This window comes from Mirounga angustirostris, unplaced genomic scaffold (assembly GCF_029215605.1).
Source record: "Mirounga angustirostris isolate CCGP_5_RB_7025 unplaced genomic scaffold, mMirAng1.0.hap1 SCAF_8, whole genome shotgun sequence".
NCBI classification, from domain to species: domain Eukaryota; kingdom Metazoa; phylum Chordata; class Mammalia; order Carnivora; family Phocidae; genus Mirounga; species Mirounga angustirostris.
The window spans coordinates 138,391,701-138,509,292 of record NW_026991716.1 but is presented as its reverse complement, the minus strand read 5'-3'; the positions used below and the strand labels follow the sequence as shown (position 1 = coordinate 138,509,292).

Here is a 117,592-nt window from a genome sequence, read left to right as displayed (position 1 = left end):
CCCAGGAGCCCGGGATCATGACCTGAGCCGAGGGCAGACGCTTAACGACTGAGCCACCCAGGCGCCCCCGGAGTTATCTCTTGACTGCTGTATTCTCTAAATAAATGCATGCAAAACCTTATACAAGTAGCTACTGGTGTTTAAAAATTACACACATTAATCTTTTCCTAATATGCCTGTAAGTGGATCTGAACGACAGTGATTTAGATGTAAAATCCAACGACAATCAGCCAGGAAGGGTGATGTAGGAAGGGATGACGTGACAGTCACCAAAAGGGGCCCTGGCAGCTTCTGGGTTCTCTCCTGATGGAGCCGAACAGTGGTCCGGCTCGCCCCCATGCAAGACAGATTCGGCTTTGCTGAGGCTTTAGGACTTACTCATAAATATGGACAAAAGGGAAAATTCTGCAGGGTACCTGTTCCCTGCTCAACACGAGGTTTCACCCAGCTTGCCAGACCATCCACGTATTTGCTGGGCTCAAGTGAGAAGAACAAATACCCGGGGCCCGCCAGTTTCCGGAGCGACCACAGGAGGAATGTCAGTGCCGTGTGAGCTGCTGCCTGTGTTGAAAAGACCACAGGGACCGGGCGGCCCGGGACACTGGCAGGGTGAGTCCCGGGTTCCGGGGCCTCGGGTCCCGCAGGCCGTCCCGTTGGGTGGCCAGTGTTCCCCTCCTTTCACAAGTGTGTCTTACAGCCTTAACCGAAACGGTGCTCACGCTCTGCTTGCGGAGAATGAGGGGCGGCAAGGATGAGGCTCTGGCCGGCGGGCTGCTCATACAGCTGCCTCTTGTTCTCATAAATGCTCTTCCTCCAAACAAAAACGGTTCTAAAGTCTCCTGTTGGAATGAGACACGGGGACTGCCTCGGCTGGGAAAGGACTTCCAGGTTTGGGGGCAAAAGCTGGCTCTCCCTGTGGGCTCAGCGCCGTGCCACAAGGGTGTCCTTCCTCTCGGCCCCCTAGGAGACAGGCTGTAGCTGCTGCATTTGTGAAATGGGAAGGCTCTTTTTTTTTTTTTTTTTAAGATTTTATTTATTTATTTGACAGAGACACAGCGAGAGAGGGAACACAAGCAGGGGGAATGGGAGAGGGAGAAGCAGGCTTCCCGTGGAGCAGGGAGCCCGATGTGGGGCTCGATCCCAGGACCCTGGGATCACGACCCGAGCCGAAGGCAGTCGCTTAACGACTGAGCCACCCAGGCGCCCCAAATGGGAAGGCTCTTAAGACAAATGACTTCGGGTCAACACACTGGCCTGTGCAGCAGCCCCCGCCCCCCCCAGGGTCAAGACTCAAGGTCGTCTGCTGCCTTTGCCAAGCAATCACTCAGGGCTGCCAGGCCGGCCGCCGAAGCCCCTCGTGTTGGGTTCTTCCCCACCCACAGAAAGACACGGCAGCTGTGCACGTACACGACTGGCTGCATTTCCTAAAAGCATCTTCAGAGATTTAATCAAAAAAACATTTTAAAACAATTTTTTTTTTTAACTTTTTTTTGCCAGGATGAATGAGGCTCAACTTACTTCCTTGATCAACATGCTAGACAAGAGGGCAAGTCCCTTTTCAGGGCCAGCCCCTCCGCCCTCCGAAAGGAGCCCAGGGGAAGGCTCGGGCAGCACCGAGCGCCCCAAGCAGCACAGCGCCTGACCCATCAACCAGGAATGAACGAGTATCCCAATCTCTAACGCACTCCTGCCACCCTGCCTTGGGGTTTGAGTATTTCCAGAGTTTCCACAAATGTGAACGAAAACCAACCACTTCAGATGTTTCAAGGCTGTCTGTCCTAACACAACGGTCCTGCAGACTCGAGGGGACAGTAGAGGACCGAGCACATATTCCTGCTTCTCTTGACCCATGACATTCTGTCCCCCTTCGCAGCCTTTGTCACGGACAGGTAATGTGTCCGAAACAGAGTATGAGAAGCTTCTAAATAGTTAGCGTAGGTCTCCTTCTCAGAGCGGCACCTCGGCGGGGCAGGGCTGGGCTCCGGGCCCCTCCGGGTACTGAGTCCCCAGGCGCTCAGGGGAGGCCGACGAAGTGAACGGAGCACCGACTTAAGCGCTTCAGTAACTGAAATGGCCCTGTCTTCTCTTGATGCCCTTTCCTAAAGTAAAAATAAGAACCTTTCTTAAGTGCAATTAGGCCAAAATAAAATCCAGAATGTTATACACAGTCAGTACGTTGAAGTTTCAGAGTTAGCAGTAAAAAAAGCAAAGCTTTTCTCCAGGAAAGGATAAGCAGTTCCAACCGAGTCAGTCTTCAGCCCCTGCAGCCTTGTCCTGTTTTAATATTAAGGTTCCGAATTGTTTGAAAAGCACTTATTAAGCACCTTTAGATCTTTTCAGTATCTAGAAAAGTTTCCTAGGGCTGTGTGAGTAAAGCGTTCCACTGGGTAAGACTCATGATTTTTACCTTTATCACTTTTTTTTTCAAACAAAAGCACAGTCTTGATTTACATGTTGAAGGAACTAGATATTTTTGAAATTTCTGGCATTTCTGTTCTGCTGAATTTTAAGGGAAGAATCAGTACAAAGTTAGGATTGCTAAATAATAATCCCCTTGAATTTGAAAAATGAATTAAATGACACAAATTGCACTCTTTCTTAAAGTTTGTAGTCTTTAGCCAGATGGTTCCCAGAGGTTTCAGGGAATTCGCAGAAGTCACCAATGGAGTTTCAGGATGCCATTCCATCTGTATGTTTGCAAATGAGGAAGGAAAGCAGTGGAGAATATTGACAAAGTTGATGAACTAGTACAGGGTGGCTCGGACTTTTAAAGTTTATACAAAATAACATCACAAAACTACAGAACCCCACACCCTGCCAGGATAGGCCAGGTCTACAATGAGCTAGCTAAGCGCATCTGAGGCAAAAAGGCCAAGGCTCCCTGAGCTGCCTGCGGACAACAGGGACAGTGGGGGGTGGAGCAGAGACTCACACTTTTTTGTCCTGCCCACAGTTGTAGTTAGGGAATGAATTCCTTCAAGTGCACAGTGAACCCTATCGATCTCATACACAAAAATTAACTAAAAATAGATGAACAGATGAATCTAAATGTAAGAGCTGAAACTATAAAACTCTTCGAAGAAAACGTAAATGTGAATCCTCGTGACCTTGGGTCAGGTAATGTTTTCTTAGATACGATCTAAAGAGCATATGCAATAAAGAACAAGTTAATAAGCAAGACTTCAAAATTAAAAACTTTTGTGCCTCAAAAGACACCCTTAAGAAAGTGACAAAAGACAAGACACAGACCGAGAGAAAAAAACTAGATCATATCCCTGGTAAAGGACTTGTATCCAAAACATATAAAAATCTCTTATAATTCAATAAGAAGACAAACAACCCAATTAAAAGATGGGCAACAGACTTGAACAGACATCTCACCAAAGAGAAATAAATGGCCAACACACACAAGAAACAATGTTCACCATCATGAGCGAAATGCAGATCAAAACCACAGTGAGCTACCATCTCACGTAGAGTGGCCATCATCAGAAAGACAGGGACAAGCCCCAGGGGAGACTGTGGACAGGCGAGAACCCTCACATGGCGCTGCTGGGAATGCAGGACAGTGCAGCCACTGGAAACCATTTGGCAGGTTCTTAAAATATTGAACATGGATTTGCCACATGACCCAGAAGTCCCACTCCCAAGAGAGACGAAAACACCTGGCCACACAAAGACTTGCTTATGAATGTTCAGAGCAGCATGATGCATCATAAACAAAAAATGGAACCAGGAGATGAAGAAATAAAATGTGTGGCATCTCTGCACACTGGAGCGTTCAGCAGTACAAAGGAATAAAGTACGTAGCAAGGAACACATATGTACAAAGGAATAAAGTCCCAATGTGTGCTACAACGTGGACAGACCTCAGAAATACCGTGCCAAGTGAAAGATGCCAGATAGCAAAGACCACAGACGGTGAAGTTCTACTTAAGTGAAATGTGCAGAGTAGGCGAATCTAGAGAGACAGAGGTGGTCAGGGGTCGCCCAAGGCCAGGGGCAGGGGTGGGGACCGACTGCAGATGGACACGGGGCTTCCTTCCAGCAGGATGTCCTCAGGCGGACCGGGAAGGACAGCCGCACAAGTACACGGACGATCACTGAACGGACACGTCCGAGACTGTGTGAATCGCACCCCGAAAAGCTGTTTGAAAGGACTGAGAGCTTAACAAAATTCTCAGTGTCTACACATCCCTTAACTTCTTGGAGAGGATCCAGTGCCCTGGAGGGAAGGTGAGTGCGTCGTGCCTGAGAGATGCCTCACCCGGAGGCAGCTGCTAGGGGTCAGGAGGGAGTCTGTAAGCTTCTCAAAAGAGTTCAGGAAGCTCTAAGGTCAATCTTTTAAAAATTTAATAGCGAAAAGAAGCTAAAGAACACCATCAATGACATATACCTTGGGCTATTTTAGAAAACTGCTGAAACGCTGACATGCTGAAAAAGATGCTTCCTTGTCAAGACGTCATTCAGCTGCACTTAACACTGACCTCGCACTGGCGCGTCCTGGTTTAAAGGTCAACGGCTTCCAGCACGTAGTAACAAGGCTTCTCTACTGTCCCCCGGCCTCCTCTGCCAGCGGACCGTAAGAGACTCTAAAGGGGCCTCCGGCATCTGCGGTGGCCCTTCCGTTAGCCCCTCGGGCTTCTCAGCAAGGAGATCCTCCATCCTGCAGGGCCCCCAACCCAGGGCTCACCTCTAGCGCATCTGGTTGCGCCCCCTTCTGTACAGGAACCCGTGAACGGAGTGGCGGACCTCGGTCTCAGATAATGTGTTGGCTCTGAAGCTGACAGCCAGTAGAAGACAATATAACTGGGCTTTCCTAAAATAAACCATTTATTGAAAAAAGAACCTTTTTCTTAAATTTCATTAATCAGCCTTTGCATAACAAACCTGTGGCTTGCCGCCAACAACAACAAAAAGGTAAGGTTTCACAGTCAGTGCACTCGACAAACAAGAGTTTCACAACAAGGCCCAGGACACCTGATAACACTACAACTGCTTTTGAACCCAGGAAGGTCAAAATACTACGCTGATGTCACGGTTCTCAGTCCCACGAGAAGCAGGTGACAGAGCGACGGTCCGTGGACAGTAGTAATGGCACTTAACATGCAGCGTCTTTACCTCGTGGACCCGTCACTCGGAAGGGCCCCGGGCCACGTCAAACAAACAGGAGCAGCAGGAGAAGTGACGCCTGTCACCTGTGCAGCCTTCAGTCTTGGAAGCTTAAAAAGGCTTATACTGCTTCTCAGCACAGTCTTTATGTAAATATTACATACAGTAGTGATTACGAGAACTCTCCGAGCACACACACTACCAGGCCGCGGACCGACGAGCTTCATTCTTCATCCGTGCAGACCTGCGAGAGAGGCAGGAGAGAGCTGAAGCCCATGGGCGGCAGGCACACGACTTACAGGTTAAGTCACCGCCGCCTCGAGGACCCCGGCTCGGAGCCGGCCCGACGGCAGGCTCAGCTCGTGCAGCCGGTGACGTTGGCCAACTGGCCACTGAGGGCACCTTGCAGAACGCATCTGTACAGTATCGAGTTGACACAAACTGTCTCAACAAAGAAACGACTGTGTTTTTAATTACAAATCCCTGGTATCTACATAGCAAATCCAGCTACTGGTTCCTTAATTCCACTCACCCCGCTCTCCTCACCTTCCCTCCCCCCGTCAGGGGCTCCCCTGCAGGGCCCTTTCAGCGAAGCTTTCCCAGGGTTCCCTTCTCACCACATTTCTCCTCGGAGTACTCTCCCAACAATGTGCTGTCTTCTGGATCTGCATCCGTGCCCTGTTCAATCCCAGGTGTGAGCCCTCGTTACCTACATGCCCATCTGAAATCCCGAAGCAGACGTTCCAAGCACGCCTCAACCATAACATACCGAAGAGGAAACCACGGCCTTCCTGCCCCGACCGTCAGCCAGCTGCCTCTGCACCCCTCCTGGCCGACGGGGTCTCTAACCTGGGGACCCAAGCCAGGGCCTGGAAGCAGTGCTAGACCCCTCCCCTTACTCGCCTTTCTCATCCCATCAGCTATTCAGTCATGGCCATTTTAACCCCCTAAATATCACTTATAACTCGCCCCTAACCTCCCATGCCCAGCCCACTAGCTGTAGCAGCAACTTCCTAACAACTATGCCTCCAGAAGGATCATTCTAAAACATCATTTAATCGTGTCATGCTTATCATAAAACTGAAACTCCTTCATGGGGCTCCTGTTCACTTTTGCAGCCTTACCTTTGACCATTTTCCACATCCTGTGATCCATCTACACACAGTTCCTCAACCGTCTCACCCTCGTTAGCCTGCCGTACCCACACCTCCCTGCCCGGCCTACCCACACCCTCCCAAACAGCTCAGGCAGGCATCTCATTCCAGAGAAAGCAACAACGGCTGAGATCGCCTGGCTGGATGAAATCGCTCTTCGCAGTGACCCGACAGCATGGCGTACATGCCCTCATCCCAGCTCGGAACACAATGCTTCGTCACTACTGAGCCCTACACTCTCAGGAGTAGAAACTATGTCTTCCACCCAGTCCCAATTAAAATTCCATGTAACAGTCCCAAGTGTACCATAAGCACACCAAGATGGATCAAGCAGAGAACCTCAATGAACATTTACTGGGAAAAAAAAAAAAAAAAAAGATACAAAATTCCCTGGCATAATACATTTAGCTCCTTTCCATTTCAGATATAGATACAGATATTTTATATCTAAGTTTCCAAATTTCCTTCAGTGCCAGATACAAACAGAACTCAAACACTCAAACATGAAAAAGACTACACAGCTATCTGCCCAACCTTGACGAAGGAATGGTCGAGGAGCTGGCTGGCCGTCCACCTCATCCTGGGCTCACTTTCAAGGCAGTGAGAAAGGAAGTCCTTTCCTTCCGGGCTTAATCTTTCGGGGATCGGTGGCTTGTGCCCCATTCCCACTTTATACATAATCTGAAAGTTGTGTTCATATTCATGCCAAGGTCTCTAAAAAAAAAAAGGGGGGGGGAAGCATGTTTAATGGCCATAAAAAAATGAAACTGCCCAATCTTTTCAGGCATCTCAATGTTAATAAATACCCAGAGACCAGCAAGATTTTATTCACAGGGCCAATTAGTATTTTAGGCTTGCGGGCCACATAATCTCTGCCACAGCACCTCAATTCCCCTCCTGTGGGCCTGACTGCAGCCACAGAAGATACATAAATGGATGGGTGTGACTGAATGCCAGTAAAACCTTATTTACAAAACCAGCTGGTCAGCACAGTCTGCCTACCCCATCTGGATGTTCTATTAGTCCAGCGTTATCTAGAAGCCACCATCATGCAAATAAAAAATGTAATATATAAAATGATACTAAAATGTCAACAAAACATAAAAAACTCAACAGTTCTCTCAGAGGGACATCACTACGCCACCTTGTTGAATAATGAACATCAACTCCTAAAAGCGCAAAGCTCTGGTTATATTACACATCATAAAACATAAGAATAAAATGCTATTTCGTTCAGCAGTCACAAGGTATAATACATATATTACTAATAACACTTGAGAGGTTTCTTACATTTTCTGCTTTATAAGTGATACCACCATACACACATACAACAGTCCCTTTATACATCTGTATAGCTGTTCATTAGCAGTATTTTCATCAAAAGATACACTTTTGGAATTCTCAGATAGGCAATCATACAGAACATTCTTGTGCTCTATCTAGCCATCCTTCCCTCCCTCTCCTGGAGCCGCTGCCAACGGCTGACCCTCCTCCTGCCTCCTTCTGCCTCGCCCGGAACGCCATGTGGTTGGAATCACACTGCATGCACGTGGCGCTTCCAGATTAGCTTCTTTCTCGTCGGCAGTATGCTATTACAGTTCCTCCGCGTCGTCCTCTGGGCTGGACGGCTCATTTCTTGTCACTGCTGCAGAATACCCCGTTGTCTGGATTAGCAGTTTGCTCATCCGTTCACCTACGGAAGGACACCTTGTTGCCTCCAAGGCTGGCAATCATGAGTCACACTGCAGTCGCGTGCTAGTGTTTGAGTGGACAGAAGTTTCTAGTTTCCCGTCTCTTTCTGTAGCGCCTTGCTTCTCTCCATGTTTTCACTTGAGCTTCCTACATTTTTTATTCACTCACCTAAGAGTTCTCTAAGTCATAAATCTTACAAGTATTTGGTTCCTAGTTTGTCACTTGTCTTCACATTACTGTATCTTTTGATAGGTCACATCTTTTATATTTAGTCACGTTCTCTAGTTAGCAGAAAATGTGTCCATGGTATTTATAAAAGCTAATAAAACCATAATTACAGCTCTGTTCCTGTGAAGTGCCCTCCGGGAGTTTCTCCTCCAGGTGTGGGCTCTGCTTACCTTGCCTGTCACCATCTCTATGACGACACACCCCAGACTCCAGATGTCCGCGGCACGCCCATGGCCTTCTCCTTTTGCGCGAGTGATGACCTCAGGAGCCATGTATGCTTTAAAAGTCACAGATACGGTGATAGAAATGGGTTATAAACACAGCACCCCACAGTAATAGAGCCAAGCAAGAAATTAATATTGTGTAGTACTCCACATAAATGAAACAACTAATTTGTTGGGGCGGGGGGGGCAGAGAGGACGTTCTCCAAGTTACATAATAGGAAACACTGAAACTAACAGACATTTCAAATAAATTTTCTGAATGGACATTTTAGGGGCTGAATTATTACCTAAAGGACAATTTTTGAATGGCAAATCTTCAGATAAACTGTATTCACAGTAAAATATGAAATTTAATGTGCAAAAAAAGATGTAAAATTCCATGACACTGAACAATCAAAACAAATAATCACCACGTAGACAAGTCCCTTTTTAAAGGCACAATAAAGCAGACTGGTGGGGAGCCTGCCAGGCGTGGGCTTGGCTGCGCGGGTAGCACATTCCCGTGTGCTAAGATATTCATTGACTTCTGGGTGTGCCTACCCACTCCTTTTCCTTTAAAAGGGCCAATAATGCTCCAAACTTCCTGCCTCCTTTAGAGAGGCATGAATTGTCACAGGTGTTGGGACAATAAAAGCGTTATGTTCTTAAAAAAAAAAACAACCCATACTGCTGTATTTAACATACTGCTGTGTTTTGACTAGAATAGTTTTAATAAGCCCCACGTGAACAACAAAGATAGGTTTTCTGGGAAGAAAGAGAGGCCTTTCCTCCCTCGTCCACTTCAGGGGCAGAGGCGAATTTGTGTGTCTGAGACGTGCTGGCAGGTGGAAGCATGTACTCGAAAGCCCTCCTCCCTCCTCCCTCCTCCCTGGTCCGTGCTGACAACAGAGGAGCCGGGAAGCCCAGTCAGCAAGCGCGCTGCAGTGAGTCACCTCGGCAAAGACAAATCAAGCCAGTCCCCACCTGCTGTCCCCAGCGTGCTATTCACTTCACCCGGCATGGTCTGCGCGTTGTTCTTAAGCTTTACTGAGCATCCGAAATCGCCCAGCTTGATGAGTCCGGAGGAGGTGAGGAAGATGTTGGCACCTAACAACAAACAAGCGCTCGTCGGGCTCAGGAACACGCGGACAGCATTTTCAGCTACACGGCAGCCCCAATTCCCAGGAGTGTGAGTCACAAACCAAATAATGTCAAGGTTGATAAAACCTGACTTACGAAGCACAATCACAGAAAGATTTTCAGCCTTGTTCACAAATGTGAATACAAGGCAAAGACATTTTCGTATCAGTACAGACAGCTTTGAACAGAAACACCAGCACAGATTCTAACGCAGAAGACATAGGGAGAGCCTTCCACAGGAGTTACTCGTAAGCTACAACGGCTTGTGGTGGCCTCGTCTGAAGACCAGAGTCGTGAACGTGCAGTGAGAACGTGCGCACACACTGCTGTTCTCTGCAGGCCTGGCTGAGGCTGCCCTGGGCTGACTTCGCGCTGAGACGGCAGAGATGCTTCCGGAGCCTCCTTACGTCTCTCAAAGCAACACACACGCTTCCCTCGGACTCTAGCTGGAATCTGGGGTCACTGCTCACGGCTCCAGGCAGCTCTAGGCTACAAGATATTGTTGCCCCAATGGGGCCACACATCGCCGGCACTGTGCGTCCAACGGCACCTTTCTCAGAAAGCATTACAGAGCCACTCAAGTTAGACAGCCAGCCACACAGTGAGCTGACGTCTAGCAGATAGTCCTCAGCGCCTGAGTGCTCCCAGCACAGACGGTCCCCACAGTGGACTCTACGGTGCGAACTTCACGACCCTGGAGCTAGTCCACATCTGCACACTTGCCATACTGAATCGTAAAAAATATCACAAGCACACAAGTGAACAGACTTGATTCAAGGACCCTGAGGAATTCTCTTCATGGCCATGGCTGATGACACAGGAAGGTCCCATTTCGTGACAGGGGTCAGAGACTGAGTTCAGGTGTCTGCGGCAGAACACCTGGAAACAGGCCATGCCGGGGCCTGACAAAGAGCCAATTAAACAAATGCTCAGAACGATCCCAGGCAGCAGAGCAATGTGGAAGATGGGCAGGTGGGGAGGCAACAAGGCTGGTGGGTGCTGGGGACTCAGGGGGAGCCACTGGAGGGAGCACAGACGATCCTTACACTCAGACCAAGGCAGGTTCTGGAGTGATCCAGCCCCGCCCTGGGTCAAGCGCCTGGTCGGGAGCCAGCCAATTCTAGAGTGAACGTGTCTAGGCCGGCCTCAGACTATGTGACAGAGTGGAATCCTTCAGTCTGGGGCCCATCAGAGACAAATAATTTGTCACTTTCATTATCCCCAGTTTCCCCAAATACAAAGGTCAGGTGCAAATGCCAGAGGGATAGTTATGAGACGAGCATGACTATTTCCCTCAAGCCAGAAGAGAAAAGCACTTCGAATCAATCAACATGACCAAGTCGGTTGTTAGCAGAATCCTACATGGGAGGACGTTGGTGTCAATAAACCTTGTCTCCCAAAACAGAGCTTACACTAGCATTTCAGATTCACTGTCGCTTTACATATTCACGACATTCATATGGAAACACCTCAGAGTCTCGACATGGAGGAAAGGATGCTCTGATCGTGAATGTCTAGTAAATCTACAAGGCTGGCTAAAGCAGCCTACAAAAAAACAAATTTCATTCTTGGGGAAACAGATCTCAATGAAAACAGCGTTATGCAGAGAGACAGAGCAGACGTCTCTGCTCATGGATGGGGACGTGTGTTCCACACAGTCTCTCGATCCTGGGTTCTTTCTGGAAGTGTATCGACAGCAAAGGCACTTCCTTCTACAGAAACGATGTGTGGGAGTGGGACCGAGTGTCTTGGTGGCACCTACTATGCGGAGGGCACGTAGTCTGGTCTCCACGGCAGCCAGGTGGGGGTGAGGATTACCTTTGATGTCACGGTGAACTATGCCGTGCTCATGGAGGACATTGATTGCGATCGTGATCTGCTTTGAATACAGCCTGATGACGTGCTCCTGAAGCCCCAGCCTCGACACCTCTTCTAACGTCCCCTCGTCACAGTACTCCATGAAGATGTACATTTCTTCCTGTGGGAGGAAGAAGATGCAGGTGTGTTTACATGTACACCAAGGGAAGAATCTGGACAACGTCACAGGTTGCCCCCCAAAGGAATCTTCTTTCTAATGGTAAGCTACACTCATCATCCTCAACACTGAACTTGTCTGAGAACAGTCATTCCTCACTCCTACACAGAGGTGTCTGCCTGCCTCCTGTCTGGAATTATACAGCTAGTCGGGGTAAGAGTGTCTTCTCCAAATCACAGGTGATAAATTATCTATAATCCTCCGAATTTAAAGTCTGCTATATAATCTCAGACAGGGACCAACAGGGCTGTCCCTATCAATGTATTATTAAGTACTGAAACACATCCTTTTCAGATATGAATTTATTTGTGAAAACATTAAAAATCACCACTATTCAACTTCCCCTGGAAGTTCAGACTCCACCAAGATGCTCCAAGTTATCCTCTTTCCCTCCAAGGGTTTACTTCTCAACACAAGGGGGGAAACGAATTTGAAGTTTTAACTTTCTCATTTCGCTACGGTTCCTTAAATACACATAAAAGAAAAATCAGCATTACTGGACAGTGCACTCAACAGTGGTTCAGTCAAAAATGGGGTGAAAAAAGTAACACGCTGTGTAAGGGGCATTTTAGAAGAATCTTCTGATCGGCAGGATGGGTTTCAGTGCTTTATAATGTCGGGTTAACGACTACAGTCTACAACTTACATTTTAGGAAGAACTCCTCTAGTTTCAGAGAGAAGGCAGAAATGATGTAACTCATGGAGATTTCCTGATAATTAGGCAAAGTTACTGTGCTCTGAAATGAGAAGACCTGCGATGTAGAACAGGACTCCGACTGTGCCCTTACTGATTCCTCACACAAAACCGCGTGATCAAAGTTGGCTTACTCTATGAAGCTCCACACCAAAATACCGAACCAGATTGGGGTGTTTGATGCCCTCAAAGATTTTCAATTCGTCTGCAGTTTCCTTGATAGTTTTGTGGTCATTAGGCTGAAATCGAATCTGTAAAGAGAAAACCGTTGATCAGCGCCGGTCCCGTCACGAACCAGAAACAAGACACCTTTACCCACGAGGGCCTCCTGACATCTGCATCATCCAGACGCACGGGACTGTGGTCAGTGTGTCTATGACTTGACTTGGAGTCTTTCTTTGCTTTGTCATTCCAAGTGAATTAGACATGCCTGCTTTGGAATATTTGGTGAGAGACCAGCTAATAGGATCATTTTCATAACTGCAAACTGAATTCACAAAAACATTAAACATTCTGAGATCACAAGTGTATAGGTTCTGGGAAGATAAAAAGATGTGAGATGACTGTGCCCTTAAGGTTACACAGGGCCACATGCACCCCAGTGTTGACGGCAGCAATGTCCACAAGAGCCAAACTGTGGAAAGAGCCCAGGTGTCCACCGACAGATGAATGGATAAAGAAGACGTGGTCCATACATGCAATGGAGTATTACTCAGCCATCAGCAAAATGAAAGCTTGCCATTTGCAACGATGTGGATGGAAACAGAAGGTATTATGCTAAGCGAAATAAGTCAGAGAACAATGATCATATGATCTCACTCATATGTGGAATTTAAGAAACAAAACAGAGAATCACAGGGGAAAAGAGGAAAAAATAAAACAAGATGAAATCAGAGAGTGACACAAACGATAAGAGACTCTTAATCATAGGAAACAAACTGAAGGCTGCTAGAGGGGAGGGGGTAGGGAGATGGGGTAACTGGGTGATGGGCATTAAGGAGGGCACATGATGGAATGAGCACCGGGTGTTCTCTGCAACTGATGAATCACTGACCTCTGAAACTAATAATACATTATATGTTAACAAACTGAATTTAAGTTTCAAAAAGAAGTTTACGACTGGGGCGCCTGGGTGGCTCAGTCAGTTAAGCGGCTGCATTCGGCTCAGGTCATGATCCCAGGGTCATGGGACAGAGGCCTGCATCCGGCTCCCTACTCAGTGGGGAGTCTGCTTCTCCCTTTCTCTCTCCTCACTCGTGTTCTCCCTCTCAAATAAATAAATAAAACACAGGAGCAGGGGCAGAGGTGGGGAGGAGAGGCAGAGGGAAAGGGAGAAGCAGGCTCCCCGCTGAGCAGGGAGCCTTCGATCTCCGCACCCCGAGATCATGACCTGAGCTGAAAGCAGACGCTTAACTGACTGAGCCACCCAGCCGTCCTAAATAAAATCTTTTTTTAAAAAAAAAGAAGTTCGTGACCCAGCGGGAACAAGGTGGTAGAGGCGGTGCAAGTGAGTGTCTTCCCACGCAGGAGCTGCGAGAGGGAGGGCCACGGCAGCTCCAGCCTCTTCCCCCATAGGCTCCTCTGCCCCTCAGTCCCAAAGGGTCTCCTCCTGAGCGATTACAGTGTTTGCTTCCCTGACGGGCCTCCTCAGGTTTTCCCTGCTCTCCCCCATCGTACCTCCAGCTATTGAAATGCTGCTCATTTCTGAAACTGACCACAAATGGTAACTTTTCCGCCAGCTCCCTGCTAAGACTGTTACCACCGCCCTCTCAGCCTTCAGCTAACTTTCTGGCCTCCCTCTGTATGGCACTTAGCACACCTGGGTGGAGGCAGAATTATCTGTGCACCGGGTTTGGGCGTCCTCACTGGAATCGGACACTCCGTCATCCCAGGGCATCTGCCTAGATGACTCAACATGGAGGCAGCCAAGCTAGCTCTAGGTGCTAAGAACAGCCTCGAAAACGAGCTTCTTCACCAAACCTCTATCACACAGAGGCTTCAAACCAAAAGGCCCCCCACAAGGCCAGACCACTCACCTCCTTCATAGCCATCAACTCGCCTGTGTCAACACTGATACAGGTGTAGACCTTCCCATACTGCCCCTCCCCTGTGAACAGAACAAACACACTGCTCTCAGTCACCAAAGCGAGGCCATTTTAAGTCACTCAGATGTATAATAATCTTCCCCAAGTCTGGTTCTATATTTATATAATCTACAATTATCTACCATTGCAAGACCCAAAATGTTTCTGAACATTCCCCAATGACTGAAGGCAATCTCTTGGCTGTGCCTTCCCTGTAAAAATCTAGAGTAGAAGTGACTTTGGCAAACCCGAGGAGGGGCATGAAGGTGCACACTTCTGAGCCCTTACGGCCCTCAGGGAGGTCAGGGCCGGGGGTCAGGAGTAAGCCCGGCCACCGGCTAACTACGCCTCATTGCTGCATGGCCCAGGCTGTGTGGGAGTGGATATTCGACCAACACATCTTTGGGGACATTAAGCGAAGGGGATATATGACTAAGCCTGATAACAAGAATTGATAAAATTTATAAAGCACTTTATTTTTTCAGTGTTTTCTGCCCTGATAGCTCTACGGAATGCTGAGGGTTTCCTGGGGGCTCACAGAGTCCTATTACTACAACTGTGTTGGCCTCTTCAGACCTAAACACTCCCTGGAGAGATGCATTTAAAAGACGGAAGGGTCTGAAACATGGTCAGGCTCCTTCTGTCACACGAGCCACCAGCAGTTATTTTACAAGAGGCGCTTCACCTGGAAATTAATTAATAGGCAATGTTTTAGGGAAGACTGTCTCTATCTGTACCCAGTCTCTCTTCAATAATGTGCTGGAAGGAACAAAGTCATAAGAACATCAACTGGAACTAATGGGTAAAGTTTATGTAGTTCGTCCACTGGCAACTTCTGAAGTTATCAAGCAAAACGATTCAATTTAATGAACCATTTAAAAAAATCTTTCTAAAATCTTCTCTTGTGCTGCTCTTAGAACACATTTTATAGACACATTATTTATACAAACTAAAAAACAGAACCCTCTGCAAAAGATATGCCATGTTATAAGAGAAAAGGACCAATTACATGATTTGGCCTAAAGACATGTAACTCTTGCCATTTCCAACAGAGGTTCCTCAATTTCCTTACCAATTTTGTTTCCTCTTTGCCACTTGAAGGTCACCTTCCTCAAGCCTACGTGCATAACATTATCGTAAGATTTAGGAGTATCACACACTTGACCAATGATATTCTTTCTCCTCATTTCTCGATACCTCTTTTCTTCAAACAAGCGGACTGACTTCTGGATAGCTTCTATGGGTCCTTGTTTGGAAGCACTGTCTGCAGGGAGAATCACAAAGTCAGTAGTCCCAGTCACCACAGCCAGTCAATGTCCAGCAAACAGTAATAGAAACAGAGCAATACACATGAGCACTCCAGCACAGCATGGCTTATCGTCCTCTAGTCAGATACCCAGCAGGTGCGTTCAAGTCCATTGCAATCCAACAGCTCCAGAGGACACCACCCACTGCACAGACACATACAAAATACGGGCCAGTAAGGCAGAGCCGATGACTTCCTCCCTGCAGACTGCTGCTCAGACAGACATTGCAGTGACTTCCCATTTGCCTCCAGTCTCTCTGGTCTCCGAGCCACTCTTGTTGGCCAGAACTGTCTTACTAACAGGTAAAACCTGATCATGTCCCTTTCCTACTTAAATTTATTTCATGGTTCTCAACCTGTTTACCAAAAATCCAAGCCCTTTCTATGGCATTCACGACCCTGCAGAATTTGGACCTGGTTTATCTTTCCCAGATCACTTTTGTCAGTATTCTCCTTTTCTTCCCCTACCACAGGCCCCAGACGAACCAAACTGAACAGACTCATATAGAACACTCTAAGCCGTTTCTCACTTCAAGCTTATGTCACACTCTCCTCCCTGTCTAAAATGCTGTCTTCCCACCACCGTGCCTGGGGAGTAGATCTCACGCATCACAGCTCCGCTGAAAGACCACACCTTTTCTCGGGAGCCATCTCTGGAGAGAAGCGAATTAAGTTGTCCCTTCTCTGGAAAGAGTCCAGAGCAAAGGCTCTGGAACCAGAATGCCCGAGTAAAATCCTGGCTTCGCCATTTTCCAGGTGTTTGAAAATGGGCAAGTTACCTGATTTCTTCACATATCAAATTCCTAATCTGTGCAATGAGGGTAATAATACCTCACGGACAAGCACTACTGTGAGTATTTAGTGAAATCATATGCGTAAAGCGCTAAGCCCTGGTGCCCGGGACACGGCAACACTCAGTAAGATTTAGCTACTGTTACTACTGTTCCTTACCTTCTCCTCAGGCTCCACATCTCTAGTTTTTCCACTTATTTTACCATGACCTACAGTGAAAAATAACTTCTACACATACAGAGATCTAAACAACAGTTTCATAAAACGATATTACTCTTACCACATATGATTCAGACTCCATCCTATTTTTTTTTTTTTAATGCGGACTGTACAACCCATCGATGGGTCACACCTGTCATGTGAAAAGCACTGCCTTAGATGTGTCCCCTTACATACTCCTCATTCTGTATCCTCACTATCTAAGAGCCTGAATTTTCTGGCCAACGAAGAGATCAAGGAGGACGAGGATGGCTGTGAGGTTAATTTGAGAAGAGAAATTCCCCAAGGTTTATAATGTTCTAATTATAGGTTCTTACTACAACCATTTCTTAAAAACATGAATCGCTGTTTTACCTCAATATATGACACATCAGGTCTCCTGGGCACAACAAGATTTCACAGCTATGAGCCCATGGACTCCACTGTCAAATATTTCTGGGAAAGGCTTTTTTTTTAAACAGCAAAAATTTCTCAAGATTTCTCCATCTTTGTTAATGCAAACTGTAACTGTCCTGAGAGTTCCCAAGTCCTCTTGACCACAAAGCATTTGTTTTGAAAATTATCACAGAGACCTGGCATGCGTGCGAAACTACTCGTGACGTGGGAGCCACTGGAGAGACTCTCTTCCCCATCACCCAGGCTCCAGCCCATGGATCTCCCTGCCCTAAACCCGCCGCACACATCTCGCCTGCCCCAGGCCTGGCAGTCATTTCTCGACTTCATTCCTTTTTTGAAAATCCCACCTTAGTCTGGTATCTGACACTGCATGACTGTAATGATATGCTAACCCATCTCCCCATTTCTTCCCCACTCCGGGCTAGCAGCTTCCTCCACCCCAGGGTTTTCCTAGCTCCTCCTCCCCACTCCCCGAACACACCAGGTGCCCAAGAGGCTGCAGGGCTGCCTGCCATCTCTGGGAAAGGCCTTAATCACTTAGCTGTCACTGAAAGACTGGCCATGGTCTGACTTCCCCCAGTCCCTTCAAGTTCACCTCCATTTACTGCTACACAATCACTGCGCCTCCCTCCAAATGTGTTTTTATCCTGTACTTTTCCTCCAGGCTTGATGCAGACCAGTTTTTCCTTCAAGAGTCAGCTCAAGCCTCACCCTTCCATGACATCCCCCGACTATTCCCGGCTTTGGTGGACAACATACTTCCAAGGGGCGATTGTCAGGTAAGAGCACCAGACTTGGAGACAGAAGCAGTGTGCGCTGATCCCAGCTCTGTCAGTTATCACCTTGGCCCAACTATTTGGCTTCTCAAAAACATTATCATACAGCGTAAGACATGAATAGTTCTTCATTTCACAAAGATTATTATATTCCTACGCCCACCCAAGGTGACTTACATAATCAACCACCATGACTGCTTGAAGAATACAAAGATGAATAAAACATGTTCCAGATCCAAAGGAGCTTATAATTTATTATAAGAAATAGGAAACGCATACAAACACAGTATACATAGGAAGTAATGTCACAGGTATAAAAGAGATCACAAAATATTAATGTAAATGGACTAATAATTCAAAAGCTAAAGCATATTTTAGCTGAAACTTCTCACTTTATGCTTAAACATCTTAAGTTCAACGTTCTCTCTCTTACCCTTCGTCTGGCTGATAAGTGTCCGAAGTTCCCAGCTTCTTCGAGCTGACCCACCTGAATCACCTTTTGGATATGCTGGTTCTGGAAGAAGTATGTTTTTCACACAAATTAAGATTTATGGAACAGATATGCTTACGTAATCGAAAGCAAGACTGAAATGGTGCGTGGCAATGATTAGTTACCATCAACCTGTCCTTTCTGGTCATTAATTTCTATTTGACGTGAGTGTGAGAAGCTATCTTGACAATCAATTCTAGAAAACTATACCAAACTAAGAAGTTGTCATGATTACATGTTACATGATTACATTATGTTACATGATTTTAACTATATAAACCTTCCATAAATAACAAGACATCAGACTACTGAGCGGAAATTAGATTCTCTGGGGACCCCCCTCAAGAGGCCTGGCATTATAATAAAGCCTCAGTGTATCATTAACAAACCTACTACAGGTTTGTATTTTTAAAGAAAATAAGAGTGCTTGGCAATTAAAGTATCAGGAATAATTTTCTTTGAAAAGCAACAAAAGTAGACCTAGAAAATGCAAGTACAGCTAAAAAGGCATCTATAGTAAAAAGCCAACATGTTGAATATCAAATGTTCTCCGGGAGCTCTGTCACCTCTTTCTCACTCTTCATTTCTTTCTGAGGCATAACCCATGGAAACTGGTAAACTGAGGCAGAGGATTCAGCCGGTTGAGACCAGAGTCTGCGCCTCACACACTCACCATCGCGCTCCTCTGTGGGGCTTGAGTGGCGGCTCAGGGACCGAAACTGTAACTCGGCGGCTATGGAAGCCAACCGGTCGTTCTCAGGGACGCTGGAACCCCTGTTTCAAGATTTTTTTAAAAAATTGAGCTGTCAATTCAATGGAACTCAAAATGAAAGATCTGGGAGATTCTTCTAGAGCGGTAATTCTCAACTAGGGGTAATTTTGCCCGCTGGGGAAACCTGGTATCAAGTGAGTACAGGATAATGCGACGGACAGCCCCCAAGATACAGAATTAGGCACCCAAAGTGAACAGCGCTGCTACTGGGAAACCCTTCTCTGGAGCTGGGAAGGACAGTCGGATTTTTATCCTCCGCTGCTGGCACATGAGAACCTGACTGCGTAACGCTCTGTTTTAAGTTAAAAACAACAAAAGTACAAACAAAACAGGATTTATTCAAGGGTTACTGACATGTGTGGAAAGCTCCACCATTTAAGCCCAGGAGGGATAAAAATTATTAGCCAAACAGAGCTAATATTTAAAATTCTGATCATACTATGTATTTATGTACTTAATTCTATTTAAAGTGTTAAAATTATTACATGATTCAAAAGATTTCAAATCTCTTACTAAGAAAATGCAAGGGCACACTTAATGATTTTTCAAGCAGTCGCCAAGCAAAGGGGCAGAAGAGCAGGAAGCTTAGCATGTAAAGAACAAAGTTAATTTGCTGCTTTTCCAGAATAAAGTTAAGTGTGTTTAGAAATCCAGAATGAATCCATACAGAGTAAAACCCAGAATTAAATAAGGGAAGTCTTAAAATTATAATTCAAATAATCCAAGATAAGTATGGCCTAAGTTTATTAACAAGTTTCGTGTGTATGAGCGATACCATGCTCCTTTCCATCAGATGCTGAATAGATTTAAGGCGACAGGGTTCTACTGAACAGATGTTCACAAATTATGAAGTATGTACTGCTTTTTTATTTCCCTAAACTCTCAAATCTAGCATAATTGTTAAGTCTGAAGAGAGGGGGACATCCTCTATCGCCATGGGGTTCATCAAAAAGTCTTGACGCCATTTCATGGAAAAATCACAGATACTGAAGTGAAGAGACCCGCGACTCCTAAAGCCACACCCAAGACTGTGTTGCCAAGCAGAGGTCACACGACCCCTCTATTTTCCTGATCTCCCAGAGATAAAATTAGCCAATTCCACATCCTCAGAGATTTTTGCTGGGCAAAAAATATACTTAAAAGAAATAGTGTGCTGGTGAATGTTTAACTACTAGCTGTGGAGTTCTACAATTTCAGTGGTGTAACAACCGGCTTGCAAAATCCCTGAAAAATTAACCATCAGGCTCACAAAGCAGTAAGAGCCCAGCCCCAACAAACAGAACACTGTAAAAAAGTTTTATAAACATGGTAAGATCACTAAAGCCCAGACTATTTCCTAAGTCAAACCAAATCAAATCAAAACATTCAAAGGCTGCTGTGGGGCACAGTAAGACTTCACTCACAGGGCTGACGGGTCTCTAGGACGGGAAGGGCCACACACCGTGAGGTGGGGGTCTTCCTGCTGACGCTGGAAGTCCTGGCCATCATTCGGCTTCCCCCCCGCAGCCCGTTCACAAGCGCCGGGCTATACCAGGACGTCGGCGGGGCACGTGCCTCCACCTCGGGGTCTGTTGCACAGGCCCACCACAAAGGGGCTGTTCAGGCCCAAAGTTAAACTGAACAGGAGCCGGGCTCAAACGTAGGAGTGTGGCAAACCACCATCGGCTAAGCGCATCTCCACCTGGCCTTGCTGTCCTCTGCCCACCGACACCTACACACCACCAGAGAGTCAAGAGATCGTGATTCCTTTGTAAAAAATGGCCTTCGAGATGGCACACTGTGATGGTGGTAAAATTTCTATGTGTCAAGAATCATCCAAAAGATGAAGAATACTTATGAAATGCTACTCACAATGGACTGAAAACAACCTCCACAAAGCCGAAGACTAAATGCACATGAAGGCCGACCACACGTACTTCACTTTTACACTAAAATACACTTAACGTACCACACCTCCAGCTCACAAATGCCTTAAGCCACAGTTCAGGAACCTCTACAAAAGTGGGGGGCGTTCCTCCGTTTTCTAGTTTTGCAGGAATGGTGTGCAAACGTGGATGCAGTGGGTCATGGTGAAGTGCTCTCCGCCCCCGTGTCTGCACGTGAGGGCAAGTGGCTTCCCTTCACCCTGAGTTACACTTACAAAAAAGTAGTTTCAGTGCCTCCTTCAGGGACAGGAGGGCATATGTGGAAACATTTGCCATGAAATGCTCTCAACATAAAAATGAAGAAGGTAAATGGGAATCTGTTTAATGGTAAACTGTTAATTGTCTTGGTTGACAGCTTAAGCTGTAAAATACGTTGACTTTTCTTAGATTATAGATGTTTATCACTACAAATTACGAGCAGTTATTATTTTAATGAATGAGAAGGATGGAAATGTTTGTAGAAATTTTAGACTGTTACAAAGTAAGTCTAAAGACATTTTAGTGTTTCTTCAATTCTAAAGCTATACGTCATCTTTCTGCCAACAACATACTAGTATTTTTTCTTTGGAGCAAGATACAGGGCACTGAGTTCCTTCACAGTTTCATCTTTTTTGCTCAGATGACCCTCAACCCACAGAGTTTTATTTGACTCTATCCCCATCTTTATTGGAAGATGAGAAGAGTACCAGTGTACCCCCTCTGCCAGACGTAAGGGGAGAGTTAAGAGTGACCGAATGTCCTTTCTCCATTAAGTCTATGAGACCTTGACGAAATCCTCTGTCAAAACTAACAACTAGAATGGGAAGAAGCGCAAACACTCCTTACCTATACGGAAGACTCAAGCAAGAGGCTTTCTGGAGCTTGCCAAGTGTCTGAAAGCTCTCTCTAGTAATGATACGCTCTCCATATAAGATACAAGCCCCGTGAACACATTTTTCCAACTTTCATAAACTACTTCTAATCAATAATTCTATAAATTAGAAAACTTGTTAGAAAAGTGATCCTCCGAAAAAACAAATCCCCACCTAATGGTGTTAACTAGAGCCATCTCTGAGCTACGTTGGGACCGACCCCTCAAGAAAGGCACTACTTGCCAAAATTCTCACGTCCCCTTCGGTGGGGACCAGGCTCTTCGGTCTGATACTCTCTCCGAAGAGCTGTTATTGGCAGGGAGTCTGGTCATTGTGGTTAACATTAGCTCCGAGGAAATATTAATCAGGCAAATTATGTACTCGTGCTTCTGGGTGCTAGAGCCTTAGGGGGGGTGACACGTCCCCGGGCCACGTCCCAAAGCCGAGGCCGCTGCAGAAGTGCCCAGGAGGGGGCCAAGGAGGCATGCCACTGGTGGAGGGTGACTACCTGGTATCATGGGCACTGCTGACAGGTTTGGCTGGCACAGAGTCGCTGCCCGAGGGGCCGGGGCGACCGGCGGCGGCCGCAGCAGTGACAGAAGCAGCAGCGGGGCTGCCGTGGCTCCGCGCGTCCGAAGGCACGCTCCGAGTGCTGAGACGAGAAGAAAAGCTTCAGGAACACAGCTGAGAAAAGGGACTGGACTCTCCAGTGGTTTTCAATTAAGAATACAATAGGGTGAGGAAGTGAAAAATATTTAAAAATATAAAATGCAAATTTTTCTTTGAGATTCAGGTCTAGGCATAAAAAAGAAAAAAAAACTAATTATTCTGAAAAATAATTGTGGTCTTCTCCTAGCAAATACTGTCAAATAAAATTAACTTTTAAAAAGTGATTCTACAGGGGAGAGAAAATGCTCACTCCCTCAAGATGCAGAAATGCCACCACATTCAAGGGAAATACTTTGTGCTAGAGTTTCAGAACTCACTCTAGTTTTTAAGTTGCCTCAAGATTATAGACACACATGAAAGTCAAGACTGGAAAGATCATTCCAATTTTTCTTCACCTCTACACTGACGTGTAGGATTGTTTTTCAAATGTTTACTATGCTATGCACACTCAAATTTGTTTTTGTAAGGTCATTTTCAAAGAAAGAGAAAGAAAGAATTATTCCAAAGCCAGCAAGCATTTAGTAGCTTGAGGTTATAAATAAGCTGAGAAACTAAGTTATCTGGAAAGGTACAAGTCTGTTTTAAAGTTGCACGTTTTCTTCTCTTGCAACTAAGGCACACTGTGGTGTATCTTCGAGATAATGCAACTAAGTAAGAGCTTTTAAAACAGTGTGCACGAGACCACAGAAAAAACACTCAGTGATCAGAGCAAGCTCCAGCAGCCGTCGGAGCAGAAGCATGAAGCTCAGAGAAGAACCCAGACAGCAAACGGCTACATAAGCTCCAAATACCTGAATCCCTCTGGAGTCGGGATGATTAGATGTGGGTTAGGAGGGTCACTGTGGCATCGCGGCACCTTCACAGGACGGGGGCTGTTCCGATGAATAGCTGCCAGTGACAATGGTGATAAATGCAACTTGTTAAAGGAGTCAACAGAAAAAGCCAAAGCAGGTCCCCACACAGAAACGGGATGGGACCTGACTTTGCTGGTGGCCAAAATAAACCCATTATGTAAGTAAGAAAATTGTATCACATAGACCAACGTTGTTGAAAATGCACTTTTTAAAAATTATAAAAGGTATATTATACATTCAAACTTTGAGCCATCAAAAACATTTCTGAAATCCTGGAGAGAAAGTACACAATGGACAGGAAACAAACAATGTGACCCAGCTAGAGACGGAGATAACAAAGAGTTCTTGATGCTGGCTACATTTTTAGAAAGATTCTGGCCTGTGCTGACACTTCAACAGGTTCTGAGTCAGGGATGGTCACTGTCATTTTCCTGAGTATACGGAGTTTTATTTAATTCCTTTAAACCAAACGAGGAGGATCAGACACAGTTTAAGTGGGCTATTCGTCTTTTCAGAACATGTTTTCTTCTCTTCTTTGTTTAAATATTCTGGTAAAAACTAGATAAAATTTAAAATAAAAATTTAGGGGCGCCTGGTTGGCTCAGTTGGTTGAGCGACTGCCTTCGGCTCAGGTCATGATCCTGGAGTCCCGGGATCGAGTCCCGCATCGGGCTCCCTGTTTGGCAGGGAGTCTGCTTCTCCCTCTGACCCTCCTCCCTCTCATGCTCTCTGTCTCTCATTCTCTGTCTCTCAAATAAATAAATAAAATCTTTAAAAAATAAATAAATAAATAAATAAATAAAATAAAAATTTAAAGGGCCCTTGCCTAGTGATTACAGAAACGCTGATAATTCTCCTTTCCCCAAACCAGACACCACTGGGGTACCACACGTGTAACATTTTGTCTATTTCGCCCTGACTGACACATGTCCTCTTACTTTTCACTTGGTTTTAACCCTCCTTAGTTTTTTAAATGTTGTCTTTTCTCTTCAGGTGAATAATTTCATGCCATATGTTTTATTTCATCTACATACGCTTTATCCTAAATGGAATAAAGAACCTTCTTCACGGTTCTGATTTGTCTGTTGTCAATAACATTACACAAGAAACACCAAAATCCCCAAAATGGAGAGATCTGAAGGGAAAACTTGCAAAGCAAAAATCAAGCAATTACTAAGAAAAAATTCAGGCAATTTGTGTCTCTGGCTCATTATCTCAACCATTACGATAGTAAATGAAAGAACTCCAACAGTAACAAAGGTAAAAAGAGGAAAAAAAAAAGGCAATAAAAATGCTTCGGGAAGGAAGGTGATGTCTTTAATTCAGCAAACATACTGGGAACTTTGGAGGCAAGTATCACTACAAAATTTCATCTTCAAAGTATAAAAGAAAGATGCTGCTAAAACACACGCATAGGAGTTCCACATTCTTCATATATGAGAGAGAACATTTAAGAGTATATATAAGTAAGGGGCGCCTGGGTGGCTCAGTTGGTTGGGCGACTGCTTTCGGCTCAGGTCATGATCCTGGGGTCCCTGGATCGAGTCCCACATCGGGCTCCCTGCTCAGCAGAGTCTGCTTCTCCCTCTGACCCTAACCCCTCTCATGTGCTCTCTCATTCTCTCTCTCTCAAATAAATAAATAAAATCATAAAAAAAAAAAGTTACAACTTTCTAAGGCATAAAAATTTTAAAAAAGAGTATATATAAGTAACTGCTGCAAAACTGTGATTATTTCATTGCAAAGAAAATCCAAACGGTCAATAAACATAAAATAGACGCTCTAATTTCACTAGTGATATTTACTATAGAGATGCTTCTCAGGGCAAAAACTAACAAAACATGGGGCGCCTGGGTGGCTCAGTCGGTGAAGCGTCTGCCTTCGGCTCAGGTCATGATCCCAGGGTCCTGGGATCGAGCCCCGCGTCGTGCTCCCTGCTCAGCAGAGAGCCTGCTTTTCCCTCTGCCTACTTGTGACTCTCTCTGTCAAATAAATAAAATTAAAAAACCAATGTCCACAAGGAAAGGGTGCAAAGAACTGTAATACACCCACTAACGGACACAATGCAGCCACTAAGGAGAACGACTTGGATCTCTACCGTTGACAGGGAGGAATTTCTACAGCTGTCGGGCCAGAAGAGCAAGAGATGAGTATCCAACGTGGCCCAACCTTTACGCCGTAGAACAAGTGGCCTGTCTGTGCTTGTGTGGTACCAGGAGCATAAAGGAGGCAGAATGCATCTGTACAATTACGTGAGCGTGCAGAACCGAGGGAAGGCTATCCACCAGGCTGCTGTCGGTGGTTCCGAGTGCGGAGCAGCGGGGAGGAAGACAGGCAGCAGGAACGACAGCTGGTGTGCTCTCCCTTTCCCTAACTGCCCTTGTAAGGACAGAGCACAAAGCCAGATGCAGACTGCTGCCGTGCACAGAGCACTACAGCTTACAAAATGTAAATGCAGAGCCCTCATGAGCATCGATGTTGTGCACGTGCAGAGGAGGCTCAGTGATGTTACCCGGGCAGCCCCGGGTCACCGGGCTGTCTGGCAATCTGACTCTCAGCCAGTGCTACTTCCACCAAGCCACGTGGCCCCGAAGACAAAGAGCACCTCCCGCCTACAGACAGCACTGCTAACCAACCACCCACTGGCAGCTGGGGGAGAGGCACACAGATAATTAGGGACACCACGGCAGCAGTGATTACCCATCAACCGTGGGAGTACAACTGTTTTCTTTCTTTCCTCTGTAGCGTTTTTCTACCTTGACATTTTTTCTACATGTATATTTGCTACATTTCTTTACATACTCTATGTTATAATTTTGCTACCATGAAAATGATTCCATATGTAGTTATTTTAAAGAAGTGATTTTTACTGAATTATTGATCATGTATTCTTAGTGAAATATTTTAGGAGATCAGAAAATCCAAGTTTTTAGGATAATATGATTAATCAAAAGTTCCATAAGAATATAGAATGCTATAAAATTGTAACATTATATACAATGTTCAAAGAGTTTTGCAAATGATAACTTCCATTTCATAACAGCCTTGGGAGAAAAAAAGGTATAAAATGAGTAACTGAGTGAATTTTAAAGACAGAGAAACCAAGCATTAAGACCTGGTCTACTAAATTTTCTGTGGCTAGCAAGCACCCTTTAAGATACAGTTCCTGCTAAATAAGTTTACCATTTATGAATTATTTTATTTTGTGTAATTTAAACTGCTTCAAAATTTCTAAGTTTTCATTTTTGGATGTTTATTAAATATAAATACAGTTTTGCTTTTATTTACTATCTCAAGAATGGGGGAAGGCACAGTCTTTTTCTGATATATTTTGTTTTAAAGTTTCAAGTTTAAACTGTCATTGAAAACTATAATGAAAGTATATCATAGCATAACTTGCGTTTTTGGGGGTTTTTTTTGTTTCTTTAAGTAAAATCAATTAAGAATTTACTCCGTTAGTGGTGAGATTCTTAGCTGTGGAGAAGAAAACAAACTCATTCTCCTTGGAAAGGTGAAGAAGGGGGCAGAACAATTATACTCACTCACCTCTAGCAGGAAAGGCCCTTGCTCCCTAACACTAACAGACAGCTATCTCTACAAGTCTTTCCTTCCCAGAAGAAGAGATTTTAAGAGAAGAACAGATTTATTGTTGGTATGCAAAATATACATTAATTAATTAAAATGTGTAGTTAACACTGTTGGCAGGCAGTGCATATCCTGTGCTGGCATTTTAATCTTCCTGTTGGATTTAGGACTGTGGAGTTCCCCATACACACACCTCATTCCTATCACTGCCGTCTTCTTCAATATTGTTAAAGAACTTCTCTACCCAGCATGAAGGGCTGCAACCGTAAGATGACGCACTTGCCCAAACCAGGAGGTGCTAGGGGAAATGTTCTAACTGCCGTCTTACCAAGGTACAAACCTGTAACAGGACTGTGTGGCTTTCCTATCACATGGCCAATGCACTCATTCATCAAGGCTTGAAGACTCTAGGCAAATGGGAAAGGACAAGAAAAGAATGTACATTCTCTCAATGATATAAGTAGCACAAATCAAGCTTTCAGTGTATTTAAAAGAAATATGCTATGCTATCCTTAGTAAATACTTTCAAAGTTCATTTAAAAGACAATAGATACAAACAAATTAAACACAAACTGCACATATTTTAAAATAATAAGAATATATGCCATTCAATTTTTATAAATAAAAGCAAATTAGCATTCAACTCCCCATAAGGCAATGATGTGCACAAGCAAGGAACTTCTCCTATAATCATCTCTACTATTTGGAGGCTAACATGATTGAATTCACATGTTGAACATCATCTTTTTGAGCTGATGGAATGTACTGGAATAACAGTGGTAATATTTAACATTTGGCATGCTCTCAAATGACGCATGCTGAAGTGAAACAGCTAATCCTTGTTCTTCATTAAACTGCTAAAAAGCAGTAACTATTAAGTCAGCACTTTATAAAATTTGAAACTGACAAATATTTTAGAAGTACCAGGCTTCAGGGGCGCCTGGGTGGCTCAGATGGTTAAGCGTCTGCCTTCGGCTCAGGTCATGATCCCAGGGTCCTGGGATCGAGTCCCGCATCGGGCTCCCTGCTCCTTGGGAGCCTGTTTCTCCCTCTGCTTTTCTCTCTCTCTCTCTCTCTCTCTCTGTCTCTCGTGAATAAATAAATAAAATCTTTAAAAAAAAAAAAGAAGTACCAGGCTTCATAGATATCCACTGACTTAGTCGGTTGAACAATATTGTTATAAAAACAAAAGAACATGGAATATCTTACTACGTTGTTATGAGTGCTTTAACTTACAGCGTTATCATTACAATTATGAAAAAAATATTTAAGAACAACTATAAAAAAACACACAATCAGGAACAGTGATCAACTTATTTCTTTAATTAAAAAACAAAACAAAACTCTAGAATATTCCATACCAAGAAGTCATCTTCTGGCAAAGCTGAAATGAAGGCAGGTTCAATGGCTTGTAGAAAGTCAAAACCTTGGGTTGCCCACCTGTTACATGAGGAAGTTCAATAATCACAAAACCAAGAAAACGCTGTAGCAGTTTTAGCCTATACAATACTGAAAAGTAATCTGACTGGAAAATTATCATCTAAGAAAAAAACACAATTTTCATCTTTATGTAAATGCCTGGGGTTGAGTAAATTTATAGCATGTTTTGAGAAAAAAGGACAAACAGCTTCTTAATAAAGGAACTGGTTACCAAATTGTTTCCATTTACATTCATAAAAGGCTTAAATTGCATGAGGGAGGGAAAAAAATTAGCAATCAGGAAGACGTGTCCAGGGAGAATATGAGCTCCCCTAAAGTTAACTCATTATGGAACTTCTTAAGTTTTCCAAAAATTATGGGGTTTTCTGTGTTAACAGTTTCATTTAAAAACACAACAAAGCAAAATCCTATCATCAAAGACTTCAAGATGCCCCTTTTTGTGTCATCTGCTCAGCAATCTCACATAAAATATACACATGAAATACTACCATTCCCACATCCCTCTCTTATTCCTGCATTTTCCAGCTTCACAGGCTTCTCCAACATTCTCTCTCTCTCTCTCTCTCTCTGTAGCAGGAGTACTGAGTTACTTGCAGTTCTAGGATACATCTACTTGGTCCTTACCTGGGTCTTGTACCTCGACCACTCTCACATTTAGTTAGGACATAGTTCATCCATTTCCGGGCAAAGCTTATATATTTGTCTCCTATCTTCTGTCTAAACTCTCCAGACATCAAACGAACAACTTCTTTATGATACTGTAAGAAGATTTTGTGTATATCAAAATTAAGAGGAAAGTAATGATTATATAAATATCTAAACACTACCAATGCCACATCTGTTTCATAAAATACCATTTTTCTATAAACAAAAAGCAAAATCCAATTAAAACAGATATTTTCAAGAGTAGGAAGAGTTCAACGATTCATTAGTTGCATATAACACCCAGTGCTCATCGTTGAACATTACAACAAAAACTAATGATGTACTCTACGTTGGCTAATTGAACATAATAAAAAAGAAAAAAGTGTGAAGAGTTAAAGATAATGCAATGTCTTAAAATGCACTTTCACCAATGTTCTACTCGTAAGTTTAAATTACGAATGTACTCTTATGATACTAAACATCTCTTAAAGAAGGTTTTAAAACGGAAGTAGAAAGCTGTTAGCACAAAATAAAAACTGGACAACTATCTGACAATTTAAAAGGAAACCAACATTTCTGATACCCAGCAGCGGGTAAGATGACATTCTTGATTTGCTGTACAAGATTCCTCATACTTTGGTAGGTAAGTTAGAGAGCAACTGTGAGGTTACACTGTGCTTTTCCTCTTCTTTTGTACCTACCTCGAACCCAAAGTTGTAGCCCTGAATCATTGCTTCTCGGTAGTACTGCTGTAACGTGACAGACTCAGATTCATCAACTTCAGCATCAAATTCTGAAGTGAACATGTGGTCCACTCGGTCAATGGCATCACTTATTCTGTTGCAAAGCTCTAGTGCATCATTCTAAAGAGTCCCAAACCATAATTAATCCAAACAAAGCAAATCACCTAATACTTAACTGTATTTTAGAGGAAGATTTCATTTCTTTCATCATCACAGATACTAATCATTGCAATACATTTTGGCCATATTTATTTTGGTCATTCAAAAATAAAGGAAATGTGTTATTTATTTATTTAGTTAGTTTGTTTTTAGCTGTATTAGGTATTCTTTAACATCTTATGAAATACAGGAGGGAAAAAATCCATTTAAAATGATAATGTCTAATTCCTATAAGATGCTTTCATCTTTAATATTTTGCATATCAACCACCAGCTGCTTTTTCCCCCTTGGCAGTTGCTAAAGTATGACTTCAATCGAACAGGATTTCAATCCAACAGGAAGTCTGTATCATCCTTCGTTATCTCCCTGACACTCCCTAGTTCAGGGGTTCTCAGTTGGGGTGTCAGTCAGGGTCAATTTTACCCAAGGGGGCATTTTACCCAAGGGGACATTACCCAAGGGCAATGCCTCTTTTGGTTGTCAAAACTTGTGGAGATAGGGTGTGAAATCTATTGGCATCTAGTGTGTAGAGATCAGAGATGCTGCTAAACATCCTACAAAACAGGACAACTCCCCAAAACAAAGAATTATTGACCCAACACGTCAATATTGCAGAGGTTGGAAAACCTTGTCCTAGTTCATGCTCTGTTGTTTCCCTAAGCAGGACTACAATCACTCCAAATCGGACCCCTTCCTCTCACCCTTCAACACACACGTATGTACATATGGTCTCCATTGGGCTATCCCCCTACAGACTTTTCCAAAATATTCTTCCTAAATATTCAACTACTACTCTCTGAGACTTAGAAAAGATAAAATCCAAAACCTCTCAATAGCCTGATTTTTGCCCACCTGATTTTACCAGCCTTATCTCCCACAACTTTCCACTGTACACACCAAGATCTAGCCAAATCAGACTATTTGATATTCAGCGAGCATTCCCAGTACCCTGACCCAGGGACACTGATGCCCAAATGTTCCTTCCCAGTTTGTATCTTCTGAAATCCTCCAAGCTGAAATGCCTCCATTGTGGCAACTCCAGATGCGACCAGGAGGATCCAATGTCTTCCTGCTCAGGAGGAGAGACGCTCAAGAATTCCTTACGCTCAAGAATAATCAATATCTTATATAATTTTGCACTCTCCAGAGTTCATTGGCTCAAACTAAAAGAAAAGAAAAAGTGCCCTGCACTGGCATTCGAGTGGGATGGCAATCGATGAGAGAACGTGTTTCTAGGTGAATGAGACAAGTCAGACTCACAGAAGAAACAAATGCTTATCAAACTACTTATAGTTTCAAGAAGTGCTTCTTCTTCAAGAAGTCAAGCCTTAATGTGACGAAGAGGGCATAACTGATGGCCCGTGGAAAAGCATGGATCAGACCAAGACTGATGAACGGAAGACAAGGTAGAGGTGGTAAAAACAGGAAATAATGAGAAAAGAAGGTGAGGCTCTGGCTTGACCTGAACTCCGAAGGCCTAATGCCTGTCTACAACCGGCTTTCTCTACTGCATTTAATTTGGCTGAATTATCAGTTAAATAAAAGAAGAAACAAGTCTTCTTTTAGGTTACACATTACTGATTTGGAGTAGCTCTAGCAAATACTCGTAATTGCTAAAGAAGAAAGAAACCTGGATTAGGAGTGAAGAGACCTAAATTCCAGTATCAACTTGGCTACTAACCAACCATGTGGCCATTCAGAAGTCACATAACTGGTCAAATTTCTATCCCTTCCAATTCCAACATTCTATGGTTCCAAGAAAGATCTGGGAGGTTTTAGTGAAGACATGGGACAATGGGAACCGGGAAGAGGGAGAACAGTAAGGACCACGTAAGACTTCAGGTCCCTCGGGTGGGATGACACTGTCGCACACAGATGCCTCCAGAGTGTCACCTCCACACACAAATCAAGGGGCTCAGGCGGAGGTGGCGGTGACATACCTTTAGCTGCTGCAAAGCTCTGGCGATGACCGGCTGACTGGACGTCTGCTCCTGGCGGAGAGTCATGAGTCCCTCGATGGACTGCTGGAAAGCTTTTCTCTGGCTGGTGAGATGCGCAGACTGCATGACCACTAGTAAAAGATGATCCACCTGGGAGGAGAATCAAGCACAGGGCTTAAAAACAGACCCACTCACCGTTTCCCATTCTAGGTCAACCCCTAGTCCAAAAACAATGGCAAACTCGTCAGGGCCACCAGGCCAGTAAGCCCCAGATCAGAAAGCAGTTTTCAAGCAGAGCTACTCCCTGCCACGGGAGCCACAGACCGCAGTGGGCGCTACTGTCTGAGGTCTTCCAAACAACGCTGAAGAATCCCATGGAACTGTGCAGACATGGGGTCTCTGAGACATCCTAGAACTGCAAGTAACTCAGACTCCTACAGCAGTGTGCGTGTGAGTGTGTGTGTGTGTGAGCAGTCTGTGAGGCTGGAAAATGCAGGAATAAAACAAGGTGAGAGGAGTGGCCTTCCATGAAACAGACAAAATCAAGAATTTAGTATCTTTTTAAGTGACAGAGTCACTGCAGTATTTTGCATAGAAGTGTGTGTGATATGACCAGAGTTACATATTATAATGATCATTCTCAAAGCACCCAAACAAACACACACACAGACCTGGAGGAGGGAAGGTGAGGCTGGAAGCAGGGAAACTAAAATTGAGACAGTGCACTAGGCCAGGAGCCAGATGACAAAGTGTGACCACGGCAGGGGCTCTGGGCTGCAGACAAAGTGTCATTGACTGGAAATGCTCCGGGTGTGTTAGGGCTGCGGACGAACTGGAAGGGTAAAAGGATGAGTTTATATTAACTGTCACATTCTGGTTTCAACAACTGAGTGGCCAGAGCACCACTCGCTGAGACAGGGAACATGAGCGGAAGAGCAGGTGGCGTGGACTCAAGAGCACAGTCAGCCAGTGCGTTCAATGCTGGCCAGGCTGAGTCTGAGGTGCATGCGAGCATTCACCACCACTGTCCCGATGTCAACAGAGAGAACGTGAAGAGGCTTCTTACGGGTTTTAATTGAGTTATACAAATCATCACGGGATCCCTGCCGGGTGAGTAGGTAATAGCCTCTACTACAAAAATGTTAACTAACAGCAAGTAAACCAGAGTACCTGAAGAAGCAGAATTTCTGAATTACAAATTAAATGAGGGAGATAATTCCTTTTCGATCATGAGCATACAGATCACGACTGAACTAAGATACAAATATTTCAAATATTCCAGGATAATTTAACATACTTACAGAATTTGAAGGAATATCTTAGTACAACTTGTGATACAGAATGTTTAAAACAGGGAGGCATACTTTGGGGGAGTCTACAGTTGAGACGACTATGGCGGTTAAAGCAGTCATTCAGAAGCTGCTAATAACTTCCTTTTCCTAAAACTATTTTAAGTAAATACTACTGCTCCAAGGCAGGGGTGGGAGTAGTGGACATGGGACCTGGGGGTGACACACACCTGCATGCTTCTCAGGGTGTCAACAGTCTCGGCCTGAGGCACAATTCTGACGGGCGGTGCCTCCCACGTGGCCCAGCTATCTTCCGAGTCCCGAGCGCCATCGCGGCGCTTGGTTAGCAGGAGATAGGCGTCGATCAGGACATCATCTGACTCTTTAGAGCAGTCCTTTCCCGCGGCTGCGTGGAGTAGCTGCAAAATAATGCTCTTCTCCGCAGCAAGAGTGTCTGGAACAAACACCTGCAAGTTTTCTAAGCCAGGAATCTGTACCTGCAGAAGAAACGACCCAAAGTCTGAGATGAGGGAATGTCACATGTTACAAAAATTTAATTAAAATACATAAAACTAGAAAAAGACAAGCAGGTGTGGGAAGGCCAGCACTGAGGGCATTGCAAGGGGCCCAGCCCCATGTGACTGGGGGAGGATGCGGAGGGGCACGGGAGCGCTGTGCTGGAGGCCTGGGAAGGCTTCTCCACTCACTGGGCATCCTCCAGCTGCTTTATTTTCAAGAAGCAAGAAAACACCCTTTAGGGGAGGAACTGCAGCCTGAAACAACCTCAACTGATGCTACTTTGTGATGCTTACAGAAAGTCACCTGACTCGGTAAAAAGGCAAAAAATGTTAACACAGATTCACTAATCATTCTTGGTGGGGGCATCACAAGAAGCCTTTTAAAGATCATTTTAATAAGGAACACATATGTGATACTGTTGTGCAAATCACAAACAACTGCAGGTGGGATAAAACTGTGGGCCTGGGATAAAATTTCCAGTAACAATATCATACACAGAATCTATAAGTACTAAGTCTCAAACAACTTAAATGGTAGTAAAGATGAGGACTCCAAAAGGGGCTCCAGTGACGAGTCGGGCACTGATGGCCAAAGTTCCTGTAAAAAAATCTGAACTGTTTCAGAAAATGTGAGGGTAAAAACAAAACGACGACTTAAAAATCAATTATTAGGGGCGCCTGGAGGGCTCAGTGGTTAAGCGTCTGCCTTCAGCCCAGGTCATGATCCCGGGCTCCTGGGATGGAGCCCCGCAGCGGCTCCCTGCTTCTCCTTCTCCCTCTACCCCTCCCCCACCCAGGTGCACATGTGCACGCTCTCCCTCCCTCTCAAATGAATAAAATCTTCAAAAAAATCAATTATTATTTTATTATTTTACATTACTATTTTAGATACATTATTTTAAATACATGTGTAACTAATTTTAATAAATAGTATGAATAAATATTTGGTTATTTTATCTGTATTCTAAAAGCAAGTTAGTATGAAAAACTTTGTTTTTCTGCTTATTTCATTGAGAAATTATGAGAAAGTCTTATTACTGGGATCAATATATAGCCAGCAAAGCCTAAAATATTTACTATCTGGACCACGAAGAGAAGAGAAAAACAGGAAAGGCAAAATATTCCAATTACACCATCTTTAATATTTACCTTAACATACTGTTTTGATTTCAGAACATCCAGAAGGTCTCTAACTGGGGCTGAAAGTATGAACTCTGCTGCTATTTCCAGGTCCTAGGATCACAGTTACAAAGAAACTTCTTTAGGGTTAGCTTTAAAAAAAAATAAGGTAAAATAAAAACTTTAAAAAATCAATTGGGATTGTTAACTCACCTTTCTCAACATTTTAGCAAATCCAAGTGCCTTGGAGGCTCTTTCTCTAGCTTCGTGAAAGAGTTCCTTCAGTGCTCGACTAATCTCTATAACAGATCTCCTGCCAAGTTGATTGAAATCCAGTTAGAGTACATTAGAGTACATCAAGAAATAAACAGCAATAAAGATGAAGCAAATTGGATAAATGGGAACAAGCAATTATGGAGAATGTACTTGAAATACTCAGAAGCTTGCTCTCTTGTGGTTTTCCAGAAAGTGCTTGTATTCTTCAAATAAATAAGGCACATACAATAACCTTCAAATAACAGTAAGCTTGATTTTCTAAAGATTTCCCCATAATAACTTCTTGGAGTTTGAGATAAAGTTCTTACATTGACTCCCAGCTCAGGATCTTACTAAAAAGGAATATATCCGTGCAGTGGTGGGCTGCTGACTGTTTACCAACTGGCTCCCCTCAAAGAACTGCCTTATGTGGTGTTTGGAGATTTCTGTGGTGTAAATACTCGCATCATCGCTGCCCGCAGGCCCCCAGTGTGACAGCACTGAGCGCTGACTAGAGAAGAGATGTGTGCGGTTGCCCCTCGGCTCACTGGGGCCAGGAGGAGCCAGCCCCATCACACTGCCCACGAGCCCACCGCTAGCAAACAACCAGAGCATCATCAGGGCCATTCTCCAGTTCCCCATCTTAGATCTCCAATTCTCCCTGCTTATCCGGAATTCACCACGTTGGCTCTCAGAACTGCAGGACCTTCTACAAACTGACTCATTCTGACTCTCGGCTATTCAGCACTGTCCCAGGTAAGAATCTGTGTGGATACATCTTGCTTTAACCCTGGCATGATGATATCTCAGGTGTTCTGAAACCCAAAATGTGTTTCTCATCAAATTTTGGATGGTGAGAGAAAACATTTCAGCTCTAGAGAAGTCAGCTCCCCCTGAGCATTTCCTAAGGTTGAATCATATGATATTGCTCGTAATTGGCCACAAAATAGCTGTATGGCTGATATTGGCACAAAAACAGCAATTTAACCTGGTCCAACCTGAACACTATCTCATGGAAGTAGAGGAAATGCAATAGATGCGTAAGCCATTGTTTCACGTACTCAAGCTTAAAGTTGAACAGAAGGAATAAGCCATACATAAAAACGATAACAATGTGCCAAGTGTCAATTAAATGTATTAATGGACTGCTACGGAGGTGGGGGCGAGACAGAAACATAATTATTTAATTAGACACATTCTAGGACACAGGGATGAATTCTCTCTACTCATTTTTAGTCAACTTACACTCTCTCTCCCTTTCTCTAAAGACACTATTTTCATTAGGCTAATTAAATTCTAAGTTCACCTTCCAAGAAAATTTCACAGAAAATCCTAAGCAAGCACACGAAAAGATAAGACAGTAATAAATAGAAGTCTTTAGGTCTACTATGGTAGACCTCTACTAAGGTCCAACGTGGGTCGGTTTGAACAGGGCCCATTCTAGACTCATCGCCACAAGCAGAACTCTGCGAAGTAAGGAATGGGAAGTAAAGGAGTGGGGCCGCACCTGATTTCATCTGAGGCATTGCTGTCGTCAGCGCTGGTCCAGAACTCTGCACAGCTCTCCTGCAAGCCGAACTCTAAAAAACTTCCAGTCGACTTCAGTAGCATCCCCGCGATGTCACTAGGGAACAAGAACATGAAAGTAAACCAGGGAAGAAAAACTATCCTCACTCATTCTAATTCTTGAATAAGACACTGAAAGGGTCATCTACTGTTTTAATAGTTTGAAAATCAACAATAGTGAGAATTTTTCTTTACTATAAAATCATGAATGTGAAAAAGAGGAACTCTCCCATATACGGGCAAGTATCTATCTTTGTTCTATTTCCATGGTTTTATCATAGACCTTAAAACCTTAAATTATATTCAGAGCAGCTATGTAATTATCATATAAGTGTATTTTCATCTTAAATGTCCAAAATGGTATAAAATGGCCCCAAATATATATCTAAGACAAGCTGTTTTTAAAAGCTTAATAAACTAAATGATGGAAGAAGAAAACAAAATGAATTTCTTAAATGCAACTGTTTTTACAAATTTCCCTCACAATTAGCTTTTCATCATCCACCCACATGAAACGTTCCCTACGGCCGATGCTTCTCGTTGAGTACACAATCTAAATGCTAGGGTTAAAATGTAAACCCGAGTGTACAAAACAAATCTAAATGAGTGTAGTAAAGATTCAGCAGCAGCTTACTGACCTCTTCACTGAAGGAAAGGAGCTTCTAGCTAGTCAAAGAGAGCAGGTAAGCACAACAACGGTGTTGGAGGACTCGTCAGAGGAGAGAGACCAAACCCAGCCAAAGGGCTGGCTGTACTGGGCCTGCAGGCAATGCAGAAAGGAACCCAGAGATCAGCAATGGGAAGAGAGGCTCTGGCAGGAAGGGAATGGAGGAGGGGAAGGAAAGTCCAGGAAGAACAATGAATATGATCAAAAGGCATGAAGATGTGTTAAGCAAGAGGCCTGGTTGTGAAAAGAAATTGCACAATGTGAAAGGAGCAGAGAGGTAGTGGAATAAGACCGAGAAAGTACGCTGGGGCCACGCGGTGGAAGGCCTTGCGTGTCATGCTAACTGCCTGACCTCCGTCCGGTGGGCGAAGAGGCCGGGCTTTAAAAGTAACTGAGTGGGAAAGTGACCTGATTACAAACCCATTTTCAAGAACAATAGTGTACAAGGATATCCATGAAGGGTTTACTCCACAAATACTGAGTATTGGTTATGTACTAAGCAGCAGGGAGCAGAACATAAAAATCCCTCCAGTGAACAGAAAAAACAAGAAATAAAAAAGGAAAAGATATAGTTCAGATATTGTTAAGTGCTATGGAGAGAAATAAAACAGGAAAGGGAACTCAGAAGTGCTCGTGAGTAGGAATTTCCATGTTAAATATGGGGAAGATGACGTTAAGACAAAGACCTCAAGGGAGTGCAAAATGGGTCATGAAAGTAATTGGGGAAGAGCAGTCTAACAGAGGGACCACCAAGTGCGAAGGCCCCAAGGCAGGAGCGTGCCCCGCCTGGGAACACAATCAAGGGTCACTACAGCTGTGCAGAATGTCCAGGAGAGCCAGGGAGGGGAAGAGCACAGAGAGTTAGTGACAAGTCAGACTGTGCCTGGCCTGAGGGGCCATGTTCAGGAGCTCTGGTTTTCACTGAGGAAGCAGGGAAGCTGTGGAGTATTTGGAACAGAGGAAAAAATGGTCTGAGGTGCATGTGAACGAGGTCACTGGCTGTGGTGTTGAGAACAGACCAAAGGGACGAAGAGCTGAGCAGAGACTCCTGGAGAGCGCCTGCAGTCATGTGAGAAGTAACAGCCTGGGAAGAGCGGCAACGGGAAGTGGTGCATAGGGGTCAAATTCTGGATCTTTCCTGAAGGATCAGAGGTAGTGTGTGAGACAAAGAAAGCAATTAGGGATCACTGGGAGGCTGATGGAGCCTGGGTGGAACAGCATGTGAAGGAGACAGGTGCTGTGCTCGGCTCGGCCGAGCGAGAGCCACACCAGGGGCCAGTCCCTCAGCGGGGCGTGGAAAGCTCGGGAGCTGCTCAGAGCAAGGCTGGTGCAGGCCAAGGCCAGAGCCCCCACCGCTCGACCTGAAGGACGAGCAACAGACAGAAACAGGGAGACTGACAGGAGGAAAAGGGGATGCGGTGAAATCCCATCACTTGAATTTGTAGCGGAAATGAACAGTGACCTTTAAAACAATCTCTTCTGCAGGCGGGCCAGCCTGGAGACAGAAAGTGCTAACAGAATAAACGGCAGGCCAAGCCGAACAACAGGAGATTGAGAGAAGGCAAGATGCTGAAATGGGCAGGGAAGGCACTTCTTCAGAAGGCTGACTCCGGGAAGCAACCTGAACAGGAAAGGCAGATGCATGGGGAGTCAGGGCCTGAAGGGCTGGAGAGGTCTGGGAAAGAGCAAGCTCACAGCTCACTGGAAACACAGGCGGAGAGGACGCGACAAGGACATGAAGAAGATGGGTGGTTAGGGCAGAAGGGGGAGCCTAGGTCCTGAGCAGGGGACAGAGATGGCGGAGTCGACGACAATGCGCCTCTGCAGCTGGAAAAGAGCCAGGCAAGCAGAGGCCCTGGAAAATACACACGAGGGAGGGAAAGCTGCTCCAGGCCAGGTGCGAGGGATGCACAGAAAGGAGACAGAACTACACTGGCGGATGAGGCAGCAACCACCGACGACAGCCGAGGGGTCAGGCGGCGGGGAGGGGCACCCCACCATCAGCGTTCAGCTCCCCAGTAAGAGACGGCCATTTCCAAACACACACCAGTGACCACACTCCCCTCCCTCAGGGTTTTCCTCTGTTTACGTTTCTAACCTGTGCCTCATAAGGAGATTCCGTGATTAGCAGAACACACTAAAACAATCTCGGGAAATGCACACCTTGGGTTCCCCATGTCCCCACACCAAGACTACAGGCCTGTTCTACTCTTCGGAGGCCTAAGAGAGTTGACACTAAGGCAGGGTTTCTCAACTTCCAAACTGACATTTTGGGTGGATAATGTTTGGTTTGGGGGGCTGTCCTGTGCATTGCATGATGTTTAGCTGTGTCCTTGTCCTCTAATCAGTCGGACCTCCCAGTCATCACAATCAAAACTGTTTCCAGACATTGCCAAATGTCCCCACAGGGCAACCCGCCCCCCCTACTGAGCACCCTCGCTCAAAGGACCCCAAAACCTGGGGGAGAGGCACACACACACACACACAGGACTGGCTGTCATGTGCACATAACTGAACAGGCAAACGGGCCAGCAGGCGCACTCAGGAGCATAAGGGTTCCTACCAGAAAAGTTTCCCAGCCTGTGCTTCTCCTCCCCGGATGTAATGGGTTATTTCTTTGGTGAAATTCCATTCTTCTTCTAACAGGTTTTTTAGACTATGGGATGCTTGAGGTAACTGCTGCAGCATTTGGATCCAGCTTCTCATGTAATCAAAATACACCTTAAAATACAAAAACATAAAGGGAGATATTTGAGAATGGAACTCAGCAGCTCTCAGCTTTCACCTCTGTTAACCTGGAAGCTACAAATTAGAAGGGCCAGGTGGAGGGGGACCCTGAGTACACAGCACAGAGAGAAGCAAGATCTTCATCACAGGACTGCTGTCCAAATGGAGATGTCTCTTAAACTGCACAACTCAACTCCCCGGCAACCTAACACATTATTTACAATCTCTTTAAATTACCAACAAAATAAAATGTTCACCATGTACACAGAAGTAAAAAAAGAATCAAAATAATAGCACCCAGAAATGTTCATTATTAATATATTGTGAACATTATTCCTTTAAGAAGTTGGGATTCTTACTTGTCTAACTGCTTATTTTAACTTCAGACAGTATCTTCCGTGTTGAGAGGGAATGAACACACTTTTCCCCACCATCCATTCCTGACACCCAGATTTCTATGACACAGTTTTTTTCAAGATTTATGACATATAAATTATGATTTCTAATCAAAATACCCAGTTTTTCTGAAGTGGGGTTTATGTCCACCACAAGTCCTACAACAACAGCCTTCCCATTCCTAACTCCTTATTTTGATATATCTGCTGCTTACTAGAGGGTTTCACTATCCATCAGCTTTTCTCAAGATAGGGTCCCAACTGCTAGATTACAAACCCTCACTGCCTATGGATTCTTTTACCAAAAGGACAACTCGAATGAGTATGAAATACCTGAGTTATACATTCTCTGCCCCGGGACGTTGAAGGCATTACTCCTCCACCACTTTTGAACGCTGCATGTTGTTCAAACGAAGAGCCCTGACGCTGGCCCCATCTCCCGCTGTCCCCACTCCCCTCACACCTGGAGCTGCCTTGCTTTTTTCTCTGCTCGGAGGTTCACAGGATTCTGTATTTAGTCTCAGATCTCAGTTACCTCCCCAGGCTACGTCTCAGGGTTTGCTGGAATGAATACTTTCTGAAATCCAGTACTAATTTTCAGTAGGCAAACTGCAAGTCTGTATTTCAAGAAAACTATCTTCTGTTGTGTCTTTGGATGCTTCTGGGCCTCCAGCAGCCAGGCTGTGTGGTGGGAATCTGCAGTCCGGGTCCCTTATGAACACCAGTGTCCGAGTATGTGGAACCTACAGTTTTGCCATCTTTACCAAATGAAATAAATCTCTTAAATATGAGACCAGGACCGTCCTCTGGCTTCTCGGAGTGCTGCTTCCTCTCCCTTAAATCTGGCTGTCTCCTGAGGGTGGCCCTTCTCTCATACAGCCCTGCCACGGGGCGCCTGTATGACCCCGGACTTCACGGGCTACAAACAGTTTGCATCGTCCTGTGCATCACTGAGCCTTTCAAACCACTGCTCTTACGGTCTTATTTAAAACCAAAACAAAAAAGAAACACCTGCCCCTTTAAGATTTGAGTCATCAGATACACCATCGAACCCTTTCTTCATAGTGTCCCCTACTGATTTCCAACTGCCCGTCATCCTTCGTCACACACTCTGACATCTGACATCGTCTTCCCTCCGCCCCAGGCTCAGCCACCACACTGTGCTTCACCCCAGATCTTATCATTACGGAATCATCTCTAGGCCTCAAATCATCAATCCAAATAGGCTGATTCTAAAACCTCCTCCCCTCCATCCAGTTTTCTGTTCAACTAGCACCCCTGTGACTGTTCTCTTATTTAATCCTTACCTGAACTCCAGTGCACCGTTTTCTCTTCTCTCTCCAGCTCACTCCCCCTTGTTCCGCCCCCTTTCCTCCTTATTCGGCTTAGAGCCAACACGGTCACGCTCCCCATGCCACTGCGGCCACCACCCCACACCCTGCCACCTCTCCCTTCCTTTTCAGCTCACCTGCCTGCGAAACCCCAAAGCACGATGAGCCTGACGAGCCCGTGCCCCATGCCCGCACTCAGGAAGCTGAGGGTCACGAGTGTCAGGGGACCGGGAGGAGCCACTGCTCTGTATGTCGTCCCAACCACATGGTGTACGGTCTGGTAATATTCGTATCTCCACCCAAGCCATTCTCCTTCTCCCTACAAGCACAGTCTGAAACTCCGCCATTTTTGTCAAATGGCCAATGCCCACCCTCACACATCTCATCCCTCCTAGCGAAGAAAAAAAGGCATTAGATATAAAACCCCTCATCTTCTCAATACCAAAAATGCACACCCACATGTGACATGCCGTCCTCCCCTTCCTAGCGGTGGCCAAGTGAAGCTTACACTTGTATTTGGAGACCCACCTCCTCATGGCATCTGAGGAAGCTCGCACTATCGATTTCCCTCTTCTCTGATATGCATAGAATTCTGTCCATCTCTTTCCCTTAACAAAATCAGTCCCAAAGGCTTTCAAATGGTCTCTAGTAACTTCAATTTAAAAACTCTCCCTGGACCCACAGTCTTCACTATGAACCCCACTGCAAGAACCAGGCCTCAGCGGGAACCCCAGCTGTGCATGTCTCGGCCCTCCCTTTTGCTTCCCTCCCTCCTGCTTCTCGGCCCCTCCCTCTTGCTTCCCTCCCTCCTGCTTCTCGGCCCCTCCCTCTTGCTTCCCTCCCTCCTGCTTCTCGGCCCCTCCCTCTTGCTTCCCTCCCTCCTGCTTCTCGGCCCCTCCCTCTTCCACAACTGCCACATCTTGTTCATCAGTTTCATATTTTCATCCCTCTTAAATTCTTTTTATGTGGTTTCCTTAAATCGATCACATGTTCCTACATCTCTATCTAGTTTACTGTTTTGGTTATTTCTAAGGCCAGGGCCAGAGAAATGAGCTAAAACAGCTGATAGCTTCAAAGTGATTTGTTGCCTCAAGCAAATGCTCACCAAGTCACGTCCCTGCACCTGCACACGTATGTGCTTAGGTTTCCCTAGTCAGGATGATGATGTAACACAGAGTAAAGCCCCCAAGTCACAGAGATTCTGCATCAGGACCTGCTGACTGCGGCTCCCCCTCACCCCGCAAAGCTCACATTCGGCGGCCCTCCTCAGCCGGCAGGACACACTCGGACAGCAGAGTTGTCTCCACTTCTGTTCCCCTGTCTTGCAGATCTGCCGCTGACAAGTCCTCTACAGGGACTCCTCCTGCTTCTCTCCTGACCGTTCACACCCCAGATATCCCAGCTCTAATGAAGCACTGGCTGGGAGATACTTAGAGCTTGTGCCCACCCTCATTTTAGCCCAAATTTCAAAGTAAGTGATTGTAACAGTTTTCTGGAAGCAAGGAGAGGAGAGCAGTGTAGTCAATTTCCTCCTTTACTGAACATGGAATTTCGTTCTTTACTCTTCCTTCTTTTCGCTGATTTTTGGTGAGGTTCCTGAGAAGGGTGTTGTGGTACACATAATGTGACAGACCATTCAAAGGCCAATCTCTCCCTCCTTCCTAACAAAAACACCGATTTTGTTTGGGTTCCCCCAGTTTTCAAAACATGCCTCTGCCATTAGCCATTGAGCATACTTTGAGGCACAATTTTAAAAATCACTGGTAATTTCTAGCTCTTCATCTGCGAAATTACAGAGATGAAACTAAGGGAGATCTGGCCCCACATGGATCACTCGTAGCAAAACCAAGACTAAATCCTAAGTACTTGTAGCTCTAAGGAGTAACTTACTTGCCCTCCACTTCAGATGGCCCACAGGAACACCACGGACACCGAAGCTGACTGACCTGGAGAACACGGTTCACCTGCCTCATTCTCTTCCTTCCTGCCCCAGTGCCTGTACGCTAAAGGGTGCTGTGCGTGCCTTTGTAAAACCACCAAAGACAGTTTGGAAAGCAAAGCACTTTTTGGCTTTTTAAGCTCCTGCTTTAACCATCCAGAGAGAGAGAGAGAGAAAATAATTTGCTTTTGCTTTTTAACCATGACTTTTCAATGGTAACAACTTTTCTGACCTAAGAAATATATACTATTTCAGAATGTAGCCACATTTTACACACTCTGGTCTTTTATGCGTGCTCCCGAAATAATTAGGAAATAATTTCAAACTCAAAACTATTTCTTGCGATATGCCAGATATTATAAGTCCCCTTCGTACCGTTCTTCTTTCTATCCTTCTACGATAGAGGCTGGAAAGCTAAATACTTGCAGCCCCAGCCTCCACGACAGTCAAGAGGCAGGCAACAGGTTTGGCCATATGACACAGTGAAAATCTGTCGGCTGTGGCTTCCAGGAGAGCTTCGCTGCTCTGGACTGAGCTGGCAAGGATACTTTTTCCCTTTTTTCCCTTTTCCTTTCTTCTAGCCTAGAAAGTGGGGGTGGTATCTGGAGGTGCTGCAGCCATCCCGAGGCAAGATACAGTGAGATGTCCCACAAAACATGTCTTGAAAACATTACAGAACAATATACCCAAAGCATGGTCATTTTTATATTGTTTCACTGACTTGCCACATGACAGAATCATCTGTGCATATACTCTAATGAATCCAACCTGTATCCGTTATACACTAATACCCCACCAGAAAGTATGGAAGACCAGACCACTTCAAGCCATAGCCCCTGGCTTACGAAGCTTTCGGGCTAGTCGGGGAACGCCGAGAGCAGAGCAGCAGATCACTGAGTCCGCAAGGGCACGGCGCCGATCGTAACTGCTGAGACGGTGCAGAGGAGGTAGAGGTAAATGCACGTTAAAGGTTGAAGTTGTCACATAGGGCTTTCTAGAGAAAAGTAAAACTTGCGAGTAAGTCTTAAATGAGTGGATAAGGAAAAGGGACATGTCTACCAGGAGGGAATAACAGGAGCAAAAGGACAGAGGTTAGAAAGCACCAGTAAGCACACCACCTATGGTGTGAGAAGCCTGGGGAGCTCCTCTTGGGAAGAAATCAAAGTAAGTCTGCTCCTGCCAAATCACAGTATTTACAATTCCTTGGATGTGCGTGGTTCCTCAGCTAACTCTTGACTCAGGGTAAGAGCTCCCACATGTCCTCAGGCTAGTTGAGAGGACCTGTCCCCAAGTCGTCCCTGCACCTCAGCAGAATTCCGCCCTGGCACCCAGCACTCAGGGGGCAAGTACCGCCTATGCCCAGGTCCCAGCAGAAGAGGAGCCTCTTACTGTCCACTCCTGCCTTCCCAGCCCGAGCGCGGGCACGCGATACAGAAATGGCTGATGCCAGACGGCTGGATAAAATAGGACTGGACTATAGTTCCATTTCTGGGCCATTCTGCTATAAGATGAAGAGTCTTAGAGTTAAACAATGAACTAGGGTAAGCTTTGTCAAAAATTCTAACGCAAAACCATTGCGGATTTGTTAAAATGTGGATTTGGGAGAAACAAATTTAATCCAATACTAGATGAAAAAGTCAGGCTTGGGCGCCTGGGTGGCTCAGTTGGTTAAGCGACTGCCTTCGGCTCAGGTCATGATCCTGGAGTCCCGGGATCGAGTCCCGCATCGGGCTCCCTGCTCGGCGGGGAGTCTGCTTCTCCCTCTGACCCTCCTCCCTCTCACGCTCTCTGTCTCTCATTCTCTCTCTCAAATAAATAAATAAAATCTTTAAAAAAGAAAAAAAAAAAAAAAAGAAGAAAAAGTCAGGCTGAAGACTGCCGTCCCCCTTCCCACGCTTGCTTGCTCGCTCGCTCTCTCACACACACAGACGGGCACGCACGCTCCAGCACCCTCCCCTGCCCCCGGGCCTCACCATCAGCATTTTGTGCAGGTCCTCCTCGAAGGCGTCGATGTTGCAGTCGGTCTTGTCCAGGCGGTCCAGCACCTCGTGCAGCATGAATTGGTAGTACTGCTTCATCAGCAGGCCGCCCTTGAGCACCTCTTTGCACTCCCTCACCAGCTGCAGGGGCACAAGCTCTGTCACTCCACACACCCTCACTGCACGCCCTCCTCCTCCTCAAAACCTCTCAAAGTCCTAAAATATTTTCCAATTCCTTACCAGTTCACTTTATATAACCATTTTAGTAGTCTTGATCAAAAATTAAAGAGTGAAAATAAAAGTGATTAGGATTATCGTATGAATACACACAGAAATTATCATACAGGCAAACATTGATTTGTGAAACTATATTCCCCTACAAAAACATTTATGTAGAAAATAAACCCCACAGAAAAAGATCTATTTTTCTACCAGGGATAGGAGAGAAAAATCCCCTAATGGAACTGATGATTTTTATCCAAAAACGTAATAGAGATTCAAATATACTCACATGCCACAGAGCATGACAATCTTTGTAATAATTTAGCATAGCAACTACTGTGATTTGTGGCCTTTACTACCAAAAGCCTCTAATCATCACAAAAATCAAACCTAAGCTCAATTTGATGAAATGAGACGGAAGTCAAGGGAAAACAAATCTAAACAAAAAGCTGAGTGCCACGGCCATGGGCAGGCCCAGCAGGTAATGCTGGAAAGGTGGGGGAGGCTGACATGGGATGACTGACCTTAAAGTCTTTTCATCATAATAATTATCATGTATTACCATAATATTATTTAAAATGATGGGGATTAAATAAATTATGATGTACCTACACAGCAGAGCACTCCTGCAGCCATTTAAAATCTAGTTTTTGAAAAATATTTAAGGGTAAAAACTCGTATTTTTTTCTTTTACTTGTATGTGTAGGAAAAACAGATGGATAAAAACATACCAAAGTAGTTACAGTGGTTATCTCTGACTGGCAGCATGATAGGATAATTTTCATTTTTTCTGTATCATTTTCTGTACCTTTCAAATATTCTACAATAAATATGGATTGCTTTTATAAACATAATTTCCCCCTTTAAAATGGTCTAAAAATAATTACCCACGGTAAGAGAGCCATGGCTAGAGTTAAATCTATCAAAAGCTATTCTGTTCAGATGTAAATTTCTCTGTTAAAGATGTCACTTAGGTGCTTATAATCAAATCTTTGAATAATTTTAGCCAAAATTTGTTTTATTTTGATTCTAGTAATGCTACATTCATCTAAGTATTGTTTTTATTTTTTTAAATATTTTAACATAAATTCCTGTTTCATCCTCACAATAGCTCCCTTGGCAAAAAGTAAACTCTGCCTTGTCTTACCAGGTTATATTCCTGAAGTATTCATTTTGTGAGAAAGGGAAATCAGTATTTTACCCAAACTTCCTAAATTACCACTGCAATCAGGTGGACAAGTGAGAAGCAAGGCCACAGTGGATGACAGGACAATAACCAGAAGCAAGGTGGTGAGCAGCAGGGCGCATGAGGAAGCAGCGCTCTCTGGTCAGTGCTGGACAGAAACTGAAGCGAGGACAATGAGGTCCACGAGTCACCCCCTCTCCCAGCTAAACCAACAAATTCAAGTCCTGTTCTGTGCCTATCGTATGGCTTGTGTTTGTCCCCAGGTGCCATTGGTCATCCTGAGCCAATGAGCTCCTAGCCCTTCCATCCTGAGGGGATGGACATGCACAGTTGACAAAAACACACCTTTTTCTTTCTTTCTTTTTTTTTTTTTTTCAAAACCTGACATGTTTATTTTGCATAGTGGATGTGGAAATACCATAAAGTACAAATACATTCGGCAGCATTCACTGTGCTAGATACAACCGCTTCCACCCATTCCTGTTACCTCTGGAGTATCAGACTCGCCTAGAGAATCCCATCCAAAATGAACGAAAACCAAGAAAACAGCAGCTGTCATTACTATTTAATCCATGCAACCGACTAAGCAAGCAAAAAGTCCAAACATCTCTCTACTGCATACTCTAAAGACATTTATCTGTTCCCATGTAGCTTAAACAGAACAAAAATAAATAAATTTAAGGAACTTAAACTACTTCTAATGAGTGAATTTTAAGTTTCCAGCCTCCAAAGACTGATGTTAACAGACTATGTCATTTCATCACTGTACTTTTATATCCTTTCGGAATGAGGAAGTGATGGCAGAAAGGTTGAACCACAATCTTATCTTTGAGACTACATGCAAAGAACATTTTAAATTACCCTAAAAAGAGCAGCTTAAAAACACTAACATACACTCAAATTTTTCACTACTCGCAACAATTAAAAAAAAAAATCCTCAATCCAAAATAAAAACAAGCCTACAGAATAGCACAGTAACTGCTAAATATTTTTAAACAGTCGTTGAAACAGACCTGCTTAATACTCAAGAGAGATGGTTCCCCAGCAGGCCTCTGTTCCAGTCTTAACTTCAGACACTCATGTATCACGTTCAGAAGGACTCGACAGAGCACCAGGAAGGCAGGCTCGAAGGAGGGTAAGTCCATGGACTTCAGCTCGTCCCACGACACAGTGCTGCACTTCTGCTCTGAGGAAGGTGGTGTCCTGGATAACTGCACATAATCGGAACCCCACATGGGGTCTGGAAATTCGGAAAACTATAACAAAAATTCAACAAAGGTTAAAAGAGCATACAAAAGAATGTCCTAAGGTCGTGGTTATAAACTATTATTCTCTATAGTTTGCTGATGATCTCAAAATCACAATTTTTCAGGTAAAATAATCTTTAGAATAATTCAACATTTTCAACATAGACCCAAAAGTTCTAAAAGTAATAGAAAATCATAACAAGGACACCAAATTATAATATTTTTATCAAAAAAGCATAGTAGAAAAAGAATCAAGTTCATCATTTGCATCAAACATTTTATCATCATACTTAAAATGATTAGAACACTTTATTTTTAAGGTTCTATATAGCATTATCCACAACTATCTCCAGACTGAGAAAACCAGAAATTACTGAAATTTGAGAAAAGATTACAAAATCAGGGAGACATTTATGTAAACATAAAAACTAGTTGGTTCAACCAATTCTTCTGTCCGTTGCTCTCTTGAGCTACACCAAATGATGCTGATAGAAAACAATTCATAAAATTGAACTGGCTGGTCCCACTCAAATATCTGCTATTCAGCATTCCTAGGAATCTCAGTGTTGCTCACCCTTTCTTATAGTTACTCTCTTCAGATGCCTTATGCTTTCCCTCATAAAATGGGGGATTCGGAGCTTTCCCCATTGTCCTTAGACCCCTGGCAACATCATCCTGACCAATCATATCCAAAGATCTTCCCTTCTCCTTTTATTGAGAAGACAGAGGCCAACAAAATTCGAAAACCTCAACTTCTCACCAATTTATTTTTTTTAATATTTTATTTATCCATTCCAGAGAGAGAGAGAGAGAGAGAGAGCAGGGGGAGGGACAAGCAGACTGCGCTGAGCACGGAGCCTGACATAGGGCTCGATCTCAGGACCTTGACATCATGACCAGAGCCAAAACCAAGAGTCGGCCGCTTAACCAACCGAGCCATCATCCAGGCGCCCTTCAATTTCTCTTCAATTTAAAACATCACCAATTATAGGTATTCTGCCTCCATGTCATTCGTATCTATGCTCCCTGCCATTTAGTGAATTCTTAACTGGTCTCCTCTGCTCCTTTTATGCTCAATATATACTTCTGCATTTAAATTAATACATACTTCAGTTTCCCGTAACAGCCAAGAATTTTAAAAATGGTACATCATTTTTAAAATGTGATCAATGTGGTCAGGTCAGGGTTAAGACATGTCTGTTTAAAAGCTTTAGGCAGTAATAAATGCTTCTTTTCCTCTGGTATAGAGAATGAGCTCAGGTCAAAGGTCTATTCAAAGCTCTACAAAATTCAGTGAACTTTCTCTGATAAAATTCTAAAGAATTCTTTTGGCATTGTCTAGAGCTCCAGCCCGCTCACCCATGCGCTACAGGCTCACTGGGAAACAGAACAATCCCTACTTGTCCACAGTGAAGACAACACCGCCTAGGAGACCCCACAGGCAGACCCACGCTGCTGCGGAGGAAACGGGGTCCCACTGGTGGTGCATGCTGGTGACTCAATCCCTGTCCAAAGAGGAACAAATGTTAAAAAACTACTGAGCATGGAAGAGGAAACAGCAATTTTAACTAAGGAAACCAAGCTGAAGCATCAGAACAGCTGACACTCATTTAATGTGGGAAACAGGAGAGAACCGTAAAATACTCTACTACACGACTGCACTGAAGTCCTCTGGAAAAAATTTAACAAACCAAGATTTCTAAAACAAGTTCAATAAAGACAGTGAAAATAGAATGGATGTGGTAAAAACTAAGAACTCAGACATTAACTATAGAAATTATCACTACAACAAAGAGCAAAAGAAAAAGGAAGGGAAGTTTTGAGTGAAAAATAGAGACATGGAAGTTGGATCTAGGAGCTTCACGTGAGAATAACAAGAGTGTGGAAAAAACAGAAGGAAGAGATGGAGGGGAGCTTTTTGCACAGTCAAGATATTACTAATATGTGAAGAAGAAAGAAGAAACCTCCTTGGATACAGAAGAACTCAAAGTACAGTTCATTTACCTTCACTAAAAAACTCCCTGAGGAAGTACAGTAGGGTCTAGTCAAGTGAAAATTAAATCAGAATAAAGATCCAAAGACAAAAATACCCAAGGAAGTGAGAAGCCACGAAGCTAGCAGCAGTTACACAGGCAGATACAACTCCATAATGGTAACTTGGTGAGAGACTATAAACAACTCCCAGAAAGGAGTACTTGAATTTTTTTTTAAAAAAGGATACTATAAGAAAAAAACCTGGATCTTGAATTCCCAATTATTTCAATAAAACACAAGAAGAGAGGAAGGGGGCAATAAAGTGCAAGATCAAGTGCAATTTCATCCGTTTATTATCACTTCCAGTGAGAAATACAGGATTAAATATGGTATAAAATCTGTGATCAACTCAGGAAAACTGAGCCGACTCAATAGTAGAGACATCAATAAAAATGCAATGTAATTACAATCATAACCCCACTGGTATTTTGTGGAGGTTAATAAAGTCATTCAATAAAATTCACATGGAAGAAAGTAATGTGCAGAAGTAAAAACAGCCCAGAACTTTTTTAAAAGAATAAACGGGAAGAACTGCCCTACATGATGGCAAACCTTACTAATAAACCTACTTTATTTAAAATAGAAAAGTACTGTAAACAGATCAGCAGAGAAACATATCGAATTATCTACAATAAATACATAAAAAAGTAGGCAATAGTTGAAGTTGGAAAATGGATAACCCAATGTTAAAGAAAACTGAAAAATAATTACATCCGTACCTACCCCGGTAACTATAGTCATAATTTTTTAATTATGAGGCTATTTTAGAAATTCTTGCCTGATATGAGAAACTATAGGATGTACTAACATAAATACAAAAATACGTTTTGAACATATACATACAGAAAGACTCCAAATGTTAATACAGGCTTAATAACCTAAACACAGAGCTATACATTAGGTTAAGCCATATAAAATTGCCATTTTAGTCAGTCAAAAATGACCAAATATTGGCAATTTAGTACAACATAATAACAGGAATTCTGGAATGACAGTGGCGGCAGCCGGATTTCGATTTCCCTTAGTCCCCCCATAAGAACAGACAGAACAAGGACAACCAAGTCAAAACTCCTTGAGACACATGTCCACTAAAACTACGTGACAAGGTATCTCCGTGAACTCCAAAGTAGAAGAGATGGGGGGAAGTGAACTGTGCCAGACCCTGTGGTTATCAGCACTTGTGCAAGGGAAACACGGGGGATTAATAGGGTGTCTGATGGGCCCAAAGGGGCAAATTCCACAATCACTAATGACTATGCAATAGAAAGCTCACTGCTTCTCTTTGAGGACTTGAGTGAAACAGAAAGCGATTTGGGTACAAAGTCATGAGTGAGGTCAAGGGGTTGCAACAGGTTTGAAGGGGCTGAAGTGGCTTAGGCCTCCCAAACTCTTAAAACTATCAGCTAAAATCCCCTTTCCAGGACAAACCTGCTAGACTGAAATCCAACTGACCAGGAAAGTAGAGTAGAGGTAAAGAACAACAAGGTCCAGAAGTGGGAGGGGAACACACCAGAAGATCTCAAAAAAAGAGAACATGTGCTTTGGCAGTTCAGAAGAAGGAGCTCAAAGCTACAAACCCTAACACTTCTGAACTCTCTCTTTCCTTAAAGTTCATGAAAATAAATACGTTTAAAAATGAGCAAAAGGACTGTGCTAGAATCCAATACAGGGTTATTAAGCAGAGAAATAAGCAGAATAACCCTAGAGACAATGAAAGCCTGCCAGAAAGACATGCCCACTAAACAGAGAGGACTGCAGCCCAATTTTCAAAAAAGAAAAAACTAAAAGAAATTAAGAAAATCATAGAAAATATAAAAGAACAACATAAATTAGAATTAGAAAAACTCACAAATAAAGTGGTAGTACTCGAAAGATAATTTTCTTAATTGAAAATCATTTTAGGGGCACCTGGGTGGTTTAGTCAGTTAAGCATCTGACTCTTGGTTTTGGCTCAAGTCATGATCTCAGGTTCATGAGACGGAGCCCCACATCGGGTTCCTCACTCAGCAGGGAGTCTGCTTCTCTCCCTCTCCCCCTGCTCCCGTGCTCTCTCTCTCTCTAAAATAAATAAATAAATCTTTAAAAAATCATTTTAAGAACAAAAAGCAAACTAGCAGGAACATGAGCACAAATAGAACAGATAATGGCTTCACATAAATAGGAGGTAAAAATGAAGACAATTTTATAAATCAAAAAGAAAAAAGAATGAATGAATGAATCTGAAAGTGACAGAGAGGCAAAGTACATCCAAAACACATACAGTAGTGGTTCCCAGAGAAGAAAACCAAACTAATGAAACCGAAGAGTTAAAACATTAAGAAATTCACTTGAAATTAAAAAAAAAAAACATAGAAAGCAAACAAAACCTGAAATCATATACTAAAAGGACACCACGTATCCAAAAATACCAATGTGGAGAAACCAACACCAGGTAAACTAGTGGAGTTTAAAGAAAAAAGAAAAAAAAAAAAACAATCCTTTGGACATCCAGGTTATAAGTAAATAAATAACCAAGTTTCTACTTAGAAGTAGAAACAAAAAAATCATATTGCCATGAGACTTTGCAACCGCAATGCTGCATGCCAAAAGACAATGAGTAATATATATTAAAGTTACTCAAGGAAAGAAAATACAAGCCAAATTTTATGGCCAAATATACTTGCAAGAGTCAATTCTGCAAACTGTTAGGAAAATCCAAGAACTCAGAAAACACTGGTCTTATGAGCCCTTACCGAGGAATCTACTATGAACAAAATGACTCAGGAGGCTGTCAGAACAAGAGCCTGTCTAAATCTACATCTCTTATCTATCTACGTCTCTGTGTCCACCTGTGGAAACACACACACACTCCCGTAGGGCTAAAAGGAGGTGAGAAGGTAAGGAAGAAAGTGAGGTCCATAATGGCCATATGCAGATACACCGCAACTATCAAACCCCGGGAGAAAGCCGAGGGCATATGCAATATCGTAGCATTTCACTGGAAGTAAAAGAAAATCACTTCAAATGAAAACCCAGGTAAAAGAAAAGGACAATTCCAATATCCTCATGGTTGAGAACCAACAAGTAACAACCAAAAAATGTTGGGGCAGGGGAGAGCAATAAGGGTATGAATATTAATATAAGTATAACCTTAAGGGGTAAAAATAAAGTGGTCATATATTAAAAGTAAGTAAAGAAAATTGCATACACAGCTTATATTAAAAAATGGAAGAATAAAACAGCTTCTTTTAAAGCTCATGTTTATCAGGGAAATCAGATTCCCTTGAAAATGTATTATTCCGGGGCACCTGGGTGGCTCAGTTGGTTAAGCGACTGCCTTCGGCTCAGGTCATGATCCTGGAGTCCCTGGATCGAGTCCCGCATTGGGCTCCCAGCTCAGCAAGGAGCCTGCTTCTCCCTCTAACCCTCCCCCTCTCATGTACTCTCTCTCATTCTTGCTCTCTAATAAATAAATAAATCTTTAAAAAAAAAAAAAAAGAAAAGAAAATGTATTATTCCATAGATTTTCTCTTAAAACCAAGTATTTTACATAATTCTTGCAAAGTTAAGTTTAAAAAGCAATACCTAAAAATAAAAAAATAAAAGATCTATGAATGAAGAAATAAGATGTGGCCTATCCGCACAGTGGAATATCATGCAGCCATCAAGAGGAATGAAGTACTGATATACACTACAAAGTGATGAGCCTTGAAGACATGATGCCAACTGAAAGCAGCCAGTCACAAAAGACCACATATATGATTCCATTTATATGAAATGTCCAGAACAGGCAAATATAAAGAAACAGAAAGCAGGTAAGTGGTTGCTCAGGGCTGAGAGGATGAGCGGAAGGACTGTGGAGGTGGCAGCTGAAGGGGACAGGGCTTCTCTTGGGAATGCTGAATATGTTCTAAAAATAGCCAGTGGTGGTGGTTATACAACTCTGAATATAGTAAAAACCACTGAAGTGAACACTTCAAAATGGTGAATTTCATGGTATGTGAATTCTGTCTCAATAAAGCTGTTATTTTAAATACACAACCAAAAAAAGAAGAGATTCTAATTATATGTCTAATTAGTGGCATAATCATGAGAAGAATTATTCAGGTGTCTTGAAAAGACACAGTAATTTGGTGGTATATCCCAAAGGGTCTATCCCTAAGGATGGGGGGGGGGGGAACTTATACTTTTTCAGTAATCATATTGCTGATGGTACTATTCTGAGATTATTGTGTATGTATTCTGGAATATAGTCAGCATATTCTAATAATCTAGTACTCTGATATTCCTCATGCCATAATTCTGTTACCACCGCAAATTTTTTCAGTGTAGAAGAAAAGTCAAAAGAGATTTTAAAATCCTGATTTTGAATTGTCAGTACGAAATTGGGATGTATTTTTGTGTATTTCTGTGTGTTCTGTCTACTGAAGAGAACTAAAACAACGATCGACCATTTCCGTTACAATGAGCAATGCGAGTACTGTAGTCCTAGAACACTATTTCCCAACAAAAGGAACAAGGATTCCCTGAAGATAAATCAAGATTCCCAATCTCAAGCAGATGTACAATACAAGCTTAAAATAGCTTCTTATATCAGCTATCGAAGTTATGAAACACTACTCACTAGGGCTGTGATAAAAGGACTTCAGCCAACTTGAATATGTTCCCATTGTCCAAAATGGGACAATGGGAACATCAGTTATTATAATTACTTCAATGGATTACAATAATGATTTCGATGGGTTGAAAAATACCAAACAGGTTTAAATTCATGAGTTCAAAATCATATTAATAAAAAAACACTAATTGGTCACCAATAAACCAACTCATTTTTTAAAAAAAGGGTAAAGAAGAGGGAACGACTCAAGCATATTCACCCTGTCACTTCTGTTCAATTATTCCACTGGGTGACCAAATAATGATTGAGGAAAGTTTCTCTTTGTAGCAATATCTACTTAATGCAGCTGGTAATTAAGCTAATAAGAAGAAAAGAGAATTAGAAATATCACTTTTCAATCCTTACTGAAGTAAGCGATCTATGATCATTAACTGCTGATGTCTCAGAGACAGTCATACATTATATGTGTCCCCATGAAGCAGTATTAACACCATCAATCAACCAATCAATCAAGAAATCCTGAATCTAATCAAGCCACTAGTTTTTACAGTCAGTTTACACAGAACACAGAGAAAAAGGAAACAAGCAAAAAGGACAACTGTAGGCACAATCACAATTCAGACTGTAGGAGAATCTCTATAGGATAAAAGGTCCAGGTTCTTCAATAAATACATGGCAAAAAAAAAAAAAGGGAGGGGGAGCTACAGATTAAAAACGACTTAAGAAATATAATGAACTGGGGACACCTGTGGGGCTCAGTCAGTTAAGCCTTAACTCATGGTTTCGGCTCAGGTCATGATCTCAGCCTGTGGGATCAAGCCCCGTATCAGGCTCCGCGCTCAATGCAGAGTCTGCTTGAGATCCCCTCTCCCTCTCTCTCTGCCCCTCCCCACCGCTCAAGAACTCTCTCTCTGTCTCTCAAATAAATAAATAAATAAAATCTGTGGGGGGAAAAAATATAATGAACTCTTACCTTGTATGATTATTTGAAAACTGACTTAAATTGCACAATATTTTTTAAAGAAAATCAAGATAACTATGACAAAATCAAAATATGAACACTAATTTGATCTTTGATGATCAAGGGAGTTAATGCTATGTTTTAGGTGTGATAATGGTACTGTGGTACATTTCTAGAACAAGCCCAAATCCTTCAGAGAAACATCCTGAACTATTTAAGGATAAAATATGATGACACCTGAGGTTTTCTTCAAAGTGATAGAAGAAGGTGTCAAGTGGCTAGAGGTACTGGCCATGAGTTGATAATCAGTGTGCTGGGATACAGATTCAAAGGGATTCATAATATTAGTCTGTCTACTTTTGCATGGGTTTAATAATTTTCCATAACAAAAATTTTTGAAGTATGTAAAAATAAGGGAAAAAATATAGAATGTTTTATAATCTCTGACTACACACAAAATAAGGTGATCAAGAGTAAAATAAAAATTTTAAATTTCTATCTAGTGAAAAACATAAACAAGTTAAAGACAATTTACAGCCATAATAAAAAATGAATAATATCTATAAAATAAAAATAGCTCCAACAGGTCAAGATTATAATAAAAAACCCAATAGAAAATGAACAAAATGAATAAAAGAAAACACAAAGAAGACATGCATGTGGCCTATAAACTTGACAACAGCTGAATGTCACTAAAAATGAAAAGAATTAAGATTAAAATGAAATTATAGTTTTTACTGATCATGGTTGCAAAAATGAGGACAAATGGGATTTCTCCTACACCACTGGGTAAAGTATACATTAGTACAGCCATGCTGAAGACCAACTTCGCAATATCTATCAAAGATTTAAATATGTATACCCAATGACCCCCTATTTCCACTTCAATGAACCATTCTTACAAAACAATGAAGTTCATAAAGGGGAATGTGTACCGTATTTGTGGCTACACCACTTATAAAGGAAAAAAATTAAGTGCCCATTAAGAGTGAAATGGTTATAATCATTAGGGAAATGCAAATCAAAACCACAATAAGGGGGGCGCCTGGGTGGCACCATCAGTTGAGCATCCGACTCTTGGTTTCAGCTCAGGTCATGATGTCAGGGTTGTGAGATCGGACCCCAAGCACACAGTCTGCGTGAGAATCTCTCCCTCTCCCTCTGCCCCTTTAGCTCATGCGTGCACTACTCTCTCTCTCTCAAAATAAATAAATAAATAAATAAATCTCAACACACACACACACACACACAAAAAATAAGATATCACCTCACCCTCAGTGAATGGCTATTATCAAAAAGAAGTCAAAAGTGTTGGTAAGATGTGGAGAAAAGGAAATGTTTGTGCACTGTTGGTGGGAATGTGAACTGATGCAGCCACTATGGAAAACAGTACAGAAGTTCCTCAAAAATTAAAAATAGACCTACCGTATGATCTAGCAATTCCACTTCAGTGTATTTATCCAAAGAAAAGGAAAACACTAACGCAAAAAGAAATGTGCACCCACTGTGTTCACTGCAGCATTATGTACAGTAGGCAAGATATGGAAAAACCTAAGTGCCTATCGATGGTGTGAGATTTTACATGTACATAAAAAGGAATCTTACTCAGTCACCGAAAAAAGAAGGAAATCCTGCCATTTGTGACAAGGATGGATCTTGAGGACATTTTGCTAAGTGAAATAAGTCAGACAGAGAAAGACAAATACCATATGATACTACCTGTAGGTGAAATCTAAAAACAAAATAAAACAAAACTGAACTCAGAGATACAGAGAGCAGACTGACGGTTGCCAGAGGCAGACGGTGGGATTTAAAGAAAAAAGTAAAATGATTCATTCCTATGACGGCATCCCATGTAGTAGTTAATTGGAACTGAAGTAGAGCTACATATACCAATATGGGGACTAATCCAAAGAGAAGAGTGGGGGGCGGGGTGGGGAACAACCCTATCAGTCATAGAATAAATACAGCATTATCACTTTTAAAAAAGAGAGCACTAGTCATGATGAGCACTGGGTGTGGAAGTGCTGAATCACTATATGGTACACCTGACATTAACATTACACTGTATGTTAACTAACGGGAATTTAAATGAAAACTTTTTTAAAAATTACCTGTATTACATAACAAAGATATGTATTTATATAAGCACAAAAAAGTCTAAAAGATGCAAACCAAAGAATTACTACTCTGAGCCAGACTACAAGATAAGCAGCAACTTTGTTTCTTTACATACACATTCAATAAATAAGTAAAAAAAAAAGAAAGTATATTGTTCTATAAAATAAAGGAACAGATCAAAATACAGTTGACCCTTGAACAGCACGCGTTTGAACTATGTGGGTCCACTAAGACGTAGATTTTTTTTATAAAATACAGTACAGTACTGTGAATGTATCTTCTCTTATGATTTTCTCAATAATTTTTTTCTCTCGCTTACTTTATTATAAGAATATATAGTACATGTAACATATAAAATATATGCTAATTGACTATTAAGGTTATCAACAAGGCTTCCCAGTCAACAGGAGGCTATTAGTAGTTAAGTTTTGGGGAAGTCAAACATCATACACATATTTTCAACAGTGTAAGGATCAGCACATCTAACCCCCGTGTTGTTCAAGGATCAACTTTTTGTTACCCTTCAAAAGTTTCTATGATTCTACACCAGGGGTCGTATCACAAACTGAAATGCCTACAGGGCCAGGTGGGTGATGACAGTAAGAGAGAAAGAAACAACGGGCACTGTGGTCAATCGGAGCCCGCCAGATGCTATCATGTGGGAATGTGGGCCCAGGGTTGACAGACTTCCTCTTAGTATTTTAAGGAAAGCAAAAAAATCCAGATTTTCACGTGAAATCTTATTTTCAAATGCTAGCCACTACGTCAAAAAATACTCCAAGCACTAGGTGGGACAAAATACGACTTCAAGGGGCAGCATACGGTAATGGTGAAGAGCACAGCTTTATAGGCAGTTCTGCGTTCACACCCTGGCTCTGCCCCACGGGATACACCCAACCTTGACCACGTCACTTGACCGACCCGCCTCCACACAGCAAGTACTCAGTTAATGCTAGCTACTAGTCTTGCTGCTGGTGTGCTGTCTTCATGGGATGCAGTTCTCCGCTGCGAGCTGCGAGCTCTGTCCTCTGATCGTCTCCGTCTTACATCAGGTTTGACTCCGTTGGCCCACTGCAGTCAAAAATAACACAGAACAACTTCCTATCTCCCCTCAAGTAAGTGTGCTTTTAGAAAACAGAAAACCTAAAGGTAAATGAGCAAGAATGTGCTTATCAGCTTGCCACTTACTCAATGACAAAGTCCGTGTAACTTTACTAATGAAATCAGATAGGTGATGACTGAAGCAAATAAAACAATTAACTATAATAACTGTATTAATGAACACTAATCTGGAAGGCGGGGGTGGGCGAGTACTATAGCCTACTTAGTGTTTCCAATGGGCTTACCCAGAATTGCACTGGTGCTGGTCCAGCTACATAGGAAGCACGTTGGAGGTCTGTTAAGAATGGCAGCACTCACGTCCTACCCCAAGACTCTGATTTGCCCTATATCCAAAGAGGGCATTAGGTACATGAATTTTCAAAAGCTCCCTGGATAATGCTGGTGCGCAGCCAGGTTTGGACACCATTAGCACAGTTTAAAGTCTGGTATCCCAGAATCCTGGATTTGAATTCCTCCAACAATCTACAGCTCCTGTGATTTGGGGCAAGTTACCTACTCTCCTTATTTGTAAGATAGAGAATTAACACTACCACTTCATTTGGTGGTTGTGCCTAGCATGCGGAAGACTTGATAAATGGTGACTGTTGTTAATTTTATATCCTAGTTTATACAGGCGTTGTCCACTCTGAATACAGAAGGCAACCTCTTCAGGGTTTGTTGTGCTTACAGGAAAAAATCAGCATAATTATTCTTGGATCATAAAACAAACAATATTTTATTGGCCATTAAACTTATAATAATCACATCATCATTTCTAATTCAAAGGAAAGTAATTTATAAAATAACCAAAACTCTTCCTTAGGATCTGAGGTAATATGCATGGTAACATGCAATCAGTCAGGCAAGTATACTTTTTTATATACTACATTAAGTAAAAATTTTATCTGTCTCTTCTTCTGAAAATGTATAAATTTCATATGGTAAAGCTAAAAGGAAGGAGCATAAAATAGCCATATCACAACCTATGGCTCAAATATTTTATGGGTATTTAACATTTTAAATGCACAAAACCCAAAGGACTGTACAACACAAAAAGTAAACTTTATGGCAAACTTAAAAAAATCAACTAGAACACTGGGGAATCCCAGGATGGAATGCAGACTGAGATTAAGTGAACCACTATATTACAAATGAATGATATGACCTCACTGAAGAGGGTGAAGGAAAAAGGTGCTGACCTAGCTAACTCTGGAAAATTCTGTGGTGACTCTCTAAGACTAAAGATAAAAAGAACTGTACTGAAATGCTATACTCTAGTTGGCAAATTTATTCCTCACGGGGTCCCGGTTAGCAATTCTGAAACTACTTTACGTGTATACTCTGGCTGCACAAATATGTAAATAACTGTAGTAATGGGAGCCAGGTTTCTCACCACAAGAGAAAAAATTACAAATAAGCAGGAGAGGAAGACTAGAATGAAATTGGTGATGCTGGCTTAGGCCTGAGACATCAGTGTGAACTCATGTTTATTTCTCACAGATAGACAGATGGGTAAGCAAGGAGAAATAACTATCGAGCTGTGCATACACAATGGGTGGAAGACATTCCTATATTTTCTAACTCTACCACTGAATGGTCCTGGAAGCAATAACACCCCAACAGTAACATCCAGTGCCCAGATCTTCATTTCTAAATAACATCCTCCAATAAAACGAACCAGAGCTCCTCGGGGAAATGGCTGATTTCAGGAGTGCAACAGGAAAAATAAAGGATGATGCCACAGAGTAAGAAACTGCTCAAAAAGCAAAACAATACAAAAAAAGATGCAGGCATGTCAAAAGGACACAGAAGCCAACTGGAAGAGTTACAGTGGCTAAAGAAGGAACAATTTGAGCAACAAAAGAAAGAACAATACTACTGGATTATAACCCAAAGAAAAAATCAATATTTATGACTTCCCACTGAGATAAATAAATGGGAGGGAAGAGGTAAATCTTTCATACAGAAGAATTCCAAATACTACATGTAGATACTCCCTACTCCTAGAGGTAGGCTCCTACAGCCCTCCCCATGAATGTGGGCTGCATCTAGTAACTCACATCCAAGAGTACAGCAGGGAAAGGGAAAACTGCTAACTTGTGGAGGAACCCCGCAGACAACACCTTCACCGAGGAACCCAGGTTAACATCACCAGGGACAATACAATGCCATGGGGAGCGCTTCAACTCTGTGGCATTTCTGCCCAGCCCAAGCCCCCAGTCTCATCTTGATAAAACACCGGACAAATCCAAATTCAGAGACTGTTCTACAAGCCGTCCAGATCGCAAACCAAGGGAAGACTGAGCAACTACACAGATCAGAGGAGACTGAGAAGACATGACTAAGAGCAAGGTGGCGTCCTTGACTGGGTCCTGGAACAGAAAGGGGACAGTAGCACAAAAACAGAAATCCAAATAATGTCCACAGTTTAGTTAACAGTATCTTACACCAATGTTAATATACTAATTTTGACAAATATAGCAAAGTAAAGTAAGATGCCAGTATTAGAGGAAGCTGCATAAGGAACATATGAAAACTCTGTACTATCTTTGCAAGTTTTCCATAAATCTAGAATCATCCCAAGATTACAAGTTTTTTAATTTAAAGATTTTAAAATATAATAAAATTTTAGAGAAAAACTGCTTTATAAAAGCATGTTTATAAGCCAAGGGGAATTAAATATAAGATCATATGTTATTTATAAACACTAATCACAAGTAACTTAATCATAAAGCATAAAAATATAAAGATATAGACAAGAAATCCTTCAACTATATTCATTAGTGTTACCACATAAGCCAAAAAAACAGTGCAACATAGAAGATATGTATTGGGTACATTCTGTGGTGCCCACTGGTCAAGACGCTTCTATCAAGAATGAAAATAAAGCTGTCTTTAAACCTAAAGCCTATACACTGCTTAAAACGTATGTCCTTCAAATGCAGGAGTATTTGGCAGAAATTAAAAGGTTAAATACATTTTAAAGATAAACATATAGAATAGTCTGGCCCATATTGACTTACAGTTAGCTTCAAAAGAAAAAAAAATTAACAAAGCTTCTAAAAATTAATAGTTTATATTTGGCTTCTATAGTATTTTACCATTTATACAAATACCTTTTTTAAGCCTCACAACAACCCTGTGAGGTAGGTAGGAAAGTATTACAGCCATTTTACAGATGCGATGATTTAGGATCAGAAAGATTAAGTCATTTACAAAGCCATGTGGTGAGAAAGACCCACACCAAGGAATGGAATCCAGTTACTTGATTTCAAAAACTGTGGCGTTCTCCAACATAGTCAAAGACTAAAACAAACCCAGAAGGAAGTCTACATACATTCATATACATACACACACATACACCTCCCCTTCCAGAAATTATGTTCCTGAAATGGAAATGAAAATAAGTCTTACTTTCCCACTGAGTTCATTATAATGTTGAAACCTCATTTTTTATTAGTTTGGACTGAAATTCTACTTCAGCTCTTGGTTACTCTTTTGTTATCTGACAAACACAACATTTTATAAAACAAAACTTAAAACAGGGGCTTCTGTACTTCATTTTTGTTTTGAAAAGCAAACAATCTGCAAGTAATTCTAACAGTCTTTAATTTACACACTTTATGAGCTTTGAATTTGTATGACTCTTCTTTTCTATAAGGATAACTGTTGCAGTTAAATCTCCACTGGTCAAACCGAAGGAATACAACATTGACAGGAATTCAAAACTATGGGCTACCATAGTTCATCATCTGTTTTCAACTTGAGTTCTAACAGAAAATGTAGTGCACTCATTCCCAATCTTTTTCTTGTTCCAACACATCTAAGGGACGCAGAGCTCTACCATTAGTAGGGACAGTTCATTGTCACAAATGGTTCTCAGGGAACAGGAAAAGAATTTGGGGTTGGGAGTTGAAAGCAGTTTTAAGAAGCCCCCACATGCCTCCCAGGGCCTTTACCATGAGTCCCTCTCTCTCATGAGATCTACTGAATCAGAGATGAGGTAATACCGCCAGAGCTGTTTCGTTCATATTACTTCAAAAATAGTGTTTCACAATAAAAATCAATCATCGACCCTGTCTTGCCCATATGTGTGCTCACTGGAACTGAACCACTCCAGCCAAAAACCTAGATCAAAGTAAGTCATTCACCATCTGAAGTATATGGCAGATCCTTATTCCATATCTAGTTTTGTTCTACTGATTTTGAAACCTGCACTATAAAAAAAATCGTATAAAGTAGTTATTTTGGACTAAACAGGGGAAAACAGTCATTTGCTTTAATAAAAAGATGTACATAAAAAATCATTCAGAGTCAAAATACTGTTCAAAGAAGATCTCATTGATCCCAGGGTCCTGGGAACAAATCCTGAATCGGGCACGCTGATCAGCAGGGAGTCTGCTTCTCTCTCTGCCTCTGCCCCTCCCCCCTGCTCATGTGCTCTCTTTCTCTCTCTCAAGTAAATAAAAAAATCTTAAGGAAAAAAAACAGGATCTCATATATAAATTCACTTTTAAGACTTGTAATTAAAATAATACTCAAAGTAAACTAACTTCTTATAGCTACAAAGTCCAGATTCCTTTTGCAAACATCTTTCTATATGATGTGAATGTCTGACCCGTTCTCCTAGGGTTCATGGTCTAGTTCATGAAAAATAAAGATCTTATAAACTGAGGTTCTCTTCCAATGTTTCCCATTATAAAGAAAATGCCTTCGATTGTATCACCTCTCACTCCAAAGCCAGCCAGACTGTGCAGTAAACTGAAATTAAAAAAATAAAAATAAAAGGTACACACGTATGTATGTAAATAGCTACTAAAATTGAAAATGACAACCAGAGACAGGTATAAAGGAACTCAAAGATCTGGGTGCTTTTGCTTTTAGCCAGATGAACATGCAAACTCACCACAAGAGAAAAATTACTCTTCTTCCTCTCAAAAACACTATCCAACAGTGTGCCCCTTTCTAGTTTGACCACCCTTAACAGTAAAGAATTTGAGACATGAAGCTATCAAAACAAAATTTGCACTGTTTTCAAACTGCTTTTTCTAGAAGGCATACTCCTCTCACAGAAATCTTCACATATCAAAATGTGGATTTGATAACTAAGACTTTCCTTAAACTTCTATCATCTATGCTAATCGTTAACTTTGCCAAATAAGATCATTTGATCATTCTTACATTCTTACATTTCTCTACAACTCACAGCTCTTTTGGCTAAAATCATGTGTAGTATCTGTTTTTATTGGTTTAAAATACAGTGGCCAAAAACTGGACATGCTACTCAAAAAGGGAACAAGCTATTGCAAAGAATAGAGAAAGAACCGAATCCATGACCTTGGATGCCATATTCATTTAAAAATATTTTAGCATCATGTTGGCTTTTTTACTGACTCATATTCAGCCTGTGGTCACCCATGATTGTGGCTTTCTTCCCTCTTTATTTATACCTAGCCTGTCCTTCTCCATCCTGTATTTATATGGCTGGATTTTTTTCCTCCACACACCACCTTCCACTTAATTCACTAAACTTCATACAGTTTTCGTAGATCCATTTCCACATTTATCACAGTGCTTTACAGAAATGTTTAAATCTGTAAGTTACAGTAACTACCAGTTACACCTTAAAAATATCAAAACTACGAAAGGACGTAATAACCACCACAACACACTGTAAGAATGGAACTGAGGACAAGACCATACTAACGCCTACCAGAAACCTACCTCCACTGGACGGTCACTCTTTACCAGGGCTACGCGTGCCCTCTGCAAGGAACCGTCCATCAGCTTGTGAAGTCTTAAAATTAACTTTCTTAACCCCATTTGCTTCAGTGCTTTGTCTACAAATGGTCTATAAATAGAAGTCAGACAATGTCTACTAAAGCCTGCTTCTGTACTGCAGTCTGGTGCTCCCCAGCCAACAGGGTCGTCCTCAGACTCAAGCCTCTCAAGCTTCTTAGGCACGCAATCCTGCGAATGGACGTTGAAACTGCTGTCAGTGGGCTCTGTGGGTTCCAGTGCCCTTGGACCTGAGAGCTGTTCTTCTTCACTCTCATCCGCGCTACTTTCCAGCTCTTTCAAGTCCCCTTCTGTGTCATCACCCTCATCTTCTGGCTCATTGCCTTTGGATGATCGAGGAGAAGGGATTTCAAACACTGGCCAGCCAATGTCTGATAAATTCTTGATGCCCAAAACAGTGCCCATAATCCTTAACTTCTGATTTAAGTCCTTTGTGATGTTTAACCACAAACAGAGTGCCTGCACCCTGTCCTGGAAGTCTTTTGCAGCATATTTTTCATAGTCCTTCTGAAGAGCCTGCAACGATGGATAAAGTGCTTCTATGTACTCCAGCAACTCCATTATCCGCTTTACCTGCTCAAACGACACCCTCTGGCGTTGGAGATGCTCATGATACGCTGAATAACCCACCATATTTGTTCCATGAGGGGCTCTGCACTGCCCTTCTACTGAAGTACCATTAAAACTAGCTCCATTTCTAACAAAGGCAAAGCTCCCATAATTAACTTTGAAAGTAAGGATTTCATTGATAATATCTGGGATGGCTTGACGGGCTGTATATAAAAAGAGGTCCTGGTCATTAATGGTCCGTCCTGCATGCCAGGCTTGTAGCTCTAACCAGATCAGTTCATTAGATCGGTTAAGCCAGAAAGCAGACGTATTTTCCTGTCCTCTTTGCTCCCTGTCCTTCTTCTTGGAGACTGAGGTAAGCTTTAGCAGAAGTCGTAAAGTCTCAAAAAACTTTAAGCGATCTGCTGGACAGTCAGTCCTAGAAGTCTGGCGTGCAGTTCTGGCTATAGGCATGGGCACGGACACCGGAAGCTTAGCGTTGCTGCAGCCAAGACTGAGGTAAGGCTTATTAAGATCCACATCTGGAATTGATTTTTTGGGCAAAGACCCACCCACTGAGTCCAACATGAACGAGCACTGCACATTTTTCTTATGATCACGCTCTGTTGTCCTAAGAGCTGCTCGGATCTTCTTCTCCTGCTTATAGCTGTATTCTTCCACACTCTCCACAGTTTTCCCAGTGTCTTTGTGGGGAGGCTGGTTTGGTGCATTCATTTTTTCTATTAAAAAGAAATAAACAGATCATTGTGTTAACTCTAAAACATGAAGCTACTCTCAATATCTTCAATAAAACTGACATTCACATATACTTATTTTTCAGGCTGTTACTGGAGAAAAAAATCATAACCATATGCTGAAAATTAAAAGATTCAAAATACATACATTTCTCTCTAAATTTCCAAAAAGATTTTATCCATTTTCCCTGCTTTATTATACTTGCTATGCTAATATTCTCCACTACAAATCTAAAACAAGCCACTTCTCTACACTAAAAGTGCAGTTATCCGAAATCACCACAAGTTAATCACATTTGACTTAAGAAGGGAAAAGCAGCACAGCAGACCTGACAGAAACATGATTTAGAAAACACATCCAGGCACCTGAGTGGCTCAGTCGGTTAAGCGCCTGCCTTCAGCTCAGGTCATGATCCCAGGGTCCTGGGATCAAGCCCCACATCGGGCTCCCTGCTCAGCAGGAGGCCTGCTTCTCCCTCTCCCACTCCCCCTGCTCGTGTTCCTTCTCTCACTGTCTTTGTCTCTGTCAAATAAATAAATAAATAAATAAATATCTTAAAAACAAAAACACAACACATCCCATCCCTGCCTCCGCCGTGAACTGAACTTACTAACTTGGACCAGACCGCGTAAGTTTCCTGGGTCACTTTTTTTTTTTTTTTAAGAGTTTATTTATTTGACAGAAAGAGCACAAGTAGGCAGAGCAGAAGGCAGAGGGAGAGGGAGAAGCAGGCTCTTCGCTCAGCGGGGAGCCCGACATAGGGCACGTCCCAGGACCCTGGGATTACGACCTGAGCCGAAAGCAGACGCTTAACCGACTGAGCCACCCAGACACCCCTCCTGGGTCACTTCTCTCATTAGTAAAATGAAATAGACTGAGCAAAGAATCTTTAAGCACTTTCAGATTATTCTCATAAAAAAATGAAAGACAGATAATAGGTAAAAATGTTAATTTACTCTACTCCTTGGTTTCTTCTTTCCCACAAATGAACAATAACATTTTAAATTTAGCATTAACAAAACTGAAGACATACAGAATAATTCAGTATCATTTGCCTCAACTGACATAGAAAATCATTCAAAATTAAAGCAAAGAAAGTAAATATCACACTTTCTCATCAAACAATTATAGAAAGTGCTATTAATTTTCCTCCCAAGCTTTGAAATGAACACACACCCCCCTTCCTTCCTGTTTGGCATTTCTGCCACTATTAACTACCTCTGCCTTACCAAAATCCCTTCATCCTGTTGTTTTCTAGATAAAACAGTCTCTGGGTTCTTTTCTACTTCCCAAGTCACTCCTTTTCAAATTTCCTCCTTGGAACCTGGCTCACTCCAGAAAACGCTGTTTCTCAGAGCTCCACTCTTCGATCTCCTCTGCCTTACTTTCCCCCTCCCTGCGTGATCTTCGCTTCCACTTCATATACTGATAATGGCCAAACCTAAAACCCCATTCCAGTCTCCCCTCCACACCCAAAATATACTTCGTGTCACTGAATCCAGGTCACACATTCTGTATTTTAACATCTCTGAAATTAAAATATGTTTTATAACTGATGATATGATTAAGTTTTAGAAACATATTCACTAATACGTTTTACTTTTGCTTTTATATATATAAAATATATATATTATAACACACACACACACAACATAAGTAACAAATAGTTTTTTAAATCCTGTATCTAAATATCAAGAAGTATAAAAAAGGGCTCTTTCAGTAAATAAAAAATAAAAATTCTAAGTATAAAAACACACTGTGTCTAAAATAAAAAAATAATAAATAAATAAATAAATAAATAAATAAATAAATAAATAAATAAAAAACAAAAACAAAAAACACACTGTGTCGGGGCACCTGGGTGGCTCAGTCGGTTAAGCGTCTGCCTTCGGCTCAGGTCATGATCCCAGGATCCTGGGATCGAGCCCCGCATCGGGCTTCCTGCTCAGTGGGGAGCCTGCTTCTCCCTCTCCCACTCTCCCTGCCTGTGCTCTCTCTCTTGCTCTCTCTCTCAAATTAAAAAAAAAAAAATTTTTTTTTTAAATCACACTGTGTCATCAATTGTAACAAGCATTTTTTTTCTTAAAATATATTATAGTATGCCTTAGATGTGGTGAAATAGGGTATATTTATATGGGTTACAAACTAATATATGCAAAATCAATTCACTAAAGAAATCCTGTTTAAAACCAATTTACCGGGGCGCCTGGGTGGCGCAGTCTTTAAGCGTCGGCCTCCGACTCAGGTCATGATCCCAGAGGCCTGGGATCAAGCCCCGCATTGGGCACCCTGCTCCGCGGGAAGCCTGCTTCTCCCTCTCCCACTCCCCCTGCTTGTGTTCCCTCTCTCGCTGTGTCTCTGTCAAATAAATAAATAAAAATCTTTTAAAAAATAAAAAATAAAAGTAAATAAATAAAACCAATTTACCTTCTAATCAATTTAAATTAAAATAGTTTTAAAAGAAGAATTTTAGGGGCACCTGGGTAGCTCAGTTAAGCATCTGACTCTTGATTTCTGCTCAGGTCATGATCTTAGGGTCATGAGACTGAGCCCCACATTGGGTTCCCGCTCTGGGCATACAGCCTGCTTAGGATTCTGTTTCTTCCTCTCCCCCTGCCCCTTCCCTTCCCCTACAGGCATGCATGTGCACTAATTTCCTTTATGGTCCATCAAAAAGGATTTTATCTGCCTATAGGGATTTTTGCTACATTTTAATATAAAAACGGTTATTATTACTTTTTAATTACCAATATTTTTAAATGATCGAATTTTTATCTGTAGTTTTAATCTATCTTACTTCTTTAAAAAAAAAAAGATTTTATTTACTTATTTGACAGAGAGAGACACAGCTAGAGAGGGAACACAAGCAGGGGGAGTGGGAGAGGAAGAAACAGGCTTCCCACCGAGCAGGGAGCCTGATGCGGGGCTCGATCCCAGGATCCTGGGATCATGACCTGAGCCAAAGGCAGATACTTAACGACTGAGCCACCCAGGCGCCCCATAATCTATCTTACTTCTAAAGGTCTTAAAACTTTTTATGCAATCCATTCAAAAAAATTTCTTCATAATTTTGTTTCTAGCTACAAATGCCTATCAATATTCATTCATAAAAAATTTGCCCAAGCCCGGCCTTTGTCTCCTCTTCGATGTTTTCTCTGTGTTCTTCATACCTTTATTGACATAGCACATACATACCATTCATCTCTACTTGGTAAAACAATGGTTATTTGAAAGCAAAGCTAACAAGTGCTTCCAAATTTAACTCCACTATATTTTATTTTTCAAGATAGGAATTGATACTATACTTTGTCACTATGAAACACAAAATGACATACATGGTATCACTGTTTAAGGCTAGAGGTAAAGATAATGAGTTTAGTTTTTAATACACTAAATTTGAGGGGTCTATGGGACAGCTATGTTGGTGATATCTGTAGGTAAGTAAAGTGGGTCTTGAGCTCAGGAGAGAAATCCAAAGATACAGATTTGGAAGTCATCAGTATATACACATGTTATTTAATACCAGGAGAATAGAATACATAAGAACAACCAAGAAACGTGTACAGAAGAGAAGCAATGCAGACCTAGAAGAGAATGCTGTATTGGTACATACATTCAAATAAATGGTTTGAATCAAAGAAATCAAGTATTTATGCAACAAAAAACAAGTTTTTTAGCTTAGGATTTAGGATCCTAACAAAACTTTATAAAATGATATAGAGTAACATTATTGATAATGGCCAGAGAATGTTTGCATACCACTTATAATTTGAAAGTAATAGTGAACAGTGAAAACGTATTACTTGGCTTATATAACTCATAAATGTTCTTCTAATCCATGATTTAAAGATTCTAAGGAAAACAAAGGGTTAACTGAGAGTAGCTAGGATAGTTTTTCTTAACTCCAGAAGACTGGGCTATAAACATTATGCCCAAAACCATGCTATATTTTCTAGGAAGCTAATATTCAAAGCATGAAAATATTAAAAGATAAAACTTCTCAGCCTTGATCTTTATTTCAATAATTAAAAGGACTCAACAGGGAAAAAAAATGCCATAGTCCCATTTTTCAGTATAAGAAGAATCAAATTTTAGTAGCCTAAGAAACTAATTTTTGCAGATTACATACAAATCTTTTTAAGCTTACCTCACAGCATACAAAATGGTATATTATACAATTTTTTAAAATTTTGTGTTTACATAAAGCAATGGCTTATCTGGATTTACAATGTGTGTAAAGAAAAGCAAATAGGGAAAGGCACAAGATGGAACATAAGAGTTGTTTGTTTGTTTTTTTTTTCCAAAACAAAAAATCAAGTTGGTTTTGAAAAAAAATACACAAATGGAAACTGATACATCATCGTGTTTTAAAATGATGTAATTTAAACTTAAAATAGACTAAATCCCTAGTCTAGCTACCATGAAAAAAAATCAATCTATTTATTTTATCAGTAGCTATACTTTTCAAATAATATATTTGTGATGGGCAAAGGAAACACAAGAGTATTTCCTAGCAATCAGTGACCAGGTAGTCCTCTATGAAACCATAAGGGACCTGTCAGTTAAGGGAGATTGCGAAGTACTACAGTGTTGGGGGTGAAAAGAAATCTATAAGCTGAGACACAGTTTTTATTCCCAAGCACTTTATATTCTGTCTGTACCCAATCTGACATGAGTGCAAAACTTTTAATAATAACTTGAAAGCCCATTAATAATGGACAAGTTTGTTTCTACATCTAGTTTTCTTTTAATACTAAATCCCTTTGCAATTAATAAAAAGTCAAATACAAACAGCTTCTGAAAAGGAGAATAAATCAAAAGTAGACAGAATGTATTACATGACAAGTTCTCATTATAGTATTATAAAACTAGTTCATAATAACTTCAGGAAAACTAATGGGACATCTGATCTCCTGAGTGGCTGTAAATTAAATGGTGCAATTTGGTTAGCGCAGTTATAGCGATCTTCCAAAGTAGTTACTTTTTCCTTTGGCCAATCACCAATAATTCCTGCCTCATCAGAAGCGCATGAAAGGAAAAGAAAAAAAATTTTATAATGAAACCAAAAGCAACCAACCAAAAGCAATCAACGACAAGCAATATGGTTCACTAGTTTAAATAGATACGACAGATTCAACTGAATTTTCCCACCATCCATATCTAGAACTGGCTCCTTAGAATACGTATAAAATGTATTTTTTATCAAGTCCTTGAAATACTTCTGCTCTCCCATATGAGTACTATCCATATTCAACACACGGGCCTTCCTCAAGCTCTCAAGTGAGTAAGCATAAACAGATGGCTGCTCTTTACCTTTAAGTGTGAGATGGTCATTAGAGTAATGATGTCCTGTCCAAGCAATGTCAGCAATCTGCAGGGGCTTAGAGATCGAATTCATGGTTCTCAAATATCAGTCAACATTAAGAATCACTTAGGTTCTTGCTAAAACGCAGACTCCTGAGCCCACTCCCAGGGTCTCTGATTCAACCTGGCTAGAATGGCACATTTTTGGGAAACACTGCTTTAGTCAACCCCATTATTTTCAAGTAGGAGCTGTACAGAGACTGTCATCATCTTCACAACAACAATGTGATGAAGACTACCATGGAACATCAGCAGATGGTAAATATTAGGACAGGGATCTAACCCATGTTCATGTCATCACACCACTGTTAACACCTGTCACAGGTGCTCACAGACCAGTACTAACTGCCCAAGGAAAGGTTGGACACTGAGTGTCATAAACAGCAGATTATAGCGGGTAACTACTCTGTAAAGACTTTAAATAACACCACTACCAAGCCCCCTTGACTGGGGGCTTTGAAGAATGGACAAAGCTCAAACAAGGGTAGCAAGAAGTCAAGAGTATCTTTTAAGCCAGAGAAGAAGAGCATGAAGAGACACAAAGGTAAGAAGAAGAGAGTATGGATGCAACAGTGAGACTGTATATGGAGAGTCTGAAACAGAACTTTGACTATCAGGCTGAGTTTAGACTGAAGAGCTGAAATACAGATTTAGGTCCACTCTAGTTAACAATGAACAATCATGTGACTGACTATATAGTTGACCCACTGAACAACAAGGGTTTGAACTGCACAGGTCCACTTATACACAGATTTTTTTTGATATATACCGTAAATGTATTTTCTCTTAGATCTTCTTAAAAACATTTCCTTTTCAGGGTGCCTGGGTGGCTGAGTCAGTGAAGCATCTGACTCTTGATTTAGGTGCAGCTCATGATCTCAGGGTTGTGAGATCAAGCCCTGCAATGGGCTCCACACTAGGCATGGAGCCTGCTTCAAATTCTCCGTCCCTCTGCCCCTCCCTGGCCCTCTCTAAATAATAATAATAAAATAAATAAAAATTTATTTTCTCTAGCTTACTACATTGTAAGAATACAGTACATAATACATATACAAAATATGTGTTATTCAACTAATTATGTCATGGTAAGGCTTCTGGTCAACAGTAAGCTATTAGAAGTTAAGTCGTTGGGGAGTCAAAAGTTATACACCAATTTTTGACTCTGCAGGGAGTTGGCCATCAAACCCTCACCCCGGCATTGTTCAAGGGTGAACTCTACAGACTGAATCTGACTTGTAACCATTTTATCAGCTCAATTTTACAGCAGTATTATACTCTCAAAAGCACGTTGCTAATCTTACTACTGTTAGCAAAAACACAGACTTATACACACACATACACATACACTTTGAGATATTTATGATAGGGAAATCAGTATGTGTACATATGTGTATGCACATAAGTTCAAATTCTGATATAAATATCTTAAGATATTCGTTCTATCTCTATAATTTGGCTATTGCAGTATATTACAATATTGCTAGCAAAATGGAACTGATACTGATTACAAGGCAGATTCATTCTGAAAAGGACGTGGCTTGAGTATTTTAATTCTTATTTAACCTATTTAAACTGTGAGATGAACTAGATTTACTTCCTTCTGCTATATTAAAAGGCACAAAAATTTAAGGATGAGATAGTTTGACTATCTCTCCCTTAAACCAATCTTAAGAAGAACAGCTATATATGACTAATTATTGTCCAAAAATTATTAAAATCTTAATTGCTATAATTTGGCAGTTATTTACCATTATCCAAAAGTACAATAATTAATTCCTGCTACTCATCAAAGTATGAAATCAGGCCTGGTCAGTGAGCTAATTCAAGAGCTTAACTGGTAGGTTACATCAGTCCGGATGTCACATAGCTGCCTTTTTTTAGGTAATAAGGAACCAACTGTTCACACTTAGACATCATAACATTGCTATCATATTTATCAGAGCTTCTAAAAGCAGAAGTTCATGTTTTAAAAACAAAAATGTCTTTAACATTCCCAGGGAAATGCAAAAATTAGATAAAATATCTTTCTGTAAACTTCTAAACTGGCAATCATTTGAGAGTCCACCAACATAAAGCAAGAAATAAAATGCTGCAACAATGACAACCTCGGGGCGCCTGGGTGGCTCAGTCGGTTAAGCGACTGCCTTCGGCTCAGGTCGTGATCCTGGAGTCCCGGGATCGAGTCCCGCATCGGGCTCCCCGCTCGGCAGGGAGTCTGCTTCTCCCTCTGACCCCCCCCCCCTTGTGTGCTCTCTCTCTCTCAAATAAATGAATAAATAAAATCTTTAAAAAAAAAACAATGACAACCTCACCTTCATTCTTCACACCCACATCCCATCTCGACAATGGCGACCTCGCCTTTGCCCTTCACCCCCCTACCCCGCCATCCTGCCCCAACAATGGCAACCTCAGCTCTTTCATCCTTCACACCCCACCCCCACCACCATCCCATCCCAGCAAAGGCGACCTCACCTATGTCCTTCACCTCCCTGCAGGTCTCCTCTCTCCTAAGTCCCCTGGCAGCTCAGACAACCACTATGACAGACACTTGTTTTGAATTACCCTGCTTGGTGGTTATACAACTGTATATTATGCTTGGAAATCACAAACAATGAATGACACAATGAATCTTTTTGCAGGATTTGTTGTGCCCATTTGCAGGAACTTCTCTAAAAGTCTACTCTAAAAGTCTACTCCCAGTAGTGGATTTGCAGGGTCAAGGACATAACCAACCACAACTTGATTGTATTAACAAATTACCCTCCCCCAAGGATTGAGACAATTTACACTCCCATTAGCCTTGTATCAAAGCTGCCATCTCCTCATACCTTTGCTAGCAGTTGCTCACTGAGGTATAGTAAGAAATATATTTGGGTTTTGTCCAGGTTCCTGGCACAGAACTGCTAAAAGCTCTTGGAATTTCCTAAGTGATAGGAGCATCTTTTATTATTCATAAGGAGCCCCTTTCAATCACATCTATTTTTATACTAATGAGGTGACTTAAAGGGTGCTCCTGGATAGCTTCAGAATGGGGCTGGTCACAGAAGGAGCAAATAATTAGTGGGCTGGAACTTTCAGCACCCCCCCCCCACCACCCTAACCTCCCAGAAAGGTGTTGGAGGGGGGCAGTCTGAAGATTAAACTCTCTAAAAACTCTTTAACAAGGAAATGTGATGAGTTTCCAGGCTGGTGAACACATCCAGGCAGTGGGAGGCTAATGCCAGCAGGACCCGGAGGGTCCATGTCACCCCCCCACACCTTGCCCTATGCATCTCTTCCATTTGGCTATTCCTGAGTCCTTTATAATAAATCATAAACACAAGTAAAGTGTGTTTCTGAGTTCTGAACAGTTCTAGCAAATTATGGAAACTGAAGAGGGTCTCATGGGAACTCTCGATTTACAGCCAGTTGGTTAGAAAGTGGCCTGGGACTGAATTTCCAATTATAAAAAATAAATCTATAGTAGTTAGTTACTACTGTAGATTAGTAGTAGTTACTCTGAGCCTATAATAATAAAAGTATTTAAAGACTCATATCCATATAATCAGTTCATGACAATGGCTACCCTTACTTAAAAAAGAAAAAAAATAATGGTTACTCTCACCTCCTTGCAACATAGTGCCCTCAGTTACCTTTCTGTGTCCTTCTAGTCCTTCAGGAATGCTTATGATGTTGTCTGCATTTACAAAAGGAGAGGGGCTGGAGGCATAAAGACAGTATGAATGACCGGACACTAATTCCCCAAAGCTTTATATCAAATGCAGGTAGGAGCTAGTCCCTTACAGCCCACAACCACACCTCCTGCTGCTGAAATGCCCTGGGTGGTCCCCTCCCACACTGACTTTTGATGGCCCTGTGTGGCCAAAGCATGCAGAAGTGTTGTTATGTGACTTCCTAAGCTAAGAACCCTTACAACTTTCACCTTGCTCTCTCATGACACTTGCTCCAGGGGAAGCTAACTGCCACGTAAGAATTCTAATTACCCAGGGACAAGTATGCTGTGAAGAACCCCAGGATAGCCATGTGGAAGGTCATGTGGGGAAAACAAAAACAATGCCGGCCAGCTCTCAGCCCAGATGCCAGACATGTGAGTAAAGAAGCCATCTTGGACCACAAAGACTCAGCAGACACCACGTGGAGAAGAACTGAAAGCTCACACTTAGGGCCCTATTCAGGCCATGACAACATCTCCAGCCAACTGAGCCATTCCAGCTAAAGCTCCAGACGCGATGGGTTTGAGACAAGCTGTGACCTGCCTAAATATGTGGCCCACAGAATCATGAGCACAATAAAATGGTTGTTCTTTCATGCCACTAAGTTTTGGGGTGGTTTGTTACACAGCAATAGATAACCAGAAAAATGCAAATATTATTGGTGACATTTATTAAAAAGATGAGTCCAACTTGGACTGCAGTTCTAAAGTGAATGGTATGATTCAGAGAGCCTTTGCTTGCGGCAGTGAGAAAGAAAGAATGCACCAGTTCATATTTCCTTGGAAAGCTTTTAAAATAAATCTGACCAACCTAACTAATTCTAAAAGCTCTTGAAAATACTAAGGGACCAATATATTATCATGAATCACACACTAGTTTGAAATATGGGTCTCCCGGCCTCAGCCTTCAGGTCATAGCACAAATGTCAGTTGTTCCACAAGTCTTCGAGCCCCACGGCTTCCCACCCTCTGCTGTGGCCACCCACAGCAGCCTCTCCTCACCAGCCTTCATCCCAGCTCCACCGCGTGAGCCTGCATGGCCTGTTTACCTGCATGCTTCCCACACGAGATGGGGCTTTCACCACAGAGGGTAATAGTTAATACTTCTCTATATTGAGTTTACAGGTATTTTTCTTTCTTTTTGTCTGTAGTTTCTAAGTTTCCTATAACACGTAATCTTTTACAATAAGAAAAAAGAATACATTTTTAAGGATTTTGGTTTCCTAGGTCTGCTGTTAGACAGGTACAAGTCAAAAGATGTATGGCCATCCATTTCTTTACCTGAAAAACGGCAGGAACTGGAATAAGTGGTCTCTAAGACCCCTTCCAGATCTAAGATTCTGTAATTTTATGAAATAAACAGCTGAAAGAAATTGAAGGAAAAGAGACAAACTTCCATCTTCTATTTCCCACACACCCCGGAAGGACAGTAGGCACTCAACAAAGAGCCAGTAACTGGGGGCACCTGGGTGACGCGGTCGGTTAAGTGTTCGACTCTTGGTCTCGGCTCAGGTGGTGATCTCAGGGTCCTGAGATGGAGCCATGCGTCAGGCTCTGCACTCAGCACGGGGTCTGCTTACGTTTCTCTCTCCCTCTGCCCCTCCCCGCCCCCATGAACACAAGCGCCCACTCTTTCTCTCCCTCTCTCAAATGAATAAATCTTTTAAAAAAAAAAATCTAGTGACTGGTTTTCTGACTGATCAGTGAGGCAGTAGAGTTAACTCAAGTACTGCATGCAGGTAAGCTTATACTAGGAAAAAGTCCAAATCGAGTACCAGGAGAACTACTTCTAAAAATAGTCCTGTCCCTATCTCAAGCCTTCTGGCCTCAAGTTGCTTTACAAACGCTAGACCTCACTTTCTCAATCTATCAAATGTGAGAATTATGCCCTCAACTCCTATCCCAAAATAGTGTGGATCAATAAGTGACGAAAAAGCAGATGTGCTATCGGCATCTTCTCAGTTTTACCAGCTCGAAGCGAAACTGTATTAACTAACGTTGATTCAGTATATGCTACTTCAGCAACACCTGTTTTGGATGAGGAACTTCTACAGACATCTCTGAGAAAATGAATAAAGACTGATTTTAAAGATGATAAACTGCACTGGAAAGCTATTAAGTTTCTGAGGGGGTAGTAAGTACAGGTCACAGGTGAACATCCTAGTGTAAATAAAGCAAAAAACCGGGGGCGTGGCTGGCTCAGTCAGTAGAACATGTGACTCTTGATCTTGGGATTGTAAATTCCAGCCCTATTGGGTAGAGATTACATAAAAATAAAAAAATCCTGGGGCACCTGGGTGGCTTGGTTGGTTAAGCATCTGACTCCTGATTTTGGCTCAGGTCATGACCTCAGGATAGTGGGATCAGGCCCCACATCGGCTCCACACTCAGCATGGAGTCTGCTTGTCCCTCTCCATCTGCTCCTCCTGCCACCTGTGTGCACACACTCTCTCTCCCTCTAAAATAAATAAAATCTTTAAAATATTTTTGTAAATATTTATTTTAAAAATAATTAATTAATTTGAAAATTTTAAAACTCCTTAAAATAAAAAAAGAAAGCAAAAAATCACCTTCCCAGTGGAAAAGAAAGACTATTACTGCTTAGGAATTCTTCCTGGGGCAAGATTTCACCCAAGCAAATAAATACAACAAAATCCGTTTCTCTTGCCTGCCTTCTTTCTTGAGGAAGGGCTCCAAAAGGGACACAGAGTGAACTTGCCACCTTACAACCACAAGGGGTCAACGTGTGGAAGATACGTGTGGGAAGGGGAATCTGGCCAAACAGAAAGGAAGAACACAGGCCAAAGAAAGGGAGAAATGGGCATGAACTTGATGTCAGTAAGGGACAGCATGTGATAGGGGAAATTTCTCCGATAAAGTAAAGAATAAAATCTATACTTTGTGCAGCCAGAGACGAATGAATTCCAAAAAGCTATGAGATCAGTTTTAGGACAAGTGGCTTGCTGAAATTAATAGCAGAATTCTAAAACCATAAGGCTTCAGTGACCTGAGGATCTAAGCCAGAAAGTAGGGAACAAGGAGGCAGCAGGTCAGCACGATTTGATTTATCTACCTCAGGAAAGAACAGCTGTGACATGCTGGAGGAAGTATGAAACGAAAACAGAAAACACTCCCGGCTTCTAGGAACAGAACATTATCTGGGCTCTGAGATTCTAAACAAAGAGAAAAGCAGAACAGAAGTTCTGTCCGTCGTGACTGGGTGTGGGGTGCCATCCACGCACTGTGCTTTAGCAAGGAGGTGGGCTGTACACACTTAGGGCAGCACCAGGGTCACTGACAGAGAGCACAGGGCACAGACTGGTTAGGGAAGCCTGGCTCCGCTGCTCCCAAACTGCCCACTACATCATGTCTGGAAGCAAAGCTAGGGATTCAAAGAATAAAAAAAGCCACCTCGCTCATATACCAGCAGCCATCTTAGATGAGTGCACGGATTCATGCACACTTGGCCTCTTCTACTCACCAAAAGAAATGCAAATGCTTCACACCATCGGCTTTAACAATTACTCAGGACAAACCTTTCTATCTCTGGAGAATTATTTTCTCCTTTATTAACAATACTGCTGATGGTAATTCAAAAATTAAGAAATGAACTTTAAAAGCAGCATTAAAATCAAATATAAGATAAAAGGAAAAACATTATCGTAGAAAGGATTACCCACATCATGTATCAAAAGTGCCAGTACCAGACTCACCTTTCAAACCAGATCGACTGGCAGGCCTCCCTACACTATTCCTCTGGTGCTTGGCAGACATGCGTTTCATCTGCCGAGGTGTGCTGGGGGGAGAGGTGCCATAAAGGTTCTCCGTATTGGTTTCATCTGAAAAGTCCTCTGGATCAGACTCAGAATTCTTGCAAGCTGAATCTCCCAATGTGCGCTCTTGCCTATGAAAGACAGAAAGCAAAGAAAATACTCAGGAACGTATTAAGTGACCTCAAATTTAAACTACTTGAAGCTTCTTTTAAGAACTCTTTGTAAAACTTTTCTATGACTACGTCCCCTCCTCAGCAATGCGGTCTTTCTCCTCTATTTGCACTAGTGGAACTCACAAGGGAGTAACGTGTGTGACGGCTTCTGCTCGGAGCCCAGACAACACGAATACCACATGGGCAGAGCCGGGGTGCAGCTTCTGCTGTTTATGGGATTCGGACAAAAATGAGTTTAAACCTAAAGACTTACAGACTGAGGAGAAGGAGAGCAAAGGGCTAGAAGATACAACTGAGCGAGAACGGAGTATGCAGCTGCGTGCCAGGCACCGGAGGCTCGGGGACCAGTGGGCAAGTACAGCCCTGCCCCGGACCTCAGGGGGGCGCTTCCTCCTTTCGAAGCACACACAGCAGGAAGCACAGGCACACCCTACTGTGATCGGAGCAGCAACGCAGGGGTACGGTACTGACAACTTAGTGTAGGCCAGTGTTTCTATGTCTTCTGCAAACCACCACAGTGCAGAGCTCAGGGGGAGCAGTGGGGGAGAAGGACGCGGTGGAAGAAGAAAAAGCAATTAGCTTCTCTTTATCTTCAAAATGCAACTCCTCATCAACTTGTTCTCTGGTAATGCTTCCTGCCCATCCTCTATCCCCAGCCAATTTCTCAAATAATATCACTATTTTGATGAAGTTCTATTTTTGCAAAGCTAACAACAACAACAACAAACTTATTGATACAAACAGAACAAATACAATCCCCAAACAGCAAACTAGAAGGAATCAATCATGAAGTTCCTTTCGGATATACACCACAGTCTATCCCATTCTGAATATTCTTTCTAAAATACACCTCATAGGGCGCCTGGGTGGCTCAGTTGGTTAAGCGACTGCCTTCGGCTCAGGTCATGATCCTGGAGTCCCGGGATCGAGTCCCGCATCGGGCTCCCTGCTCGGCAGGGAGTCTGCTTCTCCCTCTGACCCTCCCCCTCTCATGTGCTCACTCTCTATCATTCTCTCTCTCTCTCTCAATAAAAAAAAATTTTAAAATACACCTCATAGTTTACAAACATAACTCCAAATTATATCCAAGCTATAATCAGTGTTCTTCCTGGCAATTTATATCCTGATACAATATCAAAGGTATTACAAAATCAAGATAGAAAAAGAAAAACCACTCTAAAATAGATGATACCATTATTACTGAGTTATACTGACAAAACTTCAGACAACGAACTTTCAAAAAATAAAAATGCTGCAGAATTATATAAATTTACAGCACTGAAATCCATAAAGAATCCCTCAGGTCAAAACTGATTTAACCGACAAGATTACTCTAGGCACTGTGAGTACTGTGCCCCCACACATATTTAAGACATACAAATGAAATACCCTGAAAGCTAACTACAACAAATAAAACCGTGAGCAAAGTTAAAAATAAGTTTTAATATACGTATTCCCTTAGGCTAACCACATCTATAACTGAAGCATCAGAGTCATACAACAAATAATACAACTTCCAGATGAACTTGAAATTCCCTATATCCACTTCTACACTCACTGTAAAATAGTTGACTCAGCTAATGAGAAGACATGGCTATCCATAACAAGGTTGTTAATCTCATCTCCCTAGGTTGTAGTGCTTACTTTACTAGCACAGTTTTGGAATGATTAACACTGCAGATTTTGTGGTCTGAGGGACTTCGGTTCAAATCCTGACTGTGCTGGCTATTAGCTGTGCAAGCCACACCGCACATTTACAAAATAAGGATAATACTTAGACTCCAATGAGGATTAAATCCAATAATGCACGCTTTTTTTTTTTTTTTAAAGATTTTACTTATTTATTTGACAGAGAAAGAGACAGCGAGAGAGGGAACACAAGCAGGGGGAGTGGGAGAGGGAGAAGCAGGCTTCCTGCGGAGCAGGGAGCCCAGTGCGGCTCGATGACCTGAGCCCAAGGCAGGCATTTAACAACTGAGCCACCCAGGCGCCCCTAATAATGCATGCTTAACAAAAGAGTAAAAATAGACTGGGGGTTCACTCAATGATTGCTACTATTCCTATTATAAGCCTCGGAAGTCACCGGACCCATTTCACCACCCACTGAAAGAACATGAGTTCCTTACTCATCTGCATAACATTAAGAGTAGGGGCACCAGGCTAGCTCAGTCGTGGTTGGGAGTTCGAGCCCCACGCTTAAGTAAGCAGAGCTTACTTAAAAATAAAAATCTTGGGGGTGTCTGGGTGGTTCAGTTGGTTAAGTGTCTGCCTTCAGCTAAGGTCCCGATCCCAGTGTCCTGGGATGGAGCCCCCCATCAGGCACTCTGCTCAGCGGGGTGTCTGCTTCTCTCTCTCCCTCTGCCACTTGCCCTGCTTGTTCTCTCTCTCTCAAGGAGCCCTGCATCGGGCTCCCTGCTCTGAGCCCCGCGAGAAGCCTGCTTCTCCCTCTCCCACTCCCCCTGCTTGTGTTCCCTCTCTCGCTGTGCCTCTCTCTGTCAAATAAATAAAAAAATCTTTAAAAACAAAATGAAACAAAAATAAACAAAATCTTTAAATAAAATAAAATAAAAATCTTTAAAAAAAGAAGAGAGAGAAAGAAGTCTGCCTTTGAGTTCAGCATGGTATAGGACTGGAGACCATTTTAACATTTGTAGCATCTTCTAAATTCTTTCAAATTCAATACTATAACTTTTTTCTTCCCCCAAAAGATAAAGTCAATGGTAAGGAAGGACAATGTATTTCATTACTTCTGTATCTCCAAGTTTCTAGAATAGTGTTGAAAACCATTCAGTGTTTTTTAGCACAATAATATATTTCATATATTAGAACTGTAATCACCACAAAACTACGGTGCAAACATTTAGCCAGTTCAATATATCGAGGCCAGACAGCAAGGAATACCAGGCTAAAGAGAAAAATGGAGTCAGATAAAGGAACATCCAAGACCTCATTTAGACCATGCTCTCTGCAGTGAGGAGAGACTGAACTCAGGAGTCAGAAGACCTGAGGCTAAGTCACAGCTCTATTAGTAGATAGATGACTGCATACCTGACATAAACTTTCTTTCTAAAACTAAAAAAAAAAACTAATATATAATTTGTAAAGTCAACATTCCAAAATACTTCAGGAAATTCAGTTGTGAATATTCAAAATAATCAGAACAAAATACTGGAAATAAATGGCTATGTGGAAAACATTAAAATATAAAACAAGCATATAAAATGGTATGTTTTACTAGTACCCAGCAGTATTGTGTAGATGAATAAGTTAATAAAATGCAAGTGACAGTGGAAGAGGATTTTCTGAAGAGGGAATGAAAACGTCCAAACTTTAGTAAGCCAAGTCTCCAAGGGCAGACCTCCATGGCTAAGGACACAGTCATGATCTCAAGAGGAAGAGAGTTTATTTTTCAAATAAGTACCCCTGTCTAATCTACATATGATGGAAATAAGTCTGGTGCTTTAGCAGATAAAAAGAGTCAAAAACAGCACATATAATAAAAACGTTAAGTTTTATGAAAAATTTAATTTGGGGAAACAGAAAAAATATTTGTGTTGTGCTGTCATCCAACTATGGACAAGTTATTCTCTACACATGGAAAATTTCATTTGGCTGCACTCTCCAAATAAAAGTAGAAGACTAAGTCCCTGTAATACTTGTACAGAAGCTCAAGATCTCTTGTTTTTAAACCTGCACCTATCATAAAACAAAGTCTTTATACCCTCACACAGATACAATAAACACGACTGATTTCAAAGTATTTCCAAATTATTTAATTATTCTAACAGCAAACAAAGAATCACATGGAAGCAAAGAGGAATACTGTCATAAACAATGCATTAAAGTAAGATAAAACAGTATATTTCACACTCTTTAATCATTATGCCACACAGAAAAAGAGGTAGAAAAAATGCCATATGGTGCTGCCAGCCACTATATAACTCATAATTAAAATAAATTTTAGAACAGACATTATATAAAGACGAAGTTATGCATTATTAATACTTTCTTAGGACTTACTTAACTCCATCGAGATGGTATTCACACTTACTGGAAATGTTAAGACATTCTACCCAAGTCACTTAGTAACTTAACACATCTCAGTACAAAGTCCAAAAATATTTAAAGGAAAGTCTAGCATTCAATAAATAAAACTTATAATGTCTGCCAACCTATCAAAAGTTACAAGGAAAAGGAAACTATGACCCTAATGAGGGAAAAAAAAAAAAATCAATAATCAGACCAGAAATACTCAAGCAGAACTTGCAAAGATGAAAACTGTATCTGAAATGAAAAATACTCTGGATGGGATTTAAAAGCAAATGAGACACGGCAGAAGAAAAGATCCAAGAACTTGAAGACAAAGCAACAGAAACTATCCAATATGAATTAGGAAAAGATTAAGGAAAAAAAAGAAAAAGAACAGAGCATCAGTTATCTGTGGGACAATATCAAGCAGTATAACACATGTGCTATTAGAATCCAAAATGAAAAAAGGGAGGCACAGAAAAAATCTTTTAAGAATTAAGGGCTGAAAATTTTCCAAATTTGAAGAAAACTGCAAGTTCACAGATCCAAGTAGCTCCACAAACTCCTAACAGAACTTTAAGAAAACTATCAATTTTGATTATGCTTATCATAATCAAATTGCTGAAAACCAACAATGAAGAGAAAAATTGTAAAAGGAGCCAGAGAAAAACAACTCAGTTTGGGGAGTCTTAAGCTAGAAGCAATATATAATAGGGAGTGGGAAGGGAAATCAAGCAAAACTTTCTCTTTTTTTCTGTTAAAAAATTTTTATACACAAAATCTAGGAATATAAACATTAGTGGTGTGTTCAAAAGTACTTGCATCATTTCAGTTAACTAAAACCATCCAAAACCTCATTTTGTATTAGCTCATGTGAGATGAGCTAATGTGGTAGGTTGACTGGTTCAGAATGTTTCCATGGATACCAATTATTTTGGATAAGGAAAGTAGTACAAGGTCTACATCAATTGCCCTGAAACACTGGCTTTATTTGTGTTGAAAAACACACAAATGTGAAATTTCTTTCTGGTGCTAAACTTCTGACAGTCACATAAAACAATGTCTCACTCTTTTAACATAAAACTTTACTCAAGTACTATTCACTTGACATAGACTCTGGTCTAACTAAAAGTATGTCTTGAACTCAACCTGAGAGGGCTTGGTGTCATTTTTCAATGGAAAATGTGTGGAAGACAAGACAAAAATTCAAGTAACTTGGGGTTACATAGTTCTGCTGTGACACAGTAGGTAAACCACATGGTGCCTGAAATAGCTCATCTATAAAATAATGAAGTTGGATTAGATGAGCTCAAAAATATCTGTGGTTTTGCAAAAACCCTAAAAAAAAATACTTCATTATAAGTTCTTTAGAAAAGTTCTTAGAAATAAGATATTTTAGTCACTTACAAAGTACAGTACTCACCTGTGTAAGGTCCTCTTTGCCACCTCCACATCCTCATTAACCTATTCTCTATTAAATAATGATTAAAGGGAGACTTCTGCTGCTAAGGAAAAAGGAGGGAGAGAGAGGGAGGCAGAGACGGTAGATTTTCTAGGTTTCCTTTTTTAAGAACTTGTATAGTTTGCTTGGCCGGTGGCATACATCAAAAGGAGCTAAGCTAAATTTGAGGTTGCATGGTTGGTTCGTATTGTAAGAGCCAATTAATGAATAAGTTAGTCGATCTATACTGCCAGCCTATCGCTGAACGTTTATCAGCTAACCTCCAAGTAAGCTGTTGTCAAACCTCAAACTCATTCAACATCCGCTAGTTCGCTTCTTCATTGATTCAGAGTACAAGATTTTGACAAACCTACTTAGTTTTCAAGACAGACTTTTTTTACCTAAAATTTATCTTTTCAACAGAAGTAGATTAAAAAAAAAAAAAGATGTCCCATGGAAACAAACAAGAACTATCCCCCCCTCAACTAGACTCAAAGCTCTTTGACGGTGGGGACCCCACCTCTCATTTTACCACTGTTTCTCCACTGTCTAGAACAGTGGCTGGTGCAGATTATGTGCCCATAACTATCTGCTGAATAAGTGAACTTGTGAGGCAAATAATGTTATCTTTGATACTTTAGACTTAATCATTATCTCAACTCTATTAAAATGCAATCACAATTATTTGAAGAACGTAATTTTTTAAAGGCTGCAAGAATTAAACGATGGTTGATTTCTGCCAATAATGTTATTGTGGGATACTTATAACCCTAGGTGCCAAGATAACTATCTACTATCCAAAACAACTGCAATGGGGTATAGTGTATGGAGTAATGGTTTTGGAATCAGATTCACATGGGCTGAAATTCTTATGTCCCCACTCTTATTAGTGAGAATATAAGTTTTAATCAAATTACTATAAATAAATTTGTTGCAAACACTTTCATTTATTAGAAGCCTTCTTATCAAATGTCACTGGGACCTCTGGTTAGCCAGTTAATTTTAAAAAATACATATCAAAAGCATTAAAAATGAAACATGCACACTTAAAAAACTGAAACATCTCTGGTGGCCGTTACTTTGATGGCCTCCCAGTACTCACACCTTTCTATAATCACCTCCTCTTGATCTGGGGTGACCCTGTGCCTGTGTTAACTAATGAGATGTAATCAAAGCAACACTGGGCCAGTTACAGTTGCGCACTTCAGGGGAAGCTAGCCACCAGGTAAGAAGTCCAACTACCCTGAGACTGTCACAGTCTTTGAAGCCTTGCCTAGCCAGGTAGAGAGGCTGCAGGAAGCAGAACCTAGTGAGGTCAAAGTCTTGTTGAGCTTCCAGCTGACAGCCAGCACCAACTTGCTAGCTTGTGAGTGAGGCTATTTTGGACCTTCCAGCTGTCCCTGAACCCAAGCCAACACCATGAGAAGCAGAAGAACTACTCAGTACCGTAACAGATAATAAATGCTTTTTATTTTAAGCCATTAAGCTTTGGTATGGCTTGTTAAATTATAATAGATAACTACCACACATTTGAAACTTAAACATTTACTTTCACTTTAAGCCCATGAATGAGATTAAATCCATCACCACTTTGATGAGGGCACAGCCTTACCCTGTAGTGTGGTTCCCTGAGAGAATGCATGGGTCACACACACACCACAACCAAGTGCAGTATCTGCAATCTACACTCTGGATTTTTTTAAAATAGAACAAGAATCTAAAGACTTTCATGGAACAATTTTTCTGGATTTCCATGATTTTTCTTCCTAAATGTTAACAGCTCTCCCCTATACCTATTTGACAGCAATTTTCTCTCTGTGACCTATCTTGAGACTTTCCAAAGCACTGCAATCCCATTTATATAGAAACCACAATTCTCTTTTGCATTCACATTTCATATATTTGTGTAAGAGTTCACTAAAACATGCAATAACAATTAAAACATACAACGGACCTAAACAGATATAGGAACAAACAAGGAACTCTTGAGAAGCATATATTTCAATTGGTGGAATCAGAAAGTCACAGGTATTCTAGGGAGCAGCCTATCAGCCATAAGCACTCATGATACTGGGAGCATCAGTAGATATGTTTTATAGAAGAAATGGACAGGGTCAGGTCTTGGAAAGGGTTAGGTAGTCGCATGGATAAAGTCTGCCTGACTTAGATCCTCTAGCAAAAGTCTTTTATGTCACTCGCAGATTTACAAGGTATATTTTATCAGTCCTAAACTAAGTAGGACAAAAAAGAACACGTAAAGATTAAAAAGTTACTCCACACGGATAAATTCTGCTCATGATTAAGAAATAAAAATAATTATACACTGTTTAAAAAATAGTTTCAGATGAAAGCTTTCAGAAAATTAAGTCTTATAAAACCACATAAACAGATGTAACGAAATGCTTTAGGGACTTCGTATTATCATCTTTCACTTCTGGTTAAACAGAAGACTACTCGAAAAACACTAGAACCAAAAGAAGAGACAGAAACAGAAAGAGAGAGAGAAAGAAAAAGAGAAAGAGACTGAAGCTCTAGGTATTTAAATACATAGGAGTCATGTTACAGATGAAAAGACGAATGTGATTATGCCAGTTATTTTTGCAATTTTGCTACAAAGAGTTGAAGACTTAAAAACAAGAGGGCAAAGAATAAGACATTTTCAGGTATACTTTCTTATTTTTACCAGTTCTGGTGGCTCCTAAAATATGTTGGGTACATCTATACCTACATCTTTTTCTAAAATTCTGCAAATCAACACTAGATCATATTTATACAGATCAGCAAGGAGACAATCAAAATGGAACAAAAACCCTCTGAGATGCACCTCTTTGGGGCCTTCCAGCAGTACAACAGGTTGAACCAGGGGAATGATGCAGGGAGCACAGGTGTATGTCCTTCCACTACAAGAAGTGAAAATAAGCACACGTCAGTCTTGCTGTGAATACATTTGACGATGAAATGCCAATGAAAAACGAATAAAAAAATAAATTAAACATAAAAATTAAAACATAAAATAAAAGTGCTAATTCATTCAAAAGGTTGTTTTAGGCTTAGCCAAAGAGAACTGTGGGGCTTAAACAGGAAAAGTTGGAAGATGAAAAACTGGATCGAAGCTGGAAGGAAAAGCAAACAAAGGGTCTTCTACTATGCCAAGTGCACACAAAACATTACAGAGTTTAAAGAGAAACAAGAAAAATGTTTAAAACTTCAAGGGTAGCAAAAAGAATTATGATGTCCCTCTACCTACTCTTACAAATGAGAACATTTTTTAAATTCCCTTATTCTAATTTGAATTAACTAGTGGAAAAAAATAAAACATTTCCTGTCATGAATTACTACTCCCTGTCATTCTTAGAAATCAAGTAACTGAAGAGCTACTTACTGTAGGAAGCACATGAGCTGTCTGAATACCCTTAGCTCAAGTTATTATTCTTTCTAATTTGGATTTTTTAAGTAGTTAACTATAAATATGCCCTGTGACACATACACACATTCAAAAGATGAACCCCACCTCTTGGGAGGACAGATCTAGGAAATATAAGCATGTGAGATCTATTCTCCCAGGGTTTTCAGTGAAGTAAAAATGCAAAGAAAAGTGAGGAATGCAATTAGGACAACTGGGACATAAAATCTCTTACCTCTGCTTTGACATCAGCACAGAAAAAACTCATTTATCTGAGACCAGATCTTGGTTTCCAATACCATGCTCCAACAGAAGAACCAGGACTCCCTGGAGAAATGGCTGAGTCCAGGACTGGGGCAAGGGGAAGATGTAATATGAGCCTGGAGCACCTTGTAGTGCCAGCAGGTGAGGAAGTGCTCAAAAAACAAAAAACAAACCAATGGGAATACTTTAGAAGGACACAGAAGCAGAGCTCCCATTGGCCAAAGCTGGAAAGATCCAAGTCATAAATAAAGATACAGAATTATATCCAATTAATAACCATGAATCCATGAGTCCATATTGATATAATTTCTAAAAAAAATAAATGGGAGAAGAGACAAATCTCCTATACAGAAAAAAATCTGAATAATTTATGTAATACTCCCCTCTCAAAGAGGTGGAGTTTAACTCCCCACCACTTAAGTGTGGGCTTCACTTTCAGTGACTTACTTCCAAGGAGTAGAGCACGGAAAAGTAGAGGAAAAATGTAACTGTACAGTAGAGAAAGCTGACAAACACTACCAGCCATAAGCCAGGTGATCAAGGTGAATAGCATCAGTAAAAAGTCATGTTGAGAACATGTGCCCTGATATGATGAGAAAAGCACTTCATCTGTGTGGTCATCCTCCCAAAACCCAGAACTCCAGTCAAACCATAATAAAAACACCAGACAAACCCAAACAGAGGACTAGTGTACAAAACACCTAATTGGTACTCCTTAAAACTACTAAAGTCATCAAAAACAAACAAAGTGAGAAACTGTAAACACCAAGAGGCAGCTAAAGAGACATGACTACATGTGATGGGATATCCTGAATGGGGTCCAGAACCGGGCAAAGAACATTAAGGAAAAACGAACGAAATCTGAATAAAGCACAGAATTTAGTAAAGAATCATGCGTCGATACCAGTTCACTAATTGTGACAAATGTACACAGTAAGATTTAACAACAGAAGAAATGGGGCACAGGAAATACTGAAATTCTCTACACGATCTCTGCAATTATCTCTAAATCTAATAAAAATTATTTTAGAATTAATTAATTACCTTGATAACGTTGTAGGGGACAGTTTCATGACAATGCTGAATAAATTTGGGGTTACTGTACAGGTACAAAAGACTAAGAACCAGGACTAAAGGAAAAATGTAATATTATAAAATTAAGCAATTCTTTATCAATATAACTGATGATAGTGGTTGTAAAAAAATTTCAAATGATAGGTGAAAAAATGCCACTTAAAATAGTAACTTCCAAAATGGGGATATGCCTCAGATTTCCATGTTTTTAATCAGCTATATAATTTGTTACACAGCAATGAACAATTTCCATTCTAACAGTATAATAATTGCTACCACTGGGTACTGAATTCTGACCATTTGCCAGGCACTATGCTAACCATCATACATAATTTCACTTAATCCTTGCCAGAGCCTCATGGATCCATTTTAGAAAGGATTCTTTGCCCAGAAGGCCAATTCTCATTGATTATAAGAGGTACTCATCATCAAATACCTAATATATACTAGGTAGTCAATTAGGCACTTTACAAATGTTTGCTCATTTAATCTTCCTGATGACCCCTGCAGGTACTATGGCAATCCCTAATGTTACAGAACAGGAAAAACAGTTGCAAAGGTAACTTGTATGCTCAGCTGGAAAGGGTAGGGGCCAGAACTGGAGTCCCGGTCTATCCCCATGCCCAGACCCCTCGCAATCCCAGCCTGGTCCCTGGAATGTCTGCCCTCTCCCAGTAGCAGACACAGGGGGTTACCCCCCTGTGGAAGGAGGTCCCTACTGGCTGGAGAAAGCATGGGGCAGCTCGGAGATCTAGTTCTCTGCTCCGCTGCAGGACTCACATCTTTGCTGAAGTCTTTTAACCATTCCACATCTAAATTCCCTTGCCTATAAATAAAGGCATTAGTCTGGCTAAAATACTGAGTCTCAATTCGGCTGGGGACCCACAGTGTGACTACAGTTTAAATGAACAAAGAAAAAGTGAGGGTTTTGCTTGCCCTACTTACTTCTATATATAAAATAAAAGGTATAATTCAAATCCTCTCTCCTTCAGGTAGCTACTTGCCTTCCCTACCACATCCAAGAATTATGCCCTATCTTCCATGAAACACCGGGCCTCATCCTTAGAGGACTCTGATCCTCTAAGACAGCATTCTTCAATCAGGCTAGTGTTTCCATTCGTTTTGTGTAAACCTGTGTGTGTTTATGTCTAAAAAAGAGCATAAAACTACTCCCTAGAGGGACAGAAAAACAAGCCTTTTAAATTAGACAGCAATGTGAAATTAGCAACTTTTTCATTCAGAACAGAATTCTGTGTAAGAGAAGAGACAGAGGACAATATAAAAATTTAAACGTATATTATTTTATTTTATTCACTTTGGGTTTTTTTCTTTCTTGGGTCTTTCTTCTAGTGATTGGTCTATTTAGAGCTCAAAATACACTGTTTCGTACTTCACTGTGTGCCTAGGGTGTCAGCAACATGATGAGCTCCTCCAGGACAGTAACCATGTCACTCATTCAACAACGGCCCTACTGGACAAGTGCTGTGCTAAGAGTTGAGGAAAAATACGTCACTGAACAAGACATCACCATTCCTGCCTTCCCAGAGCTTTCAGTCTCTAGAAAGAACTAGACATTTAGCCCAGAAGTACACACACCCGTCTTTAAACTGTAGTCCTCGATAAGGCTATAGGAGATTATAAAGCACACTGGCAGACAGGATCGAGCCTCGAGACCTGAGAGGATGATAACAAAGGCCACCTCTCTAAAGAAGGAACATTGAAGCGGAGACTCGAAAGCTCTGAAGGCCAGGACTGGAACAAGGAGAGAAGCAGCAGCTGAGATAGAAGAGTGCAGGGCTCACTGGAGAAACTGCAAGGCCACGGGGACCCGGAGCAGAGGGGGCAGAGTGAACAGGAGCACCCACAGGAGCAGGTAACCGGCAGTTAGGCTGTGCCCTTCGCCCTGACAGAAACGTGCGGCCACAATGGGCATTAAGTAGGGGACAGACATGAGCAAACCTACCTTTCTCTTTCAAGTAGCTACCATAGCACTGGACACTACTAGACAGGTGTACAGACAGGCACGATTTTCTAGCACTACATAGTCTTTCAACCACAGGCTTCTCAACTATTCAGTCTTAAAGTCAACCTAAACAGCTGTTCTGTCTATATTATTTCAACAAGCAAGACTAATTCACTGGTTGGGAGCCAAAAGAGGAAAAAGAATTGCTCACCTGACAGGAACAATGCCTTTAGGGATTATGAAATCCTTAGAAATGGCACATTAACAACGAAGAAGTAAAACACTACCCAACACCAAAGATGTAATTAAAGATGTACACACACATAAAGGTGTCTCATGAAAAGTATAACTTTCTTCTAATTAAAAACAATGTCAACTAGGAAAAAATTTAAATGGGTCTAAAACAATTTTAGAAGAAAAAAATAAAAGCTCCTATTTTAATTATATAGCTTTCGTCACTCAAGAGAACATAATTGCTAACTGTGGTTGAATACATAAGGCCAACATGAAATTTACTGGAAATGTGGGGTCTAAAAGTCCTGTGTATGCTAAAAATAAACACCACCTACAGTTTCAGAAAGAAATGTCTCACAGTATACAATTAAATGCAACATGTACAAAAAATATAGGAAATGCAAAAAAATTGTTAATGTATCAAAACTATATTACTTTATATCTCAATCACCAGACCATGAATCCCCTGAAAATGAATGTAAATTTTTATTACATGCATTTTTCAGAGGAGTCAAAAGTCCACAGTTTTCATTGGATTCTCAAATGCAATCTATGACGCAAAAAAGGTAAAAAAGCAATGATCTAGACAATATATACCACACATCTAGCAGGGTTCTCTTTTCAAAATATCTCATCCTGCCATGTATTAGACACTCAAAGGATAAAGGTTTCAGATGCATAACTAATTCAAAATCAGTATTTAAGCCACAAGGTCAGTTCCACGGTAGCCAAGAAGAGAGACAAATCCCCTCCCAACCACAAATACTGGCTTCACACAAAACTGACTTAAACATCATATAAATGTCATAAAGTGAACCAAATAAGAAAATAATTTTCAATCTTTGTGACACACTGTTGTTTTAGGTTTAGGATAATACAATCCTCCATACTCCCTGCAAAAGTGGTTAATGAAAATAAATTAACATTTATTTAGTAACACAGTTAATTTAGGAATAAATAAATCCTTAAATGGTTCATAATCAAAGCTATAAATACAATAAAGGCAAAGCCTTCTGGGAAAAAAAAAAGATTGTAAGTTAACATGGAATACTAAGACTCGGTAAATGAGAGAAAAGGAGAATGTTTCATGTAATACAATACTAGATATGTGAGAGCAGAAGAAACACTACAAGAATAAAGCTATTTATAAGACCAACAAGGGTAGAGATTATAGAAGAACAAGAGATTTAAGCAGTGATTTTTTCCAGTGATGGTTGCCTTTGTGTTTATCCTTCTTGGGGCTCATAAGATTTTTTTTAATCGATGGGTTTATAGTGCTCATCAAATTTGAAACATTTACAATCATTATTTCTTAATTTTTTCCCCCAGTTTTCCCTCTTTCTTTCCTCTTTCAGGAATTCCAATTACACACATATGCCGACTGCTTGATATGTTCTCACATGTCACTATTGTTCTGTACATCTTTTCTGGTTTTTATTCTCTTTGTACATCTTGCATAGTTTCTATTGCTAGGTCCACAAGTTCAGTAATTTTTTTCTACAGTGTCTAGTCTGTTGAAAATCCCATCTGGTGTGTTTGTCATTTCAGAAATTGTATTCTTCATCTTCAGAAGTTCCATTTGGTCTTTTTTATATCTTTTATTTTTTCTCCAATGTTCATGTTCTCCTTTAAACACCTGAATATAATTGTAACTATGTTAACAACGCTTTCTTCCACTTCTATCATTTTTGAAATTCCTGGGATTGTTTCTATTGGCTGACTTGCTTCTCCTGGTTATGGGTCATCTTTAAGGGCTTATTGGCATGTCTAGTAATTTTTGGACATTATACTTAGACATTATAATTCTATGTGGTTGAGTATCTGGATTTTGCTGTCTTTCAAGAGTATTGGACTTTTTTTTTTTTTTTACAAGCTATTATTTCCAATTCCACTTTATCCTTTCAAGATTTGTTTTCAAGCTTGCTTAGGGTAATTCCAGACATGCCTTCACTCGAGGAACAGCCACTCCATTACTAAGATTTGAATCTTCCAAATCTTTATTGCACATCCTAAGTGATCAACACAACAAGAACTCCACTTTGACCAGTGGGAATTCAAGTGCCTCCAAGTCGCATGTGAGCTCTGGGAACCTTTCAGCTCACAGTTTCCCAATGGAAAAACTCTGCTTAACCCTGCAGAGTTTCTACCCTATGCAAGTGCATCTAGTATTCAAAGACTCAAAGGGGCCTGAGGTAGATTTCTGGAGCTCTTTTCATTATCACCCCTTCTTCTCCAGAACTCTGCCCTCAACTTCCAATTGCCTCAGTCTCCCTGAACTCCAACCTGCTCCCTCAATTCAAGAAGACCACTCTGCTTTGCCTGCAATTTCCCTGCCTGCACCACAATCTGGAACAACTTCTAGGTGGGAAATCAAGTTAATTACAGGGCTCACTTCATTTGTTTCCCTTGTCTCAGGGATGACAAACTGGGTACAGTCTTATTGTCCAATGTCTGAAAACACCTGTTCCATATTTAAGTTTATTCAAAATACAAGAGAAATAGTTTATTGTATACCACTAAAAGGCAATATACTTATAAATTTTTAATTTAAACATTGCTCTGTGTATTTTTTTAGTGTTATAATGAAATGATACACTACCTACTCCATAATATATATAAGGAAAAGCAATACTTGACTTTCAAAGCGACTAACTCCACAATGTACCTAAGGATTTTATAATAGACTCATATAGCAGTTACTTTAGGAAACAAAGAAGAGGGAAAATTTTGTTTATAAACAAAAATAAATTAATATAAAAAGGCAAATATCATCTCATTTTAGAGCTTAAAACACTTACAAATAATTAAATCCAACCCATTTGTTTTATAGCAATTAAAATGCTTTGTAGATCAGAAAGATTCTTTGTAGACTTAATTTTTGAAAAGGAATATAAAAGATCTAAAACTTAAGATTTAACAGACAAAACCGGTATCACTTAAATATACAAATCTATCAAAAATGACACACTTCTCAACTATGGACGGTACCAGAACACCAAACAAATATACAGCATTTTTGGCAGTTCCTCATGTGTGCTCATCAGAAAAACTGTAAGTAGTTCTATTACTCTAAGTTCTCCTGGTGAGGGGAAAAAAATCATTAATAGAAACAAAATGTCACTAAATTTGTATAACTTAGCTAGAATCATCCAAACAAAATTTCTAATATATTAATTAAGACAAGAAGCCACTCAATTCCTGAAAGCTTATATTTAAGTATACAAATATATTCCTCTTCTGCAAGAATAATTTTAACTATACTGAGTCTCAATACTTCTTTACAGCTTTATACTGTGTTGGTCAATCACTAAAACCTTTGTTGATGTTTTTTTCCTCATCTATGATTCTTTTGTCAGTGCACACAGGAACTTTAAACTACATATTCCCATGATATATTTCATTACTAGAAACTTATCTTAACAGAGATAGAAATAATAAGGAATTGAGGTATTTTATAAAATACACTGAAAAAGTGCTAGCTACAGTTGGAAAATTATTTTTAGAGATATCAATTTACCATTTAAACTGAGGGGCGCCTGGGTGGCTCAGTCGTTAAGCATCTGCCTTCAGCTCAGGTCATGATCCCAGAGTCTGGGATCGAGCCCTGCGCTGGGTTCCCTGCTCAGCAGGAAGCCTGCTTCTCCCTCTGCCACTCTCCCTGCTTGTGTTCCCTCTCTCACTGTGTCTCTCTCTGTCAAATAAATAAAATCTTTAAAAAAATAAATAAACAAACTGAAGCTGAATTAGTTACTTCAAACCATCCCTGCAATAAATACTTACTAAAAGTTACTATATCCCAAACACTATTCTAGGCACAGGGATACAAGGGGTTAAAAAGATAAAGACGACCAAAACAATCCTAGAAAAGACTAAAGTTGAAGGACTCACCTTCCTGATTTCCTGTTGCAATTACTACAAAAGTTAACAATAATCAAGACAGTGTGATTGTGGCATACAACAGATACATAGATCAATGGAAGAGAACTGAGAGTCCAGATATAAAGCTACACCTATGGTCAACAGATTTTTGACAAGGTACCTAGACTATTCAATAAGGAAAGAGAGTCTTTTCAGCAAATGATGCTGGCATAACCAGGTGGCCACACACAAAAGAATGAAGTTGGACCCTTAACTCACACTATATACAAAAATCAATTCAAAATGGATCAAAGATCTAAATGTAAGAACTAAAATTATAAAACTCTTAAGCAAAAACAGGGGTAAATCTGCAGGACCTCAGATTTGGCAAAGGATTTTTAGATGTTACTCAAAAGCATGAGCAACAAAGGACAAAATAAGATAAGTTAGACTTCATCAAAATTTAAAATGTTTGTGCATCCTACCAGGTATTTACCCCAAAGATACAAATGTAGGGATTCGAAGGGGTATGTGCACTGTGATGTTTATAGCAGCAATGTCCACAATAGCCAAACTGTGGAAAGAGTAAAGATGTCCATCGACAGATGAATGGATAAAGAAGATGTGGTGTATACACACACACACACACACACACACACACACAAATGGAATATTATGCAGCCATCAAAAGGAACGAAATCTTGCCATTTGCAACATGTGGATAGAACTGGAGAGTGTTATGCTGAGCGAAATAAGTCAATCAGAGAAAGACATGTATCATATGACCTCACTGATATGAGGAATTCTCAATCTCAGGAACAAACTGAGGGTTGCTGGAGTGGTGGGGGGTGGGAGGGATGGGGTGGCTGGGTGATAGACATTGGGGAGGGTATGTGCTATGGTGAGTGCTGTGAATTGTGCAAGACTGCTGAATCACAGATCTGTACCTCTGAAACAAATAATACATTATATGTTAAAAAAAAGAAGTACATAGCAGGAGGGGAAGAATGAAGGGGGGGAAATCGGAGGGGGGATGAGCCATGAGAGACGATGGACTCTGAAAAACAAACTGAGGGTTCTAGAGGGGAGGTGGGTGGGGGGATGGGTTAGCCTGATGATGGGCATTAAAGAGGGCACATTCTGCATGGAGCACTGGGTGTTATACGCAAATAATGAATCATGGAACACTACATCAAAAACTAATGATGTAATGTATGGTGATTAACGTAACATAATAAAAAAAATACTAACTTGAAAAAAAAAAGTTTGTGCATCAAAGGACACTATCAAGAAAGTTAAAAAGACAATCCACAGAATGTAAGAAAATATTTACAAATCATATATCTGATAAGGGTCATATCAAGAATATACAAAGAACTCTTATAACCCAATAATAAAAAGACAGATAACCCGGGGCGCCTGAGTGGCTCAGATCATTAAGCGTCTGCCTCCTGCTCAGGTCATGATCTCTGGGTCCTAGGATTCAACCCTGTGTCGGGCCCTGGGCTCAGCGGGGAGTCTGCTTCTCCCTCTCCCCCTGCCTCTCTCCCCTGCTCATGCATGCGTTTGTTCTCTCTCTTTCTCTCTCTGTCTCAAATGAATAATTTTTTTAAAAAATCTTAAAAAAAAAAAAGACAGCTACCCCAATTTAAAAATGGATGGACACTTCTCAAAAGAAGATATGTAAGTGGCTAACAAGCATCTGAAAAGATGCTCACCTACCATTTGAAAATGCAAATCAAAACCATAAGATAACACTCGACACCCATTAGGATAGTTATAATCAACAAGTTAGAAAATTACAAGTGTGGGCAAGGATGTGAAGAAATCAGAACTCTCATACACTGCTGGTGGGAATGTCAAATGGTGCAGTCACACTGGAAAACATACAATGGAGAATATCCAATCCTAGGTATATATCCAAGAAAAACAAAAACCTGTGTCCACAAAACACTTGTACATGAATGTTTATGGCAGCATTATTCTTAATGGCCAAAAGGTGGAAACAACTCAATGTCTATCAAATGATGAATGGATAAACAAAATGTAGTACATCCATTAAAGGGAATATGATTCAGCCATACAAAGGAATTAAGACTGATACATGGTACAACACAGATGAAACTTGAAAACATCATACTATATGAAAGAAGTCAGTCACAAAAGACCGCATGTTATATCATTCCATTTATATAAAATGTTCGGAATACACAAATATACAGAGACAGAAAGCAGATTAATGGTTACTTAGGATTGGGAGGCATAGGGATTTGAAGGTGGCGATAGCTAAAGGATATAGGGTTTCTTTTTGAGGTGATTCAAATGCTCTAAAATTCACTGTGGTAGTTGTTACATATACATTCACAGATTTATTAAACTGTGAATGTATTTAAACCAATTGATCAGGACACTTCAAAAAGTGAATTATATGGTATATGAATTATATCTCAGTAAAGCTACTTTATCTCTTCTGCTGCTGTTTTTTTTGTTCTTGCTGGGCTGGGGGAGGCAATGACACCTGAATGTGAACCAGAGACTTCCTGATTGGCAGAAAGCTATTAAAAAAAAAAAAAAAAAAAAACAGTAAAAGTAATATCCCTACTCCTATAGTTCTCTTGTGCTCCATGTAAATTTCAATTCTGGTTAGAGTACTTCTGATAACTTAGAGACGCAATGCTTTAGATAGTCCAGGATTCAAATATATGCTTTAAGGTTAGTTAGTACAACTTTTCAGCACCTTAATACAAAGAATTCTACATTCAGAAAATAATTTCATAAGAGCAGAGTTGTGTACTAAGAGATTCTTTGCAGTGTTATCTAAAACAGTAAGAAACTGGTAATAACTTAAATAGTTTATGGTATAATCACAAAAGGGAATATGATGGAGCCATTTAAAAATGATATTTTAATATTTTTACTGATAAGGGCAAATGTTCACAATACATTCAGATAACATAACATGCCCACCTCAGCCTAGAGACCTCTTCCTACTCCTGCATAGTTTACTTAGCAATTAATCATTCTTCTGATATCTCTTATTGCTATTACAAACTATTATTGAGATCCTTCACCACGTCCTCTCACACTTTGCCTACAGAGGTAGTACATAAAACAGAGAACCACAGACTCTGAAGTATAACAGATGGGGATGAGTCCTGGCTCCAGGTATTCTGAACTAATGTCTCTTAAAGCCTCATTTTCCTCATCTGAAAAACGCACATCTATTTTACAAGCTTGTTGTACTCATTATATAAAACAATATGTTACACCACTTGAATGATGGCATACAAGTAGATGGCAGATGTAAATTTATTACCATTTCTGCACCAGACTATGAATTATCAAATGTCCATTACCTTATCCGTTCTCCTTAACTAGATTATAAATTCCTTGAAGGCAAGGCATGTTTTACACTATGCTTACGTGTAATAAAAGTATTACCTGCCTGGGGGAATATGGGTATATTCACAAGATGAGTGCTTTTGAAATGACTCTGATAGAAAAGGGAGAAACGAGCAGTTGACACACAGGAACCAATCTAGGCAAAGACAAGAAGCTGAGGAAGAACACAGCACATTTAGGAACTGGGAAGATGGTCAGTGTGAATGGAGATTCTAAATTCTAAGAGGCAAGGGGTTCAGGAGGTCTATTTGGCCTGGACCTCCAGCTTAAGCCTAAAATTTGGCTACTGATGAATGGCAAATTTGTGTGGGGATGCAGTGTAAGGTCTCTTCACAAATGTGATTTAATTGAAACTTCTGGCCTCCCTAATTCTAGCTCAATCTGCAGGTGGGGAGACCTCCAACAACACAGAAAGCTTTCTGGGCCTAATGAAGGCCCTAGAGGGCCTGGTCACTAAACCAAGTCATGTCTTAATTTTATCCACTGTTGCAGCCCCACAGCCTGGCCTACCCCTGTCTGACACCTGCTAGGTACTTCAGTTATGAACTAGTCTCAAGGGAAATGACTATATGGTACAAGACGGGATGGTTAAGATGGGATGAAGCCACACACTACTACTGACTACTATTCACTACAGTTAAGGTGGAACTTTTAAATTTCATTCACAGACTCAAGCTAATGAGTCTCCCTTTTTATTAATCATTGCTCAGTACATACATACTCCTTTTGGTTTTCTGTTAAATAATACCTGGATATTCCAAGAGCCAAGTGCTTCTTTTACAAAGTAAAAAGTCAGCTCTGAAGTCGAACTTTATGGCAAATGTTTCTGATGCTTCCAGATTTCCCCAATTTACTTCTGACATCCTACTTCATCAGATACGTGAGTGTAATCAAACAATTTCTAAATTATTTTAGTTCAAGATGTGATTTCCAAAATTAAGTGTGTGATTGGGAGTGGCGGGGGGGGGGGGCAGGAGGGGGTGTTGAAAGGCAACCAAATAGGGGCTGCCACCACTTCGCTTTGCCAAGGAAAGATATGGAAAATACATAATATCTACTGCCACCATCATCTCCAAAACATACAATTTAGCCCTGGAAAATAAGCTTAATTTTATAGAAAAAAACCACTACCCTGTCGTTTTATCAATTCACTGCAGGCTGATAACTTGAGCACCTGTCTGGGAACCTCTCATTAAAGGAGTTTATTTGAAATATGCTGCCAAAGAAACTTTCCTTAAAAGCATTTTACTTTATAATTCTTCATAAGACTTCCCTCCTATAAGTCTATCAGGACAAGGACTGCTACTCTGACTCAGAGAGCATGTTTCTACCCACCTCGTCTCCCTTCTTTGCATCTCTACTTCTCGCTGCCGAAGCTACCATCCTTCTCCTTGGGTTTCTCCTCATTTACCCGCTCTCCTGCAACCACTCCTAGAATTACACACCTATGAAGTGCCTAAGAAAAGCACCACAGTGTTAGAGTTCTCACTTTGGTGGCTGCCTTAGGATCCTCTGTCGATCATCTGCTCCAAGCACACAAGGAATAAGAGACACAAAAAGCATAATCAAAGCCACACTAAAGAACAACCTCACAGCCTTCAATGCCTATAACTCAAAAGTTCCAGAGCAGAGAATTCACAGTTGCATAAAATGCTTCCTATCAGACACCTATATGTGGCAAGATACATTCTTTTTTACACTTTCCAAATAATTAAACTGTTAGTGGTTGAGTACTTAACAAGAGTTAATGTCAGCAAATAGAGCAAAGTGATTAGTGATCTAACCCTAAACCCAGGCTCAATAGTACTGTGAGGCTTCTCTACTCTACTTAAAAGAAAATAAAGGGGTAGGCAATTACACAATTAACTTAGACTATGGACTAAGTAGGAAAAAGAAATTTAATGGATCAAAATGACTTTTATTTAAAGTGAACTTTGTAGGGGCACCTCGGTGGCTCAGTCAGTTAAGCAGTCCAACTCTTGATTTCAGCTCAGGTCATGATCTCAGGGTCGTGAGATCGAGCCCCACCTCGGGCTCCGTGCTGGGCATGGAGCTTGCTTGAGATTCTCTCTCCCTTCCCGAACTCTGCCCCTCTCTCTCTTTTAAAAAAAAAAAATTAAAGTGAACTTTTTGAAGCTGCCTATTTGAGAAAAAAATACATATTCGTTTAACCTAATAAATGTAAAAAAAAAAAAAAGCCTAAAATAAAGATAATTTCTAATCAAATGTTACTTGAGTCTAGTTATTAAATACTACTTGAGACTATTTACTCTGTAACTACTTTAAGAAATGTTTTTATAACAGGTCATAACAAACCAAAAAGTACTATAAGGATATAGTCTTATGAGGTCCCAATACATCCACATACAAATGTATTCATTCATCTACCAAACACATCCTGGGCATCTCATGCAGCAGACATAGTACTATTCACTTCAGGAATAAAAAGAAGGTCTAAGATGATAGCTACTACACTCAAGTAATTCACAGTCAAGAAGAAAGATATATGAACAATTGTATGTAATTGTAATTAAGAAATGTAAGTAACCAACTGACATAAGACAATTCAGGGGTGCCTGGGTAGCTCGGTTAAGCATCCCATTCTCGGTTTCTGCTCAGGGCATGATCTCAGGGATGTGGGATCGAGCCCCGCGTCAGGCTGTGCACTCAGAGAAGAGTCTGTTTGTCCTTCTCCCTCAGTAGTGTAACTACTGAACTGTACACTTAAAAAATGGTTACTATGGTTAAAAAAAAACACTGAATGAATACACTGTGATACATCCACACCGAACATTTTACAACAAGAATAAAAGAACCACTACTGTCCAAAACAAACAACACAGATGAATCTCACCAACAGCACACTGCATGAAAGCTGTAAAATCTGAGTAGGGGTCCAGGTAATGAGAAGAGGCAGAAAAGTGGCTGAGTGGGGCAAGAGAGGATTTCCAGGATGCCGCTCCTGGTCTGCTTCCCCACGCAAGTGATCTCTAACAGGGCATGTTCACTTCTGGACAACTGATCAGGCGATACGCTGCATATACACACAAATATTTGTGTGACATTGTACAACGAGAAATAGTATACAAAAATGTAAAAGAAAACAATCTGAGGAACTTACCAGGTCCTGCCTAATGGGTCGACTCCTCTCTTTCATCTTTGTATTATCAAATTCTGCCAACAGCCTGTACAGTTGCTTCTACCGTAATAAACTCACTATGTAAAATTCTGTTCCTAAGGAATAGCAGACTATAACTAAAAATATATACATGCATACTCTTTTACAGCAATTACATTTTCAGAATTTTATCCTAATAAAACATCTGGATATACATAAAGATTGAGCTAAAAAGAATGCTCAGAACATTGTTGTTTATAATAGCAAAAGAAATGGAAACACCCTAAAAGTCCAACAAAGGACTGGTTAAATTAATTAAGATCACAAATGGCTTCCTGGAATAGAAACATCAGAAAGCACTCAATGGGAGTGAGCACAGAGCTTGCTACACAAAAAAGGGTCCTACTGGTAGACTGAGATTGTGCCAAATTTTATGTAATAAAAATCACTACAGGGGCGCCTGGGTGGCTCAGTCGTTAAGCGTCTGCCTTCGGCTCAGGTCATGATCCCAGGGTCCTGGGATCGAGTCCCACATCGGGCTCCCTGCTCGGCGGGAAGCCTGCTTCTCGCTCTCCCACTCCCCCTGCTTGTGTTCCCTCTCTCGCTGTGTCTCTCTCTGTCAAATAAATAAAGAAAATCTTTAAAAAAAAAAAAAATCACTACATCCCACTTTTTCTACCCCATCCCAATTTTTTTTTTTTTTTTTTATTCTTCGTGAGTTTATCAGGATCTTGTAGAAGCCAGCAGCTTCTTCGGTGTATATATACCACCATATACATCACATTAAGTTTAAAAAAAGCAAGAGCTGGGCGCCTGGGTGGCTCAGTTGGTGAAGTGTCCAACTCTTGATTTCGATGATCTCCAGGTCGTGGGATCAAGCCCCACGTCAGGCTCGGCGCTCAGTGTAGAGTCCGCCTGAGGTTCTCTCCTTCTGCCCCCCACCACCACTTGAGCTCTCTCTCTCTCTCAAATAAATAAAATCTTTTTTAAAAAATAGCAAGATTAAGACCTCTCCATAGTTCACTGAGTTTAAAACATACATTTTTCCACATTTTAACATCTGATATTACACTGCTTCTTATAACTGATATAAAATGCACTGTGTCATAGTTCAGTTGCAGTATCTTTTCCTCCATGATATATAAAATTATAGTGCATTTACAATCAAGGGCATCCTATATTAGATGAAATACTACTCTTTAAAAGCTCATTTCAAGAAGTTAAATAAACAAACATTAGGCGCTAAAAATGAAGTCTATTCAAGAACAAAACCACCAAAATAAATATGAACCAAAGCAATTTTTTAAAGAGAAAAAACTTTCTTTAGCATTTTTTTAGAGCCTATAAAAATTATGCCCAGAAATTCACAATTTAGTAAATTACTCCAAACTATTCAGTGCAAATGAAGATACTCAGTGTTATAAATAAAACACAACAGTGAGCTGGGCACTCACACCCATCACTTGTGACAACTGTTCCATCTCATCTGAGCCCTGTGCTCCTGGATGGGAGCAAAGAGCAAGAAACCCCCACCCTTTTGTGCTCCAAGAAGTGACCAACCTGAGGGGCCACCATGTCCTTGCCTATGAGGAGATAAGACCCACCTCTATCTTCCTCCTTGATCTCCATGTTTCACAAAGCAAGTTTTCTCCCTCCTCTTTGAGACATTCTCCATTTTTTTTTTTTTTTAAAGATTGTATTTATTTATTTGAGAGAGAGAGACACAGTGAGAGAGGGAACACAAGCAGGGGGAGTGGGAGAAGGAGAAGCAGGCTTCCTGCTGAGCAGGGAGCCCGATGTGGGGCTCGATCCCAGGACCCTGGGACCATGACCTGAGCCGAAGGCAGACGCTTAACGACTGAGCCACCCAGGCGCCCCTGAGACATTCTCCATTAATGAACCTTCCCACACTGCCTGAATTGCCTGAATACTACGTCCTTCATTATTTAAGAAAGCAGAAGTTTCTCCTGTAGGAAAGGTCCTTTACAATCCTGCTACCCCTTATGTTTACTTTTAAAATCTTTATTGCCACTTTGGTCAAATATATATTTCAAGCATCACTTCTTGGTAATCCATAATCCTATCTTAACTAAAGTGTTCAAAACTCCTGACAACTTTTGATATTCTGCCTTCCCAAAATTAAACCCTACATGGTATTTTTTTTACACCTAAAACGGTCTTTGAGATTTCCCACACGGTCCTTGGAAAATCACAAAAGATTTGTTTTTTCATCTTGTAAAAGGAGAGGTGCTAGAAATAGTTTGACTTACTTGATGTGTTACTATTGATGAGTTACTAAATCAGAGCAGATGCTTAGGTTAAATTTGTCTGGGTTAAGATGTCCTAAATATTCCAAAAATGGTTTGCTGTATGGGAAGTTCCTACAGAACTGTCAATGCCGCACTGTCCATGACAACACTTCTGTTTATCAGGCTGCTGGAGCCTGAAAAATTAGACAACAGCCATATTAGACAACAGCCGTATCCTCAGGCCTAATTCAGTTATGTTTTCTCTATTGTTCACTTAGTCACAACTGCTTTAATTTGAATCCAGGATCTTCTAGGCCAGTGGTTCTCAAACGGAAATTGATATCACTTACCTACGGAGTTTTATACATACACAGATGTTTAAGACCTATTCCAGATTTACAAAATCTCTTTACTTGATATTCTTGATATATTCTTGGTATATTCCAACTATATGTTTAGTATATTGTTGGCATATTATTTCAAGACTATTATATGTTATATCTGAAGATCTTTTTTCTCTATAAATATTATGTGTTTTCCATTTTCATAAATTAGACACAATATCCACTCTTTCTTGAGAGTAGAGTTAATCATTATGTTTATAAATATTCTGTCTAAAGATTTTTGGACTGACTTTTATCTTGTTTTGCATGTCACAGAAACACCCAAATCTTATCAAATGCCTTAATCTTATCATGAATCCTTACTGGATCTTACACTTTTGAAAATTAGCAGTAGTAAATTAACCAGAGTCACTTTACATTTTCCATCACCTACAGATAGGTTTTTGTTTTACTCTGCTGTTTTCCTGAAAGCACACTTGCGATCATCTCTAGGCCAGAGTGCCCATCGTCAACAAAGACAGGCTGTCCCAAAGCCTGGGGAAAAGGACTATGCCAGGTACTTTGGGGTACAGGCTTCAGAGAGCATGTTTAAACAGCTCTGAGACCACACCAGTGGGCTGAGTCAGGATTTCTCAAACTCTAGCCAAGGAGGATTCATAAAGCTGCTAACTGAACCTCGAACAGAACCAGAACTGCCTAGGACCAAATGCACTGATGAAGGATGACTGTGGGTTTTATTTGGAATACTGTTGCTGTACTCATGTTTTATTTTCTGAATATATAAGGAACCTCTTTCTCTCTTCTCTTAAGCTATCTGTAACTCATAACAATTTAGTAGACTATGCTTTTGTAACTGAGATTATCCAGTGCATTTTTGTCTTTCACATTAGTATGAGTAAAACAACTTAGTACTAAAACTTCTAAAAGGACATGTCGCAACATATCAAGAGTCTAAAAACTCAAAATATCTTATGACCTAGTAATCTATCTTAAAGAAATAATCTAAAATACTGAAAAGTTTATATAAAGATTTTTATCAAGTCATTAATAAGAAGTGGAAATGTGTAGTATAAAATAATTCAAGAACAATTAGTTTAATTATGGTATATACATTAAGAGGAATACTGTTCGTCAGTAAATATGTTCACACCATAGGAAGGTGCTTATGATATGGTAGCTTTTGAAGATAAACTATATGGAGAAAAAAAATGTATATATATGAGTGTGTGTGTATATATACATATGTGTATGTATACATATAAACATATATGTATCGCAGACATAGATAAACCCAGGATATAAATATGCCAAAATATTAATGGTAACTATATTTAAGTGGTAAGATTATGGTTATTTTCTTCTTTATACTTTTCAGATTTTTCCACAATAGACATGTATTGCTTTTATAATCTGAGAGATTTCTAGCATATTAAGTTAGTTTTATTAATTAAATTTTATTTGCTTTTCTGAGGCAGCAGCTAGTCAATCTGAAAAATACTACTCTTAATTATAGCATGCAACATTTTAAAAAATGAACAGTACTGACCTAAGTTATAAAGACATGTCAAGTTAAATAAACAACTAAAAAGAAAAAAGAAAAAAAAAAAAAGACTGGGCTGTGCTGACCAACTAAACAAGTCACTCCATTGGTAGTGTGACGCTTCTAATTCTAGGAGCATGGTTTATGACCCACCAAGTCAGAATTCCAAACACCTTTAGGGATAATATGCAAAATAAATCAAGTAACTGAAGCAAAAGAAAGAATTTGGAAAACTCGGGTCCCTGAATCCTTTTTCTTTCTTCTATGACTTCTGCAGGCACAGAAAAAACAAATGTTTCTGGAATAATGCAGATGATTGCAGCTATTTTTAAAAGTAACTAGTTTCTAAGCATATGTGATGGCTTTTTAAGAAAATTAATTACAACAGACTTCCCTTTTTTCATTTTAAGCCAAAAAGGAAGGAAGAAAAGAGAACCATAACCATGATAACCAATATGGACCGAGTACTTTATATAAAAGACCATTATTTCACTGAACCTTAACAACCCAGAAAGTAGCTGCTACTATTACTACTCTTTCTCAAATGAGGAACTGAGTCTGAGAGAGGCTTTACAACGTCCCAAAAGCATACAGCTAACAACCAAAGGTAAGATTCGAAGCCATCTGTGTAATACCAAATCCACGATCTAACCAATATAGTCACCACCTCTGACATCCAACAGGTATCAGTTGAGAGCCTTACTAACGATCAGACGCAGTACCAAGAACTGGGATATAAAAATAAGCAAAACAATGTCCCTGTCTGCATGGAGTTGAATGTCTACTGAAGGAATGGCACAATAAATAAACACTCACACAAATACAGCATTACAAATGGTGACACACTCAGGAGTGGCAAAGCACAAGGGCCATGCAGACTTACAACAAAAGGACCTCCTTTAATCCCGGGGAGAGGAGAAGGAGGTCAAAGAAAGGTTGACTGAAGGAAGTCATGCTTAAGAGAATACCTAGCACAGGAGAAATAATTACTTAACAGGGTAAAGAAGGAAGGGCAAAAGACAACTCTCCAGGTCATCTTCTCTTAAAAGTAGACTTCACTGCACTGAAAACTGCTGTGTACACATGCACGTGCGTGCACGCGCACACACACACGGCAGGGGAAAATGGGGTCCTCTCCCCTTAGGGTCCACTCTATTTGAAAAAATTTAAATACAAATCAGTGTTTTAGAAAAAAATAAACTGTCTAAGAAATTCATATATTCCAACCCCAACTTTACTCCAAAATTAATCCTAAACTCTAAACTCACCTTTACTTTTTTTTTTTTAAAGATTTTATTTATTGATTTGTGAGAGAGAGAGCATGCGCACAAGCAGGGGGGAGTGGCAGGCAGAGGGAGAAGCAGGCTCCCTGCTGAGCAAGGAGGCCAATGTGGGACTCTGATCCCAGGACCCTGGGGTTCGGACCCGAGCTGAAGGCAGACGCTTAACCAACTGAGCCACACAGGCATCCCTACAGTTCCTGTGTGTTAAGGATAAGCAACGAAGAGAACAGCCCTGAGCGGCAAGGGTAAGATGCACTTTTATTCTTGACTTCGGGAAATAATGCTGTTTTCGAGGAAGAAATATTTAGATCCTAACCTTGCCCGGCTTCTTCAAAATGATCACTTGGTGGATAAGTACTGTGCCATTCTCCTGACTCAATCTCAAGGGACAAGGAATAAAGTTCAATAGCACCTGTTTTTATTTTTGGTAAAGTCATGTTTTTCAAAGTGAGGGTCACAACCTGTTGGTGGGTAATAAAATCAATTTAATGGATCATGGTGAACAATTTTTTTAATAGGACAGAACAGAATTATCAGGGTGTATCATACATTACAAGGTCAAACATTATTGGATAAATTTTTACTTCGCTTATATAGCATACACATACTGTTGTAACATTTATTTCTTAATGTAGGTCACAGTCACAGCCAGATCAATATCACTACCCCAGAACAGAATTTACAATCTTACTGTCTACTTAATCTAAAGACTGAGTACAGAAAGAACAGCAAGATAAACAAAAAGGTTTCAGCATTAGTTCCTCTTTATTCTGTGAACTTAAAGTTTCATGGGTTAAAAAAAAGGTATGTATCTTTTTTGAGTTTAGGGGAATTTTCCGGGGGGGAGGATTGCTTTTTTTTTTTTTTTTTTTCCTGAAAATGAATCTTTCATCACTGCTATATCCTGGAAAGTCTAATTAATCCAGAAAATAGAGTATTCCACAGTTGCCGAGTAACTAGTCATGTGGGTGTGAGCTGCTGCTGGGCTAGGCAATCAGGAGACTGAAGAGCCCCTTTAGCTTTGGACCCTAACCAGGGGAGCACAGTGTGACATGAAAGAAAGGGAAGTAAGAGCCTGGAGACCTGGATTCTAAGCTGTGACCTCGGGGAAGCAGCAGTCTCTCCAGGTTGCTTTACTCATCTCTAAAATACAGAGCAAGGCTCCAAATTCCCTTCCAGCTCTAATTCCTGTAATTCTACAAGCAGTGGCTGAGAGGCTGGACTAAACAAATATTAACAATCCTACCACCCGTAAGACTTGCACTGTAAATACTTAATTCCTTATTTGAATAAACTAAAGAAACCCATGTTACACCTACATTTTTATGTTCCTACACAAAAAAGACTTTAGGATTTTTTTTTTTAAAGATTTTTTTATTTATTCATTTGAGACACAGAGATACAGAGAGAGAGAGAGAGAGAGAGAGCATGAGCAGGGAGAGAGGCAGAGAGAGAGGGAGAAGCAGGCTCCCCGCTGAGCAGGGAGCCCGATGTGGGGCTCGATCCCAGGACGCTGGGATCATGACCTGAGCCGAAGGCAGACGCTTAACCATCTGAGCCACCCAGGCGCCCCAAGACTTTAGGATTTTTAATGATACAATAAAAATAATGCATGTATTAAATTTTCTTCCAAAATATTCCCACTGACAGAGTAAAAAGGTTGACAATTTCTATTAATTTTACATCTCTAAACTAGCTATCCTCTAATAAGCCCTATTCAGAACACTCTACAGTTCAGCAGTATCCTCAAATAGCCTGCTCATATGCACAAAAGGCTTTCACTGAAAACATCAAATCTGATCAGCTTTAAAGCTTAGTATCCATTTTTCTCCACAGAAGGTTTATTTCTTTTGAAATTATGTTGAAATGAAATCCACTTATGAAATGCTTTTGATAGAATGCCTAATATATTCTTAATAGCTTTCCCTGGTACTTTATAAACATTTGGCATCCAAATGATCCGTGAGACTAATACTTCTACCGATGTCTGCAAAATATGACAAATGAATGTTCTTATAGGTAAAAAACAAATTCTCATTTTGCCTATGCTGTTAGTGAATAAATATCTAAAGGCAAATTGCACTCCATTACACGAGTCTGAGGTCTGTGGGAAATAGAAGAATGTACCTACCACACCTACTTTCCAAAGGAATAATGTTCCTTTTAAAATACAGTGGTTTTGCATTTGCCTCTTAAAAAGAGGAAAGCATTTTAACATAACATACATGATGAAGATACAGTCATAGATTCTAAACAGTAGTACTACAAATATGAAAGACTATCATAAAACAAGTCCTCTGTTTTGTCACTGCTGATGCTATTTCTAATCTACAAATTCTGTTACCCGGGATGAACTAAATAATTAAAGCAAACCATCTCAATACAGTCAGCTCAGTTAGTTCATAGATACTAAAAACACATCTGAAAAAAGAAAACTTCTGCCTTCAGCTCAGGTCATGATCCCAGGCCCACATCGGGCTTCCCACTCGGCAGGAAGCCTGCTTCTCCCTCTCACACTCCCCCTACTTGTGTTCCCTCTCTTGCTGTCTCTCTCTCTGTCAAATAAATAAATAAAATCTTTAAAAAAAAAAAAAAAAAGAAAAGAAAAAAGAAAACTTAAGTAATTAAGATAATTTAATTTAAAATTTGGTAACCATACTCTTTATATAAAACATAGAATCTCATCAGTTTCAATTTTAGTAACAATTCAAAGGACATTTAAAATTATAAATGTCCCCTAGTTAAGAATTTGGGCTCTATAGCAGCAACTTCTTCCTAGAAACATCACCAAAGGCAAGGGAAGCAAGGGCAAAAACGAACTATTGGGACCTCATCAAGATAAAAAGCTTTTGCACAGCAAAGGTACAGTCAACAAAACCAAAAGACAACCGACAGAATGGGAGAAGATATTTGCAAATGACAGATCAGAAAAAGGGCTAGTATCCAAAATCTATAAAGAACTTATCAAACTCAACACCCAGAGAACAAATGATCCAATCAAGAAATGGGCAGAAGACATGAACAGACGTTTTCCCAAAGAAGACATCCAAATGGCCAACAGACACATGAAAAAGTGCTCAACATTGCTAGGCATCAGGGAAATCCAAATCAAAACCTCAATGAGATATCACCTCACACCAGACAGAATGGCTAAAATCAACAAGTCAGGAAATGACAGATGTTGGCAAGGATGTGGAGAAAGGGGAACCCTCCTACACTGCTGGTGAGAATGCAAGCTGGGGCAGCCACTGTGGAAAACAGTATGGAGGTTCCTGAAAAAGTTGAAAATAGAGCTACCGTATGACCCAGCAATTGCATGCACTACTGGGTATTTACCCCCAAGATACAAATGTAGTGATCTGAAGGGGTACATGCACCCCAATGTTTATAGCAGCAATGTCCACAATAGCCAAACTATGGAAAGAGCCAAGATGTCCATCAACTGATGAATGGATAAAGAAGATGTGGTATATATATATATATACAATGGAATATTGTGCAGCCATCAAAAACAAAAACAAAAACAAAATCTTGCCATTTGCAATGACGTGGATGGAACTAGAGGGTATTATGCTAAGTGAAATAAGTCAATCAGAGAAAGACATGTATCATATGATCTCACTGATATGAGGAATTCTTAAGCTCAGGAAACAAACTGAAGGTTGCTGGAGTGGTGGGGGGTGGGAGGGATGGGGTGGCTGGGTGATGGACACTGGGGAGGGTATGTGCTATGGTGAGCGCTGTGAATTGTGTTAAGACGGATGAATCACAGACCTGTACCTCTGAAACAAATAATACATTATATGTTAAAAAAAGAAGAAGAAGAAGAAGATATAGGAAGAGAAAAATGAAGAGGGGGAAATCAAGGGGGGAGATGAACCATGAGAGACTATGGACTCTGAGAAACAAACTGAGGGTTCTAGAGGGCAGGGGGGTGGGAGGATGGGTTAGCCTGGTGATGGGTATTAAGGAGGGCACGTACTGAATGGAGCACTGGGTGTTATACGCAAACAATGAATCATGGAACACTACATCAAAAACTAATGATGTAATGTATGGTGATTAACATAACATAATAAAATAAAATTTAAAAAAAGAATTTGGCTCTATAATTAGCTTTTGATTATAAAATAACATGTAATATGTTAAATATAAAAAATTTTTAGGAAACAATTAGTATGAATCCTTCCAATCTTTTTTTCTATGCACATATACACTTTTTTAAAATGGGATCATACTGAGCATTAGCTGGGATTAAGAAGCCCAATGCAAATTATTCAGAGTTTAAACAAAAATAGAGAATCTATTAACTCACATATCAAATCAAGAAAAAAATGGAGGTGGATCTAGCATAAAAAGAAATTGGTCAAAGAGCTCTTCTGGCCTCTCTGCCTTTTCTCTGGGGGTTAATGCTACTGTCTGAGACCAAACTACTTCTCCAGGAGCCTGACTACAACTTCAGGGAGCTAGCTAGCTCCAGGCTCAGAACTCCACATTATATATATTTTGGTTATTAAAAAGAGCATTGCTCTCCTCCAGCTCCAATTCTAAAAATCCCAGGAAAGAATCCTAATGGCCTGGCTTGGGTCAAGTGTCCACCCCTACACAGACAGGAACACATAAGAAGAGGGCATGTCCAACCTGAACCAGGGAGCTACAGCCAACAGAGAAAGAGATGACCATGAGGGAGAGCAAGGACAAAGGAAGGACAGACATAACTGGTGGAGAATATATATACCACCTGAGCAGCCACCTCAAGTTTTGGCTACCATGTTCTGTAAATACTGTCTTATAATCTGTTCTCATTGAACACAGTGGTAAGTATGTAGACATCAGAACTACTTGACAATCTTTTAAAAACTGGATACTCAGGTCCCACTTACCTATAAAGACTTTTCTAGAAGGACTTCTGTCACGAGCATTTTTCCATGTCACTGAATATTCCTTAAAAACATGGTTTTTAATAGCTGCACAGAATTCTAACGTGGTTCTAAATTTTTTTCAATTTAATGATTTAAATCCAGAAAAACCACATACCATCATGATCTTTTTTTGAACATAATACTCACAAGAGTCAAAAAGCATTTTATGAAAGCACCAACCACTGACATCTCTGCCACACCTTTCTCAGAAACTATGCCACAGGATTCTTTGTGGGGGGTGGTGGCAGGAGGGTGGATTATGGGGTGGGTGGAGACAGTTAGGTGACCTTCTGAGACTTACCACTAGTAAAAATCTAGCACTGAGGGTTTAACAAATGTCTGTAAGGGACAAGGATACAATATACCTCAAAGTATGGCCAGAAGAGCAAGGTCTGTCGTAACCTAATTAAAGTAAGACTGAAGATTATAAACAAACACACTATAACCCAACTAACAGAGGGAAGTTAGTGACAAGAGGGGGGAAAAAAAAAGCAGCCTCAGAAGTCTAAGGAAATGAAAGCCTAAGAGTTTATCACATGCTCTCATATTAGAAGAAAGGGGTACATCTGATAGGGATGCAAGCTAACCTTCCTGGTCTGTTAGCATTAGTCGCTAAAATCATTCAACTAATTTCCCTTGCTGATGTCATGTTCACCAATCAATTTCTTAATTATACTCTGGCTTTCTATAGGCAAAAGAATACACTGGTCCACCAGGTGTAGACAAAGCTGAGAAGGAGGTGAAGAACAGGACCTGGACCTTGCTTATCTTATCCTGCCAAGGCAATGCCAGCTCAAAAAGACCCACAGCAGACACTGATTGCCCAAACTCCTTTTCTGACATTTCTTCTATTTTCCCTTTAAAGAAACTATTTCCAATCACCTACTGATTGGCAACATGTAAGTGTCTTTAAAAAAAATACATACCACCCAGTCAAATAAGAAGGCTGGGACAATAGAATACTAGGAGTAAAAAGATAATCATTGAGAAATGAGGAATTATTAAGTAACAGGAAGTTATTAAAGCAAATGTATCCAGTAAGCAGTCAAGACCTTATATCCCCATATTTCAGGTAGAGCTCAGAACAAGATTTACAAGACACCAAAAGACATGTGGAGGAAGTGGAAGCAACTTCTAATAATATGACAATTAAAGGGAAGCACAAAGTTCTTCTTGAGAGACAAGTTGTCCCCATTTCAGAACATGAGAAAGCTTCTGCCATCACTGGAGCCCTTTGTTACTGCTGCTACATGGTTTCAGCTTCTCTGCCCTAAGCTGCCCCCACCAATGGGATCTCATGGTATAATGGTCTCAAGCCACGCCCATCACTGATGCTGCCCAGGCAGTCTGCAGCTGCACCAGAAGGTGGATTTCGCTAGGGAGAATAGGTGACATCCAATGTCAAGACTGAAACATGTAGGCTCAAAGGGGACCTTCAAGTTGAGAGAGAGATCAAATAGCCTAGGAGTGACAGAATATTCAAGTACTCTTTTACTAGTGAAACCCATTTTTTTCAAAGGAACTTACAAGAACCATATTATATAAATAGTAAATAAAAGTACCTTGGTTTAAAAAAAAAGGTATTTTTAAGTTCATGTAACATGTACTTTTCAAGGTCAGTAAATGAGATCAAATGAGGCTATTTTAACATAAATATTTTAAATGAAAAGTTACAGATTGGAGCAGTGTTTTAACAGCCTTAATATCCAAGTTCTGTTTTTTTAAGTGCAGATTCAAGAAATCACAGAGGTAAATTGTTCCAAATTAGTTTTAATAGCTCTCCTTGCAATCTCAGGATCCTCCTACAAACGACCCAGAAGTTTGAAAAAGAAATTATAAGAAATGTTTACTTCTAAGTTAAATCACTAACAACTGCTACCCTTAGGATTCTTTATCAAAAATAAGAACAAGAAGTATCCACGACTGACAATAAGCAGTAAAACTATAACAGAGTACTATCTCCTCTCAACCTGCTTTGTGTTCCTTGGTGATTGCATAACTCTCACGTCAGCACGCACCAAGCAGATGTGCTGGGCTGGCACCTGCCACAGGGGTGCACTGGCCAACATGTGTAGACCTGCATCCTACAAAAGACCTATGCATTACAGCAGCCTTCCTAATCAATGACACGTTAACATAAAGTACACGAACAAAGACGGCAGAAAGAGTTTATTTTGTCTGTCCCAAAACCAGTTAACCTGGGAGCATAAATCACCACCTTATTGGTCTCCAGTGTTAAAACGTGGCGTCTCTCATTTTGAACGTGCATACTGAGCTTCTTTTAAAAAGTTAAACACAAATAAAAGAAATTCAAATAAACAGTGGCAGAACCCCTAAAGCACCTTTTACTAATGATCTACAGTGTGTCAGAGGTCAGCTCTGCGTATTGAAGAGGTGGTGGTGACAATGAGGGTGTGTACAAAAGAGAAAATCACAGCTTTGTCAAGTAATCTGTTTTACAGATTTGCTATTATAAAATTAACTGTAATGTTGCTAAGAAAAATATTTCTAAGATCTTCTTGTTCCGCACACTGCTGTTCCCTTAAAGTTGGATGAAGCCCATTTATCCTGACCTATTTTTATCATAACAAAGACAGACAAAAACCTGACTGGAAAAAAAAAAAAATCAAGGTTTCTTTTTACCACTGGAGAAAGTGATTTTTCGGCACATTACCACTTCTCTCTGCCCTTTTTACTTTGACCTAAGAAGGTTCACATCTGTTTTTTCCCAGTAAGTACCATTATGCAGATTTATAACCTCTGATCTGCCCATTTGGGTAATAAAATCAAGCCTCTTCTTCAAGGTGTATAGGGTGTGCAACGTGCAGCCAGACTTGAGCTCGCCTAGCTGTGAAAACTTAAGACAAAACACCTAACCTTTGTGCCTGTTTACTCATTTGTAAAAAAGAGATAACAGGACCTACTTCATAGGGTGGTTGTACAAATTAAGGAAACAAAGAAAATGGCACATTTACAGCAGTTAGTAAGTGTTCACTATTATTATTCTTACAGAAAAACTTAAGTCAAAATGCCCAAAGATAATTTACTAACGAATTTACATAATAAGCTACCTGACAAAAGTTCTAAAAATGTTAGATGTATTCAAAAGGAACAAAATGAATTCTCATTATACCATGTAATATTATTTAGAGAAGTTGTTCCTTAAAAGTTCATAGAAGGATCTCAGAATTTAGGAAAATGAAGAATGACCTTTTTCACAGCTTATAAAAATAAAACAAATCTGAACTGACTGGGTCGACAAGCAAGAATATGGTTCCTGTGTTCAGTTCTAACTACAGCTACAGAATTTGTTTTAAAATTTTTTAAGCAGGAAAAATAAAGAGGACACTTATTTGCCTTATTCCTGGAAGTACAGAGCAAGACAGTAAGATGCAAGAGGAACTCTGCAATATTTTCATTATAAGGGACAGGGGGCAGCAGTTTGCAAGTTTACTCTGGGATGCAAAGGACGGGGTAAGAGGACATTTGAACATACAAACATAGGCACGTAAGAAGAGGTAAATTCTTAGTTACGGTGAGTCTGATTTCCCGATCAGAAAAAAAACATGATATAAAACTAATTAATAGAGCCTCTAAGGAACAGAATGCAACAAATGCTCTGGGTACCAAAGTTGCATCTTAGAGCTCCAGGCGGTGGCAAAGTTTGAGAGAAATCAATCCTTTATGCGCACGTGTGAGCAACAATCTGCACAACGCTGCTACTAAAGGCGGTAAAGGGCCCGCAGAAAGAGAAACCCAGCTGCCTGTTTGCAGAGTCTAAGTGCAGTTTCCCACAGGGGAGAAGGCAGGCACAGGAAAGGGGGTGCAAAAGGAGGGCGGGAGGAGAACGCAGGGAAACCGCCACAGCGTGTCTGCTTCACGAGCGTCTACTTCTTAGCTCGCTATTGAGTAACTGGGGCAGAGGAGAGGCAGCATTTTCGTTCAGCAACGATGCAAGCAACCTCAGCGCGGCCCCTGGTGTGAAGCTCGCGGCGGGGAGGAGGTCACAGCTCCCGCAGGACCAGGGGTGCCCCGCTACGCTCCCGGCCCCGCCGCGTTCCGAGCGCGCGGCGAAGCTGCAGGGAGGGCCGGCGGGCTGGGCGCTCGGGCGGACTCGCAGTGCCCGAGCAGGGGTCCCTCGCGCACTCGGCCGCGGTGCCCCCGGGCCCAGAGCTGCACCGCGCCCCTCTGGCCCGGCCCGGGAGCCTGGACGCAGCCCTCACCACCTGGCGGGAAGCGCAGGCCCCCACGCCCCCTCGGCCTCCGACCGAGCTCGGGCCAGGACGGGACCTGCTTTTTGCGCCGGGCCGCTGCGGCGCCCCACTCACCTCGCCCCCCGGCAGCGCTCGGGCTCGGGCTCGGGCTCAGGCTCGGGTCCCGGCGGCGGCGGCGGCGGCGGCGGCGGCTCCTCCATGGCGGCGGCGGGGGTGACGGCGAAGGCGGGCGGGGGGACCAGCTCGGCGGCGGCGGCGGCTTCTCTCATCCGTGCACGGGGCCTCGCATGGCCGCGGCGGACAGTAAGCTGCAGCCCGGCGCGGGGCACCGGAGCCCCGAAGTGCGGGAGTGACTCGGCTCCGCCTCCGCCTCCGCCTCTAGCCCGCCGCAGGAACCGCTCGCGCCGCGGCCATCTTGGAAACGGCGCCCGGCCAGCGCCGGGCTACGGCGGGCGGCGAGGGACAAGCCTCCGAGGGCGGCGGCGGCGGCGGCGGGCGCGGCGGCGGGCGGGGAGCCGGCGAAGGGAGGGGCGCGGGGAACGGCCCCGGGGGCCGGCGGCGTGGGCCACGGAGGCGGCGGCCCGGAGGCACGTCGGGCCGCTTGCCCCGGGGCCGCGTCCCGCCGCGGTCGCCTCGTTTCGCTCGCGGAGAGTGTGCGCTGGCGTGAGCACGGCCGTGCTCCCGGGCGGCCGGCGGTGGGCGTGCGCGGAGGACCCCGGGAGGGGCCGCGCGGCCTGGGTTAGGCGGCGATCGGGGACTTTGGAGTGGGCCCTGAGCTTCAGCAGATGGGTCGCCGCCAGAGGTGATGCCATCCTCAGAAATAGGGCTGCATGCAACGCAGACGCCCGCTGCCCTCACGCGGGCGTGGGGGCTCCGGGGACCCGGAGTCCGGGGCGTTGGGGTGCGCTGATGAAAATTCGACAGATACGTGAAACGCGGATTTCTGAGACTAAACAAAGTCTCCGGAAAC

At 41.3% G+C, this 117,592-nt stretch overlaps 1 protein-coding gene across 10 annotated transcripts; it reads right to left on the bottom strand.

Annotated features, from left to right (window-relative positions):
• Positions 1–897: 897 nt before the first annotated feature.
• MAP3K4 (mitogen-activated protein kinase kinase kinase 4) lies at positions 898–117,262 on the bottom strand. 10 transcript variants are annotated; one of them, XR_010413838.1, is made up of 28 exons: positions 116,737–117,262; positions 79,052–79,242; positions 64,883–66,246; positions 48,111–48,353; positions 45,684–45,830; positions 39,882–40,039; positions 36,593–36,709; positions 35,044–35,143; positions 34,861–34,944; positions 33,424–33,690; positions 31,905–32,054; positions 29,764–29,925; positions 29,042–29,175; positions 28,339–28,417; positions 27,306–27,384; positions 23,330–23,426; positions 22,378–22,521; positions 18,995–19,095; positions 18,265–18,345; positions 15,415–15,606; positions 14,295–14,365; positions 12,393–12,509; positions 12,211–12,301; positions 11,348–11,507; positions 9,374–9,496; positions 8,357–8,463; positions 6,801–6,980; positions 898–5,356 (listed from the first exon to the last, which is right to left on the bottom strand). XR_010413838.1 is itself a non-coding variant. In XM_054505630.2 (27 exons), the coding sequence occupies exons 1-27, from the start codon at positions 116,889–116,891 to the stop codon at positions 5,336–5,338; spliced, it is 4,824 nt and encodes a 1,607-aa protein (XP_054361605.1). In that variant the 5' UTR covers positions 116,892–117,250; the 3' UTR covers positions 898–5,335. The 10 variants fall into 10 exon arrangements, 6 of the variants coding, with proteins under 6 accessions (XP_054361605.1, XP_054361606.1, XP_054361607.1 ...); XR_010413836.1 differs by lacking the exon at positions 12,211–12,301 and having other exon boundaries at positions 898–2,099; positions 4,694–5,356; positions 116,737–117,250; XR_010413837.1 differs by lacking the exon at positions 12,211–12,301 and having other exon boundaries at positions 898–4,819; positions 5,122–5,356; positions 116,737–117,250.
• Between the last annotated feature and the right edge of the window lie 330 nt (positions 117,263–117,592).

Bases quoted from the DNA above. Each gene is read 5' to 3' on its own strand.
- MAP3K4 (XM_054505630.2), bottom strand. From the start codon at position 116,891: ATGAGAGAAGCCGCCGCCGCCGCCGAGCTGGTCCCCCCGCCCGCCTTC. The intron at 29,176-29,763 runs GTAGGTACAAAA...ATCTTCTTACAG, and splicing joins GCTACAACTTTGGGTTCGAG to TATCATAAAGAAGTTGTTCG. The intron at 19,096-22,377 runs GTAGTCACCCTC...ATCTTGAAACAG, and splicing joins AGCAGTGCCCATGATACCAG to GGGTTCCAGCGTCCCTGAGA.